The sequence below is a fragment of the Pristis pectinata genome, chromosome 8 (genome assembly GCF_009764475.1).
Source record: "Pristis pectinata isolate sPriPec2 chromosome 8, sPriPec2.1.pri, whole genome shotgun sequence".
Classification (NCBI taxonomy): domain Eukaryota; kingdom Metazoa; phylum Chordata; class Chondrichthyes; order Rhinopristiformes; family Pristidae; genus Pristis; species Pristis pectinata.
The window spans coordinates 89,956,988-90,101,166 of record NC_067412.1 but is presented as its reverse complement, the minus strand read 5'-3'; positions in this window follow the sequence as shown (position 1 = coordinate 90,101,166).

Sequence of the window (144,179 nt, the reverse complement as noted above, 5' to 3'; positions counted from 1 at the left end):
TCCTCTAGTTGTAGCCAAGTCTCCTGGATGTTGTAAATTGTATCTGTCCTTACAGACACCTCCTGCCAAGCAGGGAGCCACCATATTACTACTGAGAGGGATAACCAAGATGTCAACACAGCATGGCGTCTATGAGGATAGCTAAATGCATCTGAAAATTCCCCTTGATCTTGTTACCTTCTCAAATCCTTCAATCCCTTTTTCTTGCTAAATACACATAACTGCCCCCTGAATTAAAACTGTATATTTTTATGGATGTGGCTTGTAACTTAATTTTCCACATTATTACTGTGTCTCCACTTCAAAAGTACTTTGTTTAGTGGAAGGTGCTTTGGAAAATAATGAAGGTGTGAAGAGCGCTTTGGAAGTGCAAGTTCTTTCTTTAAATTATCTTTCTTAACCTCTTAGTGAAAAGTTATTCCTGAATTAATTCTTTACTCCTTGTTTGCAGTGTTTTGAGGTTGTTTGCATCACCTCTCTGGCTAAGCACCTAGGGAATAGTTTCTGTAAGCAAATCATGATCTCTTGGATCAGAATTTTTCATCTAAATAGATTCCTGTAGCCTTAATCCCCAGGCGTAAGTGTAGTAAAGCAGAGGTCGAAGGAGACTGACCCTGTTAGAGCATCCATGGTCAGCTGGTTCCAAAAACAATGCAGAAGTCCTGCCAACACTCAGCCCTCTTACACTGGGGGAAGCCCATAGAATTTGAGAAGGGAGCAGAGAAAGGGTGTAATAACCCTTTTTAAAAGGCTTCACACAAATAAAGGCCCATGCAGGATCCAGAATGAATGAATGAATGATGGGGCTAAAGAAAGAAAAAAGTAGTCTTCTTAATTTTCAGAGTCTAGAAGGGAAACGTTTCTGGCATAAGTTCAAGAACAGAATTTATGTCAGAATAAACAATGAAAAGGCCATAGATATAATTGAATAGCCATGGATAGAGAGGAGGCTGTGGCTATCAGTGAACTTCCATAGCTCAAAGTGTCTGAAAAGATGTTCTAATGACCTCAAGGTATGATGAAGGGTTTAGATAGTGAGGAAATCTTGGGAGAAGTTTGCCTTAGATCAGCAGTATTAATGGAGTCTACCTCATGACGCCCACCTGTTGATCTCTACTCCTGAAAGTCGGTCTAATTCAGCTCAGTGGAATTGAATTTCAGAAGCTGAATGAAATGTGTAACCACCACAATATTTCATGTTTAGCCAAACAGATCCAAGGACAAATTCCCAGGTTACTCTCCCCATTGGCTGAATAGTGCATAACCAAAGGATACAGATTTAAAGCAATAACCAAAAACTCCCAGAGCCAACCCAAGGAAGATATTTTAACGCAATGAATGGTCAGTTTAGCTGTGGGCATGGTTTATTTGTTGCCTTCAAAGGGAAGTAGGACAAATGACTGAAGGAAAAAAATAGAGAGAGTTGGAGAGAGAGACCAGGTGAATGGGACCAACTGGATTGATTTTGAACCAACCAGTGTAGAGTTGATGGAAGGAATTGCTTCCTTCTGAGCTGCGCTCTCTTGTGATTCTTTCATTGATTTGATTCCCAAATGATTCAGATGAGTAAAAGCAAATCATAGAGGGGCACTTGGATATTCCCTAAACATAGTACTCTGGCATTGCTGCTTAAAATATCACATTACATCGTAACCCTTGCCCCGGAATCTGTTAATTGGTAGCCTTCACATTATGTACAGTACCTCATAGCCTGTGAGGTGTTCAAGCAGGAAGATGTAGCCTTACCTGGTTCCTTGTTTCTTTCCACCTATCAACACTATCAGGAAGCCCATGAATCCCAATAGCTTGTGACTGCAGAAGTTGGATACCTCAGCTGTTAATTAACAACATACATTCCTTCCTCAGTACACAACATCACATGATACCCAAGCTACTGGAGAAAGACATCCCAACGTCCAGCATTTGACACCACATGAACAGCACGCCAGATCTATAACTGGCTTCAACAGTAAACTGTCAGTTGGAGATGGTGATGTGCTTTCATGGTTTAATGAGAATCTGTACATTTCTGCTTTTAATGCTTTTATATATCCTTCAATTTCTCAGCTGGCTACCATGTAAAAAACCTGGTGGGGTCTAATGCTGCAAAATTATACCAGGGTAGGGGAATCTAAAACTAAAGGGGCATAGGTAAGAGGGGAAAGATTTAAAGGGGAGGTGAGGGGCAAGTTTTTCACACAGAGGGTGAAATGGGCTGGAACGAGCTGCCAGAGGAAGCTGTAGAGACCTGTAAAATTACAATGTTTAAAAGCTGTTTGGACAGATATATGGAAAGGAAAGGTTTAGGGGCTAAATGCTAGCAAATGGGACTAGCTCAGGTTGGCACCTTGGTCAGCATGGAAGAGGTGGGCTGAAGGGCCTGCTGTATAACTCTGTGACTCAAAGCTGCTGTAACTGCTTTTCTCCTGACAAGGGCTGTAGCTCAGGAGACACGGAGAATGTTAGTGAAGAGAAACACCAGTTGTTTATCTCAGCCGATCAGTTTTTCACTTTGTGTTTTCAGTGGTGGTTGTCCTGGCTGGTTCAATGTACTGGTAACAGAGTGGTCAACACTATGTTTGTGATTCAACTGTACCGGTAATGTTTGTTAGTTTCACCACCACCAGAAATTCTCAGTCTCAGATAAGACAAGATACTTATTTATTAGTCACATGTACGTCGAAACACACAGTGAAATGCATCTTTTTGCGTTACTGAGAATGTGCTGGGGGCAGCCTGCAAGTGTTGCCATTCTTCTGGCGCCAACATAGCATGCCCACAACTTCCTAACCTGTATGTATTTGGAATGTGGGAGGAAAACAGAGCACCCGGAGGAAATCCATGCAGACACGGGGAGAACGTACAAACTCCTTACAGACAGTGGCCGGAATTGACCCCGGGTTTCTGGCGCTGTAATAGCGTTACACTAACTGCTACAATGCCGTGCTGCCACCTAGGCTAGGTGGTACAGACAGCAGAGTTGGGGACCGAAATGATGCGGTACATGGAAGCAAGAGGATGCAGATGTGAGGTGCAGCTTGTTATAGTTGAATGGAGACATTAGGTGCATCAGAATAAGAAGTTATGGGTTTTATATCAGGTATCTAGGATCTGCAGTTGTTTTCTTTACCGTCGATCCTAGTTGCAGAACAAGTGGATGGTGATGCCGTCACACAACCTCAGCACCAAACATAGATTGTGAATCTGCACAGACTAGCCCAGGACGTGCAGCACTTAAACATCACTGCCCTGCACTTTGCTGAGGTCCAAGAGTGCTCCACTTCTTTGGAGGATAGTCTGGTAAAACTATCAGTTCCCCGCAGACCTCAGTAAACCATGTCCTGCTTCACAAGTCATTTGGACAAATCAGCCAACTTAATATGAAGGCATTGATTTAGGGACTGAGGGTGATGTAGAGGCTTAGAAATAGGAGGAGGACATTCAGCCCTTCAAATGTGTTCTGCCATGTAATGAGAAAAGATAAGATAAGATATCTTTATTAGTCACATGTACATCAAAACGCACAGTGAAATACATCTTTTTTTCCATATTATTCTGGGGGCAGCCTGCAAGTACCACCACACTTCCGACACCAACGAAGCATGCCCACAACTTCCTAACCTGTACGTCTTTGGAATGTGGGAGGAAGCCAGAGCACCCGGAGGAAACCCAGTCAGATATGGGAGAACGTACAAACTCCTTACAGACAGCAGCCGGATTTGAACCCAGGTCACTGGCGCTGTAAAGCATTACGCTAACCACTACACTACCGTGATCACTACAGATCATAGGTGATCTGTGCTCTAAACTCCTGCCTTTCCTCCAATCCCTTAATACCTTTACTTGACAAAAATCCATCAGGCTCGGAATTGCCATTAACAATGCACCCAGTGTTAATTGGCTTTTGCAGAAGAGAGTTCCAAATTTCTAATGCATTGTGCATGTTGAAGAATTTCCTAAGTATATCTGAAAGGTCTAGTCCTGGATCTATAACAAGCAGAAATAGTTTTTCTTCATTTACCCTCGAAATTTCTCTTAATATCTTGAAAGTTTCACTCAGCTCATCACTTGACCATCTGACTTCCAGGGAAATCAACCCTAGTTAGTGTCATCTCACCTTGTAATTTAGCCCTTGGTGTCCAGGTATCAGGAGAAAAATCAAACTGCTGGAAGAACTCAGCGGGTCAGGCAGCATCTGTAGAGTGAAATGAACAGTCAACATTTCAGGTTGAGACCCTTCATCTAGACTGTGTGGTATCTTTCTGGTAAGTCTATGCTTTACTTGCCCAGATCCTATCGAGGTGCTGCACCTGGAATCACTCTCAGTCTCCAGGTCTGGTCTACCTAGTGCTCTGTATAACAGTAGCATAAGTGGCATTCCATTTCTCTAGATAGAAAGCTCAGAGGCCCTCAGGAAGGGTAAAACTTGCAAACTGGAGAGCAATTAATTGGAGTCTCCGAGACTAATCAGTGTTCTGCTTGCGACCTTTCAAGAAAGATCCATTTTCTTATGTTTGTTGGTCACCAGAATCCCTGTTCCTAAGCAACAAACAGAATGATGGAGGAACTCAGCAGGTCAGGCAGCATCTGTGGAGGGAAATAGACAGTCAACATTTCAGGTTGAGGACCTTCAAATGGCTTGGGACAACGAGTGTCCACTTCCCCCCACAGATGCTGCCTGACCCGCTGAGTTCCTCCAGCACATTGTTTGTTGCTCCAGATTCCAGCACCTGCAGTCTCTTGTGTCTCCCTGTTCCCAGTGCCGGCGGGGAAGGTGAGTGCTTCGGCCACTTCTTTCACTCAAAGCAGCATCACGGAGAAGCCCTCCAGCATGTGTCCATCATTGTGGGGCCAAAGTTGCCAAGTAAACCAGGCAGAGTTTATTCAAGGTTCTGAGGCAAAGCCAAGGCACTTTGATAAACTGCAAAAGCATCATGATAGATTCCACTGTGTTGTGAATTCAGGCACAAATGAGATGCACATTTATGATTTATATTGATATAAAGGTTTGCAACCCGGCATGCAAAGGTTCTATTACACAAGTAATAGTACACAACCCCAGGGAACAAAGCAATTTGCATGTAAATGCAATTTTATTGCATCAGTTGTAATAAGAGTGAGTGGCTTGCTTCATAATGGAATGCACAGCTTATTGGCTGATCTGATAGTGATTTCCCTGTGACATAAAATCTGAGAAAAGTGAAGTGTGATCACTTTCTGTGTCATAGCGGGACTGTCCATACAAGAGATATGTGCTCCAGTATTAAAAAAAACAATCCTCAAAGCTTTGGAACAGCAACACGGCCTTTTGAGGTAGAACCCTTTGAGAAAAGTCTTGGAAAGAACAAATTAGTCTGTTGGATAGGAAGACTGTGCTCTGCTGTGATGCTGCCTGCTTAATCTGACCTCACTTGCAGCCTGATGCTGCTCTTCTTCAGTGCATTGATCCAGTGAGACTGCTATTAAAAGGTCTGTGGTGTGGCTCTCCAATACCAGGTCAGAACTTGTTGACATAGAATGATTTCTCAAGGGGAATGCAGGATGATGAGATGTTAGAGCAATGTCTAGAAGTTTCCCCAAGCGCTTTCAGTAAGCATTGTTTTTTTGTAATAAACAATTGACACTGAGAGGAGGACAGTGTGGCAATCTTTGCATTTTAAGTAGCAGAGCATATTCTCAGGAGCTAACAGGGAGCTAGGGGACAAGGATTTAGGACAGGTGATGTCATGTGTCCTTTGCAAAAGGCTGCCAATGGCCTATAGTAAAACAAACTGAAGCTTCTGCAGGTGCACATTGACCCCACTATAAATCCCTCGCTCTGAAATGGTGAAAATCTCACTTTCTCTCTTTCTCAAAACACAAACGTGATGCTTTCAACTTTTAATTTTCTATCTGGCTGTGAACGTATTTCTAATTTAATTTTCCCAATTGATCTCCTGCAACTGGATTAAGTATGGTCTCAAGGTAACAAGGACATTTGCTTAAAGTTATTTCAGTTAGATGGAATTTACACACAGGATTATAAAGAAGTTACTTTATATAAATTGAGTCATTTGGTCCAACCATGCCATGGTATGTTTTTTTTACATGCCTCCCAAGCCAGCATCCTCTCCCACCTTGAAGAAAAGGACACTTGCTTGGGAATGCCATCATCTGCCAAATTGGTAGTGTAGTGGTTAGTGTAACACTGTTACAGTGCCAGCAACCCGGGTTCAATTCTGGCCACTGTCTGTAAGGAGTTTGTACGTTCTCCCCTTGTCTGTGTGGGTTTCCTCCAGGTGTTCCGGTTTCCTCCCACATTCCAAAAATGTACGGGTTAGGAAGTTGTAGGCATGCTATGTTGGCGTTGGAAGCGTGGCGACACTTCTGGGCTGCCCCAGAACACTCTACGCAGAAGATGTATTTCACTGTGTGTTTCCACATACATGTGACTAATAAAGAGATCTCATCTTATCAAACAAAATCCTGGCTAGGAAATATATCACTTTTCCTTTTTTGATATATTTCCTAGCCAGGATTTTGTTGGGCTAAAATATTGGAACTTCCAATCCAACAGTGTATTGGAAGACTTTGATCATAAAAACTATAATGTGGCAAGAAAGCATCTCACCTCCATCTTCTCTAGGGCAATAAAGGATGTTGACCCTGTCAATGGCACCCAAATCCCGTACAAATGGAGTTAAAGAAACACAGCATTCCTAATCCCATCTGTGTAGTCTGTCTCTAATTCCTTCTATTTCCCATTCCTTAAATCTTGTTTTGGCTTATTTTTAAGTGTTGGCAAGGTCTTGTCATTAACTCTTGTATTGCACTCATTCTGCTACAGGAAAGACACCTTAAGCTGGAAAGAGTGCAAAGGGGATTCACGAGGATGTTGCTGGGACTTGAGAGACTGAGTTATGGAGAGATAAGATAAAATATCTTTATTAGTCACATGTACATTGAAACACACAGCAAAATGCATTTTTTGCGTAGAGTGTTCTGGGGGCAGCCTGCAAGTGTCGCCAAGCTTCCGGCGCCAGCATAGCATGCCCACAACTTCCTAACCTGTATGTCTTTGGAATGTGGGAGGAAACCGGAGCACCCGGAGGAAACTCACGCAGACACGGGGAGAACGTACAAACTTCTTATAGACAGTGGCCGTTAGAGTAATGCAATTACAGCGCCAGTGACACTGGTTGCTGGCGCTGTAGTAGCATTACACTAACTGCTACACTACTAGGTTGAGAAGGTTGGGACTTATTCATTGGAGTGTAGGTAAATGAGGAGTGACCTTACAGAGGTGTATAAAATCATGAGGGGCATAGATAAGGTGAATGTGCAGAGTCTTGTTCTGAGGATTGGGAAATCAAGAACTGGAGGGCATTGATTTAGGGTGAGAGGGGAGAGATTAAATAGAAACCTCAGGGGCAAGTTTTTCACCCAGAGGGTGGTCAGTCTATGGAATGAGCTGTCAGAGGAAGTGGTTGAGGCAGGTACATTAACAACATTCAAAAGACATTTGGACAGGTGCATGAATAGGAAAGGTTTAGAGGGATATGGGCCAAACATGGGCAAGTGGGAATCTTGGTCAGTATGGACCAGTTGGGCTGAAGGGCCTATTTCCATGCTGTATGACTCTATGAATATGACTCCACGTCTTTTTAAACCACTGCAAAAACGTTCTTTTTGTTGCATTCAATATTGTGTACGTTTAACTTACGTGTCCTTAATCTGGATTCTACAATCATTGAAAATGGTCTTCATCTATTCAGAACTTCAAATACCTCTCCTCTTTCAGAAAAGCTTTTGGCAAGGACCCTCATGATCAGCTGATCCAGAAGATTAAGGCACATGGGATTCATGGAGATCTGGTAAATTGGATTCAAAATTGGCTTGGCCATAGAAGACAGGGGGTAGTGGTGGGAGGGGTGTTATTCTGACTGGAGGTCTGTGACCAGTGGTGTTTTTTTTATTTTTAATCTTTTAAATTTTTTAATTTTTTAAATTTTTTTTATTTACAGCGTGGTAACAGCCCCTTCCGGCCGATCGAGTCCGCGCTGCCCATTTTATACCCAAATTAACCTACCCGTACTTCTTTGCAATGTGGGAGGAAGCCGGAGCACCTGGAGGAAACCCATGCAGACATGGGAGGACGTACAAACTCCTGACAGACAGCGACGGGAATCGAACCTTGATCGCTGGCGCTGTAATAGCGTCGCGCTAACCGCTACCTCTGTTGTTTGTGATATATGTAAATAATTTGGATGAAAATGTAGATGTGCTGATTAGTAAGTTTCTGGACAATTCAAAAATTGGTGGATAGTGAGGAAGGTTGTCAATGGATTCAGCAGGATATAGCTCAGTTAGAAATATGGGCAAAGATATGGCAGATGGAGTGTAATCCAGACAAGTGTGAGGTGTTGCACTTTGGGTGGTCAAATGCAAAGAATAAATGGCAGGACCCTTTGAAACATTGCTGTACAGAGGGATCTTCCGGTGAAAATCCATTGCTCCCTGAAAGTGGCAAGTAGATAGGGTGGTAAAGAAGGCACATGGAATACTTGCCTTCATCAGTCAGGGCATTGAGTATAAAAGTCAGGAAGTTATGTTGCAGTTGTATGAAACTTTGGTTAGGCCACATTTGGAGTATTGTGTGCAGTTCTGATCGCCACCTTACAGGAAGGATGTGGAGGCTTTGGAGAGGATGCAGAAGAGGTTCACCAAGATGTTGTCTGGGTTAGAGAGTACTAGCTATGAGGAGAGGTCGGGCAAACTTGAATTGTTTTCCCTGGAGTGTCAGATGCTAAGGGGCGACCTAATAGAAGTATATAAAATTATGGGAGACATATTTACAGTAGATAGAGTAATTTTCCTAGGGTGGAAATGTCAAATACTAGACGGCATAGCCTGAATTTGAGAGGGGGAAAGTTTAAAGGAGATTTACAAGACACCATTTTTACACAGAGAGTGGTAGGTGCCTGGAACATGCTGTCAGGGGAGGTAATGGAAACAGATATGATAGCAACATTTAAGAGGCATTTAGACAGGCACATGAACAGGCAGGGGATGGAGGGACATAGACCATGTACAGGCAGATGGGATTAGCATCCAGACAGTGTGGGCCGAAAAGCCTATTCCTGTGTTGTACCATGCCATCTATTTACTTACTCTGAAGAATGTTCCCAGAACTAAAAGGTGGTCACTTTCAGGAGTGACTGAACAAGCCAAGACTTTTTTTCTCCAAAAAATTTACTGAGGGCTGGGTAGGTGAACAATGTTAAGATTATGGAAGAGTTTGATAGTGAATTCTTTTGTCATTTCTTTTGAAGGGACTTATTCGGGCTGGAGGCCTGTGAGTAGTGGTGTTCTGCAGTGATCTGTGCTGGGACCTCTGCTGTTTGTGATGTACATAAATGACCTGGATGAGTATGTTGATGGGTGGGTTAGTAAGTTTGCAGACAATACCAAGATTGGTGGAGTTGTGAATAGTGTAGAAGACTGGCGATGGATACAGCGTGATATAGATCAGTTGCAGATGTGGGCAGAGAAATAGCTGATGGAGTTTAACCCGGATAAATGTGAGGTGTTGCACGCTGGTAGGACTAATGTCAAGAGACAGTACACTCTTAAGGGCAAGACCCTTAACAGTGTTGAAGAGCAGAGAGACCTTGGGGTGCAAGTCCATGACTCATTGAAAGTGGCTACACAGGTAGAAAGGGTTGTTAAGAAGGCTAATGGAATGCTTGTTTTCATTAATTGAGGTATTGAGTATAGGAGTCAGGATGCATCTCTATAGAATTCCGGTTAGGCTGCAATGAGAGTATTGCATGTAATTATGGTCACCTCACTATTAGGAAGGATGTTGAGTCTTTAGAGAGGGTGCAGAGGAGGTTTACTAGGATGCTGCCTGGATTAGAGGGCATGTGCTATCAAGAGAGGCTGGACAAACTTGGGCTCTTTTCTCTGGAGCGGCGGAGGCTGAGGGGTGATCTGTTGGAAGTGTATAAAATTATGAGGGGCATAGATGGGGTGGACAAACAATATCTTTTTCCCATTATTGAGAGATCCAATACCAGAGGGCATGCATTTAAGGTGAGAGGGGGTAGGTTCAGAACAGACGTGAGGGGTAGATTTTTTACTGAGAGAGTGGTGGATGCCTGGAATGTGTTGCCTGATAGGGTGGTGGAGGCAAATTCATTGGGGGCTTTTCAGAGGGGCTTGGATGGGCACATGAATGAGAGGAAAATGGAGGGATATGGGCATTCTGTAGGTAGGAGGGAATAGCTATGTCGGCACAACATTGTGGTCCGAAGGGCCTGTTCTGTGCTGCGCTGTTCTATGTTCTATAAATTCAGAGTGAAACTGTTTCCACTTGTGGACAAGACCAAAACTATTGTCATAAATACAAGATGGACACAATTAAACCTGACAAAAGTCTCAAGAGAAACTCTTTGCTCTGAGAATGGGACACGGACCTTGTCTGGTATCTCATCTTCTTTAAGATACCAAAAAAAATTTAGTCATTCAAACTAACAACAAGGGCACTCTGTTAAATAGAAGGATGCTTAACAGTCGTACATTATTTTTTCCTGTGGCTTTCTCCACAGGGGCAGACGGATTCTGGAAATTTCCATACTAAGCAATGCTGCAACATAAAGATTATTGGTTGCATGCCACTTTTCTTAAAGTGGTAACAACCAATATTACATATGCCACTTATGTTACAGAACTTCTCATCAGAAGGAGTGGTTAGAGTGAGCAGCATAGATGAATTCGAGAGGAGACTAGATTATGTCAAAAGGGACCAAGGAACAGAAGGATAATTTGAGAGTAACAAACAAAATGCTGGAGGAACTCAGCGGGTCAGGCAGCATCGGTGGAGGGAAGTGGACAGTCAACGCTTTGGGTCGAGACCCTTCACCTGGGTACTCACGGTAATTTGAGAGCGTTGGATTGAAGGAGGGGGCAGATTCTGAAGTAGAACCAAAGTACTGACATGACTCGCTTCTGTCCTGCAAGTTCCAATTAATTTCACATATTTTCAGATGGTTTGGGGATTTCATAAAATTTAAAATTGTAGAAATAAATAACAAATCTGTATTTTGTCGGTGGAACTATTTATCCTTCTGAACTTTAATCTATCAGGTGCTGTTGGATAGTGATTTATTTTTGAGTGTTCAATCTCAGGATACACGCTGAAGGTTGATACTTACTGGCCTTCTTGGTTGTCCTGAGGAGGTGGTTGGGGCCATCCTTGAACTGTTGCCTACTTTGCCGTGAAAGTGCTGTCCCAAAGCTTGTTTCATGCAGATGGGTGGCTCTCTACACCACTTTAGAAGGCAGTTAACCATATTAGCAAGGAACTGGAGCCTCATATAGGCCAAATACAATACATCTAATTGGTAATTGGTAATTGGTTCATTATTGTGACATGCACTGAGATACAGTGAAAAACTGTTTTGCATGCCATCCATACAGATCATTCCAAAATTTCAGTACGTCAAGGGGAAAGACAGTAACAGAATGCAGAATATAGTGTTACAATTACAGAGAAAGTGCAGTGCAGATAGACAAGTAAAGCACAAGGGCCATGACAAGGTACATTGAAAAGTCAAAAGTTCAAGTACAAGAGGTCTATTCAAGAGTATTATAACGATGGGATAGAAGCTGTCCTTAAGCCTGGTTGTACGTGTTTTCAAGCTTTTGTATCTTCTACCTGACGGAAGGGGGCAGAAGAGAGAATGGTTGGGGTGGGAGGGGTCTTTAATTATGTTGGCTGCTCTCCTGAGGCAGTGAGAAGCGTAGACAAGAATTAGTGGAGGGGAGGCTGGTTTCCGTGATGGACTGGGTTACATCCACAGCTTTCTAAAAGAAGGATGCCAAATTTCCTTCTCCAAAGGAAGGTGAATTGTATTTTTTTTACAACAATCCAATGGGTTCATGGTCACTTTAACTGATACCAACCCCTTTCTTATATTTTCAGATTACAGAAAAGATGGAATTCAAGTTCATGTGTACAGTGGAATTTGAAGTCATGTTCTCTAGATTATTAGTTCCAGCATCTGGAATTTGAGTCCTGTATCAATCATTTCACTAGTATATTAATTCATCAAAATGAAAGTGTAGTGACTGAATCCAGTTTTTTTTAAAAACAGAAGAATTCCCCCAAGAGACAATTGTAATGTACTTGACTGCCAATTATAGATTCTTTCAGCATTTTCACATGGAAATACTTCAGGACTAGACCCATAAAACATTTTAAAAGAGTCATTTATTTCTGAATTTGGGTCCCATCCTTCAGTGATGATGATTCCTTCTGAAATTGCAAAGTTGTAATGAAGTTGTATTGTTTTATTTGGAAAAAAAAATTCCCTTTCTTCCATGGTTAAGCCATGCACCCAAAATAAACAGAATATGTATAAGGAAGGAGAAAGGAAATAGCAAACTAAATGCTCTAAATCATGGAGACACAAGAGAATGCAGATGCTGGAATCATGACTGGTTTTAGAAAGCAGAAACCGTTTGGAAGATATAATAATTGAAGATGCAGAACATGGTTAGTCAGCATCTGTTTGAGCTCCATCATTAGATTGGAGGTCCTGTCCAAAGCACTAACTTATCTTTTTCTTGTAGATTCTGACATGCTGTGTCCTTGCTGCTTTACCTGTTCTCTCTTTTTGATGTTCAAAACATCATTTGACAGCTGAGATTTAAGCAATACCATCTCCTGGATATTTATACCTGTGATTCATAAAGAGACCTTAACCTGAATGCTTTGAGTACATCATATCTGAGATAACACTATGTAGACATCTGCCACTGCGATATGTCAGCCTCTGGTCTGGAGAAGAAAAATTATTGCAATGATATGAACAGACACCTTAGTCCTAGATGGTGAGTGACATCCATGGCAAGTTAACACCAGGACAATAAACAAGCTTAAACTTAATCTAGGCTGGCCAACTAGAGGCATCTGAGCCATTGCTGGCTTCAAAGGACACAGTACTTGTCTGATGTTATCAACTTCAGCTGCCTGACAGCATAGTAATAAAAATGAACCAAGATCATAGTTAAATTATTTATTGTTAAGTATTCATAGCTCAGCAATTTAAAGGATTTGGGAAAATCCAAGAAAAACAGAAAATCCCCCAAATGAGAAATAATTTGTATGGGATGAACTCATTTCACCCTATACTAAAAGCAGACATAACCAAGGGAAACACTCCATCATTCTCCAAATAATTAGTTGACTGTTTGGCTGATGTCATCTCTGCAAACTTGAAGATTATGGAGAGGATCACAGAAAGTAGGTAACAATGGCTGACCTTCATTGTTCCTTCTGTGTCCTTTGGAAAGTGTCACAAATGGATTTATCTCTTCTGGGATTAATAAAGCACCCGGCATGAATAAATGATTCATTAGTTTGGGAAAGCTCACACACCCCTTTAGAGAAGATTTTGAGTGAAGGAAACAACAAGGGTTCAGGATAAATGAGAACTGCACATATCTCAATGCTTAGCAAACTGCTTTAGACTAAAATGTAGAGTTCACTTTGGTTCTTTTTGGTGCCAATTTACATTAACTTAATCCCATGTATCTATTGTGCAGGTACAGAGTGATTAACTAAATTATTTTTAATGTCATAATTTTCTGGATCAATTTGCTTCCTGCCATTAATTAGTCTCCCACTCCCAGTACTGTGAGCTTCTGCGGATGGTTAAATATGAATCAACACAGGCGCCTCTCATTGTTTTGACAGTGAACTGGTGTATTGAAGCAGACTACCTTTGGATTTCAGTTTCCTTTTTCCGAGGCAGTCCTCCATCTCCACCTGTTTGCTGAAATGACACCCACACTGGAAGTGGCAACTCATGAAAAACAAGAACCTGATTCCAGACAATGCTGGACAGCCAGATAAGAAAGAAGAATATTAACTGGAATCCTGGTGCAGTGATCAATGGCCATTAAGCAGTTAATATTTAATGAACTGAACATTAGTTTGATTGGTGAGCTGTAACTTGCTTATGAAAGAATTTAGTATGTCAATTTAAGACTTCATTGGAAAGCGTAAGGGATGATATTATGAGATGGAGATTGAAAAGGTGGCAGATTTATGTTTAAAAATTTAAAGAGATGGCTGAGACAGTGAGATCTTTGTATATTATCCAAATTCATGCATTAAATTCAAAGATGATGTAATGTATTTGCTTAGCTTACTGTTGCATAGAAACCCATGGTGAGCCCTTCCCCACATTATCTAATTTCATTTTGAATTAATGTTCCTGAGTGAAGACTGTGCATTTTTCTGAGCTTTCCAAGAGCCCTAAGGTTTTCCAGCATATGCCCATACCTTTGTCACTGAGCCCATTAGACCCCCTCTTGAACACAGCTGGAGGTATGCAGAGTAGCAGATCGTAACGCCACTCAGCAGGCTATGTTGGTTTGACACCAGGCTGCCAATCTGGAGCCCAGTTCTCCAGCTGACACCCTATGTAAACCTCACACAGTTGATCACATGTTCGGTAGCATGGAGGACCGCATCTCTCCTCACCAGTGCTGGTTAAAGAGATCATCATTTGCTTGCAGGTTATTTGCTGGTTGACTGCCTCTGGTTATTGCCACAATGTTACAATTTTTTTTTCATAGTTGTGCTACATTTCAAAAGTCCACAGGGAGTGGCGTGGCAGGTGCTAAAGGACTTTTGTCATGGACCAGTTATTCCCAGATGTAGGTGTATTAGCAGGCACCTCCTTGAAGTTCAGCATTCCTGGGAAATGAACAGAAGGCACGCAGAGCAGGACAGGGAAGAGGAGATGATATCTGCCCGTGCAATGGTTCTCCTACCTGAGCCTCAGCAACAGTCAACATTTGATATGTCTGTAAGTAGATTATCACTAAAGCCAGCCAAGTCCTGCTGTCTCAAGTCAATGAAGGGCTACATTGCTAGTGGGTCTGAAGCTGACTGAGGCCAGGAATATTGCTGTGACTTGCTCCTTCCAGACAATTGCTTGAGAAAGAACCAACATTCTGCAGTTGGAAGTGGGCTGTTGTACAAGATAGGTTGCCGAGAGTCTCAGCTCAGAGGAAATGACTATAAATCCTTTTGCCAGAGAGAATCAGGCAGAGTGAGCACAAGAATTTGCAAGGATTGCAGTCTTCCATGTGGTGCAGGATGCTATTGACTGCATGTTGATTGCTCTATGTACATCTCATGTCAACTCTGTGATGTTCCATTCTCTCAACACTGTGTGATTGTAGACAGTGCATCTTGCAGGCTGTGGCCAGTATCCTGGCAGCAGTCATGATGCCTTTGTTTTGAAGCAGTATGCTGCAGCTGTGGTATTGTAACCATCATGACAAACCTTGGATGGCAAGGGCTATATATTTTCAACATGGCTCATGAATCTAATTGGCAACCTAATAAATATGTGACATACTCGCAAGCAATATTACAGTGCAGACTATCAACATGCTAAATCAGCTCTTCCAACGCCTGGTATACTACAGCCTCCAGAATGAGTGATTCCCAGGCATGGCACAGTGCCACAGTTGGTCGAATTGTTGCCTCACAGCTCCAGTAACCTGTATGTGTGGAGTTCGCACATTATCCCTGCAAATGTGCGGGTTTCCTCTGAGTGTTTCCCTTTCACGTTCCAAAGACGTCTGGTTAATTGACTACTGTAAGTTTCCCTTAATGTGTAGGTGTGGGGTAGAATCTGGGGGGGGGGGGGGAATTGATGGGAATGCGGGGAAGAATGAAAAATTGGGATTGATGTAAATGGGCGGATGATGAACAGTGTGGACTAGACAGGCTAATGGACCTGTTTCTGTACTGTATGTCTCTATGAATCTCTATGAATCTATGATTTGAGGTAGTCTGCTGCTGGAGTATTTGATGCCAAGCCCTCTCCTCCCTATTAAGATTGGCTGCCAAATCCTAGCATAAAACCCCTGTTGCTTTTCGGAATATCTGAGCATGTCATGGTTGCAAATCAATTCAGGAACCTGGAAGCACCCACCCTGCATTGTCAACTTGAGCCCAATATCTTGTGCCTATTATAACATTCTTCTGGGAAGCTCCAGAAATCCTGGTTTGAATGGAAGCAGGCCTGCTAACTCTCAATATGAATACGAACTAGATAAGTAAAGGATTGCTAAGGTATATTCAGATAACTTAACAGGAAATATCTTAAGACTCTTCAATATACAAAAACAGGTCACATAGAAAACTGAGTTATGTTTTGATAATTTCATGCCGATTAGAGAACAGAGGATAGTGGTTTTCCTTCATTTTCTGGAAGTAATACTCCTTCCATTATTTGATCTTCTTTCGTCCCTTGGAAGAAACAAGCCAGGAAGGAAAGAGGTCTGGACAAAGGAGGAGGTTGCCCTCCTTGTGGAATTGGAGGAAAAGTACAAAGATGTGCGGAATATTAACATTGAGATTGCCTGGGCTGTTGGTTTGTTTCCAGTATTTTCTGACTTCAGTTTGGATGTCCTGATCTTTTTGCTTCATTATGTTGGGGTGAATGTTACTTGCCACTTATCTGACCATGCCCACATGTTGTCAAAGGGCAACTTCATATTGAGAACCTGTGGTTGGACTTAAACATTGCACAATTATCAAGTAACATCCCCATTTCTGGTCTTGGGATGAGACGAGGGTCATTGATGGTACAGCTGAAGATGGTTTGGTTGAGGAATTCCTAGACTGATGTTCTGGGATTGGGATGATCAAACTGTAGCAACCATAACCATCAGTTTTTGTGTATGATAAGATTCCAGCCAGTGGTCAGTTTTCTCCTGATCTCCACTGGCTTCTGCTTTCTCTGCTCCTTGATGTCACAGACAGGCAAATGTTTCCTTGGTGTCAAAGGCAGTCATTCTGACCACACAGCCTAAGTAAGGGAACGGTGTTGCGGCATTAAGTAATCCGGAGATCTGCACCATTGACTCTGAAACAGTTGTGGCTAGGCAATTTAAATTGTTTCAATTATCTATAATTGCATAAGAAAGTATGGTGACCGTAAAACCAAGAGAATTTTGTAAGAATTCATCAGGTACACCAATGCACTTCAGGGAACAAAATCTGCCTCCTTTACTTGTGACTCCAGATCCACAGCAACATGATTGACTCTTGACTGTGTCCCTAGAATAGCCCTGCAAACCATTGAAATATTTAGTAAATGCAGCAGACAGCCTGGTTCAGTTTCAGATGAACTCCGAGACCTGGGACTTAACACTTCCCTTTGCGATTGGATCTATGACTTCCTGATCAACAGACCGCAATCAGTAAGGATAGACAGCAATACCTCCACCACGATTATTCTCAACACTGGTACCCCACAAGGCTGCATCCTCAGCCCCCTACTCTACTCCCTATACACTCACGACTGCGTGGCCAGATTCTGCTCTAACTCCATCTACAAGTTTGCAGATAATACTACCATAGTGGGCCATATCTCAAATAACAGGAGTACAGGAAGGAGATGGAGAGCCCAGTGACATGGTGACATGACAACAACCTTTCCTGCAATGTCAGCAAAACAAAAGAGCTGGTCATTGACTTCAGGAAAGCGGGTGGTGTACATGCACCTGTCTACGTCAATGCTGTTGAGGTCGAGAGGGTTGAGAACTTCAAGTTCCAAGAAACGATCATCACCAATAGACTCTCCTTGTCCAACCACATGGATGCCAAGGCCAAGAAAGCTCACCAGCACCTCTGCTTCCTCAGGAGGCTAAAGGAATTTGACATGTCCCCTTCGACATTCACCAATTTTTATTGATGCACCATGGAAAGCATCCTATCTGGATGCATCATGGCTTGGTATGGCAACTGCTCTGCCCCAAACAGAAGTGACTGCAGAGAGTTGTGGACACAGCTCAGCACATCACGGAAACCAGCCTTCCCTCTGTGGACTCTGTCTATACTTCTCGCTGCCTCAATAAAGCAGTCAGCATAATCAAAGCCCCCACCCACCCGGGTTATTCTCTCTTCTCCCCTCTCCCATCGGGCAGAAGATTGGGCCTGAAAGCACGTACCACCAGGCTCAAGGACAGCTTCTATCCCACTGTTATAAGACTATTGAACGGTTTCCTAGTATAAGATGGACTCTTAACCTCACAATCTACCTTGTTATGACCTTGCACCTTATTGTCTACCTGCACTGCACTTTCTCTGTAGCTGTTACACTTTATTCTGCACCCTGTTATTGTTTTACCTCATACTACATCAATGCACTGTGTAATGAATGGATCTGTATGAACGGTATGCACTTGCATAGGCCCCAGCTATTCCTGCCTTTTCGTCGGCTATGTGGAACAGTCTATGTTCCAAGCCTACACTGGTAATGCTCCCCAGCTCTTTCACCGCTACACTGATGACTGCACTGGGGCTGCTTCCTACACCCATGTCAACTATACTACGTCAATGCTCGTCAATTTCATCAACTTTGCCTTCAACTTCCACCCTGCCCTCAAATTTACTCGGTCTATCTCCAACACCTCTCTCCCCTATCTGGATCTCTCTGCCTCCATCTCCGGAGACAGATTAACCACAGATACCTTTTACAAACCCACTGACTCCCACATGACTACACCTCTTCCCACCCTGTCACTTGCAAGGATGCCAACCCTTCTCCCAGTTACTCCACCTCCACCGCATCTGTTCCCATGATGAGGGCTTTCCACTCCAGGACATCTGAGATATCCTCTTTTTTCAGTAAATGGGGTTTCCCACCACCACCAATGCAGCCCTCACCCGCATCTCCTCCATTTCTCGCACGTCTACCCTCACCCTATCCCTTCCCTGCTCCCCTGACATAACAGGGACAGGGTTCCCCTTGTCCTCACCTACCATCCCACGAGCCTCTGCATCCAACACGTCATTCTCCATAACTTCCACCACATCCAACAGGACCCCACCACCAGGCACATCTTCACCTCCCACCATCTCTCTGCTTTCCGCAAGGATTGCTCTCTCCGAGACTTCCTTGTCCAGTCGTCCCTCCCCACTGATGACCCTCCCGGCACTTATCCCTGCAACCGTGCAAGTGCTACACCTGTCCCTACACCTCCTCCCTCACCACCATTCAGGGTCCTAGACAGTCCTTCCAGGTGAGGTAGTTTTTCACCTGTGAATCCGAGGGCATCACTTATTGCATCTGGTTCTCCCAGTGCAGCCTCCTTTACATCGATGAGACCCGACGCAGATTGGGTGACCACTTCGTCGACAACCTTCGTTCTGTTCGCCACAAAAGCAAGGATCTCCCAGTGGCCACCCACTTCAATTCCGCATCCCACTCCCATACTGACATGTCTATCCATGGCTTCCTCTACTGCCACGTTGAGGCCAGATGCAGGTTGGAGGAACAATGTCTTATATTCCGCCTTTGTAGTGTCCAACATGACGGCCTCAACATCGATTTCTCTAACTTCCGGTAACCCCTCCCCTCTTCCTCCCCCCCTTTTCTCCACCCCCCACTTCGTCTTCCCTCATTCCTGTGGCCCCCTCACCCCTTCTCTTTCCCCTCCCAGCCCTCATGACCTGCCCATCTATTCCCCACCTTCTTCCCTTTTTTCCATGGTCCACTGCCCTCTCCTTCTTCTTCAGCCCTACCTATCACCTCTCAGCTTCTTACGTCACTCCCTTTCATCCCCCCTCCCCCACCCACCTACCTACCCCCTCTCACCTGGACTTACCTATCAACTGCCAGCCTGTGCTCCTCCCCCTCCCCTGACCTTCTTATTCTGGCTTCTGCCCTCTTCCTCTCCAGTCCTGATGAAGGGTCTCGAACTGAAAAGTCGACTGTTTATTTCCCTCCATAGATGCTGCCTGACCTGCTGAGTTCCTCCAGCATTTTGTGTGTGTTGTTCCAGATTCCAGCATCTGCAGAATCTCTTGTGTCTAAGCTTTTCACTGTACCTCAGTACATGTGACAATAATAAACAATTTACCAGACAGTTGTGAGTGAGAACCATGGAGTCTTTGGCTACGGAGCAAAGCTCATCTTTGGGACCAAAGATATTAGCTTTGTTTTCTACAGTACTTACTCAGAAGAAATTCTGCTGACCCATCATATGATGTTGGATAAACATTCTGCCAATTTAGAGATAGTGTAGAGATAAATTGGAATTGGAATTGGTTTATTGTCACTTGTACCGAGGTGCAGTGACAAACTTGTCTTGCATTCCGTTCATACAGATCAATTCATTACACTGTGCATTGAGGTAGTACAAGGTAAAACAATACAGAATGCAGAATAAAGTGTTACAGCTACTGAGAAAGTGCAGTGCAGGTAGACAATAAGGTGCAAGATCATAATGAGGTAGATTGTGAGCTCAAGAGTCTATCTTATCATACTAGGGAACCCCAGTTTCTACCCCACTGTGATAAGACTATTGAACGGTTCCCTTATACGATGAGATGGACTATGACCTCATGACCTTATTGTGACCTTGCACCTTATTTCACTGCACTTTCTCTGTAGCTGTGACACTTTACTCTGTACTGTTGTTGTTGTAACCTGTACTACATCAATGCATTCTGTACTAACTCAATGTAACTGCACTGTGTAATGAATTGACCTGTACGATCGGTATGCAAGACAAGTTTTTCACTGTTCCTCGGTACAAATGACAATAATAAACCAATACCAATACCAATACCAAAAACTGTTCAATAGTCTTATAACAGTGGGATAGAAGCTGTCCTTGAGAAAAGAAGAATGATAAGGTATTGTGGTGATAAGGTAAAGCTTGGCTTCATCAACATTCATGTGCATATTGGCACTATAATGTTAGATGAATTTGTGGAAGAGCAGTACAAAGTCAAGAAATAGGAGCAGAGTCTAGGATGAACCCAAGGGCACGCCAGAGGTAATAGTGTCGGTGCTGGAGGAGAAACCATTACTGGGAGTTCTCAGACTGTAACGTGAATGAGGGATCAACAGTCCCATCCAGCTGGTTCATGCTGGGGAAGCATTGGAATTTCACTGCAATTTTTTCTTTGCAAAACAATATATATTTCTTGTGATCCGAGAATCATTGGAGCACAGTTGACACCTCTTCAGCCATTTTGTCAAGGCTAGGATATTCAAGGTAAGGGATCCTTGGTGCTTGAAACTAAAAAATATCTGGTTAATGCAACTTGAACAACTATTAAACAACTCTTTAAAATTTCAAGAGTTATGTTAAATTAAGGCAAATTCATCATCTTAGGCATCGGTGTTTGCTTCCTATAATGGAATTAAAAGAATGCAAGAAAGATGACATACAGTGTTTCCTTGAGTCTGTTTTCTTTATTTATTAAAGGGTGGTGCAGAGCAGAGGCTGAGAGCGTGTCTGAAAGGAAGGCACTATCATCAAGGAAGTCATTGGTTTGTGCAGTCAAACAACAGGATGGATTGACAACTATTTTAGACTTAGTCTCTGTGCAACACAGCACTCCACAGTGTAAGAGGCCCTGAACAGTAACAAGAGGACTTCAGTGTCAATGAAAGGAATGCAGAACATATAATGTTAAAATAAATACAATCAAAATTCCATTATGCATTGCCAGTAAACACATTCACAAAGCAAAATGTCAAACTCAGGATTGTTTTCTCCTTGACTTTGGCAATGCTTTGAGAACTTATTGTATTGTAATAGTTTTTCCCCCTGTATTGGCTGTTCAGTTTACCTTTGAAAAACATCATGGAGTAAATCTAATGGAACAAATCAAATATTATTTGAGTACTTCAGCATTCATTAGTTAGAAATGAAGCATTGAAGAACACCTTAGTACTTCTCAAAAATTGTGAAAATCTTGTAAGCTTTGCTCACAGGAGACGCAGATTTTATTAATGCTGCTTCTCATGAAACTGTTAGTTAAAGGCCAACACTCCAGCTGCACTTCAGGAGATCTCTGACTCCCCACAAACTGAAATACAAAATCTTCTTTGCCATGGAGATAAGGATCAAGGTTGCTCTCAGATTCCCGATACCCAGTGCTATCTGTGCGGAGTTCGCAAGTGCAACCTGGGAACATATGTATTTCCTCTGGGCGCTCCTGTTTCCTCATGTATCCCAAAGATGTATTGGTATTGGTATTGGTTTATTATTGTCACTTGTACCGAGCTACAGTGAAAAGCTTGTCTTACAACCGATTGTACAAATCAATTCATTACACAGTTACAGTGAGTCAGTACAGAGTGCATTGATGTTGGTAGGTTAATTGATCACTGTAAATTGCCCCTCATATGTAGGCAGGTGATGGAACCTGGGGAGTTGATGAAAATGCTGGGAGAATAAAATGGGGTTAGCATAAGAGTAGTGTAAATGGGTTCTTGACGGTTGGCACGGACTCGGTGGACTGTTTCCAGGCCAAATGGAGTCTATCACTAACAGATAAGATCTTTATGTTTCTCTCATCAAAGAAAATATCATAAAAATGAAAGAAAAATTGATGAGTTCGTCATTAAATTTAGCTCAGTAACTCCAGCCAATTTGGAATACAAAACCTTGTGGCTGAATGCAAACATTGACATCAACTTGCAACTTAACAATAAAATACAGGCAAAGGTTGGAACAGAAAATGAAGAAAATGCACTGCTCTAGTTACAAAACACTTCTTGAGAACAAAGATGGAAAAATGTTCACAGCTCTACTGTAGGTGGAAGCAACAAATTGAAGGGAGTGGTTGATATGCGAGATCTCACAGGCCAAGGAGTTGATGGTATTGGTATTGGTATTGGTATTGGTTTATTGTTGTCACTTGTACCGAAGTACAGTGAAAATCTCGTCTTGCATACTGTTTGTACAGATCAATTCATTACACAGTGCATTGAGCTAGTACAGGGTAAAAACAATAACAAAATACAGAGTAAAATGTCACAGCTACAGGGAAGTGCATTGCAGGTAGATGATAAGGTGCAAGGTCAAACATGGTAGATTGTGAGGTCAAGAGTCCATCTCATCGTATACGGGAACTGTTCAATAGTTTTATCACAGTGGGATAGAAGCTGTCCTTGAGCCTGGTGGTATGTGCCCTCAGGCTCCTGTATCTTCTGCCTGATGGGAGAGGAGAGAAGAGAGAATGACCTGGATGGGTGGGGTCTTTGATTATGCTGGCTGCTTCACCAAGGTAGCGAGAGGTATAGACAGAGTCCGTGGAGGGGAGGCTGGTTTCAGTGATGCACTAGGCTGTGTCTACAACTCTCTGCAGTTTCTTGTGGTCCTGGGCAGAGCAGTTGCCGTACCAAGCTGTGATACATCCAGATAGGATGCTTTCTATGGTGCATCGATAAAAATTGGTGAGTTTCAAAGGGGACATGCCAAATTTCTTTAGCCCCCTGAAGAAGTAGAGGTGCTGGTGAGCTTCCTTGGCCATGGCATCCATGTGATTGGACCATGACAGGCTAATGGTGATGTTCACTCCTGGGAACTTGAAGCTGTCAACCCTCTCGAGCTCGGCACCATTAATATAGATGGGTGCATGTGCACTATAGATGGGTGCATGTACACTACCCCCTTTCCTGAAGTCAATGAGCAGCTCTTTTGTTTTGTCGACATTGAGGGAAAGGTTGTTGTCATGACACCATATCACTAAGCTCTCTCTTCTTCCTGTACTCCGACTCATCATTATTTGAGATACGTCGTACTATGGTGGTATCATCTGCAAACTTGTAGATGGAGTTAGAGTAGAATCTGGCCACACAGTCATGAGTATATAGGGAGTAGAGTAGGGGGCTGAGGACGCAGCCTTGTGGGGCACCAGTGTTGAGAATAATCGTGCTGGAGGTGTTGCTGCCTATTCTCACGGATTGCAGTCTGTTGGTCAGAAAGTCAAGGATCCAGTTACAGGGGGAGGTGTTGAGTCCCAGGTCTCGGAATTTGGTGATGAGTTTGCTTGGAATTATAGTATTGAAGGCGGAGCTGTAGTCAATAAACAATAGTCTAACATAAGTGTCCAGATGCTCCAGAGATGAGTATAGGGCCAGGGAGAAGGCATCCCCTGTAGACCTGTTTCGGTGATAGGCGAATTGCAGTTGGTCAAAGTAGTCTGGGAGGCTGGAGTTGATATGTGCCATGACCAGCCTCTCAAAGCACTTCATGATGGTGGATGTCAGAGCCATTGGTCGGTAGTCATTAAGGCAGGTTACCTTGTTTTTCTTCGGTACCGGGATGATAGTGGTCTTCTTAAAACAGATGGGAACCTGAGATTGAATCAGGGAGAGGTTAAATATGTCTGCAAATAACCCTGCCAGCTGATCAGCACAAGATCTGAGTGGTCACGTCTGATGGAGTCAGATACAATCACTACAGATATTTAGACAGGAACTTAAATAGGCAAGGCATAGAAGGATACAGATCTAATGTGGACAACTGGGATTAGTGTAGGTTGAAGGGCTTGTTTCTGTGCTGTACAATTCTATGACTCTATGACTCTTGTGTTTGAGTATGCAAAGAAAATTGTCACAGCAATGGAGTCAGGTTAACAACGCTAAAGAATTTTCGCTGGTGCATAATGTCAATGTTAACGCTGTGTATAGGCAAATGTCAGCAGCAAAGATGGGATCTCTAATATCAAAGCATGATTCACAGGTATGAGAAAGGCGGGAACAGCTGCTACTGATGCACAAGAGATTCCCCATTACAGATGTAGTTCAGAGCAGTGGATCGCTGCAAGTGTATAATGAGAGGTCACTTGGCCTCAATGTGTAAGGCAAGATTCAGGATAGCAATCCAGAATAATGTTAGATTAATAAGTTCTCGGTGATAGCAGAGAGGCATTTGTAACATTGAAGCTGGCAAGAACATATGAACAAACATAAGAACATAAGAAATAGGAGCAGGAGTAGGCCATCTGGCCCGTTGAGCCTGCTCCACCATTCAATAAGATCATGGCTGATCTGGCTGTGGACTCAGATCCACCTACCTGCCTTTTCCCCATAGCCCTTAATTCCCCAACTGCGCAAAAATCTATCTAACTGTGTCTTAAGTATATTTAATAAGGTAACTTCCACTGCTTTCCTGGGCAGAGAATTCCACAGATTCACTACTCTCTGGGAAAAGCAGTTTCTCCTCATCTTCATCCTAAATCTTCAGGCTGTGTCCCCTTGTTCTCGTCTCACCTACCAGTGGAAACAACCTTCCTGCCTCTATCTTATCTGAAGAGTGAAGCCTGAAGAGTGGACTTTAAGTTTTATATATCCCAGGAGGGACCACAATGGTAAATGCAATGATTATAAAATTAAGGTACAAGTTAATTACCAACATATACATAGGAACAGCAACCCAGCTGTTGATGACTTGATTATGAGTAGGTAGAGAATGTTTCCCCTCCTAATTATAGGAACTGGCTTCATAAATAGATGAGCTTTGTTGGAGAAAGATTAAAAATGGCTTAAAATGTACTTAGTTTGAGAACTTTACAACCACATCATAAGCAATAGGTAGATATGGTCAACTATTATATGCTGACGTTAATGGGGACAAGGATCAATGCCATCCCAATCACCTGCAGGCTTTGAGTGGTGCCATACACACTGAAGGGTCAGGTAGAGGAGCAACTGATTGAACTCAAACAACACGGGCTGTAGGTATAATCTACTGAAAATGATTGCGTGACACCCATTGTTGTGGTGCCAAAAGCAGACAAGACTGTCTGGTTTGGTGGGACTATAAGGTAATTCTCAGCTGAACATTGACCATTTGTGGGATTTAAAGGCTGATTTGGCAGGTGAAAGGCATTCATTGAATTGGACTGACACACACATACACACAACTGAACGTGGATAAAGAAAGGCAACATTATCCAGCAAACAGCACACTGATGTGGCTATATTCATAAACCAAGATGTCTCGTGGTATGAAGTCATCACCCACAATATCTCAGGCTGTTATGGACAAGATGTTAAAGGAGTATACAGTGATGATATAACCAATATGATTTTGGATCACAACTGCCACCAAGGAGGAAACTTTCTAAACACTTGAAGAGCTATTCAGGAGGCTTCACAAGCATAACATTAGTATGCCATATTGCGAGAAGAAATGATTTGCTTGTGACTGAGGGGGACACAAAGAGTCTGCTGTCAGGGAAAATAATTAAGGCTTGAAAACCTAGAATGTCACCGAACTTCTATCTTCTAATAATTTGCTAGGTTTCTGTTGGATCTTGGAAAGATACTGGCTCTGCTGCATTGGCTGAAGAAGGTGGAAACATGGTGGTGAGGAAAGCAAGAGCAGAAGGCAAAAGATGTCTCAGGGTTTACTCTCTCCTGATGCACGACAACATTACCCATTGTGATACTTCCAGTTATGCCTTTATGGCAGTGTTAAGTTGCATCGTGGACAATGACTAGGAAAGGCTCATTGCCTTTGTGTCACATTGGCATTCCTAAATTCATTTCAGTCTGTGGAATTGTCCATTAGGTCACTGCAATCTGCACTCTTGGTAGACTGTACATTCAGGAATCATGTTCAATCTCTTCTTGTTAGGTAGATATTGATATAGATCAATGACCATAAGTCCATGTTGGACCCACATCTGCATTTCCCACAATGGTGGCCTCAAGAATGAAGCTGTAGGCCATCTACCCATCACAGTGTGATTATGACATTGTATATCAAGCATCCAGACAGAATAGCACAGCGGATACAATAACAGGATTGCCATGCAGAAATATTGCTATAGGCATAGCGAGTACAATGTGCACCAACACTACAGGCAGTGGAGTATGCGCTTCTTGTTCTTGTGTATAAAATCATGAGGGGGCATAGGTAGAGTAAATGTGCACAGTCTTTTTCCTAGGGTTGGGGAATCAAGAACTAGAGGTTTAGAGTGAGATGGGAGAGATTTAATAGGAACCTGAAGGGCAACTTTTTCACCTAGAGGAAGGTCTGTATATGGAATGAGCTGCCAGAGGAAGTGGTTGAGGAAGTACGTTAACACCATTTAAAAGACACTTGGACAGGTATACGGATAGGAAAGGTTTAGAGGGACATGGGTCAAACATGGGCAAATGGGACTAGCTTAGATGGGAATCTTGGTTGGCGTGGTTGGGCTGAAGGGCCTGTTTCAGTGCTGTATGACTAAAAGCAATGCAGATAACAAAATTTGTGCGGAATGATTCATTATTAAACTGTATATGAATCACATATGTGGATAAGAAGTATAAAGCCTTCTATCACAAACATTACAAGTCATCCAGAAATCAGGGCTGCATCATATGGGGTCGGGGAGTAACTATGCCAGCACAAGCACATCTACCAAGAATGCAGATTCAGCCACTGAGAGCACTCCTCCAAGAATAGCAGTGGTCATTGATAACACTTCAACATGTCCACATAGGCTACTGTGGGAAGGATGTCAACAATATTGTGGTGTGGTTGACAGCCGTTCGAAATGGATTGGATTAAAGCACATGGGGTCAGGTGCTCCAATGAATGCACTTCAGAAGAACTCACATCCATTTCCATAGCAAATAGTCTTCCCGGGGAGCCTGTGTTGGACAATTGTCTTAAATGTTAGTGCTATCAATGGGAATAGTTTATGAAATACAATGGGCTCAAAGATCACTCCACATCTCCTCTTCAAATGGAGAAGCTGACGAAGTATTGTGCACAGTGATAGAGGCAGTAAGGCAGCATGTCATGGAAAGCGGATCAAGTGTTACTATGAAGAATTGACTTGCATATTTTCTTCTCAGCTATAAATCAATGCCTCACTCCATTACAGGGAACTCTTGCAGAAATGCTCACACATAGAAGACATGGGGGACATTTCAATCTGGTCCATTTGAATACAGGAAGGCAGTTGCAATAAAGCAAGTATCACAATACCAGGTATAAAAAGAATCAATCGTCCTGTTTGGTGCACCTGCATAAAAAGTGGTGCTGGCTCACATGAGGAAGTTGGAATGGTGGAACCAAAGAGGAAAAGAGAATCTCGAAAATCAAGAACCACAAATGCTCCATATACCTCTATCACCGTGTGAAAGGAACCTTCAAGCCATTTTGGTCTAATCAGCCATCTCCATACACATCGCAACACTGTAGACCAGATGTCATGGTCTTCTTCGAGAATGAGTGACAAACAACATAGAGAGAAAAGTTTCAAATTACACAATAAGACTGGTGTGCTGAGACCACTAGTCGGGTCAGCGATGAGAAAATCTGATGTCAGTGAAACAATAGAGATATACAGTTCCAAGAAATCCTTTTACCGATTTGATGAGAAATTCAGAAAAGTTCAGGAAAACTGCAACCAAAAATGATGGTGAAGATGGTGAGTTTGAATAAGCTTATGAAGTGAGTCCTCAAGTTGTTGTGGAAGAGTCAACACAGAACATGATTGAAGACAGCTAAACAGTGCATAAATGTGAGTGCATGGCATTTTTGATCATGTGCACTGTTGTGTGCATGTGCCTAATCTAGAAAAACATTGAGTAAACTAGACACTTGTGCAGGCTTTCCATGTTTCTTGTGCATTACTTTGCATACTTTGCATATTATTTCACTAAAAACCAACAAGGGTACATACGCTATTCCTTCAGCTGCTAAAGGCTCTGATCTTTGGACTTTCACCCCTAAACCTCTGTGTCTCTCTATTCTCTTCCTTCTTTTAAGGCACTCCTTTAGCTTTTGCTCATCTGCCCTGAGGTCTCTGAATGTGTCTTAGTGCCACATAACAATCCAGCCAAGCACTTTGTGTGCTGTTGCCTTTTTACAGATGCCACATAAATGCAAGATGTTGTTGCTGTTATTGCAGGGGAAGACTTGTTGGACTGTGCTGCTGATAAGAAGATGCAAGTAGTTCAAGTGAAAGGAATATATTTGCAGAGTAGATTGCAGCAGTAGAAAACACCAAGGTACTGTACTAATCCTATTACCTAGTTATTTGACTGTGTGGATTTATATTTTGTTTCTTCTTCAAATTCATGCCTAATTTCCTTTGAAATAAGATAATCTCTCAGTAGCTAATCTGAGAACTGTGTTCCAGGTTGTAATGTCCCTGTGAGTGAAAGCTTTCTTTTAAGATGAGTCCTAACTTGCTGTGGTGATTTTGACAATGTAATGATGTGGAAATGGCCACTTCCCTCCTGATCTTTTATTTCCACTGGATCACCTTTTCTAGAACACGTTTTGAAGATTGCTATGCTCTAACCCACCACAATGTTTTCAAGCTGATTTAACAGACTTTTTCATGATTAAGAAGGGAATTACAAAGTCAATCAAGGAAAATTTTCACTGCAACCAAGATTTCAGGTCAGAAGCCAAAGGTTAAGGTCGTTAGGCCACAGAGTCAGCCACAGGTGGGACATGGAATAAATCAGAAAGCAAGGCCGTGGAAATGAACAACTTAATATTTAAATTTATCATTGGGTTGATTCTTCATGAAGAGGGGAGGGGGAGGCACTGGTTCATTTTAAATAATCTTGATGTTTTGGCTATTCCTGTTCTTGAAAATTCTTCATTTCTTTTGAAGGTGTTGCCGTATAGACCACATTCATGATAAGGAATTGGAATTGGTTTATTATTGTCACTTGCACGGTGACAGTGAAAAGCTTGTCTTGTCTACCATTCATACAGATCAATTCATTACACAGTGCATTGAGGTAGTACAAGGTAAAATAGCAGAGTGCAGAATAAAGTTGTAACAGCGACACAGAAAGTGCAGTGCAGGTAGACAATACAGTGCAAGGTCATAATGAGGTAGATTATGAGGTCAAGAGTCAATTCTATCATACTAGGGAACCGTTCAATAATCTTATAACAGCAAGGGAACCGTTCAATAGTCCCAATAGGGAGAATGCGTATCCATCATAAAGTTATGAGAAGTCTGTGTGTCTATAATGTGGGGACATATTGGGAACATGTTGGGCAGTAGAGGCATTGCTTTGTAATAATGTAGCAATGTCATCTGTAATAGAGTTTGAAGACTCAGTAAGTGTAGAAATGTTCTTCCTCAGAAATCAACCATTATTTGTCTGATGTATTCTATTTATACTATGCTGCAATGCATTTGTGAGGACATTGCATAGACAATGGTAAAATGTAAATTCAGTAAAACTCCAATAATTTAGGACTTCAATTATGCTGAATTAACAGATCTTCCAGACATTAATTCCCCATGTTTTTTAATGTCATTTTTTAGATGTCACGTTGTAATGTAATAAATTTCTCAATGAACCCAGTAAGCTTAAAGGGATGGTGGGAAATGGGACCTTGTTCAGTTCAAGGAGGATGTGGGAAACAGGGATCCATTGAGTTCAATGGGAGAGAGGGCACTGAGTCCCTGGAAGGGAGTGCAGGAACTGGGCTGCGTAGCGTGGTAAAGGAGTGAATGGGAAGAGAGCATGGGAACTGGGACTCTGGCAAGAGAGAAGGGAGTATGGCAACTTATGTGGTGAGTCAGATGCCAAACTATTGGAATTTCTGAATGGCCAGATAGTGGATTATTGCAGCTTTTCTGCATTCAACAGTCGAACCTTTCTCCTCCCCTTCATCTTCTTTATGCACCATAAAAAATGTATATTTGTGACATGATATTATGTGAACATATAATAATCATGTTGTACAATTTCTGAAGGAATTGAGTGTTGGATTAATATTCAGAAGGTGGGTGTGATTCTATCCACTCTGTGGCCTTGGAGTATTTTCTTCATTCGTCTCCTGTGTTGTCCTGTGTAAGATACTAATTATCAGTCATCTCTCCAAGCTGGTGAAAAGAACTCTGACTCTAGGACAGCTTATAAATATTATACACTGAGAAAAAGGAAAAATTCCAACCTTGTGGTTGTTGGAAACAGAACAAAAATGTTCCCAAAGACCTTGGCTAGTTCAGCTGTGTAATCCAATGATACTTTACCGTTTGTACACAAAAATTTGTATATCTCATTTCGGATCCATTTGGCTTCTGCAAGTCTTTGGGTGTGAATGTGTTTCTCAATAATGCCAGGGGTTTGTGATGTCACTTGGTGGGTTCCTCACATGCATAAGTTGTTGATCACTTACACCTGGAACCAAATCCAGGAAAAGGCAGATGCAACCTGCAAAAAAAAAACACTTTGCATACACAATGGCAAATAAAGATGATCACCATCTTAAGGGATCATGGGCTAGAATTCTCCCCACCCAAGTGCTTTGAGGGCCAATGGCCTCCACCTATGCTCTAGTTCCACCAACAGAGCAGCAATTGGGGACATCAACAAAGATGGTTCTTCCTCTCCCTCACCACCACTCTCCAATTTCCTTTGCTCCGTATCATTGGCTTCCTATAAGAACACAAACGGGGCTAGGATGTATGCCCTTTAAGCCTGATTTTCCATTCAATAAGATCCATTCCCTCATCCAAATTCCACCTCAATCAGCCTCAAATATACTCAACCACTGAGCACCAGTTCAAAAAGTTCACAATCCTCGGGGTGAAGCGATTTCCTCTCATCTTAGTTCCAAATTGCTAATCTCTTACTCTGAGAGTATGACTGCTTGTTCTTGACTCTCCAGCCAGAGGAGACAGCCTCTCAGAGACGATCCTAGCAATCCCTCTGGGTCTTACGCATTTCAATGAGGTTGCTCCTCATTGTTCTAAACACCAGAGAACATAGAAGCCTCCATTCATCCAAAGGGCGGGCAGAAGTTCCCTGACTCTAGGACCTCACTCTGTCTTCCAACAAAGTTAAAGCAGGAGATCAAAAGAATCCTACAAATATTGCCCCCTCTATCTTAAACAGATGTTAGAGATCTCCCATGGAGTAGAACACTTTTTTTGTGTGAATTTTGTACACAACTAAAATTTGAAGAATGTGGAAAAGCAGACACTCTAAGTTTGACAGCAGTATTGTGAAGATCCTTATTCAATGCCATTAAGACAGTTCTGTTGTTATGTTATTTCAGCGCTTTTTCTAGGGAACCACATCATAGAGTCATAGAGTCATACAGCATGGAAGCAAGCCCCCTGCCCCAACTTGTCCATGCCAACTGTGTTGCCCAGCGAGCTAGTCCCATCTGCCCGCATTTGACCCATAGCACTCTTAAACCTCTCCAATTCATGTACTTCTCTGGATGGCTTTTACATGTTGCTAATGTGCCTGCCTCAACCACTATTTCTGGCAGCTCATTCCAAATACGCACCACCCTTTACATGAAGAAGCTGCCCCTGATGTCCCTTTTATGTCTCTCATCTATGATCTTAAACCTATGCCCTTTTGTTTTTAGCACCTCCTCTCTGGGAAAAAGACTTTGTGCTTTCACCCTGTCTATGCCCCTCATGATCTTATATACCTCTATCAGGCTGCATCACAACCATGGCATAATGGAGTTTGCTGCATCTGCCTCGATTATGGTTGTACTGGTTAATTTTTTTAAGTTTCTTGATGGTGATGGATTGATGGTTGATGGATTCTTCCTGTTCAATGAACAGATGAACAGTTACGATGTTTAGCAGCACAACCTCATCCTCTGTGTTTTCTTCCTTGTGGTGTTTAACAAGGGAACACAAAAGGGAACTGAACAATGCATCAGGTTAGTTACTGGCTTTTCATATCAGAGCATTGTTTAATACCAGACCTGAATGATAGGGTAACAGCTATCTGTTTATGCAGAATGAGACTCAAGCAAGTCCTTTACAAGTGTATATTTATGTTACTAAATAGTACATTATTTGGTTTGTGAAGCAGTGGCTCAGTTACTACCCTCTTATTCACAGCTTGATAGGATAGTAAAGAAGGTGTATGGCATGCTTGCCCTTAATGGTCAAGGCATTGAGTTCAAGAGCAGGGAAGTTATGTTGCAGCTTTATAAATCTCTAGTTAGCCCGCATCTGGAGTATTGCATACAATTCTGGTCACCCCATTATAGGAATGATGTGGAGGCTTTGGAGAGGGTGCAGAAGAGGTTTACCAGGATGCTGCCTGGATTAGAGGGCATGTGCTATGAGGAGAGGTTAAACAAACTTGGGTTGTTTTTTTTTCTGGAGTGGAGGAGGCTGAGGGGAGACCTGATAGAAGTTTATAAGATTATAAGAGGCACAGATAGAGTAGACAGCCAATATCTTTTTCCCAGGGTCGAAATGTCTAATATTAGAGGACATGCATTTAAGGTGGGGGGGGGGGGGGGAGGTTAAGTTCAAAGCAGATGTGTGGGGCAAGTTTTTTATGCAGGGAGTGGTGGGTGCTTGGAATGTACTGTTGGGGTGGTACCGGAGGCAAATACGATAGAGGCATTTAAGGGGCTCTTAGACAGGCACATAGATGTGCAGAGAACGGAGGGATATGGACATTGTGTAGGCAGAAGGGATTAGTTTAGTTAAGTATTTAACTACTAGTTTAATTAGTTTGGCACAACATCCTGGGCTGAAGGGTCTGTTCCTGTGCTGTACTGGTCTGTGTTCTGCGTTCTGTGTTCTAAGGCTATGGCTCAAGCCTCAGAATGGAGACTTGAGAACCAAAGTACAGAACTGAGGAAATACCATACATTTGGAACAAAATCATTCAAAAATCCAATGACACTATTTAGAAAAGGAATGGGGATGTTATTTCAAGTCTGTTTGCCCATATTTGTCACTCAATCAACAGAAAGTGCTTTAAAAAGTGCTTCATTGATGTGAAGTTCTTTAGAATAATGTGAAAGAGGGTATATAAATGCAATTCTTCCATCTTTGTCACATCATCTCTATGGCATGACTGCGCTTGAGAGGTCTGCACATTAGAATTCATATGTTACTCTCCTTGCATTGTACACCAGGTCTATGTTTAGCCAACTGCAATCGATTTATACGAAGATTCCATCTAACAATTAAAATGATGGTGCTGTTGGGGAGGCAGTGCAATATGTACTTGAGCAGGGAGTTAGATGAGAGGGAAAACAAGGTTAGGAATGAAAGGCAGAAAAGTAGAAAGAAAAAATAAGGCAGAGGAAAGAAGACAAAAAGCAAATAGCGACACAATGGAGCCAAAAGATGGGTTTAATGTAAGAAAAGGTGGTAAAAAGACAAAATCATAAGGTCCGTATCTAAGTGCATGTACTATCCAAAACAAATTTCATGAACTAACAGTATAACTGGAGATAAAGGGCATGGTCTGATATGCATTTGGAGACATGGAGCAGACTGGAAGTGGGGTAGCTCTTCTTAAAAGAGATGAAATAGGTATGGTTGTGAGAAATGATCTCGGCTTAGAAGATGTAGAGTCTATTTGGGTAGAAGTAAAAGTAAAGCAAGTGAAAGGATACAGTGGTAAGAGTATATGCCCTAAACAGTACCACATTGTAGGAAAGGGTATATCTATCAAGAAATGATGGGACATGTAAAAAGTGTAGTATACTAATCATGGGTGATTTTAACGTAGATTGAGATATCAAACTGAAAATGATAGCTGTGAGAATAAATTCATAAAATACATTTGGAATAGTTTCCTAGAGCAATAGGTTAAAAGCCAACCAAGGAAAAGGCTACATTGGATCTGGTTGTATGCAACGAGACAGGTTTACCGAATGATCTCAGAGTAAAAGATCCCTGAGGACATATCGATCACAGGATAATAGAATTTAGCGTTCATCTTGAGAGTGAGACACTTGGATTGGAAACAACTGTGTTAATCTTGATGAGATGAATTGGAGTAAGGTTGGTTAAAGTAGTCTGGTCAAGTAGATTAGCAGGTAAAATAATAAGACAAACAAAGTCAGATAGTTAAGGAGTCAATTAATGACTTGTGACAAAGACATAATCCAAGGAGGAAATATTCTAAAGTAGGGATGAACCAACTATGGCTAACCAAGGAAATTAAAGAGATTATTGAAGAAAAAAAATAAGGTGGCAAAAGTTAGTGGTAGGTGTGAAGATTGTGATAAATTCAGAATCCAAAGTAGGACTGTAAAAAAATGAGGGGAAAGTAGTGTGAAATATAAATATTGACAATAAGTGCTTCTCCAAGTACTTAAGAAGAAAGGTCAAATTGAACATAAGCCCTATAGAGAATGAGAATAGGGAAATAGTTATGGGAAACAACAAAATGGCAGAGGAATTAAACAGCTATTTTGTATCAATCTCCATGAGATAAAGGCAGATGAGGAATCAAATCCCAACTCCTTCACAAGAATATTAGTAATAAGCAGGCTAAAGGCTGATAAATCCTTTGGACCTGAACAAGTGGCGATGGTGGATACATTGGTTATTATCTTCCAAAAACCCTGAGATCTTGGAAATGTAAGATAAAATAAAATAAGTTAAGATAAAATATCTTTATTAGTCACATGTACATCAAAACACACAGTGAAATACATCTTTTTGTGTAGTGTTCTGGGGGCAGCCCGCAAGTGTCTCCATGCTTCCAGTGCCAACATAGCAAGCCCACAACTTCCTAACCTGTATGTCTTTGGAATGTGGGAGGAAACCGGAGCACCCAGAGGAAACCCATGCAGACACGGGGAGAACATACAAATTCCTTACAGACAGTGGCCGGATTTGAACCCGGGTCACTGGCGCTGTAAAGTGTTACGCTAATTGCTATACTACCATGCCTGAAGATGTATTGAAGGATTTGAAAAATGCCAATCCTTATTCAAAAAGGATGGGAAGCAAGAAGTTGATAACTATAGGCCTAATGTCTATTATTGGAAAAATGCTGGGATCAATTAAGGAGGTACGTGTAGAACATTTGGAAAGTCATAACCTGATCAAATAGTCAGCTTGGCTTCGTGAAGTGGAAATCATGGCTGACATATTTACTGGAGATCTCCGCGTATCAGACTGGGTGGATGGGGGATCTAGAGGTGCCACACTAAAGGTTGTGCACCAAGATAAGAACTCTTGGTAACCTGGATAGAAGATTGGATAACTAGCAGCAAGCAGCAAACAGGGATAAAGGGGCCAATTTCATGTTGGCAGCCTGTGACCAATGTGGTGCTGCAGGGGTCAGTGCTGGGACTGCTGATGTTAACAATATGTAGCATTATTAGAGGAAGGAAGGAAATATACAGCAGCCAAATTTACAGATGATATAGAAGTAGAGAGAAAGGGAGCTCTGAGGAAGGTACTCGCAGTTTACAGAGAGTAGGGAAAGCTTATAGAATACTAGTCTTTATTTCAAGGAGTTGGAATATAAAAATAAGGATGTTTTACAAATGAACAAAGCGGAGTGAGACCACATCAACTCAACTGTGTATAGTTATGGTCCCCTCCATAGACTCTGTCTACACTTCTCACTGCCTGGGTAAAGCAGACCCCTCCCACTCTGGACATTCCCTCATCTCTCCCCTCACATCGGGCAGAAGATACAAAAACCTGAAAGCATGTACCACCAGGCTCAAGGACTGCTTCTATCCCACTGTTATAAGACTATTGAATGGACCTCTTGTAAGATAAGATAGACTTCATGGACCAAGATGGACATAAAATGTACATCACAATTTTCCTTGTCATGGCCTTGCACCTTATTGTCTGCCTGCACTGAAATTTCCCTGTAACTGTAACACTTTCTTTTGCAATTTGTAGTTGCTTTTCCCTTGTACTACCTCAATATACTGATGTGATGAAATGATCTGTATTGTTGGCATGCAAAACAAAATTTTTCACTGTACCTTGGTACATGTGACAATAATAAATTAATTTACCAATTTACCTTCTTATAACAAGATATATGATCTTTGAAAGCAGTGCAGAGGAGGTTTAATTGGATAATTCTGAGTATAGAGGGATTGTATTAGGAAGAATGGTTACATTTGAGTTTAGAAGAATCCCACTCATGTTCAATGGATACGGAATGCTATGTCACATCTAAATTTAGAGAAGATCCGTTGCTCAATTTCTGGATCTAATCTAGACTTTCAAATATTGTGGGGACCTTTTTCGAACTACTTTCAAAACCATTGATTTGGTGCTTAAAATACAGATATTGGCTAATACTTTTATGTCGTCAGGGCTTTTGTTTCGTCTTTTTTTTACCAAACAGCTTCGGTCTTGGTAGTGGTTTAGATTTTTTTATAATAAAATTATTCAAATTTATTAATATTAGTTAGTTATCATTTCTGTTTATCAATATGAGGTATTGTGATTTCAAGTATGACTCAATACAATGTATTTTGTAACATTTTGTCTTTTCTTTTGATTCATGTACTTTGTATTTTCTATGTGGAATTAAAAAATATTGTAAAAGAAAGAAAAGAAAGAAGAATGAGAGGTGATCTTACTGAAATGTACAAAATTCTTAGGAGGCTGGACAGCGTACACCCTGGGAAGATGTTTCCCTTCATGGGAGAGTTCAGGACCAGAGGGCAAAGTTTCAAAATAAGGGGCATTCACTTAAGACTGAGAAGAAGAAGAATTTCTTCTCTCAAAGGGTTGTGAATGTTTGTAATTCCTCGCCCCAGAAAGCTGTGGGTGATGAATTCTTGAATGTATTCAAAGCTGAGATAGATTGATTTTTAATCAGTAAGAGAATCGAGGGTTCTGGGCCGAGGGTGGGCAGGTGGACCAGGAGAGTTGGATCAGGTAGGATCTTAGTGAATGGCAAGCAGGCTCGGGAGCCAAACTTTGACTAGGTGTAAATGATTGGAAAACATTCCACTAGATTCACACTTTACACAAAAGGAAAGGAGAATAAGTCATGTCTATTTGCTAGTCAGATTGAGAGAAATCTCTTCTGCTCACCGAAGGGAGCATTGGCAGCTAGCAGTCTGGCGAAACTTCCAAAAACCATATCAGATTAGCTGGCAATTGACTTCAGGATGTGGCTGTCTAAATCACAGCTAAACACAAACAAGTTTGACCCAATCAATCCGTGCTAGTGTTTACATTCCACTTGAGAAAATAGTTCTAGTCATGTTTATCTGCCCTTGCTCCAATCATCTTTGTTAATGTAAACTTGAAGGCTGACATGGAGCAGACAGGTACAATTGACTGGGAGGTTAACCCTCTGTGGGTTTACTCTGTTACTGCTGACAAAGGGTATCCATTTCCCCCTAAACGTGTGGGACCTTTAGGATTAAAAGTGTCTTCTTCTTCCCTGAGGTTTCTCTGATCCTACTGGTAGCCTTTTACCAGACTTGTCTGAGTGCCAGTGATTGCTCCTTTGATCCTTGCCACGGTTTCCTGCCATTCTGGCAATCAGCCAGGCAATCAACTAGCTAAAAGCAAAGAGCTGAAGCCAGGGAGTTAAAACACAAAGCCTCTGGCTGTTGGGGTTCATATCTGCGCAGTGCAGGCAATCAAAGACCACGGCCACTCTACCTCCCCAGTTGCCTGAACTCAGGTCAGATGGAGAATAGAACCCAATATTTCTACCGAACTAAATTAGCTTCTTCCTTTGTAGGTCCACTTGAGAAGGTATCTGCCACTTGCTGAAGTAATTAAGATTAATATTAATAGCAGAAATCAGTTTTAACTTTTAAGTCTCATTATAGGTACCTAATTTTGTAACACAAAGTCATCTACATTTTGCTAATACTTTTCAGATTGCTATCGTACCAGAAAATAAAGTGCTATGGAACTCCAGCCTTCCCTAACTTTGTCAGTGAGCTGAGTGCTGCACAATTATATTCTCATTATGGGTCAGCGCTGTTTTCCCAGTGAAAACTACCTTATATTAAGAACACATTTGTGTAGTTGCAACATGCAGATCAATTCATTAGAAGGTAAAACAATACAGAATGCAGAATAAAGTCTAACAGCTACAGAGAAAGTGCAATGCAGGTAGACAATAAGGTGCAAGGTCATATTAAAAGAACATTACAGGAAGTCCCCGGGTTACAAACACCCGACTTATGAATGCCCGTACTTACGAACCGACCTCCGTAAAGCCTATTATTTTAAAAAATCGAGTTACACACAATGGTTTGTACTAACGAACGGACAGACTACTTTGCGCGACGCTCAAAACACTGCGCGTTTTAAGCATTATTATATTTATGATGTTTTAGGTAAAATATATACTATATACTAAGACAAACATTTGACTAATTGACGCTAGATGTGAACTGTACGTAACTGTTCCGACGTAGATACAAATTCGACTAACGAACAGATTCAAAAACGGAACATGTTCGTAATCTGGGGACTTACTGTATTAGTAATTCTTAGAGCCATAGAACTTAGATTTAAAAGAATAGTATGATTATAAAAGAAGTAATGAGTGGATCTGCAGAGAGCAGCTTGCAACGAGCCACCACGCTCCAGCAGCATCCTGAACCTCGTATTTCCATGATGGGTTGTTATTAGGGACTGTCAATGAGTCTCCTTCTTTTGCAGGTATTATTAGTGCATTAATATAAATTTTACCATACTAAAAATGGCAACATAGTGGGAAGCTATAAACCTACATGCACATGTGTTAAATTTGTATCAAAGCAAAGGAAAAGAATCTTGAGAACCCTTGGCAAAGGGTTGTGGAGGTAAAGTGGTTAAGTTACTGGATGAACAGCCAGAGTATTGGACTACTGATCCAGGAACAGGAATCAGAACCCCAGCCCACCAGCTGGGGCTTTGAATTCAAGTAATTTGATACACGTGGAACCAATAAAGGGAAAACTAGTCTCAGTAAAAGCTGGCTGTTGTTTCAATGATAATGCATTACTTTTTAAAGTGTGTCACTGTGATAATGGAGAAAACACACCAATCAATTCACTAAATAGGATTACATACTTTGGGCTCTGTGACTGTGTGGGTTCTTTCGGGTGCTTCAGTTTCCTTTCACATCCCAAAAACATGCAGCTTAGGAGGAGAGTTGGCTACTGTAAATTATCTCCTGTGTAGGTGAGTGGTAGAATCAAGGGAGAGTTGATGGGAATGCAGGAAGAATAATCAGATTGGTGCAGGATTAGTGTAAATGGGTGATTGATGTTTGGAATGAATGCAGTGGGCCAAAAGGCCTGTTTCTTTGCTATATAACTCTATGACTGTACATAATTTAATATTTCTAGAGTTAAACATTCCCTGGACCAAAACAATTTAAAAAAATTGGAATAGGCAGCAGGAGATGGAATTTGAATCCTGTGTGAGTGGATTCACAAGCTACAAAAGAAAGAAGAATTTAATAAACAGAAAAATTGAGATACTAGATTTAATATCTTAAAGAAAATACTCCTGGTAGTAAAGATACAAGAAAGAACCTGCTTTTCTGTGGCACCTTTTCTAGCTCTAGGGTATCTTAAAGTGCCTTCTAGCCAACTATTATTGTGACATGGAAAATGTGGTGGCCAATTTGCACAGAGCAAGCTGCCACAAACAGATTCTGACCAGGTAATTTGATTGAACGATGTCGGTTGCAGGATGCATTTAGGCCAGAGTATTGGGGAGCGATTGCAGCCATTAGCAAACCACAGATTGAGACTCAGTACAGGGAAAAGAAATGTAGAAAATCATGCTGATATTGGATATATGTGTACAGAATTTTGAGATGAGACTGAGTCGGCACATCCTACTGGAGGATAAGCCTCTTGGTTTCATACTTTTGTATCTATCCTTGCAAATTAACATCACATCAATGCTTGATAACAAATATAAATGAAATTTTGTGTGAACTAATCTGTAACTTTGCTAGTTTTACTTTGCTGTACAATGCTATACAACCATTTTTTTTATATAAGTGGGAGTTATAGCAGTGCTCTGTTTCCAAAGTAACACTATAAGATCTCTTAAATCACATGAGGAGACAAATGTGGTCTTGGTTTTAGGTTGCATCTGAAAAATGTCAGCTTTGACAATGCTGCACTCTCCCATTAGTGTGTGGGAAACATTATCCTAACTTATGCACTCAGATCACCACAGCAGGACTTGAACTGATGATTTCTGACTTAGAGGGTTGCTGGCTACCAACTGAGCTGAGACTTAGCTGCAAGTTATTGATGCTGTTTGAAAGCATCTGCATAAGAGGAGTCACTATAATCTGTACCAGTGAATATCTATCAAATTTATGCCAGATGATTGGGATAAGCTTGCTTCTACCTTTCTCTCATTACTTATCTGGAACTGTCTAGCTCACCTCAGCTTTCAAGAGTTTGTTGGCTATGAGTCTGGTGACATCCTTGGGAACATCTTTATTGAATTAGCCACATACAACATTTGAACTGAGTGATTTACTTTAATACACTTCACTCTAATTCTCAACTTCCTCTGCTCTGATCCTTATTTGCAGATTTGGTCATACTTAGTAACTTGCCCCCTTGCAAACTCCAACTCATTTTCCTTCTGTGTCATAGGCTTTCCTTGTAATAACAGTTACATATTTTGCAGGTTCCCTGACCAAAGCACGTTCTGAAATAAATAGTTTTGTGTGCCTGTCTGTATGTGTGCATATCTATGTGTCTGTGTATGTTTGTGTAAGTGTGTGTCCATGTCTGTGTGCATATGCAAGAGAGAAACTACTATGCTGGGTGGCACAAGGTACGTGTCCACCTATGTGTGAGCATCGTTACCATGCAACGGAGTCTGGTCTCCAGTTGTCTTCATCTTCCTTGCCACTGGACCAAGACCTTGCTCTCCAAACCCCATGTAGTTCCTAGATATGAAGTTTGGGATCTGGAATGTCAGGACCCTCATGGGAAATCCCAAAAGCAACTGACCAGAGAACCACTCTGTTATTGTAGTTTGGAAACTTCAGACACATTGACATCAACAGCACTGCACTGAGTGAATCAGGTCGGGTGGGAGATGGCCAGCTCAAAGAATAAGGTGGGGAGCACAACCTCGATTGAAGGGACAAACTGGGAGAGGAACATTGTCTGCACAGAGTAGGTTATGCCATTAAGAATAAACCAGTCCAGCGTCTCAGCAACTCCCGCTGCAGAATTAGTGAATGCCTTATGATCCCTAAACTTAATCTAATCTCAGTAATGGTAAGTATGAAACTGTTGGATCGTTGGAAAAAAAACATCTGGTTCACTAATCCCCTTCGGGGAAATAAACTTGTTATCCCCTGTGTGACTCCAGACCACCATTATAGTTCAGTCTTAACAGCTTCCTCAACTTAGGGGCAGTTGGAAGTGGAAAATGAGTGTTTAACGGATGATATTCATATGAAATGCCTGAGCACTGTGAGTGTTACAAACTGCTGCTGACCTCTGAAGTAAGTACAAAGGTTTGGAAGATCTGAATTTGGACTTGCATGATGTTATTCCAAAGTTTGATTCAGGTATGATTTTATAAAAGTTTTTAAAACTGCTTGAAACCCTAGAACAATGATGAGAAAACAGTGTATCATGAATGACATACTCAAAATAATGACCTGTGTTCACAAAAAGAAACTGAAAGAAAAATCTAACTGGTAGATTTCCCATGACTAATTCTTTTTAAGAAAATTATGGCACTGTGAATTTTAGATATCCATCTGAGAACTAATTTATCCCTTGCTTCCACTCAGGCACTGGTACATAGTGATGATAGGAAAAAAAGGTCTTTATCTAACTGAGCTCATTCTCAGCAAATGCAACATGTTCTCAGCAGGAATGTACTACTAACTACTCTGACAGAACATTCAAAACTTGCTTCATTACAATTAAAAAGGATAATGGCAGCAGGTGGAGTTGAACATCATCGGCAGCTGCTGGTTCCCCTCCACGTCTCACAGCATTCTGACCATTGCTTCAGTGTCACCTCGTCTTTTGTCTGGGCATATTGCAGTTTTCACAACTTCATGCTGATTTAGATTTAGATTTAGATATCTTTATTAGTCACTTGTACATTGAAACACACAGTGAAATGCATCTTTTGTGTCGAGTGTTCTGGGGGCGGCCCACAAGTGTCGCCATGCTTTCAGTGCCAACATAGCATGCCCACAACTTCCTAACCCGTACGTCTTTGGAATGTGGGAGGAAAACCGGAGCACCCGGAGGGAACCCACACAGACGCGGGGAGAACGTACAAACTCCTTACAGACAGTGGCCGGAATTGAACCTGGGTCGCTGGTGCTGTAATCGCGTTACGCTAACCGCTACACTACAGTGCCTGCCTGAAGTCTCCAAACTCAGTCTTTCTTTCTGTCTGTCTCAGATCTGGCCATTTCTGCCTGTCCCCTTTTGACTCAGATTTTGCATCATCCATCTGGCTGGGCATATCCCACGCCCTTACAGGTAGCAACACATTACACACACAAAGAAGCTTAATCTTATCCCACTGCTACTTAACTGTATATAGTCACGTGGTCTCACTCTGTCAGAGGTACTTCCTTTGCTTTACCCCTCCCTCCCACCATCTTCTCCGCTAACCTAAAACTACCTTGTTTTCTCTCTTTCCGATTAAGGGTCTCAGAACTGAAACGTTAACTATTTCTGCTTCCACAGATGCTGCCTGACCTGCTGAGTGTTTCCAGTATTTTTTTAATTTATTCTAGAGCAGATCTGCTTCTTCTCATGACCATCTCCCAATGGCACAGAACCTTTCACTGGTAGGCACAATGATATTAGATTACTCAGTGAGTGGTGATGACACAGGAAAGACTGCATGGCCCTGTCTCCTGGAGCAGGAAAGATCCACAGCAACAATAAAGGCATAAAGAAGAGTTGCGTATTTGCCCTTGAGGCAATCGCCTCTCAGTCAAATCATCAAGAACACATTAATTGGACATTTATCCCATCTGCTGTCTATGGGATCAATGAATGTGCTAATTACCAGTTTAACAGACATGGCTACATTTCACAAATGGTTCACTGAAGCATGTTGGGATATCCCTAAGATACTGCATGAATACAACTTCTTTCATCTATATTTCTGCTCCATATTCCAGGATTCGATGCCAAATTGAATCCAAAGTATAAATAAATAATATTTGCACTAAAATTAAAGTAATTCAAGTTTGCTAATCTCACAATCTTAAACTTAACTCAGTTTTGGCAACTCTTCCATTGACTGCAAAGGAGTCGATGTTTTGAGAGATTCAGGACATCCAGAAAAAATAATTGAAACTCCTGACCATGATTGCTATACCACAGAATGGGATGGCCCAGGATCCTGAGCATAATCCTTACATACCCAGGTTCCTGATCACAGCATGTCTTTATATGATGCTTGCCAAGCAATGTCTCACTGTTTACTAACAGGAGGACACAGGTTAAGGAGTGAAAAATATCTCACTGTAAGATAGTTCATAAGAGCTTCATAGTAAAATGTCAGTTTGACAACGGTGGTATGGAAAATGCCAGAATCTATTATTATGGAATAAATAACAGTAGAATGCCAACATGGATTTATGAAATGGAAATCATGTTTGACAAACCTATTACTATTTTTTGAGGTTGTAACGAGCAGAATGGAAGGGTGAATCAGTTGATGTATGTATTTGGACGTTCAGAAAACCTTTGATGGTTCTGGATGAGATTAGAGCACATTGGGTTGGAGGTAATATTCTGAATCAAAGGTGGGTTGATGAACAGAAAACAGAGTGCAAGTAACCGGGTGCTGTTTGAGTTGGGAAGCTCTGTCTACTGGGGGACATGGGTATCAGTGCTGTGGCCCAGCTTTTCACAATTTGCATGAAAAGATCAGGTGTAATACATCCACGTTTCCTGATGATACAAAGCTGTGTGGGCTGCGAGGAGGACAGACAAATACTTCAGGGAGATGTAGATTAAGTTATTGGGTGAGGACATGACAAATGCAACACAATGTTGAACAATATGAGGTCATCCAGCTTGTAGAAAAAATAGAAAGGTAGCCTATTTTTTTAAAAAATAGTGGGAGATTGAAAGATGTAGATGTTTGGAGGGACCTGGTGAATCACTGACCATTAACGTCTAGGTACAACAAGCCATGGAATGCTGGCTTTACTGCAACAGTACAAAGGTAGAAGTTTCCGGGAAAAAAAAAACTGCTAGAGGAACTCAGCAGGAAACATCGACTGGTCCATTTCCCTCTACAGATGCTTCCCTGACCTGCTGAGTCCTCCCAGCAGTTTGTTTTCTGCTTCCACATTCCAGCATCTGAAGTGTCTTGTGTCTCCAGTAGAGGTTTCTTTCTCAACTACCTGGGGTCCTGGTGTGATGCCATCTGGAATATTGCACACGTGGCAGATCTCGTACCTAAGGGAGGGTATTCTTGTGGTAGAAGGAGTTCAGTGAAGGTTCACCAGATTGATTCCACAGGTGGCGTGTTTGTTGTGTGAGGAGAGATTAAGAAGATTATCCTGAATTTAGAAGAATAAGAAGTGATCGCACTGAAATATGCAAAATTGTTTTAGGCCTTGACAGCGTAAATGCCGAGATGATGTTTCCCCAGATTCAAATTCTACGTGTCCCTGCTGACTCTTACCACATTTCACATATGCACCCTGGAAAGCATCCTATCCAGATGCATCACAACTTGGTATGGCAACTGCTCTGCCCAAGACCATAAGAAATTGCAGAGTGGTGTGAACGCAGCCCAGTCCATCACGCAAACCACTATCCCCTCCGTTGACTCCATCTACACTTCCTGCTGCCTTGGGAAAGCAGCCAATATAATCAAGGGCCCCTCTTGTCCTGGTCATTCTCTCTTCTCCCCTCTCCCATAAGGCAGAAGATGTGAAAGCTTGAGAACAAGAACAGCTTCTGTCCAGCTGTTATCAGACTCTTGATGTCTCAATTTATCTCTACCTGTACTGCACTTTCTCTGTAACTGTAACATTCTGCATTCTGTTTCCTTTCGCACTCCCTTGATATATGTATGGAATGATCTGTCCGGATGGCATGCAAACAAAAGCTGGTTCTTGTATGTAGGTATGTGTCACAATAATACACCAATTACCAATCTCTGGACCTGGAGGGCACAGGCTCAAATTCAGGCCATTCAGGGCAGAAATGAGAGGGAATTTCTTCACACAACAGTTGTGAACCTTTCAAATTCTCTACCAGAGAAGGGGGTGGATGCTCAGCAACTCAGAATATTCGGGATATATTGGTAGGTTTTTAGATATTAAGGACAAACACCAAGGCGGAGTACAAGGTTAATGGCAGGATTCTGGGCAGTGTGGAGGATCAGAGGGATCTGGGGGTTCATATCCACAGATCACTGAAAGTTGCCTCGCAGTTGGATAGGGTAGTTAAGGAAGCTTATGGGATGTCAGCTTTCATAAGTCGGGGGATCGAGTTTAAGAGCTGCGAGGTAATGATGCAGCTCTACAACACTTTGGTCAGACCACACTAAGTGTACTGTGTCCAGTTCTGGTCGCCTCATTATAGGAAGGATGTGGAAGCGTTGGAAAGGGTGCAGAGGAGGTTTGCCAGGATGCTGCCAGGTTTGGAGAGTATGGATTATGAGGAGAGACCAAGGGAGCTAGGGCTTTACTCTTTGGAGAGAAGGAGGATGAGGGGAGACATGATAGAGGTATACAAAATATTAAGAGGAATAGATAGAGTGGACAGCCAGCACCTCTTTCCCAGGGCACCAATGCTCAATACAAGAGGGTATAGCTTTAAAGTAATGGGTAGGAGGTTCAAGGGAGATATCAGAGGAAGGTTTTTCACCCAGAGAGTGGTTGGTGCATAGAATGCACTGCCTGGGGTAGTGGTGGAGGCAGGTACACTGGTCAAGTTCAAGAGATTGTTAGATAAGCATATGGAGGAATCTAAAATAGGGGGATATGTGGGAGGAAGGGGTTAGATAGTCTTAAGTGAGGTTTAAAGGTCGGCACAACATTGTGGGCCGAAGGGCCTGTATTGTGCTGTACTGTTCTATAGTTCTAATGGAATCATGTGATATAGGGTTAATAAATGGTGTGGAGATCAACCATGATTTTATCACATGAAGGGCCCAAATGGCCTATTCCTGCTTCTATTTCTTATGTTACACCATATTAATTAGAGAAAAAATATAGCGTGTTCAGTTGCTTCCTACATACAGAATAATTTCTAGGCGCATGGAGTCATTTACCTCTGAACTTCTGAATGCAAAGTTATTTTAAAAGATACCTGGAGGCAGCCCAATGTTTGGTCTCCTGGAATGTGCTGTGGAATGAATGTACATTAATATATATCCAGCCTGCTGAAAATATAACCAAGTAAATAAGAGTTTGGTAAAATAATCCAACAATTTAGAAGAAAGTGCTTACTCTGACTCAGCGCCTGTGTAAATCCTTGGAAAACAACTTCTGTCAGTAAAACTGGTCTGATCATCAGATCTCTGAATGATCCATGAACCCATGAACACTACCTTGTTCTTCCTCTTTTGCACCATTTATTTATTTTTGCAACTTATAGTAATTTTTTGCACTGTACTGCTGCCTCAAAATTTCACGATATGTGTTAGTGATAATAAACCTGATTCTGATTCTGATACACATTCTGCTTTCAGTGGCATAATCTTGAATGTCCTTTAAAACACAACAGCAACCTGTCCCGTGCTCCTGTCATTCATCTGAATCAGTATTTCCAACTGACCTGAAGATAAGATATTTATTTATTAGCCACATGTACATCGAAACACACAGTGAAATGCGTCTTTTTGCCTTACTGAGAATGTGCTGGGGGCAGCCCGCAATCCCATCCCAGTTCCCCTTCATTCAGAATTATCCGGGGCTAATTCAACACTCCTTGGTCACCTTCCCAAGGATAATTAGGAAGCAATAGATGCTGAGTCTGTTAGTATGCCTGGTTGTGTATTGAGGTTATTTGGTTCTCGTGATTGGGTTCACATTCACTAGCATTCATTCATTGTCCTTTACTTTCCTTCCAATGTACATGGCATTGTGCCCTGTCTAAAATGGGTGAGTAATGGCACACCATAATAATTGAATAAAGACAGAGAAAACAGTATTTAAGCCTTAAACAATATTAGCCAGTCTCTCCAGCTACAATCTGCAGCTGAATAACTCTGGTCTACTTTTGTGGAGTCATGATTATAAATAAACATGCGTGGATGCAGCAGCTTGGTAGCTACATAACTGGATTAGTATCCAAAGGTCTGATGATCTGGATGCAAAGGTTTGAATCCCACCATTGTTGCTTGGAAGGGGAGGGGGACAGGGCAGGGGGTATTACAAAAAGTACATGAGACATTAATATTATTATTGATGAACTACTGGGTTCCATGTCATTCCCCAATGTCTTTCAGTGAAGGAAATCTGCCATTCTTACCTAGTCTGGCCTGTATGTAACTCCAGGTACACCTATGTTATTGACTCTGAGCTACCATTCAAAGTGAACCAGCAAGCCTCTCAGTGCATGGGGCAATTAAGGAAGGGCAATTCATGTTGGGTCTACCAGTTACAATGACCTCCCATGAAAGAAAAAGGTAAATGGTGGAAAGCAGATGAGATTATGTCTCTGTGTTATTAACAATTCACTTGCATATGCCCTCTCCCCAAAAAATGAGTGGGCTCTCTTTGACTGCTGGATGATGATAGAAAGCAAGTTGGCAGAGAAGGGAGCCACAGGTCCACAAGTAGATCTATGCCTGTCATCTTTGCCTCCTATCTAGCTGACACTAACCCTATTTTCAAGGGAGTAGAGAGAAAAGCAGGATTATGAACTATAAGGATGCCTTGATATTTTTTTCCTTCCTGAGATAAATTTAAAGAGAAAAGAACCAGGGTTCATTATAGTAATATGTTCCCCTTTCATCTGTGTTCCTGTTAGCCGAGGCTCTGAGCTGGACAAGACCTGTCTCTCTTCTATAGTCAAATCAATTTGAATGCAAATTGTTATTTGATTAGTTGGTTCAATAAACTAAAGGACCTGATAAAGCATGGGCCTATCGGTGGAGAGTGTGGATAGCCATGGTACTGAAGTAACATCCAAGATCAAACTCCATGGACATTTTGGTCCATACAGTTCAGTTGAAATAAAACATGTTTAGCTGGGATTAGGATCTGAAATTCCACAAAGCTTTTACTGGTTTATCACCATAACTACAGCAGGAGACTGGGAGAGCCTTCACATGGGGTTATGTACTTTTGGCCTAATTCACTGAGGTAGAGGGATTATCACCTCAGGAGCAGTTAAAGATAAGAGTGAAATGAGTTCTTCTAAACCATGTAAACTTTTGACAGAGTAACTGTGGAGAAACTGCTTCTACTGGATGGAGGGTTGAACAGATATAAATTCATTGGCAAAAGAATTAGGTGCAAGATAAGGAGATCTTTCGATCCAAAGTGTTATGATCTATACAGATATAAAGGGCTGCTTAGTCGCCTTCTCTGGTGTTTGATTCAAAATTGAATAGCGCTGGAAAAAGGGTCTGTAAAGACCTGCTGGACATTTGAACCAACGCACAGGATTCATGCTATCTACTTATTATCAAGATTTCAGCATCTGGCCAGCAGTAACTATACTGTTACTCAGCACATCACATGAACACAGGAACACACAAATTAGAAGCAGGAGTAACCACACAGTCCCTCAAGGCTGTTCCACTGTTTAAAGGATCATGGCCGATGTGGCTATAAACTCAATTTGGCATCCCAGTCAACATACACTAACCTTTCATCCTCATAATCTACTTCTGCCTTAAAATATTCAGATCCTGCATCCATCACTGTTTGAGGAAAAGAGTTCCAACAACTCATGGTCCTCTAGGAGAAAATAAAAATCAACTTCAGCTCTGTCTTAAATGGCTGACTCATTTTTAAACAGTGATCCCTTGTTCTAGATTCTCCTGCAAGAAAAAACATCCTCTCCACATCCACCCTTTTATATGTTTCAATCAAGTCACCGCTCTCTCTCCTACACTCGAGTGGTGAGAAGCCTAAATGCACAATGGTTTAGCACCAGTTCTAGTTATTTCCGTTGCTTAAAGCTGGTGTACACTTCTTGATGGGAAATGCTGGCAATACAGTCATTCCAGAGTTCATTGTAACTTTTTATGTCCATCCTTAATTGCCCCATAAACTGAGCCAATTCGCTTGGAGGACACATCTTCCCCCCACCCCCTCTCTCTGATTTCTGAAGGGACCGCTCTCTCCATGACTCCCCTGTCCACCCATCCCTCCCCACCAATAACCCCCGGCACTTATGCCTGCAAATGCACCAAGTGCTACACCTGTCCCTACACCTCCTCTCCTCACTACCATTCAGGGTCCCAGACAATCCTTCCAGGTGAGGCAGAGCTTGACCTGTGAGTCTGAGGGTGCCATTTATTGCATTCAATGCTCCCGGTGCGGCCTCCTGTACGTCGGTGAGACCCGATGCAGATTGGGCGACTGCTTCGTCGAGCACCTTCGCTCCATCTGCCGCAATAGTCAAGATCTTCCAGTGGCCACCCACTTCAATTCCACATCCCATTCCCACACTGACATGTCTATCCACGGCCTCCTCTACTGCCACATTGAGGCCAGGCACAGGTTGGAGGAACAACACCTCATATTCCGCCTTGGGAGTCTCCAACCTGATGGCCTCAACATCGATTTCTCTAACTTCCGGTAACCCCTCCCCTTCTTTTTCTGTCTCCCCCATGCCTTTGTCTTCCCTTATTCCTATGGCTCCCTTCCCCCGCCTTGATGACTTTGCCCATCGCCTCTCCTCCCCTCCCCTATTCCTTGGTCCACTGCCCTCTCCTACCGGATTCCTTCTTCTTCAGCCCTCGACCTCTTCTACCTATCACCTCCCCCACCCACCTACCTTCCCCTTCTCACCTGGACTCACCTATCACCTGAACTCACCTAACCCCTGCCTGCATGTGCTCCTCCCCCTCCCCCCACCTTCTTATTCTGGCTTCTGCCCTCTTCCTCTCCAGTCCTGATGAAGGGTCTCGGCTCGAGATGTCGACTGTTTATTTCCCTCCATGGATGCTGCCTGACCTGCTGTGTTCCTCCAGCACTTCTTGTGTATTGCTCCAGATTCCAGCATCTGCAGAATTTTTTTGAGTCTCATTTCAAGGGTAGTCAAGATGCAACAAAATTGGTGGGCTTGGAGTCACAGACAGGTCAGACTGGGTCGGGCAGCAAATTTCCTTCCCTGAGAAACATCAGTGAAGCACAATGTGCAAAGGTATGCTTTCTGATGAATCTCGAGAGGTGATGCAGTGAGGAGAGTGGTCCTATAGTTGCACTGAAAAACAAAACCCTTCAGACACAAATGGAAATGGCAGTGGGAGGAGACTGCCATGGAGATTAATGCAAGTAATTAAGCCCCAAGAACCTGGATGCAGTAAAGTAAAACATGAAGCGACCTTACACAAGTGGTCAAGGACAGTGAATATATCTCTAAGTGCACCGTTCCACCAACTGTACTATCGGTTTCACATATGGGACATCAGCCAGATTATGTACTTACCAATGTTTATCACAGGACTGGGACCTAACATAATTTGCCTATTCACATCCTCATATACTTCGAAATGCACTAAGTATTACTTGTTCATTCACTCACATTTAACAGCTTGCACATACTGCCAGCAATTCAATCATGGCAGGCACATTACACATACATTTCCTGATACGTATTATACTCTTCCCTCAAAACTTCAGGGAGAAAACTACATAATTGGTATCAGAAACAACAAACCTATGGGGATGTGACTGGGTGCATCATCTCACTCAGGTGTTAGGTTCCTGGAGGGTACATAAGAGTTCTGCAGTAGAGAGTCCAGATGAGTACTTTGGGGAGCCTACTGAAGGAAGCTGGTGGACACGTATGAAGAAATGTTGGGTATATGGAAGACTCCAGCTCCTAACCTGTATGGGGCTTTGTGTGGAGTCTGGCTATCATTCTTTTTCACATGGAAGTGATGACGAGCTACATTTGCAATCCATCTATAATGTAGCATCTGTTGGCCAATGTCTCAGCTTCCATTGGAGAAAGAGCAGAAGCTAACTAATGATGAATGATAAAGATATCTTGTCTTGTCTTGTCTTGCCTTGTCTTGTCACTGGTAGCTCAGAGTATTGCCACCATGGCTCTGGACACCAATGTTCAATGGGGCTTTTGAGGGTATTGTCTTACCACAGCAATCTGCCCTCTCAACCGATTAGATGCTGAGGCTCTTTCTGGGGGAGGGGCAGTGGTTCCACCAAAGGTGAATCTGCTGAGTCTCTCATGAGGACAGTATTTTTGCTCATACCTCTTCCACTTGACCAGCACTATAGCTCGCCATTCAGCTGGGATAGACTCCTGGCATCTTTGGTTTGGAACAGGGAGAATCTAGAAAGTTTCTCCTGCCACCTCAAGGAAACCATGGGTCACTGCCAGACCAGGCTTGACACCAGAACCAAAATATTTGACCTCCTGTTGGCCACCTCACTCTTCAAATACAAGTTATTGAAAGTAAGGAATAACTAAAATTGGTAAATTGGTTTATTATTGTCACATGTACTGAGGTACAATGAAAATCTTTGTTTTGCATGCCATTCATACAGATCATTTCATCACATCACTTTATTGAGGTAGTACTTGGGAAAGCAATAACTGAATGCAGAATAAAGTGTTACAGTTACAGAAAAAATGCAATGCAGGCAGACAATAAGGTGCAAGGCCAGGACAAGGTAGATTGTGAGGTCAAGAGTCCATCTTGTGGGATAGAAGCTGTCCTTGAGCCTGGGGGTATGTGCTTTTGTATCTTCTGTATGATGGTAGGGGGGGAGAAGAGAGAATGTGCAGGGTGGGTGGGATCTTTGATTACGTTGGTAGCGAGAAGTGTAGATAGAGTCTATGGAGGGGAGGCTGGTTTCTGTGATGTGCTGAGCTGTGTCCACAACTCTCTGCAGTTTCCTGTGGTCTCAGGCAGAGCAGTTACCATACCAAGCCATGATGCATCCAGATAGGATGCTTTCTATGGTGCATCTATACAAATTGGTGAGGGTCAAAGGGTGAGCTTTCTTGTCCACAGCATCTATGTGGTTGGACCAGGGCAGGCTATTGGTGATGTTCACTCCTAGTAACTTGAAGCTCTCAACTAGTCAGCTCACTGTATAACTGTCGACCAGAGCTTTCTGCCAAAGAGATTTCAAGAAACAAATTTCCCTTCTTAGACCTGAACCTTTTTCTTTCAGCTCAGAGATCGTCCTGAGTATGCATTTGATAATCTAAAAACAATAATAACTGCTGAACCCATCCTCTTGCAAGTCTGCAGCTAACATAGAACAACAGATTCTATTGGCTGAAAATGTAGGGGGATGTCACTGTGCACATTTGAGAGGCAGTTGAAAGCTTTGTCTTTATTTTGTAACCATTGGTATGAGTTCCCTCAAATAAACAAATCCAGGTTGTATATGTGGGCCTCATAAGTTTTTTGTTAGCTAGAAGTAGAGGAGATACGCAAAAAAGTCCAAGGATCTCTGAGTACTGTGTTCAGTTTAGGAAGGATAAGATCGCACTGGAGAGAATGCAGAGGAGATTCACCAGGATATTGCCTAGAATGGAGATTTTCAGCTATGAGGGGAGACTGAACAGGCTGAGTTTACTTGTTTGGAGTGGAGAAGACTGGGTTGGGGGCATGGGGGAGCCTGATTGAACGATCATAAGTATAACGCTAGGGATCAGAGTGATAGAGAGGATTTGAGGAAGTCTTCTTTCACTTTGATGGTGGTTGGAATCTGGAACACATTGCTTGAGGGGATGGTGGAGGCAGAGACTCTTATAACATTTAGGAGCACTTGAATTGTCAAGGCATAAAAGGTACAGACCAAGTGCTGGTAAATGGAATGAGTGCCTGATGGTCAGTGTGGACATAATTGGTTGAGGTGCCTTCTTCTCTGCTCTATGACTCTAAAGTTGCTTCTGATCCCCTTATGTTCAAGCCAATTAATAAATAACAGGTTGTTACCTTGAGATATTAATGCATTTGGAGAGCTATCCTGAATGTTTTTGTCTAATCCTTTTTTTTTATTGCATTCACTCCCTTCCCCAGAAACTGCTGGAATGTCTGGTCAAAAATCTAAAGCGTTAACTCTGTTCCTTTTTCTACAGATGCTGCCCGATCCGCTGAGCGTTTCCAGCATTTTTTTGCTTTTATTAACTGTTTCACTTTGGAATCAGTGTCAACAATTTCTAGCCTAAATGTCAGGTAGGATTTGTAAATAGATGTCTTGTTGACCAGACCAGCTGCAAGCAGTAAACAGAAGTCTTAATTGCACCCTGTAGTCAATGCTTGTGAATCTTAAAACTACAAACATGCTCATTAAAAGAAGAACACAAACTACAATAATGAAAATGTCTCAGGCCAAGTATGAAGGAGCTTTAATGGGATGGCAGCTTTTCTAGCTTTTGAGAATATATCATTGATTTTCATAATGTACACACACTTGTAGCATTCATTATTTTTATAATAATGGCTATGTTTCTATAACCAGGTTTTTAGTTGTCCTATGAAGTGTATATTAAAACGTAATTGGTTTAAGAAAGAACTCATCTCCACATGCATTAATCATAATTATATTCTGACCTGCTGTCCAAAGCCTTCAAACACTTCTACATCTGACGAAAACAATTCCATATAATATTCATACCTCATTAAAAAAAGAACATTGGATGAAAAGAACCAAAATGTAAATCGTTATCATACAATGGAGCCTTTCAGTTTTACTGCATTCTGTAAACCAAGAAGTAATTTTTAAAAGACAATATTATTTTCCTTCCACTTGCTTTTTTTCTTTGATGAATATTACTTTTCGATTTGGTGTGTTATTGATCAAGCTGTTCTTTTTCCAAACATATGTCTTTATCTTTTAGCATCAATCGTGGCTCATTTACAGGGATTCTTGCATTTCAGTTAAAAATTTTGTGGGTTCAAATCCAGCTCCAAAATCTTGAGTACAAAAATATTCATTGTCGGTCTTAATTAGCCTCTTTATTTGTAGGTCAGATAACTTTTTGGACTGGTAGGTTTGTATTTTCTTCCTAAAACTGGATGTGTTACCAAGAAATGTGTTGCCTGGCTGGATTGGATGCAGTGACTCTGAATGTCTGAATACAGAGTCCAACTTGAAAGTCTAACACTGGACTGTTACATGTCTATCCCACAAATAGATATTTACCTTTTCCATAATCCCCTTTGTGAATATAGGCGAAATTCCGGGACAGTGTGAGCTTCTGAATGTGTGCACATCACTGTAGGGACATGGGTCACAACACACAAAATGGCAAAGATGCTCAAACCTCAGAAAGGGAAAGGGCAAATAAAAAGCTTCAGTAAACAACTCAGAAAGAATCTCAAAATGAAATTTAATCTTTATTTCAAAAAACAAGAAAATGATAAATTGAAAAGCCTGTCCAGGTACAAGTAAATCTTGTACAAGTTTGGAAAAGGTTCAAACAATAGTTGGAAATGTATGTCACAGCCGCTGGAATAGAGAACTGGCAAAGGAGCTCTTACAATTAAAATAAATACTAGCATAATAGAAAGATAAATCAGAAATATTGCCAAAGAAAATTTCTCTCACTGACTAAAGGACCAATATTAACCCTCCCCACTCTGCACTCTGCTGATCTCACAAAATTATACATTTAGTTTTCTGCCAGGTCACCTTGGACTAGAGTGCTCCATTAAAACTGTCCCAAAGCAGCAAAAGGCTTTCCCCTTCTCCTCTCTCTTCCAGACTTGGTTCTGTGCTTGGCCAGCCATTGCTCTCGAGCCCTCCAGTAGATGTCCAAACTGCTGCCACTTCCTTTGTCATACTTTGAGGCATTGTAAATCCCTTCCACGGCACTGTGGCAGTGATAGTGACAGGGCACAGTTAAAGAGAGATTAGTAAAGTAGAGGCTTCATAAGTAGAGGCAAGGAGTACAGAAGCAAAGAAGTTATGTTGAACCAGTATAAAACACTGGTAATTGGTTGTCACATGTACTGAGATACAGTGAAAAGCTTTTGTTTGCATGCTATCCAGACAGATCATTCCACTCAAAAGTCAATCGAGGGAGTAGAAAAGAAAAAAAGTAGTGTTATAGCTTCAGAGAAAGTGCAGTGCAGGTAGACAAATAAGCTGCAAGGCCATGATGAGATAGACCGAGAGATCAAGCATTCATCTTTATTGCATGAGACAGCCATTCAGGAGTCTGATAACAATGGGATAGAAGCCCTCCTTGAGCCTGGTGGTATGCATTCTCAATCTTTTGTATCTTCTGCCCAATGTGAGGGGGAGAAGATAGAATGACTGGGATGGGAGGGGTCCATAATCATGCTAGCTGCTTTCCTGAGGCAGCGGGAAGTGCAGACAGAGTCAATAGAGGGGAGGGTGTTTTTTGTAATGGACTGGGCTGCGTTTGCAACTCTCTGTAATTTCTTGCGGTCTCGGGCAGAGCAGTTGCCATACCAAGCTGTGATGTATCTGGATCGGATGTAGGCCACACCGTAGTATTGCACTCAATTTTGACCTTTGCACTTTGGGATGTAATGTTTCTGGATGGTACACACAACAGCTACTGTGGGCCACTGGTCAAGGGTTGAATGTTTAGGGTAGTTGATGGGATGCCAATCAAGTGGGCTGCTTTGTCCTGGATGGTGTTGAGCTGCTGGAGATCTATTGGTGCCACATTCATCCAGGTACTTCATCATGCTGCAAGGGTAGACTGGAGTTGGGTTCGTTCTCCTTGGAGCAAAGAACATTGAGAAGAGAGTTGATAGAGGTGGACAAGGTGATGATGGGTTAGATAGGAGGAATGGAAGGGGGACTGCTCCTCGTGGCAGATGGTTAAAGAGAAGATTTTAAATTGTGGACAAAAGTTGCAAGAGGGATTTGAAGAAAACCTTCTTTAATACAGGGTAGTTATGATCTGCAAGGATGGCAAAGACAGAATCCATCAATGCCTCCAAAAGGGAATTCAGTAAGTACTTGAGAGAATAATTTGCAAGGCTATGGCAAAAGAGTGGGGAAATATTACTGGTGAGGCTTTTCTAGAAAGAGCTGGCATTAACTTAGTGGGCTGAATGGCCTCCTTCTGCACCACTTTAGGTAGAATAGTGGTGTACCAAGTAGGGGTGCTGCCTCACGGTTCGAATGACCCGGGTTCAATCCTAAACTCCAGTGCTGTCTGTGTAGAACTTGCATGTTCTACCTGTGACCAGTAGACTGGATGCACCGGTTTCCTCCCATGTGCCAAAGACATCCAGGTTGATGGGTTAATTGGTCACTGTGAATTGTCCCTAAAGATTAGTTGAGTGTAGAACTGATGGGAATTTGGGGAGAATAGGTTACAGGGAAAATCTGTGGAGCAATGGGATTGTTCTGTGTGTTGGTATAAATGTGACGGGCTAAATAACCTACTTCTGTCATAAGGAAATACAGAAATATGGAAATGTATTAATTCTATGATACCATGGTGTATCCAAGGCTACATTTTATTGTATGTTCCTCAAACCACACTGTTTGACCCTATTGTCTTGTACTCCTGCAACAGCTTGTGACTGCTGTATCTAAGTTAAGGGGATGCAGGGTAGTCTCAAGCCTATTTCAGTCTGCCTTCTCCTTCTACTATTCCTGCCCTTCTGTTTCCAATGACTGAGGCAGTAAAGATGCTTAACTCTAGTACTTTGCCATCACTGAAATAAAAGTAATCCTGAAGATCTCTAAAGCTTGGGTAGGATATGTTATACATAAGCCTTGGTATTCTTTTCCTCCTCTGCCTTAGGTAGATAGATTAAAAAGGGACAGTTATGTTCAGCAGGGACTGCAGAGCGCCATAGGAGATGCAGGCATCTCAAGGGATGGTTCAAATTTAAACCTGAATTTGGACAATCAAGCACCAACAAGTTTCGTTTTGTGGCCAAAATGATTATTTAACTAAATATGTGAATGTTGAAGGAAAGATTTTGGGCTGGAGCTCTCAGACTTGGTCGATAGTTGCTTGTTAGTATGTAGCAATGGTTTAATATTTTATTAATGCCCAGACATTATTAGCTCACAATCTTAAAAGAATCATCAAGTTGGACAGTACATTGGAGGGAAGATGTTAGCATTGTGACAACCACAGAAAACTTTTCTTCACATATTGCACTGTTTTACAACATTGAAGTTGAGATTATGTTCTGTGATGATCATTCAGAATGATTGAAGAACAGAAATGCTGGTAGAACTCAGCCAGTCAAACAGCTGGGAAGAGAAACCAGTCAATGCTTTGGGTCAGGAATCCTTCTCAGAAGGATTCATTTAACATCAATAAAGTCAATTGTCATTGTACATGGGAGAGGGATCTCAAAGTATCAGTTTGGGTTTGGGAGGAGCCCTCCATTAACCTAAAGGGAATACTTAAAGTTACTTTGAGATATCGCACAGCTGGTCCAAAGGCCAGGATCCTTCGCACTGAGTTCAGGCCTTGGTTGGGCTTGAAGTTTAAATGACAGTCATCGGGAAGTGCTTGTTCCACTTAAATTAGGCTGTGTGCTCCTCTGGGCCATGGGGCCTTTCTAGGCCTAAATTCAGGAACATAAAAGTTGTGGGGATGGGAGTGTTCAGAGCCATGCACTTTTTCAGCTGTGGGCAGCTGAGAGGAATGAGAATAAATGTAGGTATAGATGTCAGTCAATGTCCAAAGTTACATTCTTTTAATTTTGGCTGGATCAATACAAATAAGAAAAAGACATGAAAACTGGAAGAAACAATGCCAATAGAATAAAAAAATACAATAGAAATAAACTGCAGGTGAACAACTATTGCAAGGCAGGAACATAAGAGATATTCTTTGCAATCTATTGCACTGAATTAAAGAATCATTGAATTTTAAATGTAGGATACTGGTATAACTGAGTGCAATTCCTGGATAAAATAGATCTAACCAGTAGAACACTGAGAAAGAAGGTATGTGATATGTTAGACCATACAGATAAGTATGTTGGCAGCCTATCTACAAGGACTCCAAGTAGAAATTGCTATTGATAGTGATTCCAAAAGCATCTGAGTCTATTTTGGATCTGAATACTTTCAAGGAACTGGATCCAGATTTTAAAACAAAAGGCTATGTTAATTAAAATAACAGGGATTAGAAAATACTTTTTCAGAATTACTAGAATTTCTTTAAGCATTGGCTTATTTCCAGGGTAGTATTGGAGCAGGATTAGATAAAAGACTCCCCATTAAACCAATGCTAGTAGTGAAAATAATGGCAAATTATGTGTATTTTACATTTTTTAGTTGTAATAGACCACATTAACCAGCACCATTCAAATGATTTATTAACAAAATATCACTCAATTTCACACCCATCAACAAAGAATATACTGATGTAAGAATATGCATCCAAAAATGATCAAAAAGTGATGTGCAAAGAGCTGTGTTAAAAAAATTCCAAATACTAAAATGAACTGATAATTAATTGTTTCATGAGATGCTGTACTCCAATGAAATTATAATAAAGTAATTCTATATTAATATTTGTTTTAAATGAAAGATAGTAATGGAATTGTTCAGTTACCAATGACCAGATAACATAGGAAGAGAACTGAGGCTGGGTACTGGGTATCTTTTACAGCACGCCCCAGATGATCTAATACAGTTTGTAGGCAGCTGTTGTCATGCAGTGTGTATCTGGTGCTCTAATCCAGTGCATTCTTATATTCTAATAGAGTGCAGCATTGGTGCTTCAATACAGTGTACATCTGGTGCTCTAACACAGCACATAGCTGGATCTGTACTAAAGTGCATCCTCAGATATAGCATTTCTAATACATGACACTCTTGGTGCTCTAGTAATGTGGGCCCTTATAATATGCTCCCCTGCTGCTCTAATACAGTGCAACCCCACTTCTCTATTTCACTGTGTGGTGTTACAGTGCACCACTAACACTCTAATACAGTGCTCTCCCTACACTTCGCAAGGAGTATTGTGAACAAGGCGGATGAACTTAGAGCTTGGATCGATACTTGGAGCTATGATGTGGTGGCCATTACGGAGACTTGGATGGCTCCGGGGCTGGAATGGTTGATTCAAGTGCCGGGTTTTAGATGTTTCAGGAAGGACAGGGAGGGAGGCAAAAGAGGTGGGGGAGTGGCACTGTTGATCAGAGATAGTGTCACAGTTGCGGAAAAGGTGGACGTTGTGGAGGGATTGTCTACGGAGTCTCTGTGGGTGGAGGTTAGGAACAGGAAGGGGTCGATAACTTTACTGGGTGTTTATTATAGGCTGCCAATAGTGACAGGATTATTGAGGAACAGATAGGGAAGCAGATCCTAGAAAGGTGTGAGAATAACAGAGTTGTTGTGATGGGGGATTTTAATTTCCCAAACATCGATTGGCATCTCCGGACAGTGAGGGGTTTAGGTGGGGAGGAGTTTGTTAGGTGTGTTCAGGAAGGGTTCTTGACACAGTATGTAGATAGACCTACAAGAGGAGAGGCTGTGCTTGGTTTGATATTGGGAAATGAACCTGGTCTGGTGTCAGATCTCTCAGTGGGTGAACATTTTGGTGATAGTGATCATAATTCTATCTCCTTTACATTAACACTGGAGAGAGATTGGAACAGACAGACTAGAAAGGCAGTTACTTGGAGTAAAGGGAATTATGAGGCTCTCATGCAGGAAATTGGAAGATTAAATTGGGAATAGATGTTCTCTGGGAAAACTACGGGAGATATGTGGCAAATATTCAGGGGGTATTTGTGTGGAGTTCTGCATGGACATGTTCCGATGAGACAGGGGAGTCACGAGAGGATACAGGATCCGTGGTGTATGAAGGCTATAATAAATCTAGTCAAAAGGAAAAGAAAAGCATACAAAAGGTACAGAGAGCTAGGTAATGTTAGAGATCTGGAAGAGTACAAGACTAAAAGGAAGAAACTCTTTCTTGAGATTAGGAGAGCCAGAAGGGGACATGAGAAGGCTTTGGTGGGCAGGATTAAGGAAAACCCCAAGGCGTTCTACAAGTATGTGAAGAGTAAGAAGATGAGATGCGAAAGGATAGGGCCTATCAAGTGCAGCAGTGGGGAGAGTGTGTATGGATCCGGAATAGCGGAGGTACTTAATGAAAACTTTACGTCAGTACTCACTACGGAAAAGGATCTAGGGGATTGTAGTGGGGACATGCAGCGGCCTGAAAAGCTTGAGCATGTAGATATTAGAAAAGAGGTGGTGCTGAAACTTTTGGAAAGCATCAAGTTAGATAAGTTGCCGGGACCGGATGAGATGTACCCCAGGTTGGTGTGGGAGGCGAGGAAGGAGATTGCGGAGCCTCTGACGATGATCTTTGCGTTGTCGATGGACACGGGAGAGGTTCCAGAAGATTGGAGGGTTGCGGATGATGTTCTCTTATTCAAGAAGGGGAGTAGAGATAGCCCAGGGAATTATAGACCGGTGAGTCTTACCTCAGTGGTTGGTAAGCTGATGGAGAAGATCCTGAGAGGCAGGATTTATGAACATTTGGAGAGGTATAATATGATTTGGAATAGCCAGCATGGCTTTGTCAAGGGCAGGTCCTGCCTTATGAGCCTGATTGAATTTTTTGAGGGTGTGACTAAGCACATCGATGAAGGGAGAGCAGTAGATGTAGTGTATATGGATTTCAGCAAGGCGCTTGATAAGGTACCCCATGCAAGGCTTATGGAGAAGGTGAGGAGACATGGGATCCAAGGGGACATTGCAGTGTGGATCCAGAACTGGCTGGTCCACAGAAGGCAAAGAGTGGTTGTTGAAGGGTCATATTCTGAGTGGAGGTCGGTGACTAGTGGTGTACCTCAGGGGTCTGTACTGGGACCCTTACTCTCTGTGATTTTTATAAACGACCTGGATGAGGAAGTGGAGGGGTGGGTTAGTAAGCTTGCAGATGACATGAAAGTTGGGGGTGTTGTAGGTAGTTTGGAGGGCTGTCAGAGGTTACAGAGGGACATAGATAGGATGCAAAGTTGGGCTGAGAAGTGGCAGATGCAGTTCAACCCAGATAAGTGTGAAGTGGTTCATTTTGGTAGGTCCAATATGTTGGCGGAATATGGTATTAATGGTCGGACTCTTGGCAGTGTGGAGGATCAGAGGGATCTTGGGGTCCGAGTCCATAGGATGCTCAAAGTGGCTGCGCAGGTTGACTCTGTGGTTAAGAAGGCATATGGTGTATTGTCCTTCATCAATCCGGGAATTGAATTTAGGAGCCGAGAGGTATTGTTGCAGCTATATAGGTCCCTGGTCAGACCCCACTTGGAGTATTGTGCTCAGTTCTGGTCGCCTCACTACAGGAAAGATGTGGAAGCCATAGAGAGGGTACAGAGGAGATTTACAAGGATGCTGCCTGGAATGCGAAGCCTGCCTTATGAAAACAGGCTGAGGGAACTTGGCCTTTTCTCCTTGGAGAGACGGAGGATGAGGGGGGACCTGATAGTGGTGTATAAGATGATGAGAGGTATTGATCAGGTAGATAATCAGAGGCTTTTCCCCAGGGCTGAAGTGGTGGCCACAAGATGACATAGGTTTAAGGTGCTGTGGAGAAGATATAGAGGAGATGTCAGGGGTAAGTTTTTTACCCAGAGAGTGGTGAGTGAGTGGAATAGGCTGCCGGAAACGGTGGTGGAGGTGGATACGATAGGGTCTTTCAAGAGACTGTTAGATAGGTACATGGAGCTGAATAAAATAGAGGGCTATGGGTAAACCTAGTAATTTCTAGAGAAGAGACATGTTCAGCACAGCTTTGTGGGCTGAAGGACCTGAATTGTGCTGTAGTTTTTCTATGTTTCTAATACTGTTCACCCTGATTGTTAAATTCTGGTCAGCATGATGATCTAACGTTTGGTCGTTGTACTTGTCTTGTTTGTTTTGATGAAATTGCTTCTGGGCAACCTTGTGAGAGGATTATTGACCCTCTCTGGGGCATCATTGAGAGGCATGGAGATAACATCGCAGCAAAAAGAGTTTCTGAGAATGTGGTTGGACAAGGTGAAACAGATGAGTGTACTTTAAAAGGTAATACAAGAATTAATTGTATATTTTTGTTCTTGTTTTCCAAAGTTTTAGTTTTTCTTTGTGCTTGTTATGGTAGAGTCTGTGAGGAGCAGGTAATAGTTGTGTGGAGATATGGATAAATGACTGGAAAGACTACTAGAGATAACCCAAAAGAGCAACCAGTCTTTCACCTATTGAAACAATTGTTTCAGCTGGCACAACAAACAGAAAAGTACTGGCCCCCTAGGAAACCTTCAGAGGAATGACTAGAAGTGGAGTGATGCTGTGGAATACTATGTGATTAGATTAAGCTTCAAATATGTTTGGTCCTTCTGAATTCAATTCTAAATCTGTGACTGGTGAAGTTATATGGCCAATTGAAACCAAAAACATAAGAGTAAGAAGAAAAGGACTTGGTTTTCTGTCACTCTACACAATAATAGTAAAGATATAGGATCTTATGATAGCATCAAAAGTTCATTTATCAAGAGCACATTTCTTGCTTTGTTAGGTTTAAAGACTCTGCTTTGAACAGTTTATTCATGTAATCCTGGGATTGTAGCTTCTTGATGCAGCACTTCTTTACTTTCTTACTGGCAATCATCCTTCCCCTATAATCATCAATGACTCAGAACAAGAGGCCACTTATATTATGAGTTGACCACTTGAAGGTTCACATCATATTTATCTTGACTAATTCCATTTGTGGATTTTTTTTTCATTCAATCTTTGACAGCTGAAAGCAGTGGAATATATCACTTGGAAGAGATCTTTCTATTAGGGATTGCAAGTTTATTCACAGTGTCTATCAATAATTATGATGTTATAAAATATATCCGCTTACATGGAGTGAAAAACCTTTTACAACCTCCGCACCCAAAGTGTTTTACAGAAATTATGTTCTTTCAGGCTGAAGTCACTGTTGTAACACAGGTGACACCTGCATTAGGGGGAGATTATGCTCCTAGAAAATGCTCCATTTCCCGATTTTCTGTAACCTGAAGCCATGGCGTTTGCACATGCATCAAGAAATGCAAGTTGAGAATAAAGATTGTATTTATTGATTTACTTTTTCACATAAATTCCATGAGAGTGAATTTTATTCTGGATCTCAAATTTTTGGGTCGTGATTTGTGAATTCTGTGAGGGTTAATTTCCATTAGCTGAACTGCTATAACATGGGGTTGCCTGTCTAGGCAATTTGCACACAGCAAGATCCCACATTGGACAATGTGATCATGAGGTAATCTGTTTCATTGATGTTGCTGAAGGGAAAATACTGACCACAACATTTAAAGTAGCTCCCACTTTATTTTTTGTGAAAAGACCTTGGGGTCTCTTACATTCACTTAAAGGGCAAGTGGGAACTTGGTTTAACTCTTCAAATGAAAAGTGGGACCTTTAACGTTGCAGCACTTGTGGAGTAATGCTCAGTAATGTAAACGTGGATTTCTGAGCTTGAGTCTCTGGAATGAGCCCCAACCTTCTGACTTAAGCTCCCACCCACTGAGATGTGGCTTATCCAGTGGTATATCTCTAACATTAATCACCCCTCTTTCAGCTTTGATACCAGAATGATATCAGCACCAAAAAGACAACGATGCACAGAAGTGTAAGGAAGGATACTGGAGCGGGTGCAGAGAAGATTCACCAGGATCTTTCCTGGGAGGGAGCACTTTAGTAATGAGGAGTGACAGGAGAGGCGATGTTTATTTTCCTTGGAGTGGAGAAGGCTGTGGGGGGACCCAAATGAGACGTACAATAACTATGAGGGACATGGATAGTGTGGGTAATGGGAAACTTTTCCCCATAATAGAAGTGTTAAAAACTGGAGAACGTAGGTTTATAGTTGGGGAAAAGGTTTAAAGGGAATCAGGGGGATTTTTTTTTTTATCCCCAGAAAGTGGTTGGAATCCAGAACATGGTGGTAGAAGCAAGTGATCTCACTTTTAAGAAGTATCCAGATAAACACTTGTATCGCTAAGGTTAACCAAAGCTATGGACCAAGTGCTCTAAATGGAATTAGTATGGGTGGGTACTTGGTGGTCAGCATGAACATGGTGGGCTGTAATGCCTGGTTCTGTGCTGTATGACTCCATGACTCTAAAATTCTACATGATATTTAAGTGACTGGCTGTTGAGGGAGGATTGGAAACAGTAATCAAATCTTCTGGCAATGTACAGAACAGAGCACTTCATGTTCATGCTCTTAGTTTGTAGGGTCATTCCAAACCTCACCAGATCACTGATTTGTGATTCATTACCACACATTATCTAATCCATGCTGTAAATGGAATAACATAGGATCCTTGTTTTTCATTTTCATTGACTGCTTTCATAACTCATACTTCGTTCTCCTGGAAACTATCAAAAAGGCAGGTCTTTTTGTCTGATTTCCAACTATGAATAAGGATCAATTACCAATGGAATGAAGTCTGAGCTGTTTACTCACTTGCCATCCTCATTGCTAAATGAACAGAAATTGACACAAGCATGTCATTGTTTTAATGATTATATCAGTCATGGTTATTTTGAGGTTACCGTAAATGGCACTAAAAATAAACTGCCAAAAGTCCTTCAACTCAAATGCTTTAAAGCTGGTAAAGTCTGCCCCTTATTATGGTAAGTGTCCATCAGCAGCTCTATACTTTTAGAGTTATACAGCAAACAATGTTAGGACAAAAGGTGCTGGAAATAGTTAGAAATAATAAGGGAAAGATAGGAATTCTTAGAGTTCTTGGTTCTATAAGTCCAGGCAATAGTAAAGCTGCTAAATCTGTGGATCTCCAGACCAGCTATGTGAAACACTGTAGGAAGCCATTTTCTTTCTTCTGTCCCTGAGTCAGTGCTGTTGAAAACCATTAAGCCTGGTGGAGAATGCAAGCAGGCAAGAATGCAAGCAATGGTGGAAGCCCGGCCAAACTGTCAATCATTGACAAGGTCATGACCAATACAGAAACAGAAGAGTTGTGAACGTTTAAACCAGACATTCATTTTGAAGTCTGGAAAGCACACGCAGCTGCGTCTAAATATTTTGTTTCAGTCCAAGAAGACTACAGACATTGGCAGGGCACAACTTACATGGTGTACATATACCTATTGGGAAATAATGGCTTATAGAAGATAGTCCAGAGAGTACTTCAAGCATTACAAATCGTAATAAATGCATATCGTATGAGCTACATTTTAATCTGTAAGCCAATGAGCTCTTTGATGTACATTCTATTTACTAGAGAAACAAAGGACTGCAGATGCTGGAAACTAGATGAGAAACACAATGATGCTGGAGGAACTCAGCAGACCAGGCAGCATCTGTGGAGAAAAGCAGGTGGTCAGCATTTCGGGTCAGGATTTAAGAAGGGTCTGCTGAGTTCCTCCAGCATCATCATGTTTTACATTCTACTTACGTTGGATTTTATTATTCTGACCTTACTTGATATTTGCCACTGTTTTTGAATGCACTTGTTACTAAGTGCAGTGTGATGCACATTTGATTCATGTTTCATTGATCCAAATGAGGCATTTAATATATGTTTATCAACTAGTCTGCTGTTAATGCACCATAAAAAATGATTAATAATGGAAGGCATAAACAACTGAACATCAAGCATGGTTGAGGAAACATATTGGCATAGAAATTAAAATTGAAAACTGCTGGAAATCTGAAATAAAAACAGAAAATACTGGAAATACTCAGCAGATCGTGGAAAGCAAAACAGATTTAACATTTCAGTTTGAAGACCTTTTGTCAGAACAGGAAATGAGAGAAAACACAAATCAGTTTTAAGTTGCAGAGAGGGTAGGAGAGTGATGGATAGAACAAAGGAAATATCTGTGATAAGGTGGTGCCAGGATTGCAATGGAGATAAGTTGCAGAGATGATTCAGTCAAGTGGCTACTGGGGGCAGATGGCAGGGAACAAAAATGGAACAAAATCCATGAGATGAGAGCAACTAGAGAGTGAGAATTCAATTAAAGAAATGTGCAAAGTGTAGAAAATGGCCAGGAGATCAAGCTGTGCTAACAGAGAAAGAAAGCTATCACAGATGGATGATATACAGCAGAAATGGCCAGTTCTGATACAGACAGAGAAAGTGAGTTATTGACGTGGCAGAGTCTGGAAGGCTGGAGCGTGTCCAGATGGAAGCTGAGGTTCCGTTTCTCAAGTTTATGATGGGTATCATTATAAGAGCATAGGGTGGGTCAGATTTGAAGTGGGATAGAGAATTAAAGGGACAGGCAACAGGGAGCTCAGGGTCACTTCTGCAAAGTGGTCACACAATCTGAATTTGTTTTCTCCAATGTAGAAAAGACCACACTGTGAAAACTGAATGAAACACATTAGAATGGAAGAAGTGCAAGTGAAAGGACTGTTTGAGTCCCTGGATGGTAGGAGATGAAGAGGTAAAATCACTGCACTTACATGGGAATGAGCTGAACGATGAGCAGTGGATAATAAGGTCCAGGGAGTCATGAAGGGAGCAGTCCCTATGAAACGTTCATTTTTAAAACTGGCTATATTAGCTTCTTTCAAAATTTCCTCCAAATACCAAACTGAGCTTTTAGAGTGCCCAGAGAAACAGCACACCTTTCCTCTAATTATATTTAGAAACATAGAAAACCTACAGCACAATTCAGGCCCTTCAGCCCACAAAGCTGTGCCGAACATGTCCCGACCTTAGAAATTACTAGGCTTACCCATAGCCCTCTATTTTTCTCAGCTCCATGTACCTACCCAACAGTCTCTTGAAAGACCCTATTGTCTTTGCTGTTAACATGCAGCTACTCCACCTGAAAAAACAGTTAATACTTGAATGAATTTAGCAATAAATTAAGTATATGAATTCCTTGTAAAGTACAATTTGTTTAACTAGCCTGAGGATGTTTTAGTGGAAGTTTATTTAATTAGGAAATCCAGCCAGTGAAAGGTATGGAATACAAGAGGTGAACAAGAATGCAAAAATGAAATACAAATGTTCATTTATCTCAGCTCCAGGATGTAACAAAAAGGTTTGCAACCTCAACCTCTAGCTAATTCTTTGAAGTGCCGTCATTGTTGTAATGAATTCATCTAGCTAATTTGCACAAAGATCCCACATAAAGTGAGTGAATGAATAACATATTAATCCGTTTTTGGTTACTTTAATTAGGGGAATGTTGGTTGTGACACCAAGGGATCTCCTTGTTCTCGTTAATAAATGGGATCAGGTGTGTTCAGTTAGACACACAGATAGAGCCTTGGTTTAATGCCTCAATGAAATACAGCACCTGCACATTGCAGTGCTGCACTCTATGCTACTTTGATCTATCAATCCAGGTTCAGGGAGAGTTTAACTAACTACCTGGTGCTTCAGAACAGTGGTAGAGGTTGCCTTTGGCCTGACTCCAGCAGGTGACTTGAAGGTGATTATGTGAGCAGAGCAACCGCACCAGGCTTGACTTTGCTCACGGCCTGGGTCCAAATTAAGCACCTGTGCCTCAAGACTTCTGTTGTCCCTACAAAATATCATATGAACCATCTCATTCTGCCTGAAGGGCTTGTTAATAAGGGCCACTCCTACCCACTCTTGGCTTCTTTCTAAATGTGGCTGGTGTTCCAGCCGGTGTGAAGAAGGAATCCCCAGTGGCTAGAGTTCATGCCTGAAGTGTGGACAGCATGGCACAGAATGGAGTCACCCATAAGGTATCCAGACCAATTCTCTGCTCCTGGGTTGCCTATAAGTTGTGTGGCCTGCGGAGTGTGAGAATTGGTAACCCTGTTTCTGTTATTTGAAGGGACTGCACAACAGAAGCTGACTGTGTTTTAGTCCTAGTGCTACTTTAGTGTGGGAGGCAGGAAAGTCCTACAAGTCCAGTTCTGGGCCTGGCTAAAGTGGCCATCAGCAGGTCAAAGCACCTCATCATTGAGGGTGTTCATGTTCATCACCCACAACTTCTATGAGAGAGAGGGAGCACAGAATTTTCAACAATATATTTGAGATTCCTTGACTGTCACTAAAATCATATTGCACAGGAACAGGCTCTTTGGCCCAGAATGACTATGTTGATCATCAATAACCTATAGAACAGTTGAAGCGGATTTAAATAACCACAAAATTAAAAGAATGCTAAATTTATTTAAAACACATTTGACTAATAGAAATTAATGAAAATATTAATATTAAGAAGAGCAAAGCAATTATTTACCTCTACCCTTTTCATCCAATTAGGCAACTCCATTCAAATGAATGAGTTTGACTTGGGTCCTCCAGTTCTGAGGGGGCCCAATGTGGGATCTGCAAATTCGGCCAGAGATGGGATAGGAAGTGCTTGCCTGGGGAGTAGGCGGGTAGTGTGGGCAGTGGTGGGCTCCTTTTGCTTTTAATGCCAAGTTTCTGTAATACATCTAACAAAGGATCCTGAGGTGCTCAGTGCCATTTTAAATGTTCTGACTCCATTTTTTTGAGTGAGCGTGAGCCAGAGATTCCCAGGGACCTGTCGGGATGTTGCATTTTATGAAGGGGACTTTGAGAATATCCTTGACTTACTTCCTCTGTTTATGTTGGAGCTCAGAAAAGAGTGTCTGCTTTGGGAACCTAATGCCGGGCATGTGAATTATGTTGCCTGCTTATTGGACCAACTGGGTCTAATAATGTCTTCAATGCTGGGGGAGTTGGCTTGGGAGAGGACATTGTTGTTGGTTCACTCATTCTGCCACTGGATGTGAAGGATGATGTGGAGAAAGTGTGGTGTAACTCTTCACCCCTTTGAGATGCCTCCTGTATGTAGTCTATGTTTGAGAAGCATACAGGCAGGCAAAGTTCACTCTTGCCTGCTGGACTAATTTGTGTCTTATTGAGGTTTTGACCTTCAAACACTCTTTCCCTCAGCTGGCTGGAGGCTGTGCTGACCCAAGGTAGGAGCTGGTGAATTTCGTCATTGACGGCAGCCTTCATTGCGGAATGACTTCCGAGGTGTGGTATGTGGTCCACATTTTCCAGGGCCTTGTTGTGGCCTTTTATTGTTGGAGGGTACTGTTGCAGAGCAGAGACAGGCTAGTAGAGGATCTTTGTTTTGCAGAAGTTAATGCCCTTTCTCTTCCATATTTCATTGAGCAATCAATGATGGCTCGAAGCTCAGCCCCTGAATGTGTGCATATGCAAGTATTATATGCATACTGGTGCTTGATGACAGAAGTTAAGGTGACCTTGACTCTGGAATCGAACTAATGTAAGTTGAGCACATTCCCATTTGTCCTGTAGATTGGTTCCACAGTACACCAATTTCATATGAATATATTCAATAACTTAGCCTCCACAACTGCCTGGGATGGAGAATTTCAAAGAAATACAGCTCCTTGAGAGTAGAAATTCTTCCTTATCTCCACATTAAGTAGGTGACCACATTATTTTGCAACTACGTCCCCTGGTCCTTGAATTCTTCATGAAGGGAAACAATATTATTTAGAACATAGAACAGTACAGCACAGGAACAGGCCCGTCGGCCCACGATGTTGTGCCGAACTTATTAAACTGGTAATTAAATGCCTAACTAAACTAATCCCTTCTGCCTGCACAATGTCCATATCCCTCCATTCTCTGCACATTTATGTGCCTATCTAAAAACCTCTTGAACACCTCTGTTGTATTTGCTTCCACCACCACCCCTGGCAGTGCATTCCAGGCACCCACCACTCTCTGTAAAAAAACTTGCCCTGTCCATCTCCTTTGAACTTACCCCCTCTCAACGTAAATGCATGCCCTGATTTGCACTGCTTTTATGCCAAAAATAAGCTACAACACAAATCAATGAAAATGTTACAGCAGGAAAGGAGGCCATTTAGCCCATCAAACCCATGCCTGCTCAATGCAAAGAGGAATACAACTAGATAAACCCGACCAATTTCTATCCCAATTTAAGCCTGATAACGCAAAGAATAATATATCACAAACTTACACAAATGTCAGGGGTAATATATATTGTAGATGATAGAAGTAACCATTAAGAACACAATTTAAAGTTAAAATGGAAGCAGTAATGCTTGACCTTGTTCCAGTTTCTTCCCTTAACTGTCTGTCCTATTTAGATTATTTTAGCTTATTTTCTATGTAATGTAATTCGTTTCACCTGTGCTTGCTATTTTTAAATTGAAACTATTTATATGTTGTAGGGTTTCATCTTCTTTGTAAGCTATTAGTGTGGCGACTCACTGTCTAGTCGGGCGAACCAGCTCAGCAGTCGGGTCGCGCGGCATCGGAGCGACGAGGCCCAAGATGGCGGCGGGCCTCGTCTTTCTGAGCGACGGGGAGAACCCGCGCGTGGGAAAGTCCTGATGACGTAGGACTTATGTCATTGCCGGTTGTTTTGGGCGGGAACATTCTCCCTTAAAGGGCCCGCGCAAGGCGGGAAAATAAACCAGTTCTGTTTGGCAATCCTCCGAGTAGAGTCTTGTTTTATTCCGCGGTAGCAACCACTACATTGGTGACCCCAACGGTCCAAACGGCTTTTGGACCCGCGAAATGGACGACAGCGCAGCAGCCAATGCAGTGGCCCTCAAGCTGCCCACCTTTTGGACACTTCAGCCCAGCGTCTGGTTTGACCAGGCTGAAGCGCAATTCCACCTTCGGCAGATCACCTCCGACTCCACGAAGTACTACCATGTGGTTAGCTCTCTGGACCAGGAGACAGCCGCCCAGGTTGGAGACTTCATCCAGTCACCTCCGGAGGAAGATAAGTACCTGGCTTTCAAAGACCTTTCGATCCGGACCTTCGGCCTCTCCCGTCGTGAGCGCGCCGCCTGCCTGCTTCATCTGGATGGCCTGGGGGGCAGATCCCCATCTGCCCTAATGAATGAGATGCTGGCATTGGCCGAGGGACACAAGCCATGCCTGATGTTCGAACAGGCCTTCCTCGAACAGCTCCTCGATGACATCCACTTGTTGTTAGCTGACGCCGACTTCAGCAACCCCCGTGAGGTGGCCGCCCGGGCAGATGTCCTGTGGAGGGCCAAGCGCGAGAGCGGTTCATTCATCAGTCAAATCACCAGGCCGCGAGCCCAACGCCCGCCTCGCCCGGCCCCAGCAACCAAGCAGCCACGCCCCAGGAACGCAGACGACGACACGGGTGACCAGCTGTGCTTCTACCATCAGAGGTGGGGTGCGGAGGCCCGTCGATGCCGCCCACCCTGCAAGTTTCAGGGAAACGCCAGGGCCAGCCGCCGCTGATGGCTACGGCGGCTGGCCGCTGACAGAGCCTCCTCTTCGTTCAGGACAAGAAATCTGGACGGCGTTTCCTCGTTGATACTGGAGCGGAGGTCAGTATTTTGCCCCCGACAGGCCGCGACACTCGTGACAGGCCACCAGGTCCTCTACTCAATGCCGCCAACGGTACAACGATACGGTCTTTCGGCACCCGTACGCTTCAATTACACTTTGGCGGCAGCCGTTTTACCTGGACCTTTACCCTTGCCACCGTCGCCCGACCACTCCTGGGAGCCGATTTCCTTCGGGCCCACAACCTGTTAGTCGACCTGCGAAGGAAGCGGTTAGTCCACTCTAGCACTCTCCGGACCTATCCCCTGGGAGAAATCAGCCCACCAGCCCAGCGCCTGGACTCCATTTCCCTTTCTGGCGACGATTTCGCCAAGCTCCTAGCTGAATTCCCATCGATTTTGGCACCTTCGTTTACAAATTCTAGGCCCACACACGGGGTACGACACCACATCATTACCACAGGGCCACCCCTTCATGCCCGAGCACGACGATTACCTCCAGACAAGCTCCGCCTGGCAAAGGAAGAGTTCCGTCACATGGAGGAGCTGGGGATTGTTTGCAGGTCAGACAGCCCCTGGGCCTCCCCCCGCACATGGTCCCCAAAGCCACCGGAGGGTGGAGGCCCTGCGGTGACTACCGCAGGCTGAATGACGCCACCACCCCGGACCGCTATCCCATCCCTCACATCCAGGACTTCGCAGCGAACTTACACGGGGCCCGCATCTTTTCCAAAGTGGACCTCATTAGGGGATACCACCAAATCCCGGTCCATCCGGATGACGTCCCCAAAACTGCGATTATCACCCCATTCGGCCTGTTCGAATTCCTTCAGATGCCGTTCGGCCTTAAGAACGCCGCGCAGACCTTCCAGCGGCTGATGGACGCGATAGGCCGAGACCTGGACTTCGTGTTCATTTACTTGGACGACATACTGATCGCCTGCCGTAACCGCCAGGAACACCTTTCCCACCTCCGCCAGCTGTATTCCCACCTCCGCGATTTCGGCCTCACGATCAACCCGTCCAAGTGCCAATTCGGACTTGACTCTATCGATTTCCTCGGCCACAAAATCACCAGTGACGGGGCAACACCCCTACCCGCCAAGGTGGATGCTATCCGCCATTTTGCCCGCCCGACACAGTACAAAGGCCTACGGAATTCCGTGGGATGGTCAACTTTTACCATCGTTTCATCCCTGCAGCAGCCCGTATCCTGCGCCCTCTGTTCTCAGCTGCTGGCTGGTAGGGGCAGGGACATCACCTGGACTGACGAGGCTGCGCTGCTTTCGTTAAGGCAAAGACCCATGGCAGACGCCACGATGCTGGTACACCCCAGGACTGACGTCCCGACTGCCCTCACGGTAGACGCGTCCAACACCGCGGTGGGTGGGGTACTGGAACAGCTACTCGAAGGCCGCTGGCAAACCCTTGGCATTTTTTCAGCAAGCCACCTTAGACCGCCCGAACTGAAGTACAGCGCTTTTGATCGGGAACTTCTAGCGCTGTATCTGGTGGTCCGGCATTTCCAATACTTTCTAGAAGGCAGGCCTTTCACCGCTTTCACCGATCATAAGCCTCTGTCCTTTGCCTTCTCCAAAGTCTCCGATCCCTGGTCAGCTCGTCAGCAGAGACATTTATCCTACATTTCCGAGTTCACAACTGACATCCAACATGTCTCCGGAAAGGATAATGTCGTTGCTGATGCACTTTCTAGACCAACCATCCACAACCTATTCTTGGGTGTCGACTACACGGCCCTAGTTGACGCACAGCAAGCCGACGACGAACTGCCCAGCTACAGAACCGCAGTCTCGGGTCTGCAGCTCCGAGATTTCTTGGTTGGTCCAGGTCAGCGGACCCTACTTTGCGACGTTGCGACTGGTCAGCACCCCACCCTATAGTCCCTGCAGCCTGGCGGAGACGCGTTTTTGACTCGGTACATGGGTTGGCGCACCCGTCCATCAGACTACTGTCCAACTGGTCGCCAGCAAAGTTTGTCTGGCATGGCCTGCGCAAACAGGTCAGTGAGTGGGCCAGGACTTGTCCGCACTGCCAGACGTCAAAAAGCCAGCGACACACCAAGGTCCCACCACAAGCAGTTCGAGCCTACCCGTAGGAGGTTCGACCACATACACGTCGACCTCGTGGGCCCTCTGCCGGTTTCAAGAGGAGCCCGGTACCTCCTTACCATCGTGGACTGGTTCACGAGGTGGCCTGAGGCAACCCCCCTGGCTGACATCACAACTGATTCCTGCGCCCGGGCACTGCTCACAACTTGGGGTCTCCACGTTTTTGGCGTTCCGGCCCACATCACTTCAGACAGAGGCACCCAATTCACTTCCAGTCTCTGGGCTGCATTAGCGAACCTGCTAGGGACGCAGCTGCACACCACCACGGCCTACCATCCTCAATCAAACGGGTTGGTGGAACGTTTTCACCACCATCTGAAATCGGCCTTGATGGCCCGCCTGAAGGGTCCTAACTGGGTTGACAAGCTGCCTTGGGTCCTGCTCAGCATACGCACTGCCCCCAAAGAAGACCTCCGCACTTCATCAGCTGAGCTTGTATACGGGGCGCCACTAGTTGTCCCCGGGATTTCAATACCTGCCCTTCGGGACCAAGGGGAACAACCCCCAGCAGTCCTACAAAGACTGCGCGAGAAGCTTGGCGCCTTGGCCCCGATTCCCACCTCACGGCACGGTCAAGCCCCCATCCTGCCAGCCCAGGAACTACGGGACTGTAAGTTTGTTTTCGTTCGCAGGGGCACACCTCGGGCGCCATTGCAACGACCATATGAGTGACCGTTCCGAGTCATACGGAATAATGGATCCACTTTTATTTTGGACATTGGAGGCAGGGAACAGGTTTTCACGGCGGACCGCCTCAAACCGGCCCATTTGGATCTGCAACAGCCTGTCGAGGTTGCCACGCCACGATGCAGAGGCCGCCCCCCTAAGCGGCAGCTGGCACAGCCCACGGACCTTGGGGACTGTCCCGCCGGTTCTGGGGGGGGGTTGTGTGGCGACTCACCGTCTAGTCGGGCGAACTGGCTTGGCAGTCGGGTCGCGCGGCATCGGAGCGACGAGGCCCAAGATGGCGGCGGGCCTCGTCTTTCCGAGCGACGGGGAGAACCCGCGCGCGGGAAAGTCCTGATGACGTAGGACTTACGTCATTGCCGGTTGTTTTGGGCGGGAACATTCTCCCTTAAAGGGCCCGCGCAAGGCGGGAAAATAAACCAGTTCTGTTTGGCAATCCTCCGAGTAGAGTCTTGTTTTATTCCGCGGTAGCAACCGCTACATTAGCATATTTGCATTAAATTACTGTCTGCACAATTTTATTGCAATCATTAATCTGTAACATACAGGAACAATAGTGTGTATTTTTTAAAGCAGCTTTAATCTAGGACAAATATGTTCTGAGTTGTATTCTGACTGAAATGGATGTTCGGCTGAAAGAGAAGGTTTTGGGAGAGGGGAGCAAAACCTCAGAGGTGGTTTGAGGAGGAAAGGAAGAGGTTTGAGGATCAGGGACATTATCAATATTCTGGCTCTCACTCAACAGCACTAAAACAGATTATCTGATCATTATTGCATGGATTTTCGTGGGAGTTTACTGTACTTAAATTGTTGTGTTTTCTACATTTTAATAGCTACGCTTCAAAACTACATTATTGGCTGTAAAGCGCCTCTGGGCATCCTGAAAACGATGTGAAAAGAAATATTGAAACTCAGTTCTTTAGAAAGGCACTTTCAGAGCATGTGGACCGATTAGCTGGAGTGGGGGTCTGACAAGAGGGAACATGGGTGAGGTTGGAGTCAAAAAAGAGTGTTCTTAAGCTTGCAGTGAGGTGATACAGGAAGGAGGAAAGACTTAAATATGAGCTCGCAAGTTTCACGTTGGTGGAAGCCAAACGACCAGGGTGATTGGTTAGCAGGAACTGGTGTTAGACACGTAATGGAGTTTTGGACTTCCTTATACTAATACACTTTGGAAGATGGCAGACCCTACAGGAACACATCAGAATGGTGAGTTAGGGGGTGAGGAAGGCACAAATGAGTTTCCCTAGCTCAGCTGAGACAATTCAATACTTAGAACTAATGGACTTGTAAACCATTTGAACCCAGACCACGGAAGTATAAAACCACCAAGGGGCAAATGACAATGTTACAATATTGCCCTTGTGATTAAATCTACTCTATCTCTGAATTATTTTATGGAACTTCATGCAACTGCATTAATTATTTGAATACCAGTATTTTAAAACCTGATTTTATTGCTAATGTTTCAATTGACCAACCCATATAATGATAAATATTATCCTCTGAAGCTTTTTCTGTATTGATGAGATGGTGGTGACAGTCTTATCCTTTCCTCTTTGTTTAACAGTCTACAGTTACTTCACTGGTTTTGTCATTTCTGTCAGCATGGTACTCAGCCAGTGTGAAGAATGCATTTGTTTCCTGAAAGGTTGCTCATGAGAAACTTTGATTATCCTCCAAGAATTCCATATCGCTTCTGTATTTTGCTGGCAGAGATGTTCATCTCAGGAAGTGTAGGTCCTAGTTTTTAACCCAGTGTGGTGCTGGAAAACATGCCTTGAACTGGTGGGGCCCAGCCATTTTAAGGGTGCCTGGCCCAAACTTCAGCCCATCCTGGCAGCAGTGATGGGAGGCTGGCAGGTGGGAGGTGGGAGAGTGAAGCGGGAATTTGCAAGGGAAACATTTGTGGAGAATGTGGGTGAGCATGGCTTAGAATGGAATCCTGGATTCCCTCTCAGCTTGATACAGGCTTGCCTGGAGTAATACAACGGAGACACAATGGACTGCGGATGCTGGAATCTAGAGCAACAAGCAATCTGCTGGAGAAACTCAGAAGGTCGAGCAGCATCTGTGGGAGGAAAGGAGTTGTCGACGTTTCGGAGTGCTAATGCAGGGTTTTGACCTGAATGTCAACAATTCCTCCTACAGATGCTGCTTGATCCACTGAGTTCTTCCAGCAGATTGTTTATTGCCTTGAGTAATGTCAGCAAGGGATCGGGTGCAAGTATTTAAACCCTTGCAGCTTTAAAATGGAGATGTTTCAAAGACAGGTAGTGGGAGAGCAGGTCATAATGTGGGAGAGGATACATTTTTTTAATTCATTCAATTTATGGAGATTACTAGCTAGGCCAACATTTATTGTCCATCCCTAAATTTCTCTCTGAACTGAGTGACTTCCTGGCATCTAGAATCATATATAGGCCAGATCAGGTAAGACTGGTAGATTTTGCTTTCAAAAGGAGCAGATAGTTACGGGACGATTTAATGCTTATAGATCGTGGAAAACAGGGGCCCTCTGAGGAAAGTGTTGGAATAACCAAGGTATGGATGAGATTTTCTGCAGCTGAGATGCGACAATTTTACACCAAGACCTTATAGCCAGTGGACCTGCAAGCAACTTGAACCCAGGTCACAGAGCTAGGGGTGAACTGACAATGTGCAAGGTTATCCCTGCATTTAAAGTTGCTTTACCTCTGAATTCTTTTTTGGAATTTGTTGCTGCTTGGGTGTTAAAATTGCAACTGTTGCCATTTGGCTGCTTGCTACATACAGGGAAATTAAAATCCAGCAGATTCAATAATAAGAGGCAATCTGAAAAGCTAATTTTTTGCCCAGATGGTGAATTGTAAATCTACTCATTTCTTTGCATAATTTGCATGATTTCACTGAGTAACTTAATCTATCTTCAATAGAACTAAATAATGCTTACATTTATTTTATCCTAAAGCACTGAGGAACACAACAATAGTTGGATGAATACCAGGGGCAATTTAGTCTTTTGATATTCATATGGTATAATGATGTAATGACAATCAGTCTCTATCAATTAGTCTACAGCAGAGACAGGCAATAGGTGAGGAAAATCTCTGGAGGCAAAGAACACTGGGAGCCATAGATACTCCCGACAAAACCACATATCACATTATCATGTCTCATATTCCTTGTGTACTGTATCTCAAGTCATTATTTTCTATAAACATCCATCTAATTTGTATATAAGTGAGCCAAAACCACCTGCCTCTGTTGACTGCAAAGAAAGCTTCCTCCACGGTTTACCATTCACTGAAATATGTTTCCACACATTGGTTCTTGAATTAATCCCTCTTCAAGTACAAAGTTTGATCTCTTGTTCAAATGTTCCGGACAAAATGAAATCACTTGTCATAGTTTATATTATACAGTCATTTCAGAATTCTCAAAGCTGCAATCATACCATTTAAAATTGCTTCAACATTAAGAACTTGCCTGATTTGAGTAATCTCTCTTTATAATCCAATCCCTCCATTTCTCCTAACCTCTTTTCTGTACCCTTTCAGTAGCTGCCTCATACAGATTGCACGGTGGAACCCAAAAGTGTACACAATGCGGTCAAACCATTGATTACTAAAGTAGCAGAAATACATTTTTATTTCACTCAGTGTTGATTTCATTTACATCCCATCATTTTTTACATCTCATCATTTATTTTAATAAATAGCGATAGACAAGGAATGTTGGTCTTTTGAGTGATCACTGTAAATCAATAAAATGACTCCAGGAATAGCTGTGCCTTTGTTGTGTGGCTTGGAGCGAAACCTGCAGGGGGTAGTGATCCTTTGGGCCAGATGTCCCTGTCTTTCTTGGTGGTGGAGGTCTCGGGTTTGTGAGATGCTGTCTGAAAAGCCTGGTGAGTAAATTTTGTAAACAGTACACACTGCAGCCACTGAGTGACTGATAATGGGAATAAATATTCAGGATGGTTGTTGGGGTGTCAGACAAGTGGGCTGCTTTCTCCAGGACGTTGTTGAGCTATCTGGGAGTAGTTGGCACTGCACTCATCCAGGCAAGTGAAGCGTATTCCATCACATTCCTGACATTCCTTGTAGATGGTGGAAAGGCCTCAAGATGTCGGGAGATGAATAGGTCACTGCAGGATACCTAAGTTCTGACCTGCTCATGTAGCCATGGTATTTATGTAGCTGGTCCAGTTGAATCCCTGGTCAATGATAATCTCCAGGTTAAGTGGGGGACCTGGCAATGGTAATGCTATTGAATGTCAAAGATAGGTGGTTGGACTTTGTTGTATTGGAGATAGTCGTATCATCCCCAACTTTGCGTGCACATATGTTGTGCAATAACCTAATTTGTGGCATCCCATCAATTGGATCAATCTGGAAAACCAAACATACCGCATCCACTGCTTCTCCCTTTTTTCCCACCCAGTTTGTTATATCCTCAAAGACCTTTAGCAAATGTATCTAACACAATTTCCCTTCTATGTTGACCCTGCTTGATTGCCTTGTTTCTCTGACTGACTGCCTCTGCAAGTCCTGCAATTAACTCATCACCAATGGATCCCAACATTGTGCCAATGGCAGATGTTAGACTAATTTCCCAAACTGCGTTTTGTCTTTTTTTTTAATCGTGGTCTTCCTTCAGACCTCTCTAGAATCCAGAAAGGCAAAAACAAATGGCTATTGCTTTTCTTCACTCTTTAGTTTCAATCAGGCCATCAGATTACTCTTATTTCCTTTGCATTTTGTTTTCTTAATATTTTCAACCCTTCCTGGATTTTCCAACTCTGTGTGAAGAACTTCTGTATTTTTCGACTTTGAATTTCATTTGATGCTCAGTTTGCCCAATCTTACAGTATATTCATGCCCTCCCTTGGCTTGTTCTCTTTCGTCATGGTTAATACCAGTTTTATTAACCAGGCTGTCACTTGTAATTTTACCCCTTGGGACTGCAACTCAGAACTTCAGGTTGTTTCTGAAGATGTTGAACTAACAATAGGTTCTCTAGGATCTCCCTGACAACATTCACCCAAGGTGATCACAATCAGTTTACCATTACCCTTCTGGTTCTCTTAGTTAATCAATTATTTATACATCACAAAGATGTTTGTACCAGTGCCCACATTCTTGTCCATTAAATTCCACTGAAACCAAAGCAACATGAACTTTGGAAGCAGATTATAAAGCACCAAGGATGAACTTCTAGATGTCTTTTTAAGTATCATTCCTTATCATTGCAAAAGCCCTGCTAAATCCAAGTATATATCTCCCAATGACTTACTGTTACAAGTCCTTTTGTCCCAACCTTAAAGAAAACAAATAACTTACATTATTTGTTATGTAACCTCCATTTCAAAAACCTGTGATGGCCAACTTGGATTATTTTTATTCATCCATCCAGGTTCTCCACAATTTTATTCTAAAGTAAAGATTTCCATAACCTTGTCCAGAATGGACATCAGACTTCAATGGTTTGTGGTTTCCTGGATCACTTTCTTTTACTACTTCTTTCAAGAAAAAGGAATAACATGTGCTTTTCTCCAAATCCCAAGGCACCTCTCCAATATTCAATGTTTTCTGGGAGATTTGTGCCAGAGTTCCTGCAATTTCCTCCCTCATTTCCTTAAGGATTCCCCGATGTATCTTACCACCCCTGAGATATATTTACCTTAAATTTTCACAGCTGTTTGACAACCATGCTGGTAGTAATGTGGACACTGCCACAACTTGGACTATAGTAGCATAGTGGTTACACTACTGAACAAGCAATTCAGGACTAATAATCCAGAGACATACTTTCAAATTCCACCACAGCAGCTGGGAAATTTAAATTCAATTAATTTAATAAAGCTGGAATAAAAATCTAGTATCCGTCACAGTAACCACAAAACTACCGGATTATCATAAAAATCTTTTAGAGTAGGAAATCTGCCATGTGTACCTGCTCTGATCTACGTGATTCAGTCCCTCCAACAACATGATTCACTCTTAACAGTCTCCAACATTATTGAGCATCCACTCAGTCATACCAAACAGTTATAGTCGTTGAAGGAGCTGGCTCACCACCACATTCTCGATGGTGGCTAAGTAGAGCTGCTGCCTCACAGTTCCAGAGATCTGGGTGCAATCCTGACTTCTAGTACTGTCTGAGAGAAGTTTGCACCTTCTTCCTGTAATTGTTTAGGTTTCCTTTGGGTGCTCTGGTTTCTTCCCACATTCAAGTTCAAGCTTATTGTCATGGGCATACATACCCAGGGTATTATTGTCATGAACATTAGCTTTCTGCAGCAGCAGCACAGTACATTACAACTGTGACAAACTTAAATTACAGAAACTTAACATAAAGTATACATAATTTGCACAACAAAATGAACAAAGATAAACATAACGTCATTAGTGCAAGCTGAGGGAAATATAGTCCCAGGTAGAATTAGGATTTTTCAGGACATCCCAAAGATGTGCGGGTTGGTGGATGAATTGGCCAGCCTAAATTTTCCCTGGTGTTTAGGAAAGTGGTAAAATCTGAGGGGAGTTAGTTGTAGAGTAATAGAGAATGGAAGCAGGCCTTTTGGCCCAACGTCCGTGCCGACCAAGATGTCCACCTAAGCTAGTCCTATTTGCCCAGATTTGGCCTATCTCCCTCAAAACCTTTCCCATCCAAGTGTCTTTTAAATGTTGTTATTGTACCTGCCTCAACCACTTCCTCTGGCAGCTCATTCCATACACACACCACCCTCTCCTCAGGTCCCTTTTGAATCTATCCCCTCTTACCTTAAACCTATGCCCTCTAGTTTTTGATTTCCTTCCTCTGGGGAAAAAGACTGACCATCCACCCTAGCTATGCCCCTCATAATTTTATACACCTCCATAAGGAGCTGATGGGAATGTACTCAGTATAGGTTAAAGGGAAGATTAGGGAGGAACTGGGATTGCACTGTAAACAGGCATAGACTTGATGGGCTGAATGGCCTCCTACTTTTTCATGAGGAAATATGGACCAAATCAAGGACAGCAATGGATGAAGAATAAATGCTGGCTGTGGCAAAGCTGCCCATGAATGATGAAAAATAAAACTAATTTCTGCAATGTCCTTGAACCGATTTTTTTCAGAGACAGTTTGTCTGTTTCTCCCACTATGCCTGCAGACCTGAGCTTCTCCCCCTTCCCCTCAGCCCTCATTGTTCAGTCCTGATGCATGGTTTTGACCTGAAGCATCGACAATTCCTTTCCCCCGCAGACGCTGCTCGACCCGCTGAGTTCTTCCAGCAGCTTGTGTGTTGCTCCAGATTCCAGCATCTGCGGTCTCTTGTCTCCCCGTTGTTTAGTTTTTGGTTATTCACTTTTCCAGATCTGAGCTCCTCTCCTTGCTCAAATGGTAGTTTCCCTGGACACCAAGGATAAGCCTTGTGCCTGTTTCAGCAGCGGTGATCTGGAATCTGCTCTTGAGCTGAGGACAATCCAACCTTTCCCTCAGGCAGAAGATACAGGAGCCTGAGGGCATATACCACTAGGTACAAGGTCAGCTTCTATCCCACTGTGGTAAGACTATTGAACGGTTCCCTTATACAATGAGGTGGACTCTTGACCTCACAATCTACCTTGATATGACCTTGCACCTAATTGTCTACCTGCACTGCACTTCCCTGTAGCTGTGACAGCTTACTCTGTATTCTGTTATTGTTTTTACCCTGTACTACCGCAATCCACTGTGTAATGAATTGATCTGTACGAACGATATGCAAGACAAGTTTTTCATTGTACCTCGATACAAGTGACAATAATAAACCAATACCAATAGCAATAAACTTCCGCTTCTTCAACCATTACTGAAGGCTTCATATATGAACATTATTTTCTTATAGAAAATGTTGGTATGTATGGTGGTGGGTTGGGTGTCATATGGAATTTGTCTGGAAAAATGTGGAAGAACGAATGCATTCTGACACATTGTCCAAGCTCTAGCTCTGTACATAACCCCACCATGTTACTTAAAGCTGCCAAATGTTCAGCACCTCCCTCTGAACAATTCTATGATAAGCACTGGGGTGGGAGTAGAATAAAACTCCATTAACAGTGTCCCAATGACATGTCTCATCCAAAGCTTGAAATATTGCACCTTCTATGCACCTAAATGGCCCTTCTAGAGCAAGAAGGTCAGCTTGACTTGTAGTTATAAAAGAGTCTGTGTCAATCATCACTCTTCCAGCCTTTGGAGCTTTTTGTTATGGCCTTTGGTTAGAGATACTTTTGGTCTACAATTGATGAAACTATTCATAATGTCCATGTAGATGAAGTGAGCTATGAGAAAGTCTGCCAGTTAAAATATTCAACAGATGAAAATGTAAGATGAAAAGATGATTGGGGTAGAAATTGTGAAGTTAAAGTACAAGAAAAGTTCAAAGAATAGGGAGATTGATCACAAGAACATGTGGGGAATACATATGTTATCTTTCATGGTGGGTTATCTATTATAATTGCAAATACTTGTTTTTACATTAGTAGAGATAGTCTCGACACAGAAGCAAATATTTGAACTTATGATGTTAGTGATTTGTTCTATTGCCACAGGTCAGAGTTACTGAAGTGTTCATCCCTGGTAGAACCACCTTTTGAGGACTGGTTAGCAAAGCAAAATCTAATAGCACATAGTGACAAATTCTAGGGATTATTTTGTAATTTTTGCCAGTTTGGACCTTGGTCAAAACAGGCAAAACCTATCTCACCTAAGAGCGAATGAAATGCATTTATTTTGTTTCTTTCCCTGCCTTAGATCATCCCAAAGAAACCAATGAAGTATTTTGAAGTGTACTCATTGTTGTAATGTAGGATGAAGAATACAGGTTGAAGCTCTAAAACACATTGTCTCCTAACTCTATATTCATTACTTCTTTGATATTCCCCAAAGACAGTTAGAATATCCAGATTGCTTTTTTATAAAGTTGTGCAGGATAATGACATCCATTTAACTGTAAATAACGAGAAGTAGGTTTCTGCTTAACTCAATAATTAATGTCTGCCAGCCATCCAGATGTTTAAACAATTTACTAGCTGCCACTTGCTCCAAAGCAGACATGAATTTTAAAATAGTATACGGTCATGTTAACCTACACTGAATCCAGAATTAGCCAATTTGCTTGCCAGTAAATTGCGGGGACACGGAGAGCCAATCAAGATCTTGATAATTTATTGTAAATATTTCTCAGATGGTTGACGTAAATGCCAAGATGGCGTTTCATTGGCAGGTAAACACAGAATATTGTTGTTATGTTCTGTTATATTTTCCTTTCCATCTGTGGCACTGGCAAAGGGTTCACATACTGTCTGTGTGCAATGTACTGTATCAATGCAAATTAGCCCTCCCCTTAATTAATCTTTTCATCTTCAAAGGCTGTCAGACTTTTGTAGTTATGTGGGTGGGGTGGAGGAGGTGGTGTAGAAGGTCAGTAAAATACACCAAATACACATTTTAATAATTAACACCATGCATTAACCTCTTCTATTCAGAACCATCCCCATTCTGGAAGACTACAGCAATCCAGGAGCAGCATTCCTTCTATTTTTTTCTGTGAGTTATGGGTGTGGATTTAGCCACTCCCATAAAAATGTAGAAACATATGCACACACACATGTACTATGGCTTTTTATTGCATAGCCTGATTATGATTAGATCAATGGAAATGCTACTTCCTTCCAGACCATTCAAAATGTGTATAATGATGCACAGAAAGGAGTTCTACAAAGCAGTCCCAGCCTGAACCGTCTTTATCTACATCATCAATAACAACTCGTCCATGCCAACCAAGATATCTTCCTGAGCTCGTCCCATTTGCCTGTGTTTGTCCCATATCCTTCGAAAACTTTCCTATCCACGTACCTGTCCAAATAACTTTGTAATTGTACCTGCCTCTACCACATCCTCTGATAGTTTGTTCCAGATATTCATCACACTTTCTGTGAAAAACTTGCCTCTCAGGTCCCCTTTAAATCTTCCCCTTTCACCTTAAACCTATGCCTACTAGTTTTAGATTCCTCTACCCTGGGAAAGAGGCTGTGACAATCCATCTTATCAATGCTCCTCATGATTTTATAAACTTCTATATGGTCACCCTTCAGCCTCCTTCACTCCAGGGAAAACAGCTCCAGCTTATCCAATCTATTCGTATATCTCAAGCCCTCCAGTCCCAGCAACATCCTTGTGATAAAGAAGCTGTCTGTTCCTGTATGCAGCAAGATCTACACAACACTTGACCTTGGGCAGATAGTGGCAAATAATATTTGTGTCTGTCCATATTATCTAATAACTATTTTCAAACAAGAGAGAGCTTAATACCTCCTCTTGATATTCAATAAGTCCCCTGCCATCAAAATATTTGGAAATACATTGCAGTTCCTTTATCATCACTGGGTCAAAGTCCTAGAGCTCTTTCCCTAAAGGTGGTAGGTGTTCAAGAAGATGCCTCACCATTCATCTTCTCAAGAACAATTTGGGATGGATAATGGATGCTGTCTTTTCCAGTGATGCCCAATGATAATAAAAACAATCTACAAGTAATCAAGTATTCTAAGATTCATCAGCCTGTAATTGTTTTTTAAGCAGTTCTGCATAATTGATGACAGAACACCATCAGTATATACAGCTTGTTTCGAATTTGGTTTTTCTCCCAGTTGTCACTGAAGCATGCACATCAAAGTGCATTGTACAATTGTACAGTGAAAGCAACACTAATAACACAATCTATAAAACGTTTGTTTGCATAGGAGTGCTAATAAATAGAGGGTGCTGAGTATACGGAATGATAAGATATTTACTTATTAGTCACATGTACTTTGAAACACACTGTGAAATGCCTCTTTTTGCATTACTGAGAATGTGCTAGGGCAGCTGCTGGGGGAAGTGGTGGAGGCAGGTACAATTGCAATGTTTCAAGACATTTGGACAGGTACATGGATAGGAAATATTTAGAGGGATATGGGTCAAATGCAGGCAAATGGGACTGGCATCTTGGTTGGCATGGGTGAATTGGACTGAAGGGCCTGTTTCTGTGCAGCATAACTCTATGACCTTGCTGTATTTGGTTTTATATGATATTTTGATCACAACAGTGATGTACTGAAGTGATCTGAATGAGTAAATGTAGTTTGAACAATTCTGAAAGGCTCTGGAGGAAAAGATCAGAAGGAAGGTCTTGATCTTAACCATCAGTCTGGACTGAGCTAATTAATATCATTCATTCCAGTAACACTTTGTTTCAGAGCACCTGGTTTAAGGTGGGGAGTAATCAATCACGCTACTGATTGATTGGCAGTGTCCAGTGCGAGGAATTATACATGAAGAGAGACCGGATCCAGGGTAGATGCTCTCCTGGTGAAGCAATTTTCCAACACTCAAGGTTTAGACCTGAAAATGAGAACTGTTAATTGAGCAAGGAATTGGAATAGGTGATCATACAATCTTATCCAAACATGGGACAGCTCTCAAGAGAAGGGAAGCCACACAATTTCTAGCCAATGACCATTTTTAACACAAAGTCTAATGATTAATAAAAAATAAAATACCACAGATGCTGAAAATCTGAAATAAAAACAGAAAATACAGGAAATTTTCAGCAAGTTAGGCAGCATCTGTGAAGAGATGGAATCGATATTTTAGGTCTAATTGCCTCCTCTTAACATAATCAGCGGCATTATTGTTGTTGAGTAACCCACCATCACCCAAAGTTACCTCTACCAACAGTACATGTGATTGCAGGAGCAAGTCAGAGTAGGCCACATTTTCTGCATGGAGACTCTCAACAACTGGCTCTCCAAAACTTTTCCATGACCTTCAAGGCTCAAGTCAAGAGTGTGAAGTGTGATAGTTCACTCTCCCCTTGTTCAGAATTCCAACAACACACGAGAAGCTCAAAAACCTCCAGGACAAAGGAGCTGGCTTGATCTGCACCCCACTCATCAGCCTAAAGCCTCCCTCCCTCCATCATCAGCTACTTTAGTGTGTAGCATCTACCAGAAGCACTTCAGGAACCCATGAAGCATATTCAACAGCAGCCCATGACCTCTGCCATCTATAAGGTCAAGGGAAACGAGTGCATGGGAAACCCCACCCCCATCTTCATCTATCCCATAGGAAATAGTTGCAGTTCCTTCATTATCACTTGGTCTAAACCCTGGAACTCCCTAGCTAAGAGTGGGTGTACCTTCAGTGTAAGCACTGCAGTGGTTCATGCACATGACTCACCATCAGTTATTTTAAGGGCATTTAGTGATGAACATTAAATGTCGTCCTTGCTTGCCTCACTTGCACTCCATGAATGAATACTTAAACAAAAAGTGGAAGGGATTTTATTTTTTAAGCTGCACTTTGATGGAATTAGTAACGCAAGCATCACACCAATTATTCCACTTATTCACTGACAGAAGTATTTCAAGCAGATTACATTTTCCTGCACAATTCAAAACTTGCCAAAAGCTCTTTTGAGAAGCAATTGTGGATGCTGGTGTGAAGTGGCTTGCAATTTAATTTCTTTTTGTGCATTTGAGAGGTTGAGTGTGGGAGGGTGATGTCAAGGCTTTAAGAAACGAACAGACCAAGCACAGAGCAGACAGGTAGAACTGTGGATTTGTACTTCCCACCCACCTGATGCCACTTCCCATCCAGGGTTACAGAATGAAGCTGTTGCTAAACTCAAACTGGAGCCAGTGAAAGTATTGTGACAGTTGGTGCCATGCAAAAACACTCTATTTCCTTTGGGTAAAATCTGATTTTAAATTTACAATAACATTGGGACTGGCCATTTTCTTTTCCGCTGTGGACGGTTGTTGTTTTTTAAATACTGTATAAAGTGTAATTTAGTGATGGCGGCATGGTAGTGTAGCGGTTAGCATAACGTTATTACAGCGCCAGCGACCCGGTTTCAATTCCTGCTGCTGTCTGTAAGGAGTTTGTACATTCTCCCCGTGTGTCTGCATGGGTTTCCTCCGGGTGCTCTGGTTTCCTCCCACATTTCAAAAGACGTACAGGTTAGAAAGTTGTGGGCAAGCTATGTTGGCGCTGGAAGATTGGCAACGCTTGCGGGCTGCCCCCAACACATTCTCAGTAATGCAAAAACATGCATTTCACTGTGTGTTTTGATGTACATGTGACTAATAAATAAATATCTTATCTTTTTTTGGGCAACTGGTTCCAACAAATTACTGAACCTGCTAGTTGTGGAAGACGAATTAGCTGAGTGCAATGCAGATGTCTTTTCCGTGCATTCGACTGAATGGAGCTTTCCTACCCAGTCACTTTGAGCGACCTTAGACTGTGTGTAGGTGAGTAATCTCTTCAGGTGAAACAAAGATTCCACAGAAGATGACAGTAGCAGTATTGTTGTAGTGCACACTTAAATATACATTTCCAATGTAATGGGCCATGATACCTCTTGAGCATACAACCTCTTTCTCCTTGCACTGTACTGAATCCCTGACTAACACTGAGGAAAGAGACCCTGACAGCAAGCTATCAAAGAGCTGATTTCCTTCATATGCAAGAGTCATCTTTGACATTCAGAAAATTGACAATTGGTTATACTATTGGTATCAACCCAAGCCCTCACTTCTAAGTCAGAAGTTCATGTGTTCCAATCCAGAAACTTCAGCATGTGACCTATGATTAGACTTGACACCACTGTTCCATTTTCCAGTTCAGATGTTTACCCAAAGCCTCATCTTTCCCCTCTAAGGAAGACATGGAAGATGGAACTCCAAAATAGAGATGCGGATCAGATTTTGGATCAGCTCATTGATGCATCAACATAGAACTGAATATAATAAACATGCATTTCTAAGACCCTGTGGAAATATCTTAAACCGTGTATTTGTTTTTACATCTATCATTTTGTTTCTCTGATGAAAAGGTCACCAACCTAAAATCTTCACGCTGCTTCTTTCTTCATGCTTACTGACTAATCTGCTGAGTATTTCTAGCACTTCCTGTTTCATGTCAGATTTCCAGCATTCGCAGTACCTTCTTTTTGGATTTGAGTCCATATTTCTTTCTGTCCGTCTCTTCCTTTCCCCACCTGTCTCCCTTTGTTTTTGTAGAGAGCACACATGAAAAAAAAAATTGATGCATAATTCTCACAACCATCTGGTGAGCTAGAGCACCGAAAGTCCTCAAATGTCACCAACAAGGCCCTCTTGTAAAAGCGACAGACAGATTTCTTTTGTAAGTTCGAAGAAATATTTGTGAGCTGGCTTTAAAAATACTGCTAACAGTAAAATCTCAGCTTGTGGCTGTGATGTATTGGAGCCAGCCTGACCTACGATAGAATTCCTTGGTCAGTCTACAGACAATGATCATGATTTACCGGGCGGTTAGCCATTATGTTCTGGGTCTTGAGCTGTTCTTTTTAAACTTTAATTATAAGACTTGTGATTGTTTTTTATTCCTTTAAGTTTTTTTTATTTTATGTTGAAATGAAAGAGGCCACAAGACATTCCTCTTTCAAATTTCATTAATTCATCACTCTGAAGGTTAATCCAACTGGGACAAGGGTTCTTACTACGTTCTTTCTGGGTCACAGATGTTACATGTTTGAGTCCCTGTCTTATCTGTATGAGAGAATGTTACTGGGTTTTGTTGTTTGTCTGCTGTTGATCTGGCAGCTTGTCATGGCCTTCGAAGGAGCAGCTCCCACCAACAATGAAATCCCACCCTCAAAGGCAATGTTTTCTGAGTAGTTTTACCCTGACTTTTTCACTGTTTGTGGTCTTGTGTTATTTGAAAACAGACCTCCCATTTTACTGTAACTGAGAATGGTGTTAGGGATGAGGGGAGCTGAATTTTTCCGCTGTGTCTTATTGCTACTGTGAAAAACATCAGAATGTAAACCAGAACTATGTTCTGCATCCTGTAGAGTCATACATGTAGCATGGAAACAGGTCCTTCAGCCCACCAAATCCATGCCGACCATCAACCACTCACTTACACTAGTCCCACATTAATGTCCCTTTTTATTCTCCTCTTGATTCTCATTAACTCGCCTCACATTCTACCATTCACCTACACACTAAAAGCAATCTACAGAGGCCAATTAACCTACCAACCTGCACGGCTTTGGGTTGTGTGAGGAAACCGGAGCACTTAGGGGAAACCCACACACGGTCACAGGGAGAATGTGCAAACTCCACACAGACAGCACCGACGTCGGGATTGAACCTGGATTCCGGCACTGTGAGGCAGCGATTCTACTAGTTGTGGCACAGTGCTGCTATTCTCTCTTTTCACAAATCATTCAGTTTTAAGCCCACTTCTGGTGTAGAAATTCATCTTCTATCACTTCTGCTAAATGAGCACCATACTGATAGCTTCCCATTCAGGGACCAAGTTACAGAAGTGGAGTGTAATGTATTGTGGCTCTGACAATGTGCACTCAATTCTCCAGTTTGATGATAACCTTCCCATCCACTATCTTGTGCTGTTTGTTTTTTAAAGATTCTCTCTGAGGCCGTAAATCATTTACCACACATCTTTGGTTGCCCTTGGTAAGGGGTTGGCCACCTGCCTCTTGAACGGCTACATTCTGTGTGTTAGAACATAGAACATAGACCAGTACAGCACAGAACAGCCCCTTCTGCCCACAGTGTTGTGCTGGCATAGCTAATCCCTCCTACCTACAGAATGCCCTTATCCCTCTATTTTCCTCTCATCCATGTGCCCATCCAAGCCCCTCTTGAAAGCCCCCAATGAATTTGCCTCCACCACCCTATCAGACAACGCATTCCAGGCATCCACCACTCTCTGAGTAAAACACTTACCCCTCACGTCTGTTCTGAACCTAGCCCTTCTCACCTTAAATGCATGTCCTCTGGTATTGGATCGTTGAAGGTGTTTGCACCTTGACGTCCAGTAGGGATTTCCAGGATGTTGATCCAATGATGAAGAGGGAATGGTGAACATTGTATCACTTTGAGGAGCAATCCAGTCACCCCCACTAACCTACTCTTTTCCTCTAGTGACGGCAAATTATTTCCTCTCGACTCCATCCAATTCCCTTTCGAATGCTTATGTTTGTATCTGTTTCCACCACACTTATGGGCGGTGAGTTCCAGATCATAACCAGTTCCTGTACACGAAATGTTTTCCCCTACATCCCATTGTATCCTTTGCCCATCATGTTGAATCAGTATCCCCTGCTACCGAGAGCAAATCCTTTCTATTAACCGCTCCCTCAAAACCCTTCATTAACCTTTGCACATCCATCAAATCTCCCCTCAGCTTTTTTTTTATCAAGGAAAGTAACCCCAAACTTCTCCAGTCAAGTTAATGTGGGGGTGGGGAACATGAAAGTGATTGGTATTTCCTTGCTGCCTTTGTTCTACGTGGTGGCAGATGGAGGTTTGAGAGGCACAGCCAATGAGAAATAGAATCTGAATTAATGGGGTAGTTTGGGTGGTCCTGCTAGGAGGGAATGAGAAGGCTGGATAAGGCTGGAATGTATGTTTGCCAGTGGTTTTGGCTTCCTTTAACACAAGTCAGTATTTCATTCATTTATATAATCAGGATCCATTCACTACTGATAAGAAACTGTCCCTGGAACCCTCTGCTTAGCAGTATGAGAAAATGAAATACAACCTACTCAAGGGGATTTGAACACATAACGCTGAGGTTAAGTTGAAGAAATTTGTCCTTTATTGCATGTGCTAACGGTGTGATGTATTAATGAATGAACTTTGTAGTTTGCTTCCAACATGCAGTTCCACAGGGGTCAATAAAACAGAAATTCCAAAGAGGACTTGAACCTACTTAAGATACTATGTCATGTATTTGATACATGCATCTGACAACAACCACACCTCATTAATTTGGCTGAGGTGGATGGTTCAGTATGGTTTAGTGGGTAGTGAACATCTTCAGTACATCACCCAGGTCACCATTCTTTTGTGCAAACAGACGGCGTTATTAGCAAACTCTTCAGTTATTGAACGTTATGGCCAAATTCGCTCTTCTCCCATACACTCACACACCTTCACTTTCCAACAAGAGCCACTGGCTAGTGATCAGGAAGAGGAATCCTTGATGTTTCTTCACTTCTGGAACCAAGGGTTCTGGAGGTCTGTTGCATCAAACCTGCAGGCTCAGAACAGGAATCAGAGTTTGCATCAACTTTAGATCTCCTTGATCTACAATGTCCAGGTCTTCTCTGGGTAGAGTGCATGTACCAATAAGCTACTTGGGGATTGATCTTTCACAGCATCACTTGGATGAAGAACTTGGCTGTACCTGGAGCGATACTGGTAAGGATAGACCATGGCAGGCTCCTTTGCATAGTCCTGATAAATCCTGATGCAGAGTTTTGATCCAAAACAATGACTACCCATCTGTCAGTTAGTTAGTTTAGTTTAGTCAGCAGGCACGGCAATATAGCGGTTAGCATAACGCTATTACAGCACCAGTGACCCGGGTTCAATTCTGGCCACTGTCTGTAAGGAGCTTGTACGTTCTCCCCGTGTCTGCGTGGGTTTCCTCCGGGTGCTCTGGTTTCCTCCCACATTCCAAAGACGTACAGGTTAGGAAGTTGTAGGCATGATATGTTGGTGCCGGAGGCATGGCGACACTTGAGGGCTGCCCCCAGAACACTCTACGCAAAAGGTGCATTTCACTGTGTGTTTCGATGTACATGTGACTAATAAAGATATCTTAGTCTTAATCTTATTGTCATATGCACCAGGGTGCAATGAAATTCCTTGCTCGCGTGAAGCTCACAGAGTAAACAGTGTACCTGGTAATAATAAATAATACATAAATACAGCAACGAATGCAAACAATGGAAAAGTGCAAAGTACAGCAGTGCAAACTGAAGTAGTGCAAAAAGAAAGTGACAATAACGGAAGGGGTAGAATTAGGGTTTTAAGCACCATCGGGAAGGGGATGTGAGAGAAGTGATTGGCTTGGAAGTCTGATAGCAATGGGGAAGAAGCTATTCTTGAGTCTGGTGCTTGACCCGCTGAATTCCTCCAGCAGTTTAATTTTTGCTCCAGAATCCAGCATCTGCTGTCTCTTTTGTCTCTCTCTTTGTTATGTTATTGCTTTTAGGACCATTGAGAAGGTATTCAAGTAGAACAGGAGAGTGAAACCATTATTCATGTTAATATTTAGTGAACCAAGTGCCTAATACATTTATCCAGGCAGTTGAAGAAGTTGCAGTGGGTGATATGTGAGCCACTGTTGTACTTTGATGCAATTTTACCTCTTATGCTTGCATAATAAAGGGACAGAAAGTAGTCTGATATGCAGATTAGTGGGATTCGTTGAGAAAAAAAACTTGTGATGTTTGGGAAACCTAAGGCTAGGGGGAGCAGATGCTAAAAGTTAAAGTATGGGATTTCAGGGAATTGTGTAGGGGGAGGTAGATGTTTGAAATTCTTTTCTACAAAGGGTAATTAATTGCAGTGAGATTAATGGTTAGTTTTAAGTATGAGATTGATAGATTTTTGTTAACTGAAAAATATTTGGAGATTTGAGGGAAAGGCATATATGGAGCTAAGCCATCGATCAGCCATGATCTTATTGAATACCAGAACATGCTCGAATGGTGAGTTTGCTGACTCTGTCACCCATGCCAAAAGCACATTTTGACATAATTTGTTTCCCAAGGTTGACGTTTTTCCGAAACCATATTAGACAACAAAGGCTTGTTTCTCCTTCTGAAACTGTCACTGTCTGCATGATTAATCCACAACTATTGAAGGAAAGTGAGGCAGCGAAGTGACTTGTTAGACCTCTGCCCCTCTACAGGCAGCACCTGATGCTGAGGAACTCTGCCAGTGAGCACCACAAAATCTGCTGGAGGAATTCAGCAGGTCGAGCAGCATCTGTTGGGGGGGGGGGGGTGGTGGTCTTCCTTCCCCCCCTCAGATTCTGTTTGACCCACTGAGCACCTCCAGCAGATTTTGTATTGCTCCAGATTCCAGTGAAGTGGGGTGGAGTGTTGTTTAACAGATCTTGCTACTATAGTTATTTTCCTATCCCTATCCCACATGGCAAAGCCAGTGACCAAGGACACAGTCACAGATGGAGAGTGGAGAAGAGCCAGTGGTTTCTGCAATATTCACTTATCATTAGGAACTTTAGAAGTTGAACTGCAACTGTGATTTTTGGAGCCATTTTATTTTCAGCTACTGGGCAATATTCTTAAAAATGAGATTTACTATTAACCATAAAAATTAGTTGAGTCGGAATGACAGTGGATTATCAGAGATAGGATTAATTAAGTGTGGAGGCTTGGTGGAGGAGACAGGGGAGTTGGATAGGAGGCAGTTGGAAAAAAATGAGGATATCTTAGGGATATCTTCAGGAAAGATTGGCTGAGCAGCAGAAAATCATAATTTTGAAGAGCATTGCAACATGGTTAGGTGCTCCACTCAGTAAAAGACACCAGAGAGGCAAGGATCAGGATCCAGGATATGCCTATGAAAGTTGGGAAAGGTATAAGATAAGATAAGATATCTTTATTAGTCACATGTACATCAAAACACACAGTGAAATGCATCTTTTGCATAGATTGTTCTGGGGGCAGCCCGCAAGTGTCGCCACACTTCCGGTGACAATATAGCACGCCCACAACTTCCTAACCCATACATCTTTGGAATGTGGGATGAAACTGGAGCACCCGAAGGAAGCCATGCAGTCATGGGGAGAATGTACAAACTCCTTACAGACAGTGGTCGGAATTGAACCCAGGTCACTGGCGCTGTAATAGTGTTACACTAACTGCTACACTACCGTGCCTGCCCTATATAAACTGGGCTGTTATATAAAGAGATAAACTGGGCTGTTGATTTATATTACTTGTCTACGACTACTGCCCTTATTCTCAACTCACTTGTGCAATGCTTAACCTTTGCTGCTGCTAAACATGTTTTATTGACCTAGAAGTGTAAGCTTTCCTTAGATCATCTTCTTCAGGTCCCTCTTGAGCTGCCTTTACCACTGTTTGAAAGTTGGCTTCATTACAATTAGGGAACCTCCCTGAAGATATAAAGCATTTAGCTGTTAATTATACCAATGATTACTTTTAAGACTGTACGGTCCAGTTCATTTTATTTAAATTACATGGAAATAGACCAGGGGCTCCAATCAATCCGTGTGGCTTTTATGCTTCACTCGAGCCTCATCTCTTTGTTCCTCCAACTCCAGCAGTATAAGTCTCTGTTCTGACTTACCATGCCTCCTCTCAAATGCCTTTATATGATTTACCTCAATTACTTCCTGTGGCGTTGAGTTCCACATTCTCACTCTCTGCTAATGAAATTCCTTTGGAGTTCCCTGTTTGGTTTCTCAGTGACTCCATCGTATTGCTGGCCTCTAGTTTTGTTTTTCTCTACAACTAGAAACTTGCCCCGTGCTTACTCTACACGAACCTCTCATAATTTTAAAGGCCTCTTTAACTGACTGGTTGCATCATGGCCTGGTATGGGAACTCCAATTCACAGGAATGCAAGAAGCTACAGAGAGTGGTGGATTTGGCCAGTTCCATCACGGGTACAGCTCTCCCCGCCATTGAGGACGTCTGCAAGATGCGATGTCTCAGGAAGGCGACATCCATCATCAGGGACCCCCAGCGTCAGGGCCATGACCTCTTCTCGATGCTGCATCAAGGAGGAGGTATAGCAGCCTGAAGGCCCACACCTCGAGGTTCAACAACAGCTTCTTCCCCAACTGCCATCAGATTCTTGAAAGACACTAGTTCTACCTCAGGCTATATTTCCCTCAACTTGCTGAAGAAGGGTCCTGACCCAAAACGTTGACTGCCTGTTTTTCTCCACGGATGCTGCCTGGCCTGCTGAGTTCCACTAGCATCATTGTGTTTTTCATCTAGATTCAGCATCTGCAGTCCTTTGTCTCTCTCATTAGTCATTTTGTCTATTTTTGTTTATTTTGTCATGTATAGTTTATGTTAACTTAAGTTTATGCAATTTATGTTTGTCACGTTTGAAATTTATGGTGCTGCTGCTGCAAAAAAGCTAATTTTCATGCCATTTATGCCCTAGGTATGTATGCCCATGACAATAAACTTGAACTTGAACTATTGAAGAGAAAAGACATGCAGCATCCTAATGTTCTCTTGCTGGAGTAATAACCTGGCAGTTTTGATATCTTCCTTGTGAATCCCAGTGCTTCTATATCCTTTTTGCAATATTGTGTCCAGAACAATACACAGTACTCCAAGTGTGGGCTTTCCAAGGCTTGATTCAAGTTCAGCATTACATCTCTGCTTTTCAATTAAGTCCCTCTAGGAACGACCCAAGTGCTTGGTTTGCTTTCATTATGGCCTTCTTGACCTGTGTTGCAACTTTTAGTGACATGTATATTTGCACTCCTAGATCCTTTTGGTCCTTTGTCAACATTTTAAGACTGAATAAAAATAAGGCAAACTCATGGCAGACCTTTCAAATTAAGTTAGTATTTTAATAATACATACACACATGCAGCCATCACACTGGAGGTCAGCAGTCAGTATCTCAACGTTTGTATCACCCTGTTACAATCCATTGGCAGTTTCACCTTGGGATTCTCCCTGGCTCCTTATTTCATACTTCCTTCTGACAAAGAAGGAGGCCTTTACAGCCTATTGAAATTATGCTGACTCTCAGAGCAATCTTATTCCTCCATTAATTTTCGCTGTAGTCTATTCTCCCCACATTCCCGTCAACTCCCTTACACACTAGGGGCAAATTACAGTGGCCGATTAACCTATGAACCCAAACATCTTTAGTATTGGGGAGAAACCCACACAGTCACAGAAAGAATGTGCAAACTCCACACAGACAACACTGGAGATTAGGATTGAATCTGGGTTGCTGGAGCAGTGAGGCAGCAGCTCTACTTCCTGTGCCAAAAGTTAGAACTTTGGGATTGAGAATAACTTGCGTGTACTCCTGGGATCCTCAGACACTGTCACAGATGGGACAGCTGATGCTTGTTGGAAGGGGTAGCTGGGTTGTTTGAGTTGATGCGAGCTCTTTCCACCGCTTGTGATTTACCCGATGTACTCCCTTTGGAGAGACTTGAAGTGCTCAGTGCTTTTCAGGATTTTTCTCCACTTGTCTGAGCATTCTTTGGCCAAGGATTCCCAAGGGTAAGTGAAAATGTTTTACACTTCAGTGAAAACATCCCTGAAGCATCTTCCTTGTCCACCTGCTGTGACAGGGTGGATACAATGCTTGCTTCAGGAATCTGGTATCAGGCATGTGGGTGATGTGGCCTGTCCATCAAAGCCAGTTGCACAAAATCAAAGCCTTACTGGAGATGTTAGTTTGGGAGACTGACTCTGTACCCTATCCATGGATGACTTTCTCCCCTTTGGCTTCCAGTATCCATCCTAAGATCAATCAGAGAGAGGTGCAGGATGAGCCTAGAACAATTCAGTCAGCTGAGGACTGAAGTTTCCCAATTAGTTGTCATCTTCTGCCTCTCCTGGGTGCTCTTGAATTGAGGCTGAAATGGTTTCCGGTGAGCTGTGGGTCAATGATGAGGGGCAGAATGAAGTTGACATGAAGACCCCATGTGACAGAGGTTTAACTTTAACCAAGGTTGATAACAATGTGAATTCATTTTTAAAAAATGCTTGTAAATAAAGTGACTTCAGTTGGTCCAACGATCAGACAAACCCAAATGGTTCATTGACATCCACTGGAGAAGGAAACCTGTCATCCTTGCATGCTCTGGCTTAAGTGACATTGATAACACTCTATGGACAGCTGTCAACCGCCCTCTGAAGTGGTTGAACAAGCATTCCATTTGTGTCACAGTCTTGATGACCTATCACACCTGTCTCAGGGGACAGGCAATTTTTCAGTCCCAAAAAAGAATAGAAATAAACTCTTGTGGTTGTGCTTTCAAGGGCTTGTTTCAATCATGAAAAATGGGAGTTGTTGGAAACTCTGAACAGGTCAAGCAGTATCTGTGGAAAGAGAAGTCCCAATGTTTCAGGTTGAGGACCCTTCCTCACAACTAAAACCTTTATCTCAGTGATGTTTTTATACAGAGTAAGTACCTCTATATTTGCATTTATCTCTGATTATGCCTGGTACTTCCCTCAAGGTCTGCAACATTTGTTCATCAGAAACTATGGAGAGTGTTCAAATTTCAGTCACAATGACCTCATGGTTGTCTTACTCTTACTCTTTGTGTTCTTAATCACCTTTCGTTCCTCTGTAATGTAAGAAGGTCCAAATGCCAGCATGCAGCCTGGTGGGGGTATTGATAGATGAATACCTTGAGTCGGTCCATGAGATATTTGAAGGGTGAATTCATCGAATGATATGAATGAAAGAGTTTGTGGCTGAGTTGGGTACAGTTTCCTTGTTTTGGTATTGGTATTGGTTTATTATTGGTATTGTGAGACTGAAGAAAAACAACTCAGCACTTAGGTGGTACCTATGTTTCTTGGAGCATTCAATTTATTCCTCTCACTTGGTGAGTCACTAAATTTCCTTCTCAAGCTGATAACCATCTCGTGTCTCCTTTCACTGATAAACACGTTTCCTTGGGATCTCTTCATTCTCAGAGGCCCTCATTCCTCATCCTTACCACAGTTTAGCCTTCAAATACCCAGTGTGGTGGCTCAGTGCCCAATGGCAGCCATGGCTGAAATTCAGATAGCAGTAAACTATGCAATCAAAGTGATGATGAGGTTGTCTCACCCTTTAAGATGTTTTCCATCCTGAAGCAGCTCGCAATTTCTTACCACCCAGCTTGAAGTTTTGCAACAGCTGCAGCTTTCCCTTATTGTTCAGATAACCACAATTCCAGAAATTATGGCAAGGTCAAAGCTCATGACATTGGCCAGATGTTATTCTTGTCACATTGGAAAATCTATGTCTATGGGACAGAATTTTAATTTCCCAGTGCAGTGGGGAATGGGCATGGGTCCAACAGCACACAGGAAGTTGAAAAGTCTGTGCAGTGTCTATCAATGGCTTTAACCCACCCACAGCATTCTCAGGCCTTCAAACCAATTAGCACCACCAATCCATCTTCAGTCTTTAAATGGACACTCCAGGCAAGCCGGTTTTAAGCTGGGGTTGCCTCGGACTGAGAGAACACTGGATACAAGAGGGTTGGGACAAGCAATGGCTGCATCTCACTAGAGTGTCTTCAGGTGCTGCTGGAGACTTAAAGGGTGCAAAGGGGACCTATTCCCTGGTAAGAGGAAAGCCTTTGGGTAAAACTGTGACTGGGGGTTGCTGAGTGGTATCACATGCCTGGATTCAGTATCAAAAGTCGACTAATGCCCTGAACAGAGCAGAATCAGAATCAGAATCAGGTTTATTATCACTGACATATGTCGTGAAATTTGTTGTTTTGTGGTAGCAGTGCAATGCAAGACATAAAGACATCAAAATTACTATGTTCCAAAAATTAATAAATAGTGCAAAAGAGGAATAACAAGGTAGTGTTCATGGGTTCATGGGCCGTTCAGAAATCTGATGGCCAAGGGGAAGAAGCTATTCCTGAAATGTTCCCGATGGTAGTAATGTGAATGGGGCATGTCCTGGATAGTGAGGGTCCTTAATGATGGCTGCTGCCTTCTTGAGGCACCGCCTCTTGAAGATGTCCTTAATGGTGGGGAGGGTTGTACCCGTGATGGAGCTGGCTGAGTCTACAACTCTCTGCAGCCTCTTTCTATTCTGCACATTGGAGCTTCCATACCAGGCTGTGATGCAACCAGTCAGAATGCTCTCCACTGTACATCTGTAGAAATTTGCAAGAGACTTTGGTGACATACCAAACCTCCTCAAACTCCTAATGAAGTAGAGCCGCTGGTGTGCCATCTTCATGATTGCATCAATGTGCTGGGCCCAGGATAGATCCTCTGAGATGTTGATGTCCAGGAACTTGAAGCTGCTCACCCTTTCTACCACTGACCCCTCACTGAGAACTGGTGTGTGTTCTCCCGACCTTGCCTTCCTGAAGTCCAACAATCAATTCCTTGGTTTTGCTGACATTTAGTGTGAGTTTGTTGTTGTGACACTGCTCAACCAATCGACTTATCTCATTCCTGTACGCCTCCTCATTGCCGTCTAAGATTCTGCCAACAATAGTGCTGTCATCGGTGAACTTGTAGATGGTGTTAAGCTGTGCCTAGCTACACAGTCATGAGTGTAGAGAGAGTAGAGCAATGGGCTGAGCACACATCCTTGTGGTGCGCCTGTGTTGATTGTCAGCGAGGAGGAAATGATACTACCGATCTGCACTGACTGTGGTCTCCCGATAAGGAAGTCAAGGATCCAGTTGCAGAGGGAGGTACAGAGGCCTAGATTTTGAAGCTTGTTGATCAGTACTGAGGGGATGATGGTGTTGAACACTGAGTTATAATCGATAACCAACAGCCTGACGTATGTTTTGCTGTTGTCTCAGTGCTCCAAAGCTGAGTGGAGAGCCAGTAAGATTGCATCCGCAATCAGTACAGCTGAGTAGAGTGCCACATTCATCTACATCCTGAGACATCTAATAATCCAACCCTTTCAATCTGTTATGTCAAGCTCACTCTGGCAAACACTCCTCACACCAACTACCGGACAGGTATGTTCATTACTCCCTGCCTAAACATTGCCTCATATCTCCATCCATTTGTCCAACACTGACATGTTCTCATTTAATTCACTGTTTTGCCCCCATTAAATAACTTCCATTAAAGCATTCAACACATGGTATTCTTCTAAATCAGAGCTACTCCTTGCCTCCTAGGTCAGAGATAGAGCTCAGAGACCTGGGGAGAGACGTAGAGACAGAAGTGATCCTCTGGTCATCTCACAACTAATATCTGTGCAAGAGACAGAGTCTTAGTCTTCTTGGCTGTGTGAGTTGATAAAATGGGGGATTTACAGCCCTAAATAGTGGGGATCTTATCCAGCCAGGGTCCTGAGATTCTCTGCTGGGTTAACTTGCTCTCCCACTGGACATCCACCAGATGTGGCTCCAGTCACAACACTGATCTTTGGCTGGCTGGCAAGATTGACCACTCTGTTGAGATCTTGGTTGTAGATTCTTTTGCTCTGGAATTTTATGCGTAGAATTTAGACTAAATTAAATCAAGTTTAAACATTGCAGCATCTGAAAGAAAGCAGAGGTAAGCATTTCCTTCACAATTTAGTGTTATGTTTGTAACATTACGCATTACAACTTTTCCTCCCATTGTAAATAATTATGGTGGTAAATTAATGATTGTTGTTCACATTGCTGAGCGTTAATGTTTTTCAATATAAATTTTATCAGAATGATTGCTTTGCTTTGAAAAAACATGTTTTCAAATTGTCCTTGTGAATTTTAATAGGTATAACAAACAATTTCATGTGTTGAATTTTGCAAACTAGTATTTTCCAGCTGCATGCTATGTTAAAATGTAAAAGAAGGCAAGATCTTCAGAATAAAAAGCTTTCATGAGCCATATGATTTGAGAAACTCTTCATCAGCCATTTGCCAGGCTAACTACTTCCAGGCTCAGGATTAAGACTTGCTTTTATATGGGTTGTGATGGACAAATTACCATGCTGAATTCTGCTGCTCAAAAATATTCAAAACTCACTTGAGCAACATATGAACTGAAACACTGAAGTTTGAAAGTTGCTGTTGGTATGCCCTAATCAAATTAGAGTTACTCTTGTTTTCTTTTGAGAGGAAGAATTGACATGGTACAAAACATTATTATCCCTTTTTCTGGTATATGGAATATAGAAGTGTGCCTTAACTCTTAAACGATGAAAGGAAAGAGTCACCAATCAGCCATGATCTGCAATCACTAAAACAGCTGAAATAACATTGGGCTGTTGCAACTTGTATATAAAGTGAGGGAAGCTATAACATGGATTCAAATAGAATTAAAAGAAGCCGTTCAACCCATAATACCGTAGCTGGCTTTTTCAAAGAGCTACTCAATTATTTCCAAAATTGAATGTGTCCACCATGCTTTTTATCATTCAATATCATAACTTGCTCACTTAAAGAGAAAACGCTCCATTGGATAGAAATCCATACTTGTCTGCCTGTGGTACATGCTTAATGTAGCAGAGACTGTAGATCACACCTTGCTTCTGAAATTTTGTTCCAAAGATTTCCAAGTGATCATCTCCATTAATAGCCTAGACTGTGCTCTGGAACCAGTGATGCTGTACTGATTTAATTGTTACTGTGTAATATATTGATTACTCCGCTTGACAAGATAGTCTATACTAACAGAAGCAGGGATGGGCAAAGGCTCTGATTTTGTCTGAGAAGCCCTGCCAGCAATAGATAGGAGATCTACCGAAGAATGGAGGGAGTTAGCAGGTATTGAGTGTGTGAGGGAATGGTAAGCTTCACCAGTGATGTGGCTCCTATTGTAACGTTCATCTATGAGTCTGGCATTTGGAGAGCTTAAGTAACGTCACAATAGTCATCAAAGAAGGAGAGCTTTGGGTGGTGAACACTGGGAATTTGATTCTTCTTTGTTTTCTGAAGATTGGTAGAACTGAATGAAAATATAATAGATGCCTTGGACTATATCATACAACCTTACTAGAAAATGAAGATAGGGAAACTGAAACTTCATGCTGGAAGTATAGCAGGTAGCAAATTGGAACTGTTTATTTTGTACTTATCAGGGTTCATTAAATTTAAGAGGTTGTATTGATGCTGTAAAGCTCCTTGAGCTGGAAGTAGAAACAGGAAATCTGGAGAAATGCTCTCCAGCATTTTTAATAAGAACTGAAATTGCTGGAAATGCTCAGCAGGTCAGGCACTGCCTGTGGAAAGAGAAACAGAGTTAATGTTTCAGATCAAAGACCCTTTGCCAGTTCTGGAGAAGGGTCTTTGGCCTGAAATGTTAACTCTGTTTCTTTTTCCACGGATGCTGTCTGACCTGTTGAGTATTTCCAGCATCTTTTGTTTTAATTTCAGACTTCTAGTTTTTTGATTTTCCTCCAGCACTTTTAGTTCATTAAAATTAGTCAGCTGAAATTCCCAAGACCTGCAGTGAAGGTACATGGGTACCTCTGAATTGTAAATGCATCCTATGCACACAGATTTAAAAGAAGCATTCTGTGCTTGGATTGTTTTATTGGAGTGTCAAATCTGGATATCTCAGATTTACTCCATTATTTCTTCCAGCAATGAAAGTCAAATGGTTAGTTGAGAAAGCTTTATTTCATGTGTACTTGGGATAATTACTTCCCTCGTAAAACTGTGTTGTTGACTTATTTTATACAAAAATGACTTACCATTGTATGAACATTCTTACCAAGAGATTGAGTTCTTAATATGCACACTTTAGAGGAAATGGACATGAAATTAGTTAGCCCTCCAGTGCACCTCTATGGTAACTCTAGAGGGTGTGCAGCAGTAAGCCTGGGTAATGGGATCAGTCTGTTTACACCAGATCCTCACAGATGTTCCTGGTGTGGATTCAGGACTTCTGTATGGACAGAACTTTTGTAAGCCCCAAAGATGCACCTCTGCATTGGAGAGACTGGGAGGCAATGGGCAGAGAATCCTATTACATTCAATACATTGCCAATAGGAATGTATTGGGCTTGAGACCTGACACTGAAGAATGAGCTGGCACAATCAGCATCAAGATGTATACTGGTCACTATCCTGGAGGATTGGCTCAAGATAGATGTCTGACCCAATGAAGCAACTTGGACCCACTGAAGATTTTAGTGGGGTCTTACCAAAAGGGCCTGTTTGGAGCTGAACTGGAAACTATTGAATGTGACTGGGATGGCTGGGTGTTTGGGAGGCGTCAGCCAGATCCCACTTAGCCTGAGAAGTTCTATTTGTTTCTCTTTTATCCTCCCAAACCTTACATTGTTGGTCCCAATAGTAACATGTAACTTGAGTGCTAATTGACAATCGACTAACCCAGTCCAGCTCAAAATGCACGCCTGGGATCAATTTCTGATCTCGACACTTTACTTCTGTATTGCAGCATACTTACTAACTGAACTGGGGAGTAGCTGACTAATAAGTGGCTCCTACGGCCAATGTGTGGAGTGGAGCAAAGAGTAATGTCCACATCTTGTTTCTGTCCGCTGAAATAGTGATTATCACTAATTGCAATGGATGTCTTTGTGCCAGTAAATGAATTGGTTCCACTCACAATTGTAGGAACGGCTTGACTAAGAGTCAAGCATTTTCTTTATTATACTGGAACATCTGCCAAAGTATCTATTTCTATGGTGTGGAGCTTCACATCATGGTGTCATATGCTGTCATTGTTCTCTCTCCCCATCATCACAAAAACTAGACTTTTCTTGTGCCCACTTTTGAGATAACAGAAATTGGACAAAGCAGGGAGCTAAATGTGCAGAACTGCATTTGTTAACCTTTATATGTGTACCTGACATTTGATTCTATTGAAGTTAATGAAACTGAAAGTCAGGTGGAGCGTTTAACAGGAGATCAATGCAATACCACCTGATCCTATGCAATTTGATGATGCTTTACACACCCACTCTGCATTAATAGGCTCACTGTGTGTTCACCGAGCACAGAGGACAGCAGGTCATGGAACTAAGGCAAAGTAGGAAAATTGCACAACGTCACTGATACTGTCAAACGACATAGGTGCTGGGCTGTGGGTGTGGATGACAACTAAACATCCAGGAATGTAGTTGAGCTCCAGTTTCCTCATGCCTGGACTGCAGACTAGTGCCAGGAAGAAATGAAAGGCCATACCTCTTTCTCTTTTGTCCACGAGGGCAGTTTTCAGCCTCTTAGGGTAATATTACCACAATGAACCTTTCACCCTGCACTCTGCTCAAAGATAGCTCAGTTTAGGTTTCCTGTGATACAGAGACAAGATTCATTTAACATTAATAACTAGGATATTCAACCTGGAAACTCCTTTCACCAATTTTAAAGCCTCATATCACTTCATTTCACTGTTGCCAAGTAGCACCTCAAATTCTAGCCTAATTCATTTTGTCTTTTTATTGGACAAATCAGCACACAATGTTTGTCAGAGGTAGTTCCCCTTTAAATCTTTTATTTCCTTTGACGCTTATGCCATGAAGCTTTTTGACATTCTCACAGTGGAGGAGATGAGCAGTTCCACAGTGTGATGCATTGGCGTGGTGCTTATCTTCAGTATGAAGCATCAGTGGCCCCAAGGTCATGGTCATAAGTGCAGACAAGGCAAAAGGTTGATTCTAATTGGGATGTAGAGTTAGATCCAATACAGTTTTTCTCTTTTTGCCTCTGAGTGTGTGTGTGCATGCGTGCGTGTGTGTGTGTGATCATGGAGTCACTCAACACGGAAACAAGCCCTTCAGACCAGAACGTCCATGCCACCCATTGTATCCATCTACACTAATTCCACTAACCTGCACGATGGTATAGTGAATCCAGAATTCATCCCAATCATGATGACTTGTAGGTTCATACACTAGGTGAAGTATCAGTGTGTAGCTGATACCAGAAAACTCCTAACCCTGTCATGATTCAGTGATCTGAGCAGAGACAATGGGGCAAAAAATAAACTACAGCACTTACAATATTGATCACTGCATGGTTTTAGTTTCAGTTACAGGTCTTTGTGCACAGAGCAAAAGTTCCAATGTATTTTTGAAGAAACAATTATTTAGTCTAGGGCTGAGGAAATGGGAAGTCTCTGAAGAAGGTCTGCAGGAAGGCTGATTCATGTGGTGTAGACTTTGTTTCCTGGATCAGAGCTGAGGCAGTTGAGTGGGTGTCCTGAAGATGACTTTTTTAATATATTCAAAGCTTCAGAAAATTTGCCAAAGATTTAAAGTTTGTTTACTTAAGCCAACTGAGCCATAAACATTGTTATTAGCCCAGTGGAACAATAAAATTTTTATTTCATGCCAACAGGGCATAATGCATAGACATTATTAGGCTAATGGAGCCACAGACGGCTTTTATTGAGCAAATGGGGCCAGAACCATTGAAACAGTTATTAAGGCAACATGCCGACATAGTATTTTTTTTAAAAAAGTACAGTGTGGAAGCCAGAAACCCCAGCTTTTTAGTAGACCAGCTGGGTCAATAAGTATTGAAGCAGCAATGATGGCAATGGAATTAATTGAGTTTAAAAATGTTTTCTAAGGGCAACATCAGGGATTTGTTACACTGAAGGACCCTATTACATTTTGTAACTGACCTTTAACCATGGCTGGTTATGGGTTTCAGTCTGGGTACCCCCAGCATCTTTTACTGTTGAAAGTTTTATGAGCTTTGTCACCTTGAGCCATACTCGATTCAGCCATGTCCTGTGTGAAACCCATTCACCCACTCCACAAGCCTTGGCTAACCCACAGTATCTCCACATTCTAGTGCTTCAGGTTTAAAGTTCCACTGTCCTCTCCTATCAGATTCCATCTTCTTCAGCCCTTTGCCTCTTCCACCTATCACCTCCCCTCCCCCCACCCACCTATCTTCCCCCCTCACCTGGATTCACCTATCACCTGCCAGTTCATGCTCCCCACCCCCTCCCTCTACCCTTCCACCCTCTTTCTTTCCAGTCCTGACGAAGGGTCTCGGCCCGAAACGTTGATTGTTCATTTCCTTCCACAGATGCTGCCTGACCTGCTGAGTTCCTCCAGCAGTTTATGTGTTGCTTAAAATCCTTTTCAGTTTGAAGTTCCGCCATGGGTGTGGCTGCACCTATGGTCAGACATGTGCTACCTCCCCAACCCCCCACACCCCTGCTGTCTATCTAGCTCAACCTCTCCTTTCTTTGTACTTCAGGCAATGGGGCCCCAGCTGGCTGGAACTTGGCCTTTGGAATTGCTCTTTTAAACGCTTCATCTCGCTAAACTTCCTCCTTTCAAAATCTTCCTCAGAAACTCACCCCTGTGATCACTTCTAATTGCAGCAACACACAAAAAGCTAGAGAAACTTGACAAAATGTCGACTGTCTATTTCCCTCCATAGATACTGCCTGACCCATTGAGTTCCTCCAGTTTTTTGTGTGTTGCTTCAGATTTCCACAGTCTCTTGTGTCTCTGATCACTTCTAATTGTTCATTTCCTGCTTACAATCTGTTCTCCAGACATCTTTCATGAGACTCTTTGGGATTTTGAATTTTAACACTTAAGGCCCTATCTAAAAGCATGTCCTTGCTTAGTTCAAATCTGATCAGTCAGAAAGCATAATGTTGTGGTTATTTTGTTTGGAATTTTGATACTGAATGTTGAAGGCCAAGAGATTATTCGACACAATCTAAGTCTGATAGAAGATTCAATCCTCTATAAACTGGGTTATTTTCATATCCATTGAAATTAGACTTGCATTCTAATACTTTTCATGCAAAATGTGGATGGATAACTGAACTTTAAACTTAATTTCAATAACAGAGTGGAGCATATAGTATGTTTAGTGCAAATGACCAAGGATGATTTTCAAGAAAAGTACATTTCAGTGATGTTTATTGGAGTGTAAAGAAATTGGCTTGGTCATTGCAGCAAACTCTGGTTTTTGGTGAGATGGTCACATGAAATCTTTCATTTTCACTTGTGTGGAGAGATACATAGAACACAGAACAGTACAGCACAATATAGGCCCTTCGGCCCACAATGTTGTGCCAACCCTTAAACCTCGCCTGAGACTATCTAACCCCTTCCTCCCACATATCCCTTTATTTTAAATTCCTCCATATGCTTTTCTAGTAATCCCTTGAATTTGACCAATGTACCTGCCTCCACCACCACCCAAGCAGCACATTCCATGCCCCAACCACTCTCTGGGTAAAAAACCTTCCTCTGATATCTCCCTTGAACTTCGCACCCATTATTTTAAAGCCATACCCTCTTGTATTGAGCATTGGTGCCCTGGGAAAGAGGCGCTGGCTGTCCGCTCTATCTATTCCTCTTAATAGTTTGTACACCTCTATCATGTCTCCTCTCATCCTCCTTCTCTCCAAAGAGTAAAGTCCTAGCTCTCTTAGTCTCCTTAGCTGTGATCTCGTATTACCTCACGAAAGCCTGAGGAGTGAGAAAGTTTAGAATTCAGTAAGGGAGGACCAAAGAGTTGATAAGGAAAAGTTGAGTAATTATTACAACATAGAAGGAGGCCATTTGGCCCAATGGTTTCCAGTAAACGATCTTATTCCCTCTCCTCTTATTTCCTTATCGCCCTGCAAATTATCGTCTCTCACATGTGTATCGATTCTGCCTTGATTCTTTTGCCTTTCAGCTATAGTTTGAAGTAATTTACAATGGGCAATTAATGTCTTTTGACTAATCCACCAACCTGCATGTCTTTGGGATACCGGAGGAAAGCAGACCGTCTAGAGGAAATCCACACAGTCACAGGGAGATTATGCAAACTCTACACAGATAGCACTAGAGGTCAAGATTGAACCCAAGTCACTGGGGTTGTGAGGCAGGAACGCTACCAGATGTGCCACTGAGTATTTGTGATTTTGTGTCTGTTTTCATGGAAGGTGACATAAAAAAAACTCCCAAAAATAATGGAGAATAACAGGTCTAAGACGAAAGAGGGGCTGGAAGAATCCAGAATGGGTAAAACATGAGTACTGGAGAAATTAACCCGACAGACAGCGGATTGGTGCTCAGTCAACAATCTCTCCTTGAATGCGGACAAAACAAGAGAGATGATTGTGGATTTTAGAAAGGCTCAGGCTGACCACTTACCCCTGTGCATCAATGGCATCATTGTACAGAGAGTCAGCTGTTATAAGTTCTTGGGAATACGTATAGCAGATGACCTCTCCTGGTCAACCAACATCTCTTCCCTCGCCAAGAAGGCACAGCAGCATCTCCACTTTTTACGGCTGCTGAAAGGAGCAAACCTGCCCTCCCCCACCCTCACCACATTCTACAGGGGTGCCATTGAGAGTGTCCTGACTAGCTGCATCTCTGCCTGATACGGTAACTGTAACATCTCTGACCGTAAGTCTTTGCAGAGAATTGCGAGTACAGCAAGAAAGATCATTGGAGTACCTCTTCCCTCCATCTCGGATATTTATAATACACAATGCACATGTAAGGCTTACAGAATCATAGATGACCCCTCTCATCCCTCCCACGACCTATTTGTCCCACTACCGTCTGGCAAGCGGTACCGGAGCATCCAGGCCAGAACTACTAGATTGTACAACAGTTTTTTCCTCCAGGCTGTCAGGCTCCTGAATACCCTGGTAGACAAATGCCGCGTCAAAAGCTCTGGTTTGCACAATGGCGTATAATAACTTTGGCTGTTGCTGAACATGTTTATACAATGAGTACAACACACTGAGCTTGTATTTCTCTTCATCCAAATCGATTTTGCACTAACTCTGCACTAAATTTGTATTTTGTATATACCGTTTTTTTGCACTATTTGTACTTGCACAATTTTTTTTTGTTTTTTGTTTTCTGTTTGTGTTCATTGTATGTCTTCTGCTCTATGTATGTCCTCTGTTGTGTGACTCTCGGGGAAACGACATTTCGTTCCGCCATGTGTTTTTATAGCATGGATGAATGACAATAAAGTAACTTGAACTTGAACTTGAACTAATAAATCTGCAGGATCTGATGACCTGCGTTCTAAGGTTTTGAATGAATTAGCTGTGGAAATGTGCACACTGGGTGTCAGTTCCCAAAATTTTAAAGATCCAAGACTAGTGCACAGATTGGAAAGTGGCAAAGGTAACCCAACTATTTAAGAAAGGAGGAGGAAAGAAAATGGAGAGCTACTGACTAGTTGGAATGAATTTAGAGAAACAAAGGACTGCAGATGCTGGAATCTAGATGAAAAACACAATGATGCTGGAGGAACTCAGCAGGCCAGGCAGCATCCGTGAAGAAAAGCAGGATGTCAACATTTCGGGTCAGGACTCTTTTTCAGGACAGATCCTGAAGAAGAGTCCTGATCCGAAATGTTGACCATCTGCTTTTCTCCACAGATGCTGCCTGGCCTGTCAATCAGTTGTAGGGAAAGTGCTGGAATATATTATCAGGGATGTGGTAAAAGGGCACATAGCAAATATTAATAAGAATGTGCCCAATTAACATAGATTCACAAAAGAGCGATGATGTTTGACAGATCTGTTCATTTAATAGACTGTAACTAGCAGAATAGATAAAGGGGAACCAGAAGATATGGTGTATTGAGAATTTCAGAAGGCCTTTGACAAGTTGTCACACAATAGATCATTGAACAAAATTAGAGCACATAGTTTTGGAGATAATGTACTGTTGTGGTTTGAAGATGGGTTAATAGAAGAGAGAGAGAGATTGACTGACAATTGATCCAAGAACATCCCTATCCTCAATAGTGATGGAATGCAGCAAATAAGTGCGAAAGACAAGGGTGAAGCATTCGTTACGATGTTAGCCAGAAGTGCCATAGATGATGCATCTCATCTTCCTCCTCACAGAAGCCATCTTCAGTCAATTTGATTCACTCCACATGATACCAAGAAATGCAGTGAGAGCACTGGATGCAGCAAAGCCAATAGGACCAGACGACCTCCTGGCTGTAGTACTGAATACTTGCGTTCTAGAACCAGCTGCACCTCTAGTCAGCTACCCAATAATGTGGACGATTGTCCAAGTATATCTTTTCACAAGCAGGACAAATCTAATTCAGCTGATTACTGCCAATCTATCTGTTCACAAACACCAGGAAAATGATGGAAGGTGTCATTGATCAAGCAGCAACTACTCACTAATAACCTGCTCACTAATGCTCAGTCTGGGTTTCATAGAATTATAGAGAGAGTCATAGAGCCATACAGCATAGAAACAGGGCCTTGTCCCACTGTTTGCATGCTGACGATTCAGTACCTTTCTGTCCTAATCCCATTTACCAGCACTTTGTAGTCTTTGTATCTTGGTGATTCGAGTGCTTGTCTCAATAACTCTTAAATATTGTGCAAATATCTGCTTCTGCCATCCACTCAGGCAGTGAGTTCCAGATTACAACCACCATCAGGGTGAGAAAGTTCTTCCTTAGATCCCCGTTAAGTCTCTTATCTCTTACCCTGATCCTAAAGTTTATGGTTGGAGTCATACCTTGCAAAAAGGAAATGATTGGAGGTCAATCATTTCAGCCGTAGGACGTCATTACAGAAGTCCCTCAGGGAGTGGTTTAAGATCCAACCATTTTCAGTTGTTTCATCAAAGGTCTTTCTTCCATCACAAGGGCTGGAGTGCAAGCCTTCACTAATGATTGAATGTTGTTCAATTCTATTTGTAAATCCTTAGCCAGTGAAGCAGCAAGACTGAGATTACATTCAAGGATGGGCTGATAAGTAGTGATATTTATCCCACAAAAGTGACGGGCAATCTGCAACAACAGAGAATTTAACCACCTACCCTGACATTCAGTGGCATTACCATCACTGAGCCTCCCACAGTCAACATTCTGGAAGTCAACATTAACCAGAACTTCGAACAAATCAGCTACACTTCATCAAGTGACTCATCTGATAATCCCAAAGCCTTTCCAGCAGCTCCAAGGCAATGTTCAGGAGTGATGGAAACACTCTTCAACTGTCTGAATGAGGTTGGCTTCAATAACATTCATCACCATCCAGGAAGAACAACTGGCTTGATTGGGATCTCTTTCACCCCCCATAATATGTATTCCCTTTGTCACTGGCCAACAGTGGCTGCAATATGTATCATGTACAAAATGCTCTGCAATTAGTAAACCAGCTTATTTCAACAGGATCTCCCAAATGTCTGACATCTACCAACAGGAAGGACAAGTTCATCAGATACATGGGAATGCCATCACTTGCATGTTCCTTTCTGGAGTGCACAACATCCTGAATTGATTGTTGTTACTTTTTGTTTGTCATCATTGGGTCTCTATATAGGAAATCCCTCCCCAGAAGCACAATGAGAGTACTCACTTTGTGCTTTTGGGGAGGTACTTGTGGCTCAAGAAGGTGGCTCACCATCGCATTCTCAAGGACGCTTGGGCATGAGCAATAAATGTTGGCTCAGATCCAAAATATGAGTGGCAATGTGGCAATGCAGGATACATTGGAGCCTCAAGGGGATATATGCAGGCTAAACGAAAATGTGCGGATATGGTGGACGGGATATAATGTGGAAAAAAAATGTGAAGTCATCCACACTTGTAGAAGAAAATAGAAAGGCAGGGTAATTTTACTGGATGAGAAATTTACAGATGTTGACGTCCAGTGGGACAAAAATCACTGAAAGTTTACATACAGGGACAGGTCTGTTGTCTTTTGTTGCAACAAGATTTAAGTGCAAGAGTAAAACTACTGGCACTATGTAGCACCCTGGTGATACTACACCTGGAATATTTTATACAGCTCTGGTCTGTACATATCTAAGGAAGGGCACACTTGTGATCACACAAGATCACACAAGACAAGGGAACAGAAGTAGGCCATTCGGCCGATCAAGTCTGCTCCAAAGAAAAGGGAAAAAAGAAAAAGAAATGAGAAATTGGGGGGGCAAAAAAAAACACACTATTCTAACCCCAATTTCCGGCCTTACCCCCATATCCCTTGATACCCCGACTATTTAGATATCTATCTATCTCTTCCTTAAATACCTCCAATGATCTGGCCTCCACTGCTGTACCTGGCAAGGAATTCCACAAATTCACCACCATCTGGCTAAAGAAATTTCTCCTCATCTCTGTTTTAAACCTGTACCTTCTAATTCTAAGATTGTGCCCTCTGGTCCTGGACTCACCCACCGAGGGAAACAGCCTAGCCACATCTACTCTGTCCAGTCCTTTCAACATTTTAAATGTCTCCATGAGGTCCCCTCTCATTCTTCTGTACTCCAGTGAGTACAGTCCAAGAGCCGACAAACGCTCCTCATACGTAAGCCCTTTCATTCCAGGAATCATCCTCGTAAATCTCCTCTGAACCCTCTCCAACATCAGCACATCTTTCCTAAGATATGGGGCCCAAAACTGTGGACTGTATTCCAAATGAGGCCTCACTAGTGCCCCGTAGAGCCTCATCAACACTTCCTTACTTTTATACACTATACCTCTCGAAATGAATGCCAACATAGCATTTGCTTTCTTTACCACCGATCCGACCTGGTGGTTAACCTTTAAGGTATCCTGCACGAGTACCCCCAAGTCCCTTTGTACTTCTGTACTTTGAATTTTCTCTCCTTCTAGATAATAATCTGCCCGTTTATTTCTGTTTCCAAAGTGTACAACTGCACATTTCTCAACATTGGAGGGAATTTAGAAAAAGTTCAACAAATTAGTTCTTGGTATGATATGTTTGTCTAATGAGCAAGGAATGAAGAGACAAAGCTTATATTCTCTAGATGGTCTTGTTCTGCACATCCACTTACATGGCATCTATGTTGTTTTAATACAGATAATAACATTTCACCACTGTGTACAATTTTATGACTGTAATTGTATATCAGTGAATTTTCTTGCTAATTACTCACCATCAAGATGCAAAACTCTGAGCTGGCAATGCACCACCTGATGAACTTTCCAGATCATTAAGTTTGATATTTGACTTTGTGCCCCTTCATTGGAGCAGAAATTGTGGTATATAGTATGAATGTGAAGTGTAAGTGTTGCTTTAGAGTCATAGAATTGTACAGCATAGAAACAGGCCCTTCGGCACAATGTGCCGGCCATCATGCCTATCTCTGCTAATCCCACTTGCCTGCATTAATACCGTATCCTGCTGTGCCCTGTTCATTCAAGTATCTGTCCAGATGCCTCTTAAATGTTGTTACTGTTCCTGCCTGCACCACCTTCTTTGACAGTTCATTTCTGATACCAACTACACTTAGTGTAAAAAAAAAATAACCCTCAGATCACCTTTAAACCATCTTCCTCTCAACTTAAACCAATAACCGACTAGTTTTAGACAGTTCTACCAGGGGAAGCAGACACTGGCTATCCAATCTGTCCTGATGATTTGGAGGTAGGTATGTTCGGAGTTATGGTATTGCAGGTGGAGCTATAGTTAATAAGTGGGAGTCTGATGTAGGTGTCTTTGTTATCCAGATGTTCCAGAGGCTTATTCTTCATAATCTTTCCTCATGGGACAACATCTCAGGACTCAATAGAGTGAACTATCACTCTGCTGCCTTGATTACAAAACCCACAAGAGTCTCAAACCTGTGATTTTGGTGGAAAAGTTAAGAGTTGAAATAGAGTCTTAGTAATTATAGACTCATGGAGAGATACAGCAAGGAGACAGGCCCTTTGGTTCATTGTCCATGTCGAACATCAATCACCCACCTACACTTGTCCTTCACCAATCCCCTTTACCTTACATACTCTCAAGTCACTCCAGATTCTATCACTCACCTGCGCACCAGGGGCAACTTACAGCAGCCAATTGACCTACTGACCTGCACATACTTAGGATGTGGGAGGAAGCTGGACATTCCCCCCCCCCCAGGGAAAACCCACACGGTCACAGGGAGAACTTGCAAACTCCACACAGTCAGCTCCCAAGGTCAGAATTAGTATTGGTATTGGTTTATTATTGTCACTTGTACTGTGGTACAGTGAAAAACTTGTCTTGCATACCGATCATACAGGGCAATTCATTACACAGTGCAGTTACATTGAGTTAGTACAGAGTGTATTGAGGTAATACAGCTAAAAACAATAACAGTACAGAGTAAAGTGTCACAGCTACAGAGAAAGTGCAGTGCAATAAGGTGCAAGGTCACAACAAGGTAGATCATGAGCTCAGAGTCCGTCTCATCGTATAAGGGAACTGTTCAATAGTTTTATCACAGTGGGATAGAAGGTGTCCTTAAGCTTGGTGGTACGTGCCCTCAGGCTCCTGTATCTTCTATCTGATGGCACAGGAGAGAAGAGAGAATGGGGTCTTTGATTATGCTGGCTGCTTCACCAAGGCAGCGAGAAGTAAAGAGTCCAAGGAGGGGAGGCTGGTGTCCGTGACACGCTGGGCTGTGTCCACGACTCTTTGCAGTTTCTTGAGGTCCTGGGCTGAGCAGTTGCCGTACCAAGCCATGATGCATCCAGATAGGATGCTTTCTATGGTGCATCGATAAAAGTTGGTGAGTGTCAAAGGGGACATACCGAATTTCTTTAGCCTCCTGAAGAAGTAGAGGCACTGGTGAGCTGGTGAGCTGGTGTCAGCACCGTTGATGTAGACAGGTGCATGTACACTGCCCCCTTTCCTGAAGTCAATGACCAGCTCTTTTGTTTTGTTGACATTGAGGGAAATGTTGTTGTCATGACACCATGTCACTGGGCTCTCTATCTCCTTCCTGTACTCTGACTCATTGCTGTTTGAGATACATTCTCTGGTGCTGTGAAGCAGCAGCTCTACTTGCTGTGTCATTGTGCCACCCAATTGTTGACCATTAGATCCAAATTCTTGAAATGTTCTGGTATCCAGTTTGAATTGTTGTTGGTCAGTGTCGCTTGCGGTGTCCAAATTTATCAAAGGCAATTACTATGAATAGCACTTGAACATGGAGAACATAACTTGATTTTAATCATTTGAAGTAGTATTTGCTTCAATGTAAACCGAGTAACTTTCACTTCTGATAGGTGAATCTGGGAATAGCAGACACATTAGATACTGCTGGCATTAGCAAATTGCAAATTTGCAAGGTAAAAATTTCAGAAAAGTTTTTTTTGTAGATGGATCTGTTGGAGATTTTTTTTCCCCAAAATAAATTGCCCAGTACTTGATGTGTAATACCAGTCTCCATAGTAACAGATTGTTCTGCAAAGTATGGACGGATAATTCATTGACAGCACAGCTGGAATTAGTTTCAAATTATTTACTACTGTAGCCAAGAGCAGCTGCTGTCCCCTGAGATGGTATCGCACATATATAGGCCAATAAAATTTATTTGTACTGCAGTGGGACAGGAATTTGTATTACTTCCGCATTATAAAATTACTTCCAGATAGCATATACAATCAGAAAGCCATAACGGAAATGATATTCTATTCATTCTGACAACATCTACATTACTGAAGCACCCACAGTATGCTGTGAAGGAGCACACTACCACAGCTTCAATTGGGTAACTCTGTTTTACATTGATTCTATTACTCCACTGCTTTTAGAGGATGATAATTGGTTTCGGCACAGCCCAATTCTCAAGAGATAGAAGACTTTCAAGATATTGTAGTTGGTATGTTTGTTAATCAGTGCAGAATTTACTGGTTCAGCGATAACGGACCAATTGTCCCAAGCCCCAGACTTTAAAACCATAGACCTTATCTGAAAACAAAATTGAAATCACAATACAATGTTGAAAAACAAAATTAAATGAAATTAATATAAAATAAGCCAAACCTGCACTGACATTTTTACACAGGCTAGTAAACACGGGGTTGCTGTTTATACACTGGCCCCCCCCCCCCCCCAACATAAAGCTGAGAGGTGGATAGGTGGATACAACAGGAATCTGGCCCACTCTCCAGCAGGTCATAGTTCAACTGATGAGTCTAGAGGCAGCAGTGGGAGATCAAACGTGCCGGCAACTGTACTTCAGCCATGTATCAGACTTCTGCATTTGACCACACACACATGGAAGTCCAAGATATCCTATGGCATGAACGGCTGATAGCCAATGGTTCCCTACAGAGACCCAAGCTATCAGGCAGTTTGATTGCACTCAAATGTTCCAGGTTTAATCTAGGCTGAGCGAACTGATTTGTCTTCTGGCTGCATACTTTAGCCTTAGTGATCTGGGTTACAGTTAACCCGGAACACTATGTCCACAACTGCGGAGAGTTGTGGACACAGCTCAGCAGATCATGGAAAGCAGCCTCCCTGTGACTGTGACGAATAACTGTTCCCCTCTCAGATCCCAGTAGCTAAAGTTTGGCTTTACAGATACTGGCAGCACCAGTGTCTCTTCAAAGTAATCATTCATGTGTGAGAACGATTGATGGTTGCCATTGTTGTGATTGAAGATTCATTGGGAGTCCATGGGCTCTGTCTGCACTTCTTGCTGCCTCGGTAAAGCAGCCAACATAATCAAAGACCCTACCCAGCCTGGCATTCTCTCTTCTCCCCCCTCCCATTGGGCAGAAGATACAAAAGTCTGAAAGCATGTACAACGAGGCTCAAGGACAGCTTCTATTCCACTGTTAGAAGACTATTGAATTGTCCCCTAGTGCAATAAGGTGGACTCTTTACCTCACAATCTCCCTCATTGTGGCTTTGCACCTTATTGTCAGGCTGCACTGCACTTTCTCTGTAACAGTAACACTTTATTCTGCATTCTGTTATTGTTTTCCCATGTACTACCGCCATGCACTGATGTGATGAAATGATCTGTATGGACATGCAAAACAAGGTTTTTCACTGTACCTCGGTACGTATGACAATAATAAACCAATATACCAATTTAATGAAAATCTCTCACTTTGGACTGATGTCCATCAGTGTCTTTGGTATCTGCAAGTTTGTGGATAGCTTTTCAGGGCAGATGGTATTTCTTGGCCAAAGCTCACATGTGTAGAACAGATAATCTAGAGTGGTTGCACAATTTATCTATAAAAATGAGTTACAGTTACTAATATAATAATGGGGTTCAAATAGGATGAAAGACAGAATAATGAACACGTGCTGGTTCAAATAATTGTCCCCTTCTCAGATCCTAGTAGCCGCAGCTTGGCTTCACAGATACTGGCAGCCCCAATATCTCTTCAAAGTAGTCATTCATGTGCCAGTGTTGTGATTAAAGATCAACTGGGAGTCCAAGACCCAAGATGTCAAAGGCCTTTATTCAATTTACACAAGCATCATGTAAGGAAGATCAGATGAAAGAATCTACAAGAAGATGAAACACATTGTCTTTTATGCTTTTTTAATACAATAATAAGTCATGACAGATAATTGACAGCCCATAATATGTGATCGTCATCATTATTGGTGAGGTGAGTCACCGGTTTGCTGTCTGGGACCTCCTATGGTCCAATGCATGAGTTTGAGAGAGTTGGCATTTGTTGTTCAAATAACTTTACTCTAAAATGTCCAATGGTTCTAATGCCTGACCCATTCACCTGTTGTTTCCCTCTATTGGTGGCTGTTCTTAGCCACCTGTACATTTTGCCACAGTGATAGCTGGTGTGCAATGGCAACCCCATGTTAAAAATAACCATATACTGGCAACTTCTGCTCCACAATATGAAATTTGTGACCTAGAAACTCATGGGTACATTTTGCACATCTCCATTGTATATTGATCTATTGTCCTTCTGAATCCTGATCTCCATGGCTTGGAATTTTGATTCATCACTCAAGGAGTTGATTAGAATCCAATTAATGCAGGCCTGTGCCTCACATGTTACAACATGGCCCATTTAACAAGCATTCCAGAATGCCTCATGGCTATTGGCATATTTGGTCTGCCCCAATACTGAACCTATATATCTATATACATATACACAATGATGGAAATATTGTCTTCCACACTGCCTGTTGCGTAACATTGCAACCACTATTCTAAAATAGAACAGTCTTTGTTTGCACAGCCACGTTTTGTGATTCAAAACTAATCATAACTTGAAAGCATCAATAAGTTCAATGGAAGTAGTTTGAATCCTGGTTGTTGTTTGTATCAATGATTCCGATATTAACTACACTCCCTTTGACTATGTCTCTCTACTCTCTAACAGCAACCTTTCCATCTAGCTGTCACAGAAAAACCTGGCCCTGTCCACACATGCATCCTTCAACATTTAAGTTGCAACACACTGGTTAAAAAGTCCAGTCCATACTTAATGCAGACTAAAGGTTGAAACTACCACCTTCCTGCCCTGCATTTACTTCATAAGATGAAACAGAATTAATTTGATATGTTATACATAAATAATTGCTTGTGGCATGTATTCAAGTGCATTGTCTTGACTGTTGCAATTATCAACAGTAATTTCTAACATGTATTATTCTTTGACCTTGCCACTTTCTCCTATGGGAAATATGCAGGATTTGTATGGAGGGTCCAAAGTGACCTTGATCCGCTGCCTCTAGTCTCAAGTCTTTCATACTTCTGTCAAATCTGAATCAATGCTAATCATTCTAACCAATGCTATTGAGTCAACTTAAACTTGTTCTACTTTAGTTTGTGTACAACAGAAGAAGGGTTTGCTTCAAAATGTTTTTCTTTTCCACTGTTCAGCTTATTTGATTGGTCTTGATAACCTCATTCCTTCTTGCAACCATCCTGATTGATTTCTGTTGACATCCACCACATGGTGCGGTTGAAGCGAATACCACAGGTACACTTAAGGGAAGGCTGGACAAGCAGTTGGGGTGAAGTGAATAAAGAGTAGATTTAGAAGAGGAAAGGTGTAAGCATAAATGCCAGCATGGACTGTTTGGGCTGAATGGCCTTTTCCTTTGCCATTTATCCTTCTTAATCCTTTTAAGTCTTCATTACTGGTGATAAATGCCCATTTTCCTGAAGAAATGTTAAAAAGCTGATGCCTGAGTTGAAAATTTGCCAACTGTTTAAAAAGCTTATTGATGACAAACTTAACCATAATTACAGTTAGTTAAGATTTCTTTATTAGTCACATGTACATCGAAACACACAGTGAAATGCACCTTTTCTGTAGAGTGTTCTGGGGGCAGCCTGCAAGTGTCACCACGTTTCCGGTGCCAACATAGCATGCCCACAACTTCCTAACCTGTACGTCTTTGGAATGGGGGAGGAAACCAGAGCACTTGGAGGAAACCCACGCAGACACAGGGAGAATGTACAAACTCCTCACAGACAGCGGCCGGAATTGAACCTGGGTCGCTGGCACTGTAATAGCGTTACGCTAACCGTTACACTACCGTGAAAGTAATTACCTGGATAAATAGAAAGACAGCTTAAAACTTTCTGCGTACATCCAGATGGTACTGCTTTTTCATTGGGCCAGAGAGCTACATCATAACAAAGTGACTTTACAGATAATGCTCGGCCTTGAGAGGTTAGGAAACAATTTTCCAGTGTGTTATTTCCCTAGTTTTTTCCTTTTCACTCTTGATATTATGAAATTCATACTGTCCACTAAAATGAATATCCTTACCATCAACTGAGAGAATGCAACAACGGTGGTCTGGCATAAACATTATACTTTTAGTCCTGTCCATAGCTCTGAGTGGACTGCTGGAATTAAAAGACTTTTCAGAATGCTAGACGAAACATTCCAAGTTTAATTTTGAGAAAATGGATCCACCCAGGAATATTTGACATAGAAACCTTAAGTTCCACAGTACTGTTAATGTAATCCCCATGCTGGGAAGTCAGGATCATCATTCCTTGGCAGATCTGTATCCTAGTATGCCGGCCTTCTGCGATAAGGTAATGAAACTCCATGTAATGTGTAGGACATATATTGAACTGAAGAGGGAAGTAATGCATTCGCAGATGACTTCCCGTAGATTAGGAACTGATTGGATGAGAACGATCCAAGGGGGAGTTCCTAATTTCAACAAAAAGAAGATTCACCCACGCAGTATAAACTGAAGTGACGAGAACATACTAACGTAGTTCCATCCACAGTCCAGGGCCTGGGAAACAGACAACACTTTTTCTAATCCCTTTTGCAGAAGGCATGTGATCAAAGCACAATAGATTATTTTGTGAATTATTTACTTTTGATTGGAAACTGGGCAGATCATCTCAAAGAGATAGAATGGGGGGAACTTTGACAAACTCTGGTCTTTATAGATGCACACGTATGATCATTTTGTTCTGTCTTGGTATTGGTATTGGTTTATTATTGTCACTTGTACTGAAGTACAGTGAAAAACTTGTCTTGCATACCATTCGTACAGATCAATTCATTACACAGTGCATTCAGGTAGTACAGAGTACATTGAGGTAGTACAGGGTAAAAACAATAACAGAATACGGAGTAATGTGTCACAGCTACAGGGAAGTGGATTGCAGGTAGACAATAAGGTGCAAGGTTAAATAAGGTAGATTGTGAGGTCAAGAGTTCATCTCATCGTATAAAGGGACCGTTCAATAGTCTTATCACTGTGGGATAGAAGCTGTCCTTGAGCCTGGTGGTATGTGCCCTCAGACTCCTATATCTTCTGAGGTCGTTGGCATATGTTGGCATATTCTAGTCCTTTCCTAGCTGTTCTTTAGGGGTTAAGTATGAAACACCAGGTTGGAGGAATTATGTAGAGACAATGATTGCCTAAAATGGGAATAGTTGGAATAAAGAGATGATGGGAGATGAGACAGTTGGCGGGAGAAAATAATTATTCCAAATTCACAAGGTGAGCACCAAATAATGTGTTGCTTTCCGTGTTCCAAGGGAAGTGATGTATGATGCAGGCACAAAAGCCCTCAGAGAAGTAAAGGACTGATGCTCAGTGCCTTGGGTTAGTGTCTGTACTAACAGCACAGAGGAAGGTAAAATTCAGAGTTGGCAGGTTGGAAAGACTCAGCCGTAGGAAACAGATTAAGAGGCCAGCAGAGAAACAAAGTGATTACCAAGGTAATTGTGCGATAGGAGAAAAAGGCCTTGAAATTTCTGAGCAATGCACTAGGGATGGACATTGACCAGACACTGAAGAGTAATGCTGATCCTAAATGTCGAAGGTCATCAACAGGGAATTCTACTGTGGTTTGAGTTGGATAATTGGAATTTCTTCCATGGCCTGGGGCTCTGGCCAGATAAAGGGAAGGCTCTCTTTCTTCTTTGGTAGTCCTTTGGTGTTGAGGATGACTTGCTATCACTGCAGTTCGGTGGGCTCTGAGGTGGCTCATGAAGCACTTGTGGGAAGCCCAGACTCTGTCACAGAGAAACACAGGACTGCAGATGCTGAAATCTAGAAGAAAAAACATGATGCTGGAGGAACTCAGCAGGTCAGGTAGCATCCATGGAGAAAAACAGTCAATGTTTCGGGTCAGGGCCCTTCTTCAGGACTGAAGATAGGAAAAGGGGAAGCCCAATACATAGGAGGGAAAAACAGAGCAGTGATAGGTGGACAAAAGAGGGGAGGCAGGGTGGACACAAGGTGGTGATAGGTAGATGCAGGTAAGAGGTAGTGATAGGCAGGTGCAGGGGAGGAGGGGAGAGCAGATCCACCGGGGGATGGGTCAAAGGTATGGAGGCAGGCGCCCCATGGGGGGAGGGGAGGAGAGGAAAAAAAAGAAATAGTGGAGGAGAAAAAAGAGAGATAGGCTAGGAAAGGGAAGGGAAGAAAATAAAAGAAGATGGATGGTGGGGAGAGGAGGTGGTTTTGGTTTACTTAAATTCGATGTTCATGCTGTTAGGCTGCAAGGTTCCAAGACAGAAAATGAGGTGCTGTTCCTCCAGTCTGCGCTTGGACTTCTCCTGGCAGTGGGGGAGGCCGAGGACTGACATATCAGCGATGGAGTTGGGGGGGGGGGGGGGATGTTGAAGTGACTGGCAATGGGGAGATGAAGATCGCGGTTACGGACAGAGCGCAGGTGTTCTAAGAAACAGTCACCTAGTCTGCATTTGGTCTTGCCAATGTGGAGGAGGCCACACTTGGAGCACCGAATGCAGTAGATGGTATTGAGGGAGGTGCAGGTAAATCTCTGCCTCACCTGAAAGGACTGTTTGGGTCCCTGGATGGAGGTGATGTAGGGGCAGGTGTTACAGGGCGTGCTCGACGGTGCAGGTAGGTGTGTGGTGTGGGAAATTGTATGCTCCCTCCACTGCTCTTGCTTGTCCGCTGCATGCTCCTGTTGAACAAATATAAGGCCATTGCTGCCATTTTGGATGGGGCAAGGACTTCCATGAGCTGATGTGTAGGCTATAAATTATCATGGAGGTTTTGGGAACCTAAAAAGAACTGGTCCCAGCAGGATGGCATCATTATCCAGATTTCATATTGTTCTTAGTTCCTCTAGTCCCCCTGTACTGACTCTCACTAAGATACCAACAGCACTTATGGTGTAACACCAGAAAGGGGGCCTGAGGTTGCTGTCATAGGATAAAAGAGAAAAAAAAACTTGCATTTATGTAGCATCTTCCACATCTGCTGCTAATGCATGGTGTGAAATATGATAGGAAGATTCCACTCTCAACAATGAGATAATGACTAGATGACCTGTACTAATGATATTTTCTAAGGGATAAATATTGGCTATACACTACAGGAGTTCCTCTGATCTTCGTCAAACTGGTACCCTATGTTGTTTTACATCCATCTGAAGAAAGGAGTGGGAGGCCACACTTTAAGGTCCCAACCTTAGACAGCTCTCCCTCAGCACTTCACTGAAGTTCCAACCTCGAGTAACATGCCCAAGTCCGCACACTTGTGCTTCTACCTCCTACTTCCTGACAGAGATGGCAGTGCCACTAACTGAGCCACAGCTACCTAATATCAAGGCCAGGTTGAGTACTACAGAGGCTCCAAATTTCGGGGCCACTCCTTCTTGTGTTCAGCCCTGCCTGGACGTGTATTGATAGTGTAGCTGAACCTAGGCCATTTGGATTTGCATGATTCCAGGGCTGAACCAGTGCACAATTGGCAAAGGGAACCTCAGGAAGTTCCGTTTTAACATCACAGCACAAGGGCCTAAATTTTTACCAAACAAAATCCTCTTGAACTGAGTTGGAGAATGCCAGGGGATTGATCACTTTTTCTTATAATACTTCGAGACTACTGAAGATGAGAAATGAAACTAGAAATGAAATTTGTTGACAAGTTGGAAAACCATCTGCTAAAACTAAAGTCACTTTTGTAAGAGATTTTAATCATCTCAGTATGTACTTGGATAGGAGTCTGCTTGTAGAGAAAATTTTTTTTATTGCATTGTGTTCAGCTCTATTCTCTTCTAGTGCTTTGGGCTGAATTGTGCTCATTTTGAGCTGTGGTATCCCCGCACCAACTAATTGAGCTCAGGGGCTTCTCGTGAGGCAGAATGGTCCGCAGTGACTAGATCCCAGTCAGCAGATCCTGAAACCCCGGGGTGCCATGGCAGAGTTTTGATTGCTGTCAGAGGCCATTAAATTGCTTTGCAAGTCTTTGATGATCAGATGTACCAGTACCTGACCTCCAGGTTCCAGACACAAAAGTCAGATATGTGCTGGCTTGAATGATGCTCTCAGCAGGTGATTCCGCACAATCCAGGCCATTGGTTTGACCAAGGAAGATGCAAGAGTTGACCTGGTTATTGGTAATGATGCAAGTAGCATACACAACTTGAAGGCAAAGGAATGGTTAAATGTGATGATCCAAATAATTAGGTGTATTGTGAAAATATCAAAGAGGAAAGTACAGTCAAGGAGAAAGGAAGCTGAGCAAAGAGTGGAGATTATTTTGGATGAATAGAAAGATTAGATCAAATATAGTAAAATTATGAAGTTGTTAAAATGTACATTTAAAGAGTATTTAAGAGGGCTACAGAGGGGGAGACTGGGAAGCTTAACAGCAAAACGAGCCAAAAAACCATCAGTAAACATTATGACCTGGGAGCTCATGGGGTTCTGCTGCCCACCTGCAGTACTTTGGTGAAAGAGTTATAGTCACAGCCTTGGCCAGAGTAATTTCTGAGAGAACCATACAGGTACCAAAGGGGAGCTTTTGTTGCTTTAATAAATTGGGTGGGGCTCAGCAGTGCATTTTAAACATTGATCCTGAATTGTCAGATCTTGTTTTGCTATCCAGCTGGTTCACTAATATACTTCAGTTCCACTGGGGCAAATTAGGGTGACAGCGCAAGTATTGTCCACATCCTAAGAACAATATACTGACAAGAAGTCCAGAATATGGCAGGTACCGCAAGGTGAGTGAACTGGATCATTAGGTGGAGAATAAAATAATTTCTCAGTGACTTCTTTCCAGGCCATCAGAACTCAGCAATAGAATGTTCTTGTGTGTCTCTTGGTCATCACCATGTTTACGACTCATCCCTACCAAACATGACACAAATCCTACATTCCTGTTCCCATTCCAAAAAAATTTATGCCCGTGCTCTTCAAAGTGCTTATGTCAAATACAATATAAATGTATAACTCCCCACCGTTGTCACCCTGAAGATTAACTGAAGGAGTTCAGTCCAAGACTGGACATTGTATGGACAACCAATGGAAGGACAGAGAGAGTCAGAGAAGAGACGACATTGTCAAACAGGTTCTCTGGAGATTATGCAAGATGTTGTCATGAGACAGATTGCAATGAGGAAGAGGAGATGGATCTAGGAAGTCCTTTAGGGTAAGGATAGGCAGCAACACCTCCGGCATGATTATTCTCAACACTGGTTCCCCACAAGACTCTGTCCTCAGCCTCCTACTCTACTCCCTATAAACTCACAACTGCGTGGCCAGATTCTGCTCTAACTCCATCTACAAGTTTGCAGATGATACCACCGTAGTGGGCCATGTCTCAAATAACGATGAGTCGGAATACAGGAAGGAAATAGGGAGCTTCGTGACATGGTGTCATGACAACCACCTTTCCCTCAATGTCAGCAAAACAAACGAGGGGGTCATAAACTTCAGGAAGGAGGGCGGTGTACATGCACCTGTCTATATCAACAGTGCTGAGGTTGAGAGGGTTAAGAGCTTCAAGTTCCAAGAAGTGAACATCACCAATAGCTTGTCCTGGTCCAACCATGTAGATGCCATGGCCAAGAAAGCTCACCAGTGCCTCTACTTCCTCAGGAGGCTAAAGAAATTTGGCATGACGCCCTGACATTCACCAATTTTTATTGATGCACCACAGAAAGCATCCTATCTGGATGCATCACAGCTTGGTATGCCAACTGCTCTACCTGTGACCGCAAGAGACTGCAGAGAGTTGTGGACACAGCTCAGCACATCACGGAAACCAGCCTCCCCTCCATGAACTCTGTCTATACTTCTCGCTGCCTCAGTAAAGCAGCCAGCATAATCAGAGACCCCATCCACCCTGGATATTCTTTCTTCTCCCCTCTCCCATTAGGCAGAAGATACGAAAGCCTGAAAGCACATACCACCAGGCTCAAGGACAGCTTCTGTCCCACTGGCATAAGACTATTGAATGGTTCCCTAGTACGATAAAATGGACTCTTGATCTCACAATCTACCTCGTTATGACCTTGCACCTTTTTGTCTACCTGCACTGCACTTTCTCTGCAGATGTTACACTTTACTCTGCATTCTGTATTATTTTACCTTGTACTACCTCAATGAATTGATCTGTATGAATGGTATGCAAGACATGATTTTCACTGTACCTCGGTACAAGTGACAATAATAAACCAATTCCAATTCCAGTGGAAGGATATCAAATAGTAACTTTCAAAAGATAAATACTGAACCATATGTGGTGAAGGTGAGTTAAGTTTAATTTCTCTCTCAAAATACCTGGTAAAGTCACAATAGTTCTGTTGGTCTCCACCTACACTAACAGATTTCATGATTCTATTCAATAACTGTACAGGTGACAGATCTAGAGTTGAAGAGAAACCCCTGCAAGATGTACTTATTTGGATTTGCAGACAGAATTTAAACCGCATGGCACTGCATTTTTGTGTCCTTCATAATTCAGTTTCAACAACAAATAAAACTGAATGGACCATATGTGCATCTGACAGGATGGACCCCACTTCCTGGGAATTTATAAAATACACCCCACCCCGTCCAACAATCTGCTGATCCAATCCAATCCCAATCCCATCCCATTGATCTTAAGCCCACCCACCTGCTAATTTTTGACCACTTTCTAAACACTGTTTCCTTACTAGAGACCATTGCCAGCTACTGGTCATCTTTCCCAACCACCGGTCCCTCCTTGCCCCAGCTATTGATCACCTTCACAACACCACTGGCAATTTGCCTCCTCTCCAACTCTCATTATTATAAAAATATCCCACCAACCCCTCTGAACCTCCAATGATCCCTCCCTGGACTTAGTTGTGCACCATGCACCTTGCACTGGAAGAGTGCACGAGGTAAGGGTCACTGATGGTGCAATCCAATCAGAGGCACACAAAGCCTTGTATCCAATGAGCAACAGAATTCCCCATCAACTGGCCCTCAAACTCAACACTGATTGGCCTGCCGTGAGCCTGTTGTTTAATACACCTAAACACGTACCTTTCAATTTGTATTCAAAGGTATCTGAGATTAGAAGTGAAATTTTCTCCCCTTTTATGATTTTAGCCCTACAGTTCCAGATGCTCTGGCTATCTTCTAGCACCACACTCAAGTGCTATTTTCATAGGCAAGTCCAGGGACATTGGCAGGTTACAACAGTAGGTGGAATCCCAGCTGAGGGAAACAATCCCTCACTAATGTCCAAACTCACATTTCCAACTGGGGTCACTGGAAGACAATTGAAAACCCAGGTTAATTTTCCCCCCAAGACCAATAATAGTCCCCTTGTGGAGTGCTGGGTGAGACAAGTCAGCTCCACGCAGCCCTGTGTTCACCTTTGGCACCAGCCTTGTCTGTGTGCCTCAATAATACACAAGGAACTGCAATTAACAACTGACACTGTTGGAGGAGGAAAATTGCACTGCTCTGTTTCATTCGCTGAGTACTCCTTAATTTTATGAAAAAAAACAGTAAAGATCTATGAGGTGTGAAAAATTCCACTTACGTAGACGGCAAGAACAGAGATCTACAGAACTAGTTGGAGAAGTCTGGGTTTCATCTAGATTTCTTTTTAAAAAGGAACTTTCCTAATTGCAGTCTCAGAATGTGACAAACCACTTCAAGTGCAATGAATTGCTTTGGAGATGTTATCACTGCAGGCAAAACGTGACAGTCAAACGGCACAGAGCAAGATTGCGTAAACAGCAGTTTAGCAGTTGGAGCACCCAGTTGGAGGGTGGAACATTGACATGGTCACTGCCCTGGAAGGACATCCTGCTCTTTTATTGGCACCATGGGATCCCTCACATTAGTCAGACAAAGTCTTGAAAGGAAAAGCAGCCTTTTCTAAAAATGGACCTGCGACATATATTGCATAGCAAGGGTTATCACTGACACTGGCCAATCAGAAATCCTTATTTGGGAATGCATCTTAAAGTGAAAAGGCGTTGTCCCCAAGCTGAGGTTTTATGGGAAGGTTGAGTTCCTGGAATATTCAGCTGTAGCTTACACTATAAAAATGTCCAGGAGAGCCGCAAGGGAACAGTTCACACTCAGAAAGATACTCGATCTGTTGCAGTGTGAACCATTCCCTGGCTGCCTTGATTACAAGAAACATCCTAGTTCACTTTCATTAAAGCAAGGCAGGAAAAAAAATAAACTCTTGTGGGTGTTTTTGTTGGGGAATGTTGCAAGTAGGGGATTGCCCAGTAGTTAACTGTGAGCCTTGCTGACTTAGTGCATGGTCGCTGCGATGGCCTGTATCTATGTGCTTTCTACAGCTTCATCCAAGTCTTCACAAACACAATTCAATCTTCTGAACATGTGTGCCCTTTTAATTTTAACTTGAGACTGTGTTCTGATTAACTCTTGTCCAAGTTGTTAATCTGAATATCCAGCAAAGTGAAGCAGAGGAGTGGAAAGCATTTTAACAGGCAGTAAAATAAACCATCAGGACAGCTGAATATTTTAAAATAAATATTGAAATTATATTTCTGTATGTTTGGAAGTTGCTGAGATCAAATTAAATAAAATCTTTTAGAAACATAGAAAACCTACAGCACAATTCAGGCCCTTCGGCCCACAAAGCTGTGCCGAACATGTCCCTATGTTAGAAATTACTAGGCTTACCCATAGCCCTTTATTTTTCTCAGCTCCATGTACCTATCCAACAGTCTCTTAAAAGACCCTATCGTATCCGCCTCCACCACCGTTGCCGGCAGCCCATTCCACGCACTCACCACCCTCTGAGTAAAAAACTTACCTCTGACATCTCCTCTATACCTACTCCCCAGCACCTTAAACCTATGTCCTCTTGTGGCCACCATTTCAGCCCTGGGGAAAGGCCTCTGACTATCTACCCGATCAATGCCTCTCATCATCTTATATACCTCTATCAGGTCCCCCCTATCCGTCACTCCAAGGAGAAAAGACCAAGTTCCCTCAACCTGCTTTCATAAGGCATGCTCCACATTCCAGGCAGCATCCTTGTAAATCTCCTCTGCACCCTTTCTATGGCTTCCACATCCTTCCTGTAGTGAGGCGATCAGAACTGAGCACAGTACTCCAAGTGGGGTCTGACTAGGGTCCTACATAGCTGCAACAATGCCTCTCGGCTCTTTTATGCAGGTACTTTGGTGTAGCAGCAGAACTTTTCTGTTGCTATAATTATTTCTCTTTACATTGTCATCCGAAGGTTTTTCAGAAATGGAAAACCTAGTCAGGTCCCACAAACTCTATTATGAATTGATAAGCAGTCCTCCCACCAATGCTGCACTCAAATTAGAAATGATGGGTTGAATTTCTGTTCATATCTGTCAATATTTTCTTTCTCCAAATTGGGAGGGCATTGGCAACAAATTTTTGTTGATGACCTTGACATACACTCGCTGATTTTGAAAATAATAACAAGCAACTCATCAACAAAATGGCCTTGAAATTTGATCCTCCAGCACAGAGTTTGTGTGTTACACAATAGAATTTCATCGGATGACTAACTGGGATTTGGGACTTTCTGTGTTCATCATTTATCTTGTGGCTTTCGTTCCGGATCCTCCTTTTGTATGATGTGTGAATGCTTGGAGGCACTTGGACATGGCAAGATTTATCTGTTTCACACATCTGGATCCATTTCCACAAATGTAATCCAAAGGATGCATGGCCTGCAGATGTCATGAGCCACTCATGCTGAAACAGCCATTCGCAATATATATGAGAGCTGCTTTGGCAAAAATTAAAGGGGATCTGCATATATGGAGTCAGACAACGGGGAAGCACTTTCGGGGGGGGGGCCCTTAAAGTGCTTCTCATAGTGCTTCTTGCTTGGACTCCCACCACTGGACTCCCACAAACCCCTCCAATTTCCCCCACCCCAACAGCTGATGATGATCTGTGAGCCTCCATATCCCTATTTCTCTCTTTCACACTAAATGTTACCTGAATTTGCCCTAACCATGTCCCCACCTCTCTCAAAACTCACCTGATGTCCTGCTTTCATTTTGCAATAGTGGGGAGAATGGTGGAGAGGATAACAAGTGTGTTAATGGTGCAAAGTCTGTTCTGCATACATCTGTAAAACCTCAGTTGTTGGCCTGTAATAACTTGCATGTCCTTCAGCCAAGTAATTCCTAGCCTGTTACCTTGTTGTTTGTGGCAACTTCCTATGCACATATTTGCTGGTGTGCTTCATAGAGAACAGCCATGAGTAAAATTCAAGTAGTTCTTCCTTGGGTCTAAAGCAGGTTGAGAAATGCACTGTAGAAGTCCTCTGGAAAAGCACTATTGTTACTGAACAATACCGTGGGAGTATCTTCAAAACAGGCTGTTAACCGTCATTGCCTTGAGAGCAATTTGGGCTGGTAAAAAAAAATGCTGGCCTTGTCAGTGACGTCTACATCCCTTAAACGAATACATAAATGAACTGTTTAATTGCCAGCAGTCCAATTCTGGAAATTAGCTAGACTTGCAAGGAGGCTTCAGGCATATAGTGTCATCAAATGGTGTGTCATGTCCACAGTACTGAGCAGACAAGAATCACTCTTAATCTCCCTTCTGACAATCATCTCTATCCCAACCCCTGCCTTTCTCCTCCCTTCCAATTATCACCTCTTGTCCACTAAGCCCAGCACCCACCACCAATAATCATCTTCTGGTGAACCATCACCATGAGAACACCAGCCTCATTTCCCCCTTCAGAACATTCTCTCATTCAACTACTACTATCACCCTTGGTCCTCACTCTGATCTCTCCTGTCTGGCCATCATCTTTAGCTCACCTACTGACCCTTCCAATTATCACTACCCCACCTAGCTCACAACACCTTCAACTCTCAATCATCTCCTGAACAACCATCACCCGTACCCCAGCCTGCCAACACGATCATCTCCAGCAGCTTCCCAACATCTCCCTTCCCACCACAATTGCGAGACTATCAATTATGTCCAGTGCGGGAAGTTGTGAAAGGCACCATGGTATGGGAGACTACAGAGGAAAAGGTTGTGCACATTAACTTGTGGAAGGTCTGTTTAATTACACGATACCTCGTGTTGCTTGGCCCTCCAAAGTCACTCAAATTTAAATTTCTGAGCACACTCTTGATAAAGCTCAACATACACTCAAAGGATAGCACCTCATCTTTCAGTCAGGCATGTTGTAGCCTTCAGAATTCAGAGCTCAACTTTTAGAGAGCTAATCAACTATTCTAATTTCCACCTTCTCTGGACCTACTTCTTGTTTGTTCTGTTGTTTCATCACAACACTGTTTCTTTATATCATAACCCAATTCCCATTAAATCTTCAGCAACACTGCTTCTCATTCTACAGATGCTATCTGACCTGCAAAGTATTTTTAATACTTTCTTTTATATTTGAAAAGTATGAAAATCTGAAACAGATTGACAGAAATCTGCCAATTTTTCACACATACCATGCTGTTTCTCTAAAACATATGCCCTCCAAGGAATGTCAGCTAAAGAATTGCTAGTATTTCTTTTCATATTATATTAATGAAAATAATTAATATGCTTGTAATATGCACTTTGCATTTTATTAGTCACATGTACATTGAAACACACAGTGAAATGCATCTTTTTGCATAGTGTTCTGGGGGCAGCCCGCAAGTGTCGCCATGCTTCTGGCACCAACATAGCATGCACAAAGCTTTCTAACCCGTATGTCTTTTGGAAAGTGGGAGGAAACCGGAGCACACGGAGGAAATCCACGCAGACACGTGGAGAACATACAAACTCCTTATAGACAGTGGCCGGAATTGAACCCGGGTTGCTGACACTGTAATAGCGTTAGGCTAACCGCTACACTACTGTGCCTGCCCTCTGGCAATGTTAGCACATGCATCTTTAATCTGTGGGTTCACCTTTCATACCTTATGTGAGACTGATTACTTCAATTCTTCTTAATTAAATCAGAAGCAGTTACTTAGGATCAAGGATAGCTTGCCTCCACTTCACTTGTCTGGGTTCTGAGGTGATTGATGAGGCCACTTATGCTGAGCTTCTGCCCATTCCCAATGAAAGAAGGTTCTCAATGCCATTCCAAATGCTCCTTCTGCGTTTGAGTAGTCATGGGCACAAATCAGAGGGGATGTTACATTCTTTTTTAGAGGCTTTGTTGAACCTTTTCCTCTGCAAATCTGGTATTCTCTTGCCATAACAGACCTCAGAAAAGACTGTCTGTTTCAGGACTCTAAGTGTTGGGTATGCAAACAATGTTGCCTGCCCAGTTGAGTTGACTGGGTGTTATAAGAGCACCAATGCTGGAGATGTTGCCCTGAGAGAGGACTCTGGTGTTGGTTCACTTATCCTGCCAGCAGATTGAAGGAGTTTGCAGTGGTGGTTTCTCTCCAATATATTGAGGTCCCTCATGTAGGTAGTCAAGATACAGGAGGGCATGAATCTTTGAGCTTTTTGCTAGGTTTGAGGTCTTGATCTTCAGAGAGTCTTTTCGTCAGATTGCCAAAAGTTGTACTGGCACAATGAAAACAACGATGAATTTCATCAGCAATGTCTGCTGTCATTGAGAGAGGATTCCCATGAAATGAGAAACAGTCCATACTTTCCACTTTCCTCCCATGTCAGAGGGCAGTTTAGCACAGCATCCTGGGAGAGGACATTTGTTTTGCAGATGTTATGTGAAAGGCTCATAAACTTCAGTGAATGAGTTGGCAATGACTTGGAGTTCATCCTTTCAATGCAAGGAAGTGTATGCATCATCAGTGTACTGCAGCTTAATTACACCCATACCAACTACACCAAGTTGTTCAAATAACCCTTTCCTCCCTTGACTCAGCAATCTTAACTTGAATTAAAAATATCACTCATCAATCCCAGCTGGAGACAGGAGAACATAATCTAGGCTGATTCTTCCAATGACAAAACGAATGCAACCCCCCCAAAAGGTAACCTTGTCATTATGATGCTGCAGTTTGTAGAACCTTGTCATAGAGTCATGGAGTCATACAGCACAGAAACAGGCCCTTCGGCCCAACTTGCCAGCCTAGGTGTCCATCTAAGCTAGTCTCATTTGCCCACCTTTAGCCCAAATCCCTCGAAGCTTTTCCTTTCCATGTACCTGTCTAAATGTCTTTTAAATGTTGTTAATGTCGTCATAGCTATCCCTCAAGGTCGAGAATGATGGTCTTCGTTCCGTTGATCTATTTATGGGCTCTCAAGTGGATTATGAGTCCAATCTTGGCTCTGAAGGTTCTTCCGCATTCAGGACAAGTAGTTCCAGATGGCAGGTCGGGCTTCGGTTGTTGCCTGCCTCTCTTTCCATTTTCTTCTCTTTTCCTCTAATTCTGCACATCTGTTGGCTTCGAAAGTTGCTGTTCCTTCTCGGATGATGGTTGCCAGAGTTTCCTGTCCTTGGCATTGGTTTCCCAATTGTTGATGGCGATGTTACATTTCTTCATGTTGGCTTTTAAGACGTCTTTGAATCTCTTCTGTTGTTCACTTCTTTTACGTTTGCCTACTTTAAACTGGGAGTAGAAGATTTGTTTTGGCAGAAGTTCATCTTTCATCTGAACAACAGGACTGCTCCATCTTAGTTGGTTCTTGATAATGCAGGCTTCAATGCTTGTTGTTTTTGCTTCATTTAGCACACTGGCGTTGGTTCTTTTATCTTCCCAGCTGATATTTAAGATGTTTCGAAGACAACTTTTCAAGTGCCTTCAGATGTCGTCGGTATGTTGTCCAGGTTTCTGATGCATTACAGGAGTGTTGGGATCACCACTGCTTTGTACACTAACATTTTAGTGTCTGTTTGGACGTCATGATCATGACAGACTGTTGTTCGGAGATGTCCAAAAGCTGTTCCAGTGCATTTAAGATAATGGTGAATCTCGTCATTAAGGTCAACATTGGAGGAGAGGTGACATTGGAGGAGAGGTGACTTCCAAGACATGGAAAGTGGTCCACGTTTTCCAGGGTTGTTTCGCCAAGTTGAATTGATGGTTGTATCTGATTTGTCTGAGTTGGTGACGGTTGGTAGGTGATCTGAGTCTTCTTGGAATTGATGGTAAGTCCAAGTTTCATGTACGCATGGTTGAAGGCAGTCAGAATCTGTTGTAGGTGGTTTTCTGAGAAAGCTACAACACTGTTGTCATCTGTGTGTTGGAACTCGTAGGTGCCTTGTTCTTGGAGTCGTCACCGAAGACTTTGACTTGGTATCAAGGGAGCTCCTATGGGATGTCCTATCCACCTATGGATGCCCTGAAAAGTTGTTAATGTACCTTCCTCAGCCACTACCTCTGGCAGCTCACTTCATACATGGTATATATGGAATGAGCTGCTATGTTCCATATCCACATACAGCTCTGCCCCAGAATGCAAAAAACTGCAGAGAGTTCTGGACACAGCTCAGTACATCACAGAAATCAGCCTCCCTTCCATGGACTCTGTCTACACTTCTCGTGGCCTTGGTAAAGCAGCCCACATAATCAAAGACCTCACCCACCCCAGACATTCTCTATTTTCCCCTTTCCCATCGGGAAGAAGATACAAAAGCCTGAAAACACATACCACCAGGCTCAAGGACAGCTTCTATCCCACTGTTAGAAGACTATTGTACAGTCCCCTAGTACAATAAGATGGACTCTTGACCTCACAATTTGCCTCATTATGGCCTTGCACCTTATTGTCTGCCTGCACTGCACTTTTTGTAACTGTAACACTTTTTGCATCCATATTTATTCTAGAGACAGACACAGAGACTAGAACTGAGGCAAAAGAAGATTGAGGCCATGGACCATATCTGGATTATGGATGAGGAGGTGCTGGCTGTCTTGAGGTGAATGAAAGTGGATAAATCCCCAGGACCAGACAAAGTGTTCCCTTGGACCTTGTGGTAGACTAGTGCAGAAATTGCAGGGGCCCTGGAAGAGATATTTAAAATGTCCTTAGCCATGGGTGAGGTGCCAGAGGACTGGAGGGTAGCTAAAGTTGTTCCATTGTTCAAGAAAGCCTCTAAGAATAAGCTGGGAAATTATAGGCCAGTGATCCTGACATCAGTTGTGGGTAAATTATTGGAAGGTATTCTAAGGGACAGGGTATATAAGTATTTGGATAGACAGGGCCTGATTAGGGATAGTCAACATGGCTTTGTGTGTGGTAGGTCATGTCTAACCAATACTATAGAGTTCTTCGAAGAGGTTACCAAGAAGGTCAATGAGGGAAAGATGGTGGATGTTGTCTACATGGACTTTAGCAGGCCTTTGACATGGCCCTGCATGGGAGGCTGCTCCAGAAGGTTAAGTTGCTTGGCATTCAGGGTGAAGTAGCCAATTGGATTCAACATTGGCTTAGTGGGAGAAGCCAGAGAGTGATAGTAGATGGTTGTCTCTCTGACTGAAGGCCTGTGACTAACGATGTCCAGCAGGGATCGGTGCTGGGTCCATTGTTGTTTATCATCTATATTAATGATTTAGATTAAATCATTAATGTGGTAAACTGGATCAGCAAATTTGCAGATGACACCAAGACTGGGGGCATAGTGGACAGCAAGGAAGGGCTATCAAAGCTTACAGTGTGATCTTGACCAGCTAGGAAAATGGGCTGGAAAATGATAATGGAATTTATTAGAGGCAAGTGTGAGGTGTTGCACTTTGGGAGGACAAACCAGGGTAGGACTTACACAGTGAATGGTAGGGCTCTGAGGTGTGCAGTAGAACAAAGGGACCTAGCAATACAGATCCATAGTTCCTTGAAAGTGGTATCACAGGTAGATAGGGTCATAAAAAGAGCTTTTGGCACTTTGGTCTTCATAAATTAGTGCACTGAGTACAGGAGTTGGGATGTAATGTTGAAGCTGTACAAGATGTTGGTGAGGCCGAATTTAGAGTATTGTGTGCAGTTCTGGTCACCTACCTACAGGAAAGATATCAATAAGCTTGAAAGAGTGCAGAGAAAATTTACACAGATGTTGCCGGGTCTTGAGGACCTGAGTTATAGGGAAAGTTTGAATAGGTTAGGAATTTATTCCCTGGAGTGCAGGAGAATGAGGGAGATCTTATGGAGGTATACAAAATTATGAAGGGTATAGATAGCAGGCATTTTCCCCTCAGGTTGGGTGAGACTGGAACTAGACGTCATAGGTTTAGGGTGAAAGGTAAAATATTTAAGGGTAATCTGAGGGGAAACGACTTCACTCAGAGGGTGGTGCGAGTGTGGAACAATCTGCCAGTGGAAGTGGTAGATGTGGGTTCAACTGTAACATTTAAAAGAGGTTTGGATAGGTACATGGATGGGAGGGGTTTGGAAGGATATGGTTTGGGTGCAGGTAGATGGGACTGGGCAGAAGATCAGGTTGGCATGGACTAGATGGGCCAAATGGCCTGTTTCTATGCTGTAGTGCTCCATGACTTTGTTCTGAATTCTGATGCTGCTTCCCTTGTACTACCTCAATGCACTGATGTGATGAAATTTGTATTTGTACGGATGGCATGCAAAACAAAGTTTTTCACTGTACATCAGCACATGAGACAATAATAAACCAATATCAATATGGACCAACCTCTGGGCGAAAATGTTGCCCCTCAGCTTTCTATTAAATCTCTCTCCTCTCACCTTAAACCTATGTCCTCTAGTTCTTGACTCGTTCCATCACTAAGGACCCTCACCATCCGGGACATGCCCTCTTCTCGTTACTACCATTGGAGAGGAGGTACAGGAGCCTGAAGACTCACAGTCAATGATTCAGAAACAGATTCTTCCCCTCTGCCATCAGATTTCTGAACAGTCCACAAACCCATGGACACTACCTCATTATTCCTTTATTTTGCACTATTTATTTTTGTACAGTAATTTTATGTCTTTGCACTGTACTGCTGCCACAAAACTGCAAATTACACGTCATATAAGTCAGTGATAATAAATCTGATTCTGAGTTTCTGCGTGTTGATTCCCAAACCCTGGAAATAAGACTGTGTGCATTCACCATGTCCCTCATGATTGTTGTACACTAGTTGGTTGCCATGCTTCTACATTGGAAAATCTCAGAACCTATAAAGGCTGATGAATCACAAAAGAGATCTGTTTTCCTTTCTTGTCCCTGCTTTTGAACTGATGTGTGCAGAACTATGGGTTATCAGATACCAGAAGCGTTTGTGAATCTATTTTGATCATGCAGCAGAAACTAAGGCTTTACCTTGGATTGTTCCTACGTTTTGCTCAGGAGCTTACTGCTGGTATCCTTCAGTTAATGCAAATTTATGAGGACAGGTGAAGCAAAGATTTATTTGTGCCTTTTAATACAGTATTCCCTGCTGCTCTTGAGGTTTATTTGTAACATTGTGGAAATGTAATGCTATTGGTCTATGGTTTTAAGCAGCGCCATAATGTGACCATAAACTTCCGGTCAGCTGTCACCTTGTAAGTCCTGATGCAGGGTTTCGACCTGAAATGTCAACAATTCCTTTCCTCCCACAGATACTGCTCGACCCGCTGAGCTCCTCCAGCAGAGTGTTTGTTGCTGCAGATTCCAGCAGTGTCTTGTGTCTCAGCTGTCACTTTAATTCTCCTTTGCACTTCGACCTCCCCATCCTCATAGAGCCATATCAGGATCAGGTTTATCATCACTGACATATGTTGTGAAATTTGTTGTTCTGTGGCAGCAGTACAGTGCAAGACATAAAGACATAAAAATTACTATAAGTTCCAAAACTAAATAAATGGTGCAAAAGAGGAATAACGAGGTAGTGCTCATGGGTTCATGGACCGTTCAGAAATCTGATGGCAGAGGGGAAGAAGCTGTTCCTGAAATGTTGAATGTGGGTCTTCAGGCTCCTGTACCTCCTCTTTGATGGTAGTAATGTGAAGAGGGCATGTCCTGGGCACCGCCTCTTGAAGATGTCCTCGATGGCGGGGAGTGTTGTGCCGGTGATGGAGCTGGCTGAGTTGACAACCCTCTGCAGCCTATTTTGATCCTGCACATTGATAAGATAAGATAAGATAAGATAAGATAAGATAAGATAAGATAAGATAAGATAAGATAAGATATTTATTTATTTATTAGTCACATGTACATTGAAACACACAGTGAAATGTATCTTTTTGCATTACTGAGAATGTGCTGGGAGCAGCCCGCAAGTGTCGCCACTCTTCCAGTGCCAACATAGCATGCCCACAGGTCCTAACCTGTATGTCTTTGGAATGTGGGAGGAAGCCAGAGCACCCAGAGGAAATCCACGTAGACACACGGGGAGAACGTACAAACTCCTTACAGACAGCGGTGGGATCTACCAGGCTGTAATGCAACCAGTCAGCATGCTCTCCACCGTACATCTGTAGAAATTTGCAAGAGTGTTTGGTGACATACTAAATCTCCTCAATCTCCTAATGAAGTAGAACTGCTTCACTCATATCACAGTCATGGTGTTATACAGCATGGAAACAGGCCCTTCGCCCAACTTGTCTGTGCTGACCAAGATGTCTATCTACTTTAAAATCCACTGCCATCCTCTGCTTCCTGCTTATCTTTTTTTTTGTTAAGTATTATAATATTTAATAATTAAGCATTTAAAATGGTTCTAAACACTTAAATAGTCAAACAAGTCTGAATGCACTAACAACTGCTGGATGGCAGTTCCTCGAGATTTCTGACAGGCCACAAATTTATGCTTTCTGATGGACTCCACAGAAACCCAGTGTTGGAGCACAGTTTGGAAATCAGCCGCCAGCAAATTTATACACTGATATTCCAAACTCACAGACTTTTCCCTGTTAAGCCCAACCCAACATATTTCATTTGGAAGAAAAGAATTGAGAGAAAAGAAATAGTAAAATCAGTAAAAGGAGTGCAGGAGAAGAGTACTACTCCTTAAGAGGAATATCATAGCCTTTAGAAAGGAAGATGAAGAATTAATGTACTAAAGTGGCATCAGAAATTAGAGATTTTACTTATGCATAGAGACTGGAAAAGCCTGGATTCTTGTCCTTAATTAGAAAAGGATAAGAGGTAGATTGATGGAGATGTTCAAAATAAAAAAAAATAAAATGCAGAGTAAGTTAAATAAGCAATGGGGAAAAAGGCAGAAAGAGTTTCAAACTGGAATTGATTAGAAGAGTTGGTAAAGGCTTATGTGGAGCATAAATTGGTAAATTGGTTGATTATTGTCATATGTACCAAGGTATAGTGACAAAATTGTCTTGCACACCATCCATACAGATCATTTAATCACAACAGTGCATTGAGGTTGTACAAGGTGAAACAATAACATTTTACAGAGAAAGTGCAATGCAGGTAACCAATAACATGCAAGGTAGATTGTGAGGCCAAGAGTCCATCTTATCATATTGGGACCGTTCAATAGTCTTATAACAACGAGATAGAAGCTGTCCTTGAGCCTGGTGGTACGTGCTTTCAGGTTTTTGTATCTTCTACCTGATGGAAGAGGGGAGAAGAGAAAATATCCAGGATGGGTGGGGTCTTTGATTATGTTGGCTGCTTGAACGAGGCAGTGAGAAGTGTAGGTAGATTCCATGGAAGGGAGGCTAGTTTCCGTGATGTGCTGAGCTGTGTCCATAATTCTCTGCAGTTTCTTGCTGTCATGGACAGAGCAGTTGCCATACTAAGCCATGATGCATCCAGATAGGATGCTTTCTATGGTGCATTGATAAAAATTGCTGAGTGTCAAAGGCAACATGCCAAAATACTCCTGAGGAAGTAGAGGCACTGGTGAGCTTTCTTGGCCATTGCATCTTCGTGGTTGGACCAGGACAAGCTATTGGTGATGTTTACTCTTAGGAATTTGAAGCTCTCAAACCTCTCAACCTCAACAACCTTGAAATAAACAGGAGCAAGTGCACCACCCCTCTTCCTGAAGTCAATGACCAGCTCTTTTGTTTTGCTGACATTGAGGGAAAGGTTGTTGTTATGACACCATGTCACTAGGCTCTCTATCTCCTTCCTGTACTCCCATGATTGGGACAAGTGAATTGTTTTTTTTTGCTGAGATTTTATGATTTTATGACTGCCTCCCTTACTGTGCAGTGAATACCCAGACATCTCCAAGTGGGTGTGCTTTTGGTGGGAAGACTTAGATCTTCAGATGAATGTAAGCAGATGCTAGATTCTTGTAGGAGGCTTTGTTGCCAGAGCTCTCTTCCTCCTGTTAATCCATCAATTCTCTTAGAAAGGCTAAAGGAATTTGTACTGAGCACTTGGTTCCCACTAATGAGACAGCTGCTATCAACCACAGAGCAACAGCGTGTAACACAGGCAGATGCATGTTCTATCAAAAACAATAGCCCAGACCCCAAAAATTAAAGATAAAGGTATTTGAAAACAAATATTCAGTAGTATGCACACTCAGAAAACTAAAGCCCAGGTATTCTGAATGTTGGGAATCTAAACTACAAAACAAAATGTACTTAGCATGTCATCTGTAGAAAGAGGAAAAAAAATCAATGACTTTAATGGTCAATGGCTCTTCATCAGAACTAGGAAGGGACAGAGGTAAAGAGGTTTTCAGGTGAAGAGTAAGGAGGAGGGGCAAAAAGATAAAATGGGGAGGTCTGTGATTGGGTGAAAGACAGGAGAGACTCAACGACAAAGCGGCAAAAGCAAGAAAGGGTATTTATGGATAAAATAGAAAGGCAAAAGGTCAGTGTGGTGCAGGTATCTCTTGGAGAGACAGAATAATTATCTGGAATCTGTATCCGATGGCAGTACTTTATTCAGCTTGCCCAGAGGTTGTTGGGTAGTTGCTCTGACAATCAAGATTGCTGCTCACACTGCTGTAAGTGTGAAATTGATTTTATGCAAATAATTAATATGTAATTATCGTTCATTCACTGGATTTTTCTGACAAGGTTTCTCTGCTTTTACTGGAAGACTCTGCTGTGGTTTCATTTTCATCTACCCTTTACATCCTGTTTACTGAGTAAACTAACTTTGCTGTGCAGTGGACAGTCATGTGCCCAGTCTCACCTTCAATTTGCTGACTGACATGGTGCTGGCAATGAATAGTCCTTATGCCAAACCTGAAGCAGGTAATGTCTGTGCTGGAAATCTGAAATCAAAACAAAAAGTGCTCGAACTGCTGAGGACTGGAAATTGTTGAACTCCAGTTTTGAGCTTCAGTACTGTTCCTTAAGCTTACATCGACAGCTTGAGGCAGCTTCCAGAGTTCATAGTGGGTGTGAGGAGAAAAATTAAAGTGACAGGTGAATGGAATCCTGGGCACTGATTGGAAGTGTTCTACAAAGTGGCAACTGGGTAGGGTGACCACTTCCCCTCCACTCTCCATCTTGGCCCTGCTTCTGAATGGCAGATCAGGTGTTCCCAAGAGTGATGTGTCTGAATCACAAAAATAAATACAGCATTAAATTGAAAAGCACGTAAGTCACCACTTCAACTGTTAAGAGTGCCCGTAACCTGGATACTGGGAAGAAAAATAATAGGGCAGGTGTTGCATCTCCTGTGGTTGCATGGGAAAGTGCCACAAATGAAGGAGTGTGGTCGTTGGTGGAGATAAGTGAAAAGTTAAGCAGATTATCCCACAGGGAAAAATTCCTTCAGAAGGCTGAAGGAGGAGGGGAATGACATCACATTGGGGGTGAAGGAAAGTACCTGTTAAACGCAGAGTAGATTGGGATGGATGATGAGGACAAGGGGATGCTATCATAGTTCTGAGAGAGAGGATGGGAGTAGATGTGTGGTGTACAAAACAGGTAACGTGAAAGTCCTGGAAACTAGGATGGAAGGAACTCACGGCTGAGGAAAAAGGAAGATATCTCAACCACTGGCTCTTCCTCCCCCAGGACCTCCCAGATGTGGTCACAGTCTTGACTTATTGTTACTTTCTTCTGCCACTCCACAATGGCACAGCACTTGAAGGAAAGTGTGTTTGGGCCATTGAGTAGTAAACTTAGCCTCGGGTGTTACATAACTTGCTGCAGCAGGCCCACAGATAAAAAGGTTGTTGGCATGCTGCCTTTAGCGAGGCTTTCCGGGTACCAATACATTTCTAAGCTGTTGACTTTAAACCTAGATAAAATTATTTTTTTTACATTTAATCTTCACTGCAAAGAACCTTGAAACAAATTCAAAACAACCATGTTATATTATCTTGAATGTACTGATGTGGCACCATCTCATTGATTAATGTTGCAACAGCACTCAAGAAGCTTGGCGCCATCCAGAACATTTGATTAATCCTCTCACTGAATCAACTCGAGGAAGTTACTTCAAAAGTACAAAGTCTTTCAATTTCTGCTACCAAGGAAGTCAGAGTCTACATTGTCATGAAAGCACCGTTAAGTCTGCATTCTTCTCAGGTTCACATGTTGACTTGCCTTGTCATCCTGCCATGGTTACTGAGTCATAAACTGAGAAGTATCTTACCCTACTGAATGAGCATCACTTCCACCAGGGCTGCAACTGGTCAAAAGAAGCCAACTATTCTTTTCATAAGGCAATTAAGCATGTGCAACAAATGTGACTGTATCAGCATTGCCCACATCCCAAAAAGAAGTAGAACAGAAAGAAATCAACACAATCTATCATAATAGAGAGGATGGTTAACAATGGTGGTTACCTGTCCTGGAAATGAGGTGGTATAAGGTCAATTGTTAATTTAAATCAATTCAGTAGCTTTCTGTTAATCAAAGATTTTTTAAACAAAATCTCCTTTCTTTAAATCACTGAGATCATTTAACAGATCACAGCAACAATCTGTGTCCTTTTGAGCCAATCAGTTTTGCAGTGTGAACGGTGAAGACTGATTAGTTGGGCTTGCGTTGAGAAAGGCAGAATGGAATGAGTAAGTGATGCATCAGATAACCAGCCCATGGATAAGTCACTTCAAAACTTTATTCAACATGACATTTGTTTTTCATTTGTTTTACTTCAATTATTGAATTAATAGAAACAATAATATTTCTATTTGGATATTTTTATGAAATGTCAGATTGGAAAATAGACCACTTTCAGAGTTTTGCATGTTCTGACAATCCCCATATCCAGTCATCCTCCATTCCTCTGCTCCCTAAAGCCCCCACCTGAAATATTCTGCCTATACCACCAGTTCCAAGAACAAGCTTTATATTCCTCCTCCTCTTGAAATGACATGACCTAAACACTGACTAACCACTTCATCCTGATGTAAATATTGGAATAGTGAATGGGTTCACCCATTGCTGTTTATGAATAATCAATTGTGTGGTGTTGTGCAGAGTGATACCACTCAGGCACCATTGTTACATTAACAGATATCAGCTCTGGTTCTCTTGGTAGCTCCCTCAATAGTGCGGCAGAGCTACTAAGCAATAGTATAATAGGATGTCCCAGTGAGGTGCTGTCTTACAGACATTTAATCGAGGCACTTTATTTGATTGCTATTTCATTGCTATTTCTGATTTTCCCTCATTATAACAGTGACTATATCACAAAACTAATTAATTGGCTTATTGTAGCTTGGGACATCCCGAAGATGTGAAAAGTGCTTTGGAAATGCAAATATTTCTTTAAAAATTGTGGAAATAATTTTCCTTCAGAAGGGTTGGGTAGTACTTTTACACACTTCTGCTGCCTCCAAGCAAGCAACTACCTGAATTCTTGAAGTTAGATAGTTCTACTCGAGAAGGGGCAGTACTGGACCTAGCCTTGGGGAATGTAGCTGGGCAAGTAGTTGAAATGTCTGTTGGTGAGCATTTTGGGGATTGTGACCACAACTCTCTAAATTTCATGCTGGTTACAGAAAGAGTTAGGGGCGGTCCAGAAATTAAAGTCCTAAATTTGGGGAAGAGTGATCCAGAAATTAAGAGGGATCATGGACCAAACGCAGGCAGATGGGATGTTCAGGTTGGCAACTTGGTCAGCATTTCACATCCTGAAATTCACCGTGGCAACAACTAGTTTTAGCAGGTTGACAAGGCAAGTCAACATGTGAACCTGAGAAGAATGCAGACTTAATGGTGCTTTCATGACAATGTAGATTCTGACTTCCTTGGTAGCAGAGATTGAAGGTATTTTGGGCATGAGCTGTGTTGTACACTGTATTTAATCCAATAATATCACAAAGCAAGAACATTAAGATTTGTGATAAATTAAAATTTCTATGAATTGACTATTGTGCATTTTCCTCCTCGTGAACACTTTGATGCAGATTTTCTTAAGCATTTAACTTAAAAGGAAAATTGGGGCAGAAGCCCATGTGTGATGATATCTCGTTGGAGGCTTGTCCATTAACAGCAACCACAAGATCTTAAAGAGAAGATCCAGAGGCCAGGAGAGTCCAGGAAGACTGCAGATCCCCATCTTGCTGGAGCCCTCATCTGCCTTCACATGCGATCGTAATATCTCCTCTCATATGATATGCCAGCGGACACTTTGGAAGTTGGATGGTTCCTAGTCTGGAAGTCACCCACCGCTGCCCCCCCCCCGGCCTATTCACTTTCTGGTGAGCATTATTAGACTACATAAGCTTCTCTATTTGGTTAAGTCTTTGAAAAGAGTGAGGAAATAGGATTGCACTACTCAGA